General features: G+C 40.1%; 1 protein-coding gene and 1 long non-coding RNA gene across 2 annotated transcripts; one reads left to right on the top strand and one right to left on the bottom strand.

Moving 5' to 3' along the window:
• The first annotated feature begins 3,242 nt into the window (after window positions 1–3,242).
• Window positions 3,243–17,646, top strand: LOC124556786. Its single transcript, XR_006968691.1, has 3 exons — window positions 3,243–3,511; window positions 3,812–3,923; window positions 17,253–17,646. It is a non-coding gene; the product is annotated as an uncharacterized LOC124556786 (long non-coding RNA).
• Window positions 17,647–28,762: 11,116 nt separating this feature from the next.
• LOC124555909 (unconventional myosin-Vb-like) lies at window positions 28,763–93,941 on the bottom strand. Its single transcript, XM_047129966.1, has 4 exons — window positions 93,923–93,941; window positions 66,769–66,903; window positions 46,094–46,210; window positions 28,763–28,981 (listed from the first exon to the last, which is right to left on the bottom strand). Exons 1-4 carry the CDS (start codon window positions 93,929–93,931, stop codon window positions 28,763–28,765), a joined length of 480 nt encoding a protein of 159 aa, XP_046985922.1. The 5' UTR covers window positions 93,932–93,941.
• Between the last annotated feature and the right edge of the window lie 42,926 nt (window positions 93,942–136,867).

Below are 136,867 nucleotides of genomic sequence, written 5' to 3' on the forward strand. Positions count from 1 at the left end.
CTCTAATTTGTTATCTAGTTCATTAAGTACATTCTCACTATACATGTAAATAGCTTTCTCTCTATCAGAAAGTTTTTAGAAACCCAAACTATGACTAGGACAATATATTATTTGCAGTCATATACTTAAGGAGACACTTGAATACAACCTTTTCAAATATTTTTGGAAAAGTTGGCGAAAGTGAAATTAGGTGATAGTTTGATGGAATCTCTTTATCCCCCTTCTTGTAAAGAGGCATAACTTCGGCATATTTTAGCCAGTCTGCAAATGTTCTGCTGATAAGAGATTGATTACACAAATAGCTTCAGCCAGTATTCACCTTGCATGAGCACTCTTTGATTAACTTTGTTTATATAATTTACCATAACCACTAGAATACTTAGATGTTAAGGATTTTATAATGAATGCTACTTCATTGGGAGATGTGTCATTCCATTTTACTGCAGTTATTTGTAAAGACTGGTCTCAGATACTCCACTGCACTGTTTACTGAACCTGAAAAGCCCAAGCAGTCAGTAATAGAAACAAAGTACTTGTTTAAGAGGTTTGCAACATTACATGCATTTGTCACCAAAGTCTCATATATTTTTAGAGCTATCTGTTCCTCTTCCTTTTTGGCCCTACCTGTCCCTGTCTGCACAAACAAGGCAAAAAACACAAGATTATTGTTTCGCATGTATAACTTGCTCTACTCTGTATCTGCTCCACAGGATGATTTGCCCTGCAAAAAGTTTTAAGTTTGTTTATTTACCTGGCAGCTGCAGTTAAATGTTGTGCAGTACCATAGTGAATTCACAAGTAAGATATTTTCTTCGATACAACAAATATGTACACCTGTTGCAAGTCTTTTGATTTGACGCCACTTTGGTGACTTGTGCACCGATGGGGATGAAATGATGATGATTAGGACTACACAAAACCCAATCCCTGAGTGCAGAAAATCTTCGACCCAGCCGGGTCGAATTGAATTGAACCCGGGCCCTCAGGATTGACAGTCCGTCGCGCTGACCACTCAGCTACTGGTGGGCGACCCATGCATGTAATCAACCTTAATGCATCGACATCTACACATAAACAAGTCATTACAAGCAAGAGGCAAACAGAATTGTCATTATCCTGAACAAGTGACTCAAAACATGTTGTACAATTATTTATCATTTCTTTCAGGTCACATGAAGACTTGAATTCAGACACTCAGTTTGAACACCTATGGTTATGCTAGACATTGTCTACAATCTAAACCCATAGGATGTAGTCCCCCAGATGATGAGAGAGAGAGAGAGAGAGAGAGAGAGAGAGAGAGAGAGAGAGAGAGAGAGAGAGAAAATCTCTATTATAATTTTAATTCTCTACTAGTAAAGTTAATAACAATGTTACTTTCAGGGTAATCAGTGCATGTTTCAGCAAGTGGAAGGCAAGGTTGGTCATAACATTAGCAGATCAACAGTAAGCTCAATTATAAATTATAAATTCAACTTTTCTTCAGATGAGGGCAGTCTAAGGGATCACTGTAATTTTTGCCAAATTTACTACTAGTCATACTTTGAATTCTTTCTCTATCATGTCAGAAAATGTAGCTGAGACAACTAAACATTACAAAGAGGTTATAAATCATATTCTAAATACATACTCGTACTGGACTATGTGGTAATCTATATGACTGTGAACTTTACACAAAAATATATTATTATTCCATTACTAGAAATTTAAAGCCCCATAATGAAATTTAATTCACAATTTCTATTGACTGTTTTGATGAGATGAAATTTTCTTTCTAGATTAGATTAAGTTTTTGTTCCACAGACCCAAACGTGACATGACTCTCATGGGCATGGAACATGTCAGAAAGTATAACATAAAAAATATAGAACACATGAATACAACACTCACTTCCCCAATCATTTGTCAGGAGATTGTCACAATATGTGAACATATTACAATAAATTGGAACTGCTAATATTTACAGAATTAATACACTATCAGAATGAAACCTAGTTATAAGTATTTGATAAATTTATCGTCATACCCATCGTACCAAATCTTAACTGTTGTGACCAAGTTCTGTCAAAACAGAAATTATTACATAAGCTGGTATAACTGTCCCTGTTAGGATATTCGTCTACAGAGTAGATGAGTTTCCTAACAAGAAGTCTTTCCAACTCTGTTTAAGCTGTAATTTATCTGAAGCCAAGTTCTTAATGGTTGCTGGCAGTTAACTGAATCTGTGTGTTCCTGAATGTTGGGCGCCTTTTTGGACCAAGGTACGTGATGTTAGGTTTTTATATAGATTGTTCTTATCACTAGTATCGATATAATATATTGAGCTTTGGTTGTAAATAGGCACGTTATTTTCAACAAATTTCATTAAGGAATAAATATACTGAGAAGCAGTGGTTAGAATATCCGATTCCTTGTGTCCACTACTACAATAACTTTGTCTAGACTTCGAAGCTGAACACGCTATCCTTTCGTACTGACAAGCCCTTTGGCGATATTACACTGACAGATAATAGCAGGAATTGGCACAAGCGCGGAGGGTGTGCAAGTTATCCATTTAAACTGTTATATTTTGCTGTTATAAGAATAGCGATAACCAAGAAAAATTTTATTTAATAGAAACGGTTAAGCTCAGAAGTATTTGCATTTCGGTTGAAGAGATTTGGGAAGCTCCAACATTCCTGCTTGTTACGCTCGTTGAAATTTTAATCAATATTATTATTATTATCGTCGTCATTACGACTAAGGTATTAAGCTCTACAGGATCTCTCCAACTATTTTATGTCGATTCTTTTACGGCTTCTGCGCTTCGCCAACCCTCCTCCTTTCTCCGGGCTTGGGACCGGCAACAGAAACTGCAGAGCTACTTAATTCACTCCAACAGTAACTGCAGGCGGAGTTAAAGTGGTTTCCCACACCAACACTTCAATTTCTACGTTCACACTACAAACAAATTTACGATAAGTGATTTCGACTCTGCTGTACTTCAATTTTCTCTCTCAATTGCAGCGCCGAAGACTCGCTATTTATAGGCTACAAGATTGCCGCTCACAACTATCGATAGTTAACGAGTGTCGAACCATTGCAAAGACATTTATTACACTTGTATTTCCATGGACCTAGCTTTCGTTGAATTAGTCAATTTACTTTGTTTTGCAATACTTGAAAATATGTAATAAAGCGATACAGGTACAGTGTTTGGCGGTGAATCGCACAAGACTTTAATAACAGCGAAACAAGGGGAAGTGATATAGTTCTCAGAAGTTACCACATCCCATTTGGAGGCGTTGTGAGTATTAACTTTGAAGACGAAATTTTTGGCGAGCGGGAAGATCTGTGTTTGTTATTGTTTTGGTCAAGATAGTAGGTGCTTCGTGGAACTGTAGTGGTAACTCAGTCATAGGCTTCGTGCTGTTCCGATTTATAAGAAACGAAAAGCCGAACGCAAAATGGGTTGCAAAATTGTTGGAGAGAGAATAGGAAACGTAATATACATTGACATTCTGGGAGGCAAGTGAGTTGATCAGTTAAAATGATTGTGGTTAGCATATCGTATTTTCCCGTAGAATATAAATGTAGAGGATTTATCTAATACTGTGTCGTATGTGCCCAAGCTGCAAGTACAGCGTTGTACTGAGAACGTTATAAACTGCAGATTTAGTTTCATAGTTGTAAGTGTATATTAAAGAGTACGAAGGTATGTTGTATGCAACTTAGTACTGTTTATATGGTTGATGGAAGGCTTCTTGAAAGTTAACTCTCATTTAAACATTTTGAGTTGTTAAGTAGTGAAGTTCTTGAACTTTATTTTCAGTCACTGAAGTGTTTAACGATGAAACTTGCTAAAAGCAGAAGGTGACATGCAGCTAAACAGTAGATACTGTGAGAAATTTTTTCATTTGCAAAACAGGATACTGAAGTAGCAGGTAAGGGTTTATGCGGCTTACATTCAGAAAATCAGCGTCGTCAAAATTCGCTGTTTAATTAATCTTAAGTACCAGTGGGGAGTAAATGGTTTAGGGTGTAAGTATATGAATTTCAGTGTTAGAATAGACAATTTTTAAATCTTTGCTGCACTGATTAAAAAGAATATGCTGTAGTACAGATTGAATAAAATTGTGCTGTCAGTCTTGTTTGTGGGCCAGTACAGTGAGAAAGATTTCTAAGTGCAAAGCAGGCAGTGCTGACATTTTTTGGGTTGAACCAAAAAGATGTACACACTGAACAAATGTTCCAACAGTAATTAAGCTTCTTTCTAGATAATTTAGTCCTGTTTCCTTGCCAATTGGCAGTCATTGCCTTATCAATATTTGTGAGGCGGAAAGCGAAAAGGGACCTCTTGTCGAAAATTTAGAAATTTGAGTTTTTGTAGTTTTTACATTCAGCATTGAAATCTTAACAACCTGTAAAAAAAATTTATTTCTATCTCTAAATTTGAGGAAGTCATGGCAGGTTGAATATTTATAACATAAAAGAGGTGTTTTGAGATATGGGCTTTTAAAGTTTCACTTTATTATCATTGCTAGACTATACAAATTTAAGAAACAAATTCTGCATATATATTACACTTAAAATGTCCTTTGTCAAGTGGTTTGGAGTTTTTTAAATTAACACTTCACAATAAGTGGATTACTCCCTGAGACCTATATCACATCATAGTGTAAATACATTTGAAACCAAATAAATTGGCCCCTTGTTGAGAAATATATAGCAAGCCCCGTGCTTATTTTTTTGGCATAATATTTATATTTTTACACTATGGTATGGCATCTTTTGGATCAAATTTTGATCCTGGAGCAATTAATGGCACTAGAACCACAAGAAATTGGAAGTCACAAATCCTCCAAAATAGATTACTGAGGTCCCATATTTTGTAGTTGCCAAACGACTTGATTTTCTGTTCATAAAAAAAAGGCTGAATGGGGTTAAAGGCACTTTAACAAGAGCATTTTCACCTCTTCTTTTTTTTACTGGAATATTTGTTTGTTCAGGTTCTTCATCAGGATCTTTACTGTTGCTGACGTGAGTTTCTGGTTCACATTCTGAGCCTACTTCAGGACACATAATGTCTTTGTAGTTCTCTTTGCAATAGGTCCTGATGTTTTTAAAAGGGTACTGTTTTCGTTGTCTTTTCGTGCCTGGAGGAATTACTGCAGCAGGAAACCCAGTGGGTTCATTGTCATTGGGGAAGGTGCAATACACAAATTCATTTCCATCAATGTCCAATTTGCAATGTACTCTACCTTTGGAACTAACGTTGAACTCAAAGTGGTTGTATTTAGTTATGTGAGGTACTTTGTTAGCATTACTATCCTTCAAGAAATTTAGCCAGTCATATGTATTCACAGCAACTTCACCTATTTCATTTCCAACAGCAACAGTTGAGTTAAGATGTGTTGTAGATGTAGATTTCTCAATGCAGTCGGCGAACTCTTGTATGGAAGAGAGATAGGTGACCCTAAATCTTTTCTTTAAAAGTCCAGATGCCCAGTCACATGCAAATTTTGTGTGACCTACTGGCATGAATGACAAAACAGTTCTCTTATTTTTGTTATTACTGATTCTCCGAGCAAGATATCGTAATAAGATGATGTTCTTGTTCTGACCTACACAATTGTCAGCATGAATGAACATTGTCTTTTCCATGACTGTAGTTTTTCGAGTAGTTGTGGAAAAGACTGGCAACAACATTGGATCCCTTTGTTGTTCCTACACTTTCTGGGAGTAGATAGTTTACTTGTTTGTTCACAGTCTCACACATAACCCCAAATATTCCTATTCTGAATGGAACCAAGAACTAAATAGGTCCAGGCTGCAACGGGTTACTGGGTATGTAAACCTGCTGGGCCATGTCAAAACCGTAGTGTACACAACTTCTATCACCATCTTCAAAATTTTCCTTAGTCTTTTTGATAGTTCCCTTATAAAACTCTCTTTATTTTGCAACAAGTTGTAGATGGGACCTCATTTTTTCAATAGTTTCCATTTTAGTTTCTTCAGGCACTGATGCCATTGCAGTTACTGGAGTGAAATGCCATTGGCAAAATGCACAAAGATCTGATTTGGGCTTCATGACAACTATTTTTGGGCATATCTCTTTCCAAATATTACAGAACACTTTACTTGATACTGGTTTTACGGGCATATCATTTGTAAAGGAAGCCATGTAAGTTTCAAAAATTTTGGCTTTATTAGCACTTGAAGGTAGAAGTTTGAAATTTGCATTAAATTGAGTGCTACTTCTGCCTGGTAAAATTATGGCATGTTGTTCTGCGTAGTTGTGTAAAAACTTTACAACAAACTCTGAATCAGAAAAAGAAGGCACATTCTTAGGAAGTTTTCTTGCATTACCATGAGCTTTGACAGTCAATCCTGTATCATTTTACATTTTTGTTAGAGCGCTTTAGTCTTTTAATTTTAATATTGTTGGAAAACATGTAAGTGTTTTTACAAACATGCCGACCTTTTACTTAGTATTTACTTCTGGTTGTTTCCTCTCAGTTTGTACTTTATGTTTACGAGCTGTCAAAGAAGAATCTGAAGTTACACACCGCAATTGGCCTAAAATTACTTGATCTAATGTGTTGACATTGTTCTCATACTGATCAATCTCAGCACATTCATGACGTATTTCCAAATAGTCATCAACTGAACAGTAATTGCAACATTCTTCTTTGCACCCGCACCCTGCTTTTAAAAATTCTGAAACAGAGAGCATGATCTCTGTCAGCATCAAAAGAGTCAATTAAATTTATGCAGCCATCAGGTCAAAGTCTTGAGCACCATCGTTCTCATTTACAACTTGATCACTATTAACTTTTCGTTCTATTTCAATAATAACATTATCAGTAACATTATCGTTGTTACCTAAGGCTTCATTAAACTTCGGAATGTCTTGTAATAAAGAAATACCAGATTGGTTAACTGATTCATCACCTTGAGGTTCCAGTTCCTCATCACTTGGTTCGTCTCTACTTGGCATTCTTCCAGAAAAATAATCTCGAAATACTTCATAAACTTTATCATATAAATCACCACCAACACCAATATCGTTTAGTGCTTTCATAATTCTATCTTCACACATTGCATACTTTAAACTGAGCAAGCTGTAAACACGAATTTGTAACGTCAGCTGTCAGCTGTTCTTTAAGGGCTACCAACTATACATTGGCAACATCTGTAGGCATTCGCAAAAATAGGACCACGTGTGTTGTTTGGCATTATTGAAATCACAAAATGGTTTTATTTTATACAAAATTACTCTGAGCTCCTTAAAATGCTTCTAAAATTTAAGAGATGCTATTTTGGGAAGTACTGCATGTATAGCTGCGATATTTAGAAAAGGGACCTCTTGTCGAACCAATGTTATTTCCCCATAACAGCAAGAGGTCCCTTTTCCGCAGACTAACATAGATAGTTTTTAATGATATAATTGACTCTTGTTGCATTGAAACAAGTTTCAAATCAATACGAGTGTGTACAGAATGAAATAAACTATTATTATATATATATAAAAAACGAAAATTGATATTTTACACATTATTGAATGTTTTTGCTTGTACTGAAAATTTTACTCTTCCGACAAGAGGTCCCTTTTTGCTTTCCGCTTCACATTTGCTATCTGAGGCTACTGTCACGTTATTTGCTCAAGGTCAGGTGCTGATGCTACACCCATCTTCTTAGACCTGTGACGTACCTGTGATGTGGTGTTAATGTCATGGTGAGGTTTGATGTTTCTGTGTGTTTGTAGATGGTGTGTTGTAGTATTTGGAGGCGCTCTCTTGTGCTAGATGTATGTTAGTGAGTTGTTTGACATGAATTGAATGTTTCAGGTTACTATTGGAAGAATTTCTGCTGGTTTTCTGCTGAGATAGTTTGAATTTTCACATTGTGCCTGATGGATTCATTTTTATGTTTGGAAACATTAGTGGCATGTGTTTCTTATGGTCAGAGATTTAATATTAATTTTTTCTTTTTTCTTCAGTTGTGAATAAGATACATATATTTATGAGTAGGTCATTACTTGTTGCAGTGGGAGATATTTTTGTTTTTATTATATGTTTTATGATGGCAATGAATGAGTCGTCGCCAGTGTTGGCTGGTGATCAGTGCTAAATAGAAACATATAAATCACAGCAGGTTTGTCAGTAATGTCAATAAGGTGCTGGCTGCATGGTCTGGATCTGCAACGACTTAAATAATTAGAAGTCGTTGGAAAAAATTATATATATTGTACTTAACTGGTTGTTCAGGATTCTTCTTGGCTTCATACATATAATTATAAACAGATAGCTATTGAGGCCTCACTTAGGCCATACGGTACTAAGCGCCTTGTTAGAGGTTGCTTCCTATCAGCTGAAGGTTATGTTTCTTTACTACTTGATGTTCCAAGCAAGAGTGGACGAGAGCTCGCTAGAAACTTGATACAAGCTGCAGAGCAGTGCTAGCGGCGCTGGTTATGACTCATGGGTACAATGATACTAATACGGACAGCAATTGATAACTTCAACCCCTGACAATTGTTATCATACGTTGATCCCACATTACCCCCTCGCAAATCTGCGAACGGCCGTTGAATGTGGCTTATGGCCGCCACGTGGGGGATGCCATGCTGATGTAGTTGAGGAGGTGGGGAGCCTGACTGCAGGCGAGGCGTGCCCACCTACACCTTGCCATTCCGACCAACGGGATACAGGAAACGCCTGGAAATCTACTCCAGGGTGCACATCAACATGAGGCATCTGCGCTTCTACAACTATGGGAGCAACCGAAGGGTCGACCTCCGTCGGGTCGGGGCACCTGACCGGCATCAAAGACTAGAAATCAGGAAGTGCAGACTGTTCTGAGGCGTTGGATGGCGTTGTAACCTGAATTTCACTGTGGCCTATCACAGTTGAAGGCACCTGGTCCATATGGTCATCTGGTCCCCGCAGCGTTGCTGGCTCTGCGGGCGACTCCCCTGTGAGACATGGTATGCGCGCTGGCATGTCATCGCGCGGAAAAGGCGAAGCTACGGGTGCTGGCACCCAAGGGTGAGGAGAGCAAGAAAGAGAGCCCTTCAGGGGCACCCCCGACGGCGCCGACACTGGAAACATAAGGCAAGTGGCAGAGACACCACGGCTAGAGGCGCATCTGCTTCTAATACCTGGACACCTCACCAGATGGACCTGATATGACAAACATAGCACTGCCAAGATGGCAAAGGGTGCACCCTTTCAACCATTGGCGATTGCCGTGGGAATGATGAAAATAGACAGTATCATCTGGCAAGAATTTGTGGGTCTGTCATGGCAGAGAAACGCGGTGTGGGGGATGCAACAAATGCAGAGTTCTGTGAGGATGACCTTGCAGCGATTCACCTGCAAAGCACCGTCACATGGCTGTGATCGGTACAAAGACAAAAACAACAAAAGAGCATCCTCACGAGAATGAGTCAATCATTTGCGACTTAAATGTCCGAACGAATCCTTAAACGGCTCCATTCGATTGAGGGGAGAGTGGTGCTGAAGTTAAATGCTGAATACCATTAGCTTCATAAAAGGTTTTGAACCGTGCAGACACAAATTGAGGTCCACTGTCAGTGACAATGACTTGTGGCAGTCCTTCTATGCTAAATATAGAAGACAAGTATTTGATGGTAGCAAACGATGTTGATGACATGTGAACAACAGATGGAAAACTGCTAAAAGAATTAACCATCGTGCATCCCAGACAGGACAAGCGAAATCTAAATGTAAACTATTCTGTGGCAAAGTTGCCTTAGGCCAAGAGAAAATTTTCTGCGGTGGTGCGGATTGGTTTTCTGCACACACAGAACAAGAAGAACAAATCTTGGGTATGTCAGCAACAATACCAAACCAGGTACGGTGACGGCGAGCCAACTGTTTTGTCTGTACGATTCTCTAATGACCTTGGTGAAGAAGTCGTAGCACAGGTGACTGCAAAGAACGAGGAACAATAATACGAGACTGATCGATCTCTGTGCAGAACAAAATAACACCACGTTGGACAAAAAGTCGTCTGCACAAAAAAAAGATGAACCAATGGATCTTAGATCCAAATTTTAGACAAAGGCCGCTGCTTAGTAACATAAAGCAAAACAACACTTAATACTAGGTTGTTAGCTGTTGCTGTGGGGTTATACAACAAAAGTCAGCAGAAAAACTTTCTACTGCATCATCATTTTGCACACCAGTGAACATACATGCCTGTTCGGAAGAGTCGAACAGCAAGTCTTCAGCTATTGGCTATCTGGGTAATGTGTTGGCGTGGGTTTTCGTAACTCCAAAAATCAAAGCAAGAGCTTCCTTCTCGATCTGCGAGTAGTTACGCTGTGCAGAGGAGAGTAGCTTTGATGCAAATGCAATCAGGCAATCGTGCAAACCAATTTTGTGTGCAAGAACAGCTCCGATCCCAAAATCGGAAGCGTCAACCATGAGGCCAAGAGGTTATGTACTAGATAACAACGCAGATTTAAGCTGCTGAAAGGCACATTCGCATTCAGGCGGCCAATTGAACGAAACGTTCTTTCAACATAGTCGATGTAACGCTGCTGCAAGAGATGATATGGGGAGCAAAAACTTGTGATAATAATTGAGCTTTCCAAGGATGGATTGTAATTATTTAACTGTCTTGCATGCTGGTAGCTCTGATATTGCTCTTATATGATCCGGACTTGGGTGGATGCCTTGAGAGTTTATTACGTGTCCTAAGTAGGATAACTGTTCAGAAAAAAATGTACACCTGTCCTTATTGAGTTTAAGTCCATTCTCATGTAACACTTCAAGTAACTGTCTCAAATTATGCAAATGTTCATGCTGTGTAGAAGCAGAAGCTACGATGTCATCTAGGTAATTAGACACTGAAGAAATCGATGCACAGAGTCTGTAAGTTCTGCTGAAATAGTGCAGGTGCAGAGGCTCATCCAAACAGAAGCCTCTTAAATTTGTAGAGACCTAAATGCGTTTTCATGACGAGGATCTTGTGGGATTCGTCATCCACAGGAATTTGACGATATGCATCTTGCAAATCTAACTTGGAAAAATATTTACCTTGACACAATTTGTCAAACAAGTCTTCTGGACGTGGCATAGGAAATCTTGCAACAACAAGTTGAGGATTGATGGCGGCTTTAAAATCCATGCACAGTTGCAATTTGCCTGATGGTTTTGTTAAGATAACCGACAGTGAAGCCCATAGTGATGCTGTCACTGGTTCAATCACTCCTTGTTCCTTAAGTGCATGCAGTGTTTTAGCAACTTAATCTAGAAAGCGCGTGAGGTTGTGCATTGTCCTTCAATTCGGTATGCGTCTGAAAATTTGTCTCGCGCCCTAAACCTGGCGAAAAAATATCAGCAAGCTCTTGACATAGTTCGGAAACACTGTTGGTGGGAACACGTTTAGTGACGGCTAGTATGTCATCGTGCATAATTAAGGAGAATACATCAAATAAATCAAGATCAGGAATGTTTACAGATGAGGGTGAACACAGTACATGAAAAGAAATCACTTGAGTTTGCCCACGGTATGTCACTGGCAAACTGCCCAGTCCTAAAACCTGATTCTTTGACCACTGTAGGTAGCTAACGTAACATTTGTGTTACTCAATGGAGGTGAACCAAGCAATTCCTAAGTTTTATGATTCATGAGTGTAACAGAAGCGCCAGTGTCCAACTGAAAAGGGATCATATGATTCTGAATGTTCAGGTCTACAAACAGTTTGTTCTGCCATCAGCGAAAAATGGCATTGAGAAGCAGTGTGCACTGGCTTATGTTGACAGGCAGATCGTGTGTGACGGGTCTCCTTATGTTGGCTTGCACTGGCATCACAAAGAAAATTCACACACTCGGGCAATGTCACAGGTACTGGAGGCGAATGTACAACATTTATTTCCATTGCTTACGGCTCATTTTGGAAACCGTTCCGGTGGAAGCTACTTTGTCTGGAAACATAATATGGAGCATTAGACTTTTGTCTTTTGAGGCACACTGCCTGGACATGTCCCTTCTTGTTGCAAAAATGGCACACGGCCTTGTGTGATGGGCAGTTCTGGTGTGAGTGCTTTGAAGTACATTGCGGACATGAGCGCAAAGCAGGCGGCTTCTGCCGGCGCATAACAGGTGTCTGTTTCCTGGAAGTGAATTGGGCAGGCGCGCACCGAGCCGGGACGGCATCATGTATGTGTGATGCGCGTGCAGCCAGCTTGCTAACCTGACAGACAGCGGGAGGCGATTCAAAAGAATTTGCAGCAAAATCCAAAGTGTCCTGCCTGTCCAAAATGTCCAACACCTGTTCTAAAGTGGGGTTGGATAATTTAAGAATTTGCTCTCTAATGCGTGTGTCTGACACGTTTTGCACAATAGTGTCCTGTACCATTATGTCAGAATATGATATGCCACAAGAACGTGAAAAGCCACAGTTGCGAGTGAGGCCTTGCAAAGTGGCTACCCACTCACGGTAACTCTGCTGAGGTGCACGATTTGTGCGGAAAAATTTGTACTGCTGAGTGACAACATTCACACTTTCCTTGTAATAATCAGTTAATTCCTGAACAAGTTCTTCGAAACTGTGCTGATCTGGAGAACTTCTCGGGAAGAGTTTGAGGAGAATACGGTACGATGCCACGCCAACACAAGATAAAAGCACATGCAGCCGTGTTTTACTTTGGATGTCATATGCAGCAAGGTGGTGTGAAAACTGTACGTGTCACTCATGCCAGCTTTCCACGCAGAAGTCAAATACGCGAAACGGCGAGGCTGTGACCTGCTGTACGGCCGGCTCCTGTGCCGCCGGTACTTGTGGCACAGCTTGTTGTTGTCCCTGGACGAGCAGTCCCAATGTGTGTAGTAGTGCGTTGGGCTGCTGATTCTGTAATCGTAACAGTTCTGCCTCTGGATTTGCCATCACAACGAAAGCAAATAATCACAAACGGGAGTAGGAAAAATTGTCATGCACTCACAATCACACCATGCGGAGAGGGTGGGTGGCACAGCCGGGTATATAGTCTGTAAACATGTATAAATCGGCTGCTTTCACTGTTCCACTTTCCGAAAAATCTCTACCTTTAACCTTGTCGCCAATTGTTATGACGACGACGAACGAGTCATCACCAGTGTTGACTGGTGGCCAATGCTAAATAGAAACATATAAATCACAGCAGGTTTGTCAGTAACGTCGATAACGTGCTGGATGAATGGTCTGGATCTGCAACGACTAAAATAATTAAGTCGTTGGTAAAAAAATTATATATATTGTACTTAACTGGTTGTACAGGATTCTTCTTGGCTGCATACATATAATTATAAACATATAGCTACTGAGGCCTCGTTTGGGCCATATGTTACTAAGTGCCTTGTTAGAGGTTGCTTCCTATCAGCTGAAGGCTTTACTACTTGACGTCCCGAGCAAGAGTGGATGAGAGCTCGCTAGAAACTTGATACAAGTCACAGAGCGGCGCTGGTCGCAACTCGCGGGTCCAACGATACTAATAAGGACTGTGGTTGATAACTTCAACCCCTAACAAGTGTGGTATCGAACATTGATACCACACTATGTATGGTATGAGTTTGTTGACTATAGTTTCTTTGTGTATATTGAAATTGGTGATGACCAACTTTTCATAAATTTTGGGATTTTTCTTGTCAGTGTGTGGTAATTGTGTTGGACTGTGATTGGTTGATATCATGGTTATTGATGTACCATTAGAATATGTTTCTGATATTAGTCATGTGGGCATGGTTTGGTTTGTTGTACTGTGGTCTTTGCATTAGGTAGAGTAAGTGAAAGTGTGGAAAATAGATTTTAGCATTTGAGTGTGTTTCTTTTTGTACAGTGGGCTTTGTTTTTTGGTGCTATATAGGTAAATTTGTGTCATCGGGTTTTGGAGTTGGGTGCAAGTTCACGATATCAAGACCTTTGCTTGAGGATTAAGGGTGAAGTGAAATTTGCAACACCATGTTTTAGAGTAGTATGTTAGTTCCTGGTATCGAGGGCTTTGTTGGAGCTATGTGGGTGAAAATTGTGGTGTTGAGTTTTTTAGTTGTGTATGGGTTACTGGTATTGTAGTCCTCATTTGAGATACCGAAATTTACAACACCAATAGATTTTGTTTTTGTAATTAATTTGTGTTAAATTTTGAGGATTTCATGTGCTTAATTTTTGGGCAAATATTTGTTTTGCTGTAATGTCATTATTCTTACTGTCGTATATTTGTCCGCACCCGAACCCACCTCCGTCATAGAGTTCTCCTGTCAGTATCATTCTGATGTTGGAGTTAAAGACTTCACATGTTATTTATGTTTGTTTGCAGTTGTAATAAGTAATGTCAAGGTCACCGTATTGTATGTGCTTGAAATAGTTTAAACCATGTTGATGACATTACTGTTCAAAACAGGTGGGTGGAGTCATGATTTTTGTTTTGCCAATCTACCTTTTATAATAGAGCAGTAGATCCCTTTATATAGACTGATTTTGTTCTTCAGATATAGTTTGTGTGTCTAACTAGAAATAATGCTGTGTTCCAAGGATCATTGGTCTGTTTGTACCAAAATGGTGTAGGTTACATTGGTTTTACACTCTGTGTCTTCTGTGTCTACGTTCTAGCTACTTACAGATTAGCAGCTAGCTCACTGGCTGAAAAGTAATAATAATGAACATATTGGTATCTGTCACTGCTCATGTTACTGTGAAGGAATATTGACATTTAGTTCTAAATAGCCCAAGCAATCGTAGTCTTATGCCACAAGGTTTTTGTTAAATACCTCTCTTCAGGCAGATGTTGCCAGAAGAAGCAATTTCAGTTCAGGTTTAAAATTGTGTAAAGGTTTCCAGCAACCAGGCACCTTTGATTTTATTCTTCAGTTTCTATTTACCATGACTGGTTTTGAATTCACAAGAGATTTATTATCAGATGGGACATATTTATTGCATATTTCCAGCATTGTTGTGGCTCAAGTAGCTATGGCCAGAGAACAAAACATGTACACACTGAATGTAGTGAGAAGTATGTACAGTTCACGCCTGGCCACAGCAGCACCACTCCAGCAGTGCTGCAAACATGCACCATCTGATGATAAGGCAACAGTTGGATCTCCCCATCCTGTGCATCATACTGCACCTGAGAATGCTGTCTGGTGGGTAAAAAAAAAAAAAACAGTCATTATAGTGGGCATATAGGTGTCATGAAAGAACTGTAGTGTGGCTGTGAAAAATCAGTTCAAGCTGAACTGTGATCTGCACCATCAATACAAGACAGAAATCTAACTTAGGAATTATATCCTATGGTGTGAAGATATTTGAGAAGCTCCCATCTGACATACAGCAAGTAATTGGTTATCTCAGCCAATTAAAAACATTCCTGGTGATGTCTCCTTCCACTGCTTATCTTAGTGCAAGGGTTTGATTCCTCCTTTGGATGGATGGCAAGTAGTATGTTGTAAACTATCCTGTGTAATAACAGATTTAGGTTACTGTTTTCTTTGAAAAATACTTAATTAACTAAGTAGATATCAAGTTCCTGTTAAGACAGTCTGCAGCTACCTAACGTAACTGAAGTCACAGCAGCTTTCTTTCTAATTCATTAGAACACTTTTAACTGGCAGAGACAGAACTATTATTAAGCAGTATTGTGATAGTTTCTTGTTAATATAATGTAGGGCTTAAGCAATGTTTGGTTGTTTACTTGTTCCATAGCCCTGTAAGTTCACCTTCTTGGTGGGATGTACAGAACATGGTGAATGAGTAGAAGGAATCACTATTCTTTCGAAATTGTGATGGTTTATTTATGTCAAGCCAAATTAGTAAATGTATATCTTGTGAAGGAGCTGTTAGAATGTGTGACGTTTGCCTGCTTTATTTCTTCCTCGATAGTCCTCTGTGTCGGCGTGCTGCATTGTTATACTAGCTGAAAAATAGTGGGTGGAAGCTCAACACTGACTACTGTAAATGATGTGGCCAACAGTTGCACAATTGCGATTCACAGTTCTTTACTTTCGCTGTTCACAACCTGCCCAATATTACACAATTATATGGCGGATTAACTATGGGTTAATGTTGAAAAGCCTCATTAATAGGTTGCAGGCAACATCAGCATATTGCTACAATAGTTTGCCATTGAATATCTATGAGCAGTAAAAACCTAACTCAAATAAATTGAACAGACATTGTCATTAATTGTTCTAACACACGGCTTATTTGTGTTACACCTATTCCACTGTTAAGTTGATGGATTGTTGTTAATTTAACGAATACGTAATTCCTGTCTGAAAATCGGCTGTGGACTGACTGTCTCAGCACCAAAAATCAGTTTTTTGTATATCCTCACAATAATAGGCACTGAAGCTTTACATTTTCACTGTATAAGTTACAGAAATTACAATTAAAATTTATCTCATAACTCATTCTTTTTAGTAGTTCCTTCTACCACAAAGATTAGGCCGAATCATTTGTTTAAATAATGAAATTAATATAGTTACACAAACAATACTTTTGACAAACCTGGTAATTATTTTGGAATTAATTAAGGGCTGACTTTGCTAATATGTTTTTGAATACAGCCAAATAGATACTTTAAGAATCTGAGTAGTTTTTCTTCCAAATGTTTATATTTACTACAGAATTTATATTTGTTTATAAGTCAACAATAGAATCTGTCACAAAACAATTACTGATTTCACCCTATAACAAAAATTTAACTAGGAAAGGGTCAAAATAAATTAGGAAATTAATTACATATACAAAAGTAGGCACAAAATTAGACCTCATGCTATATTCCTTAAGACAGAGGGCCAGCATTTCTCTTTTATGGAAATGCAGATTATATTCATACATGTAAAGGTAACTAGGCAAAAATTAAAATGAAAATAATGTAAGGAGGCAGGTGGAAAAATAAGAGACGAAGTAAAGAGATCCCAGCTTGCTTCGTCACAAATGCTTAAGGCCTTGAACATGCACCTATAAAATGACTCTTGGTAATCACTAGCATCACTGTCTGCAGCTGCCCATTTACATTGTGAATGCAACATGTTACCAGATTAGCTGATTATATGCTTCACCATTTGACAGCTTAATATTTGCTCAGATGCAGCAGTTTTCACTCCTAGGTGCTTCATTGGCAATGGAGTGGTATACTCTACACACAAAATTCATGTTACTAATCAGTACATATTTAATTCTTTTCTAATTTGACATACAGTGATGTTATTCTACTTATGTTTGTTCTTTTCACTCATTCAGTATATCTTTGATTTATTTTCAGAAAGATATCGCAACTTCAGTAGTACCACAACAGAACAACTACAGGAGCGAAATGTACACCTCGCCACTCCAAATTGGGGCCCAGCTCATCGCCAGACTGCAGAAGGACGTCTCTGTGAAATAGGATACCCTGGACTGTATTTAAGCTCTTATGGGGTGTGATGGTTACAGAAACATCCGCCAGCTTGTCACAAGCTAGTAATGTTGGTGACTGGGCTGAGGATACTGTTTTGATCAAGACTGACCCACATCTCGTTTTGGACAATCGCTCCACCACTCCAAATGCTCCACAAAAAACTGAGGCTTCATTGTCATGAAAGACTGCCCATCAGCTCTCGAACATACAAGGTACCGTGGCGAATAAGTTCCGCTGCCATCCTTAGCCTGATGTTCCTTCCATGGTGTGGCCAAGAAGGGGAACGATTTGGCGTCACACTTCTGTGCGTTGAATTGAACTTGTGATCCCTTAGAGACTGCTAGTGTTTCACCACCACCAGCAAGAGATGATGGACTACGCTTCATCGCGTGTCATTCGCCCTGATGCCACCCACTCAGACCAAGGGCACTACCCACAGGTGCCACCTAGCCTCAGCAAAGGCCACCTGGCAGGACGTCCATTGCCGGACGTCCCGATGTCCCAGGGGAATGGGTATCTACCCCTTGGCATACGTGGGGATTTAATGGTGCAGGCATGAGCAGAGCGATCCCTGTGTGGTCAGGGGGCTACAACCAACACGGTACATGGCGGCCCCACCACAACAGACTGGCTACCGTGCTGGATATCAGGTGCAAAGAAATCCATGGTCATCGTCGACACAGAAAGCGACACTGCACAATGCATGGTGGAAAACACATCCAGGAAGGTGTCCTCGCCCAATAGATGGGGAATGAGCGGGACTGAGATGCGACAATGAGGAAGTGGGCTAAAGATTTCAATGCACGATGGACATTATGCACCATGTAAGGCTCCCTTCCCCAATTGGCTTGATCTTCGGGAAAATTTTGAAGAATGGAGTTCAAAACCCTACAGGGGACCGTCACATAAAGGCTGAAACGTGGGAAACTCCTTTTAATCGCCTCTTATGACAGGCAGGAATACCTAGGGCCTATTCTTACCCCTGGACGTGCAGGGGGAGAACCATCAGTGATTTCACCATACAGGCAAAGCAAAGATGACTGATGTGAATCTTCTACTTACTATCTAAACATTTTGGGGATGACTCGAAGAGCATAGGAGATTTAGATTTCTGTGCAAACTTCATTGGTGCAGTTCCTATTGTAACTGGCAGTGAGGACGGGGTTTGTACATCAGCTTGTAGTTGCTTGAAAGGAGCATGAGGACCTTACCAAATATTAAGAGAAACCAAAAGAATGGCCATTCTCAAGATTCTATAAATCAAAATATTTACCAGAAAGACATGTTGAGTTTGATATGAAATGATTATGACCATATTTATTGTGTAATAAAAATGTTTTCAAAGACAAATGGCGCCAAAAAGGACATCATTAACACTATTATTCTACAATAGTAACAAAAATAAATACTTAGTTATGTATTTGCCTCATTATTTTTATATTTGTATTTAGTCATGGCGTATTAAGACTGACACATTTTCCTTAAATATGAAGAACAGAATTGCAAAATTGATTTCACTTTTTCATGTTTCTAGAACAACATTTCAAACATAACAACTTCACATTTTAAAATGTGTGAAAAATTTCCCAGGTTACAGGTAATGAGTTTTTTTGTCATTATGCAATTTGAAATGATGCTCCCCAGTTACACATAGTGGACAATTTCATAAGACAATGAATTCACGGGCAATGAACATAAGTACATTCTCTCAAAGAATGCATTTTGGACCTTCGGCATTAGTATCTAACTGCATAGATAGTAAATTGAGCCAGATATAGCTTACTGTTGATGCTATTTTTAATGTTGCTGGAAAATATTACAGTGTTACTGACAGATAATTACAGGTAAGTTCTTAAATATCCATGGCAGTGTTGTTCCAATTTGATGGGCATTTGGATGCCGAATTGAATTTCATTCGTCTTCTGCAACATCAACCTCAATGACATGCAGAGAATGCATCTACATCATTATTATCTAATAAGATGTTTCATGATATTTTAGGGGTGCCACTGAATGGGATGAGGGCTTGTGGGAAGTAATCATCACGAATAGTTAAGTAAAATTTCCACAGGCATGATGAATTAACCCCATGCTAATATACAAATGGAGTAACCAATTTCGAATGAGATGTTTACCCTGTTTTTATTTTTCAAGGTAACTGCCACAAGACGTACATTCTTCCCAGACTACTCACCGTGCCATTTCTTCCTGTGTGGACCTCAAGGGCAAAGACCATATTCCTTGATTTCTAACAACCGAATTGAGAAAGTGCACCACCACAGTTAATGAAAATGTTAGACTATATCTGCTAGAAAGAACTCGATTCTCGTTACAGAGATAATGTTAGGATAACGTATTTCTTTGTTTATTTTAGATGAAAATATGGCCTTCCACAACTTCCAGTTTCTGTTCACCTTATACACTGAAGTGACAGAAGTCGTGGGCTACCCCCTAATATATTGTCAGACCACCTTCTGCCTGACGTAGTGCAGCAACTTTATGTGGCATGGATTCAGAAAGTCATTAGAAGTTCCCTGCAGAAATATTGAGCCATGCTGCCTCTACAGCCACCCATGATTCTGAAAGTGTTGCTGGTGCAAGATTTTGTGCACAAACTGACATCTTAATTTTGTACAATAAGCGCTTGATGGGATTCATGTCAAGTGATCCAGGTGGCCAAATCATGTAGAATATTCTTCAAACTAATCACGAACAGTTGTGGTGTGGTGATAGGGTCAATTGTCATCCACAGAAATGAAGTCCATAAATGGTTGCAAATGGCCTGCAAGTAGCTGAACGTAACCATTGGTTCAGCTGGACCAGAGGATCCAGTCCAGTCTGTGTAAACTCAGTCCACACCATAATGGAGTCACAAACTGCTTGCACAGTGCCTTGTTGATAAGTTGGGTCCATGGCTTCATGGGGTCTGCACCACACTAGAATCCTACCTTCAGCTCTTACCAACTGAAACAGGGACTCATCTGACCTGGCTACAGTTCTCCAGTCATCTAGGGTCCAATTAATGTGGTCATGAGCCTAGGAGAGGCAATGCAGTCTATATCGTGCTGTTAGCAAAGGTACTCCTGTCGGTTGTCTCCTGCCATAGCCCATTAACACCAAATTTCACCATGCTGTCCTAACGGATACATTCATCATGTCCCACAACAGTTTCTGCAGTTATTTCATGCAGTGCTGTTTGTCTGTAAGCACTGACAACTCTATGCCGCATTTGTCAAGAATGTATACAGAGTTCCTTAAATACTTTGTTCTTATCTTCCTCCCTCATTCTTTCTTCCTCTTGTCTACTAACAGCTTATCTTATTAAGAAAGAAAATGTATGCACTGAGACACTGGAATCTCCATTAATATGATGACTGCCATGAGGTCATAGCAGAGCCTCACCCCTAACACTGTGTGCCTGGTTTGGCCTGGTGGTGAAACATCTGTCACTATGCATGTGGCAGTCAACATGTTAAGTCACACACACTATTAAGGCTTTTTTTCATTTCTTCCCCTCCTCTCCCCTCTCCACCTCTAAGGAACTATACATCTCTTAGCAGAAGTTCCTTAACATTTTTCCTCAAACTTGCCACTTATCCTAATTTTCTTACTAACATGTATGGCAGTGAAATTGATGATCTTGAAACCTCCACCACCAATAAAAATTTATTCACAGTGCTAGAAAAGAAATAAAATAAGTTTACAATGCTTGCACTTCAAGATGACAATCACTTGAAATGATGTCATGTAGCTGACGACACATTTCATGTCTTAAAGAAGTTAGACTTCACATCTTGCAAGACTGGCACTGAACTTCAATTAATTTCCTCCTGAATTTGATCCTTCATTTCCTGGATGGTGTTTGGTGGGTCCACTGGAAGATCTGAGATTTCAAATGACCCCAAAGGAACAAATCACATACTGGAAGGTCAGGGGATCTTGGAGGCCAGGAAACGTCCCCACTGTTGGCGATCAGATGACCAGGAAAGATGTTCTGTAGCATATTAATGGAATGCTGCAAGGTATGGTCTTGTTGAAAGAATGTCTCTAAAGTTACAGGAAGTTGTCACATTAGGGTGTGTTTCACTATGTGAACACAATGTTTTGTATTCATGGTACCGGCATTAGCACAGTTGTCTTAGAAAAAATCGCACCCATCAATTCCAAACATTAATATACTGCACCACACCACCACTTTATGACTGAAGTTGTGTTTCATGAAGAATTTCAGGATTTTCACATGATCAGTCGCTAAAGTTTTGCTTGTCAGCAAAGCCTGACACCTCATCATTCATTGTCAGATTGTTGCACAGACATGGGTGGTGGTTCTTGAACCCCAAAAATTTCTGGTGAAAGAATAGTATTTTTAGGAGCTCGTTTGCATCAGTTTTTGGCACTATCTGAATTTTGTATAGGTAGTTTTGCAGTTCTTTGTGCTATATTCACCACACACTGCAATCTGTTGCGTCAAGTTTCAGCACATGCTTTTGTGCAGAATGCCTGGAATTTTGGCTGAAGGCTTCTTCCATTCTTGCAACATTCTCTAGTGTACACACCCATTTTGCACTTCCATCCCTCTTTTGCACCTCATCACCCATTTCCACAAAGTTCTGTACCTGTACTTTGATAGCATGTGCTGATGGGACAGGGGCATGACTTGCGAGATTGTAAAGAGTACAAAAAACACACTGCATAGCTGCTTAGTTGTCATTTTTGGAAATCACCTTCGTGGCAACAACACGTTCACTGGCCCATGATGGCATCTCCACTGAACATAAATATCAGGGTCAGTGGCATCACTCCCATTTTGTGATTCCTACTTCCAGTGTTGCCAAATCTCTCATTTCACTGCCGCACCTGTTGTTTATTTTACCTTTCCTATCCAAAGCTAAAGAACCAATGCATGTGTATATGACATTGATAAGTGCATCAAGTGATCTTCAGTGGTTTCAGTGGTTTCAGTTGTAGTTTTCATGTTCATGTTTCATTAATATTCCTGATGCACACTTAATTGTGAGATCATAATGCCATGGACAATATGGAGATACTACTATACCTGAAAAATAAACTTACTTCCTTACTACTTTATTTTCCAAGAGGCTAAATTGCTGCCTCAGATTAATTTTACAAGTAGTTAGAAAAGTTTGTGTCAAATGTTATCAAACAGTGTTTCTTCCAGAGATTGTAGCCAATGGATTATACTCTCAGCCAATATTGCAAGTTATTTTTACTCTCTGCATAGGACATTACATTACTATGAAATAAACACAAGTGACCATGCTCAACTTACATTACTCTTCCTTCTTCTCTGACTTTTGAACTATGAAAATGAAATGTGCATATGGCATTTTTTCCAGGGGTACCCTTTCAGGGAGTTTGTCAGCTGCAAGTCGTTTTAGTTGATTTCATTTTGATGACTTACATGCTTGTATTGATGAGGACAAAACAATACCCAGTCCCCAAGCAGAGGAAATTGCTGACTCTGCTGGTAATCAAATCCAGGCCCCTTAAATGGCATTCAGCCACACTGACCACTAAACTATGAAGGGTGGAGTGAACTATGAAATGCAGTTAAATAAGTTCATAATTGAAGTATCAAAAATTTCAGTTATATGCTTAAAATAATTAGACATCACTTTTGATTATAGATCTTCAGTTATTAATTTACAAGTTATGTCCACAAAGCAAGTTCCATTTGGTTATATAAAACAAACATGCACAGACACAGAAAAAATATTTATTGTAAAATATCTACAACTGTTAAACTACTTTTTTACATAGCTTCTAAAATTCTGTAGGCCTTCTTCATAGAAGGTTGCCACCTGTGTATTCAACCATGTGGTAACATATTCTTTTAGCTTGTCATTATCATTGAAGTGTTGACCACCAAGGACAGATTTTAGGTGTAAGAAGAGAGCTAGGAGCAAGGTCTGGGCTGTACAGAGGATGATCAAATGCATCCCAGTGAAATTCCCATAAGAGCTGTGAGGTGGGGGAAAAAACAACACCTTTTGACAGTAATCCTTGGCACAATTTCGTGATGGTCTCTCCGTAACCATGTGCATTGATTTCTTACCATGGGGCCAATCAATCAATCAGCAAAATGCCTTTTCTGTCCCAAAAAACGGTGCACATGACTTTCAGAGGTGTCAAGATTTGCTTAGGCTTAACCTTTGTTGGGGATGAAGTGTGCCTCCATTCCGTTGATTGCTGTTTTGTTTCAGGGGTGACTTAAATTACCCAAGATGACTAAAAAAGAAAACCATCGATTTCTTCACTCTAGTGTGTCAAAAACTGAAGTACAATGCCCATCCGTTGTTTTTTGTGTTGTTCAGCAAGAAATTTGGGTACCCAACATGAGCAAAGTTTCTGAAATTTCAGTTTTTCAGTAACAATTTCATGAATTAGTGATAGTGAGATTTGCAGCACTTTCATAGCAAGGGCACTAAGTGTAAACTTATGGTTGTGCTTAATCTTCTCTTCAATTGTGTGAACCAGTTAATCAGTAACCACAGATGGGCGTTCACTCCATTCTTCATCGTGAACTTGATCACGTCCTTCATTGAACAGTCTGACCCATCTTCTAACCATAGAATCACTCATAGCATTTTGTCCATAAACCTCACAGATTTGCCAATGAATTTCCTTTGGTTTAACTTTCTTTGCATTTAGAAACTGAATCGCAGATCTGATTTCACACGCGACGGCATTTTCAATTATGGCTGACATTATAAAGAAGCACTACAAAGCACATGTCGGCAGAAGCAATTTGAAAATGGCTTGCATGTCTTCTCATTGAGGCAGAGTAACTGCCGTGCATGCTCGGAACTGCGATCGTAGCGCTGCCACAGATAGAAATAGAAACGGAACTTACTATGTGGACTACCCTCGTATTATTCAGTGTGGTCATTTAAAGATACAGAAGGGATGAAATTATCATGACTATACTTTTGAAAATATATTTCTGATTTATCTGAAACAACTCTGTATCTTAGGAGTAATTCTACTTTTTTAATAAAAATAAGGAAATGTGATTCTTGGATTATCTTAGAAGAGAATAATTTACAATAAGCACTGTAACTACACACACCTCAAGTGAAGGGTCATTACCACAGTAGCACCAGCAATGCCTGAATGATAAATTCTGATTTAGACACTGTAGTTAGGTCACTATTCCCATTTAATTCTGTTTTTTGATGTGGCCAGTATTCATTTTTATAGTTTTAAATGAATGAAATGGTAGTTACATCCCAAAAATAACATTGTGGTGTACATACAGAAGGGAAGAAGCAGGGTTAATAGCACTGGGGGGAGATTAAAATATTGCTTTGGATACAGCTTATACAAAATGCCAGTTTTTAAATTTTTCATAAAACAGTTTTTAAACTAAATATAGCATCACCTGGTTCCTTTAGAGGCTGTGAGGAAGTACATGAACAATGAGTATTATACAACTTTCTTAACAATGGTACAGTTTTAAGAAAATCTGCACATGAAAGAAATATTTTGTGTACATCATGTTCCTAGCCAAGCATGTTACTCATATTCACTATCCATCAGAACTGCTAAAAACAGTTAAAGTTCAGCACACAGATTATTCCTCGCTGATAAGCTTGGCAATATTTACAGTTAACAGTGACTAAAATAGCTTTTTATGGATTTAAAATTTTTATTCAGTCATAGTCAGAGGAACAATACAATTCGTTTCTACATCTTATGTTCTCAAAGTCTCACACTATTTACTGACAAAAGAAGTAAAATTATGCATCTTTGCACAGTATAGTTAACACCATAATCTTGAATTACAATGGAAATACATTTTTTTCAAGTCTCTGTTCCTTTTTACCTACATTTTAGCCCAAGAAATATTTTATACTTAAGCTAAAGCTAATGACTGACTGTAGAAATATCTAGTAGGTGTTACACAAAATATATAACAGGAAAAACAAAGAGTCGTTAAGATGAAAAGTTCTCCTCATGCAGATCTTGTCAGAGTAGGTCTGCCTATCACATTTATGATGGATTTACTAATAACCTCATTTGTTTTACTTTTAGCCATCTGAGGTCCTATTAGTATTAAATTTTTAAAAATGAAAAAGTGATTTTTGATGAACAATCAATATTAGTCTGCAGAGAAAGTAATATTTCAATAATTTACTTGAATTTGCAAGAAGAGCGCCAAACTTCTGCCTGATACATAATACCCACAGTTAACAAATGTTACAGTACAGATTATAAACCAATACATAATAATAATCTTTCACACAAATAAGATATAAGTAATGTCATTATGTTGAGTCACAATTAGAAAAATATGGCGTAAGAGCAAAAATAAAAGAATTAGAAACTATCAAAGCAAGTTCATATCCCCCCCCTTCACCTTTCAATAGGCAATTACATTTTAAAATCAAAGGTTTACTGTCAGTCATGAATCACAGCAGTTTGACAGCCTCCAGATATCATGGCTTTCCAAAGTTGCTAAGGCTGCATATGATATGATGTGTTATTTCTTCATTAGTTTTCATTTGACAATGAATCATTCTTTGATGTCAAATGTGATTGTCTATATGACACACACACACACACACACACACACACACACACACACTTAATAGGGAGCATGTCCACTGTTTTCACATGGATAACAGCAGTGAGGTGACACATAATGGCATGTAAGCAGTGAGGTCTTGGTAGGTCACTGTAGGGAGCTGGCAATACACCTGCACACCCAAGGCACTCGATTTCCATAAATTCCAGGGTGAGGGGGGGGGGGGGGGGCGATGAGCTCTGATGCCACGTTCAATCGCATCGCAACTGTGTTCAATCTGGTTCAGATCTGGCTAATTGAGGTGGCCAGCACATCAATTGGAACTCACCACTGTGTTCCTTGAACCATTCGGTCATACTCATGGCCCTGTGATATCACATTATCTTGATGAAAAATGCAACTGCTGTCGGTAAACATGATTGTCATGAAGGGGTACATGTGGTCTGCAACCAATGTACGATACTCCTTATCCATCATGGCCTAGCGTAAGCTTCACTGGACCCGTGAGTGTCTACTTGAATGTTCCCCAAAGCATAAGGGAGCCACTGCCAGCTTGTCTCCATTCCAAGTGAAGGTGTGAAGGAGATCTTCCACTGGAAGATGACGGATTTGCACCCACACATTGGCATGATGATGATGGCATCGAGATTCAATGCTCTGCCACCGCACCAATGTACAGTGCCAATGGTCACTTGCTCTTTTCAATTGTAGTTGTTGATGTTGTGGTGTTAACATTGGCATATGCGTGGGTTATTGGGTGCAGAGGCCCATCACTACGAGTGTTCAGTGCACTGTGTGTTCAGACATACTTGTACTCTGCCTAGTATTGAAGACTGAGGATTGTTTTGCTGCAGTTTACTGCCTGTTCTATTTTACCAGTCTGCTCAGCTTACAACGTCCGACATCTGTTATGAGTGGCGGTCCCTCAACCCCATGACATTTGGATGTGGTATCACCATGTGTTGAAGGCAATCACCACAGCACTTCTCAAATACCCGACAAGTTGTGGAGTTTCCGATATGCTCATGCTGAGCCTCGGGCCATTACCATCTGCCCTCAGTCAAACTCAGACTGCGCACCTTCCCCATTCTACACACACACACACACACACACACACACACACACACACACACACACACGTGTGTAGCAGTCATTCCTCACAAGGTGACACTGCTATTGGACAGGTTTATATTGATAGTAGGTTGGTGACCATAATGTTCTGTGCATGTCAACCAGTAACTTGCAATATCTCTGTAACACATGGTCAAATTACATTATCATGGCAAGTCCCAACTATTTAAAAAAATTATATTATTTCTGACAAAAATCACTTACACAGAACAGACAGAATGAAAGAAGTTAACTTGATTTCTTTATCATCACAGTAATTTCTTTTGTATGGTTGATATGGATATTGTGAAAATTTTAGCTAATGTTTAAAAAAATGAGACCTTACTAACTGATACCCATATGAAATGAAACAGAAAATCCATTTTTAAATATCCTTATCAGGGTAAAACTCCTTATTTACCTTTTAAAATGAAATGCCTTAGTCTGAATGGAAATCTCTAAATAATAACAAAGACTTGCTGGAGGCCCATTATGCACACAGTAACTAGTACAAAATTGATACTAAAAACCAGTCATATCTGTAAATCACTTACACATAGCAGATCTGATATTCATTTACATGGCAGTACTGGCCAGAAACCAAATTCTTGTAACAACTTCCAGACTTATATTTGTACTGTTCATTTGCAGACGAACCACATTATGATTACAACAAAGTAATTTGGCACTCATAAGTGGCTGGAAGTAACTTGTCACTAAAAAAAGGAAAATAAAAAAAGCAGTCCTGCCTGAGTACAGGAGATACAACTTTACATTTAAGAGCCCTGGAGTAAATTATAATAGATACCCAGTTGGCAGACACTGAGGAATGACTGCAAATGGAAAAACAAAATCATCCTGAAAGCAATCATACAAGTTTTACCTAAGTGTTAATGAGGAACAGATGATGAAGAATCAGTATAAGAGGAAGAAGGTGGTGAGATAAACAGAATACCAAAGATATGGTTGAAATTTTTCTTTCATATTAGAGCAAAAGTGAGAATACGGGGGAACAATCAATGTCCTTGAAAGAAAAATGACTTATGTATTTCAGTTTCTTCATGGTTACTGATCTGTCAGATGACAACATTTTATTTCTCTGTCTCCTGAACCCTATTTTTCTTGAAATAATTTTAACAAAAAGGAATAATAGTCTAGTAGTGCCATGACATTTAAATAAACCATCATTGTGGAGAATTAAGAGAGCTCAAAACACTGCTCCACATAGTATATACACATTCTTTGACTTTTAGAACAAAGCTTTGATTTCACAGATAGAGGAGGAAAAATGACAGTTGTGTTACAAGTAAACAAAGTTGTCATGACAACATCTGTTTTTACATCTGCAAATATTTGTTGTTGACAGTGATTTAGGACATTATACAGATCCAAACACACACAAAACACGACTACTTTCCCTCCTCCCCTACCCCCCCCCCCCCCCCCCCCCACACACACACACATGAAAGCCAAACATTAATCACATATTTCAACAAAAGCCATATGCACACAAATTGCAAATATTTTAAATAATTATGAAAGATATTTTATATATAATTTTGATGAACAAAAAAACTGTAAGCAGATAGCTTAACATTATAACGAAATATTAAGAATGAAATGAATATTAGAGTGAAGGAATAAAGAAGCTTACATTTATAGGATGCTTATGACTGTTTAACATTAAATACATATATCATTACAATTTTTACATTTATTACTTCAGAACCCAGATCTCCAGAAGGAAATCTATGTAAACCTTGTAGTAGGGCACATTTCTGTTTTCCTGATGAACACTACTCTCACAAGTTGAAACTTTCTTCAGCATTGGTAGGTTCAACACCTCTGGTACTTCTATATCTTCAAGCTTGATTTTTGATGGATTGAAAGGAAATCTTACTGGGAACATGAATTTTGTGTCCATCAGCAATGTGGCCTGCAAGAGCAACAAGGATATGCAAATAGTGATGAATAAAATACACAACATGAACCAGTGTACTTCCATAGCAAAACACAGATGATGTGACTTACCGAATGAAAGTGCTGGCAGGTCGATAGACACACAAACAAACACAAACATACACATGAAATTCAAGCTTTTGCAACAAACTGTTGCCTCATCAGGAAAGAGGGAAGGAGAGGGAAAGACAAAAGGATGTGAGTGTTGAGGGAGAGGGTAAGGAGTCATTCCAATCCCGGGAGCGGAAAGACTTACCTTAGGGGGGAAAGAAGGGGTACACACACACACACACACACACACACACACACACACACACAATGTGTACGTGCGGATGGATATGTGTGTGTGGGTGTGTGTGTGTGGGGGGGCGCGCGCGCGAGTGTATACCCCTTCTTTGTCCCTAAGGTAAGTCTTTCCGCTCCTGGGATTGGAATGACTCCTTACCCTCTCCCTTAAAACCCACATCCTTTTGTCTGTCCCTCTCCTTACCTCTTTCCTAATGAGGCAACAGTTTGTTGCGAAAGCTTGAATTTCATGTGTATGTTTGTGTGTCTGTCGACGTGCCAGCACTTTCGTTCGGTTAGTCACATCATCTGTGTTTTTAGATATATTTTTCCCACGTGGAATATTTCCCTCTATTATATATATAAACTTCTGGAGGGGAGATGGTGTATTCCTTTACCACAATGAGCAGTTATGGGTACCAGGAAATGCCCACAGCATGCAGCACCATATTGCACAACATCAGTTCACAGCTAACATGTGGGTGGGTTTGGTCAGTGAGTGCTTCATTGAGCAGTACCTTTTACCATCCCACTTATTATCAGACTTTTCTGGAACAGGTTCTTCCCAGTTTGCTTGAAAATGCTACAGTAAATGTGACGCACAGCATGTGGTTCCAGCATAATGGGGTGCATGCTCATTTTGGATTGGCTATTCATAGGTGTTTGAATAAGTCATTACTGCATTAAGTGATTGGGCATGGTGGACCAGGTCACTGGATTTATTGAGTCTTGGTTTCTTTCTGTGAGAGCCATGAAATCTCTCATGTATCGTAAGCTTGTGTAGTCTGAAATGGATCTCGTCACAAGAATTTTCTTTGCAGGTGTTGCAATCAAAGAAACTCCTGGTGTGTTTGACCATGTCTGGCAATCAATGCATACTTTGATTTCATCATTGTTGAATGCTAAAATTATACTTTTATACTTGATGCTTGCCAATCAAATGAAATAATGTGGAAACGAACTCATCAGTCAGCATGTTAATGATTTCATGAATGTATTCAGAAAGAGTATTGCCCTGGGGGTCCTGAATAAACACAAAACATCTATGGCTTTTTGTAATATAAATATGTTATAATCACTAAATAGCACTTAACAGGAAAAACTGTACATTAACTCCTCACATTGGTGAAGAGCCTTCACACTTTTTTTTAACATATTTGTTAAATCTTCTCAAAACATACCCAACTGAAGTTTAACTGCTTGAGTTTTAGTACTCCTATAGCTACATGTCAACTTTTGCAGCCGGTCCTTAAAATATGATAATCACAATTTGTTTGCCCTGTATTTTTTACTCATTTGTTAAAATACTATGATAGTACAAACTCACTGTTAAATTATCATATCTGTGCTTGTTTGTAATGTACCACTCTACACATCACTTCTGTAGCTTGGTAAGACAGTTTATATTTCTTATGAACTACTAGTGAATGCAACTCCCACAAACATTTGTATTTATTAGGACCATGTGGAAGGCCCAGGCAAAGCTTTGGCCTAGTTGTACACCATGGAGGTGTACGTGAATAGTCCTCAAGTATAGGTGGTAAAGGCAAGGACTCCACTTCAGACAGAAGAGATCGGATGCAAACTGCGCTTGTAAGCCCTGACCTGGGCTTCCAATGTGGGAATGAACCCCTGTGCATGCCTAACCTTCAATGGAGGGACTCCGGCCTCCACCAGGAAGCTGGTCACTGGACTCATGCTAAAAGCTCCTGTTGCTAGTTGAATGCCACGATGGTGTACTGGGTCGAGTAAATGCAATGCTGAGGGCACCGGTGTACCATAAATGAGACTCCCATATTCAAGGCAGGATTGAGCAAGGTCTCTGTAGAGCTGCAGCAGCATAGATCGATCTGCATCCCAGTTGGTGTTCCTCAGGCAGCAGAAGGCATTCAGGTGCTGCCAGCACTTCCATTTCAGCTGATGAAGATGAGGAAGCCACGTCAGTCGGGCATCAAAAACCAGTCTTGAGAATCTATACGTATCCACTACAGTGAGTGGATCATCATTAAGTTAAAAGATCTGGATGAATGGTACGACACTGACAGAAGTGCAAGACGCACGACTTCACAGCTGAAAACTGGAAACACTGGGCTACAGCCCATGACTGCACCTTGTGGATGGCTCCCTGTAGGTGCCGCTTGTAACACCAGTACTGGAGGAGGTCATCTGCATACAGAGAAGGTGAGACCAACACCCGGCAGCTGCTGCTAAGACAGTTAATAGCCACTAAAAATAGAGATACACTCAATACAGAGCCGTGCGGGATCCCATTCTCCTGGATGTGGGGGAACTATGGGAGGTGCCAACTTGGACACGGAAAGTACTGAACAATAGGAAATTTAGGATAAAAATCTGGAGCGGGCCCTGGAGACCTCACTCATATAATGCGGCAAGGATATGATGTCACCAGGTCGTGTTGTAAGCTTTTCATTAATCAAAAAATTAGGTAACCAGATGTTGGTTTCTGGAAAAGGCTGTTCAGATTACAGACTTGAGGGAAACAGGTTATCAGTGGAAGAGTGACCCTGGTGGAAATCGCCCTGGCATGGAGCCAGTAGGCCACGTCACTCCAGAACCTAACACAAACGCTGACTTACCATACATTCTAACAGCTTACAAAGAACGTTGGTGAGGCTGATGGGCCGATACCTATCCATATCAAGCGGGATTTTACTGGATTTGAGCACTGGAATGATGGTGCTCTCCCACCATTGCGATGGAAAGATGCTATCGCACCAGATCTGGTTGAAGATGACAAGGAGATGTAGCTTGTAGTCAGACAAGAGATGTTTGATCATGTGACTGCAGATCTGATCTCACCCAGGAACTGTGTCAGGGCAACGCGCAAGGACGCAGAGGAGCTCCGACTTTGTAAATGGTGCATTATAAGGTTCATGGTGACATTGAGTGAACGAGAGGGCTTTCCTTTCCATCTGCTGTTTGAGGGTGCAAAATGCTGGGGGATAATTCTCCGACATGGAGGTTGGGGCATAATGCTCAGCAAAGTGCTCGGAAATTGCGTTTGTGTCAGTAGGTAACATGCCATTGATGTTAATGCCAGTAACACCTGTCATGGTCTGGTACCCACAAACACATCTGATCTTCATTCAGATTTGGGAAGGTGATATGTGGCACCGAACGGTCGAGACACACCTCTCCCAACACTCCTGTTTCCATCTTTTTATAAGGTGGCAAACTGTTTTAAAAGCTATTAGGTGCTCTAGGGAAGGGTGCTGCTTATGTCGCTGTACAGCTCGCCGACACTCTTTAATGGCCTCAGCAATTTCTGATGACCACCAAGGTATTGACTTTCACTGGGGGGAACCCTAAAGAACAAGGGATTGTTTTTTTCGCCACAGGAATGATCATTATAGTGACCTGCTCAACTACTATTGATGGCACCTTGTGGGGGAGATTGAGTGGTGACAGCAGAAGTGAAAGCTTCCCAGTCTGCCTTGTTTAAAGCCCATCTTGTTGGACGTCCAGGAAGATGGGAAATTGGTCACTACCACACAAGTCGTCGTGGGCTCTCCAGTGGACAGGTGGGACAAGTCCTGGGCTGCAGAAGGATAAATCAATGATCGAATAAGTGCCATGAGCCACACTGAAATGTGTGGTGGCCCCAGTATTTAAGAGGCAGAGGTCGAGTTGAAACAGGAAAGTTTCGACATCTCTACCTCGGCCAGTAAGCACAGTGCCACCCCACTAGGGGATATGGCCATTCTAATCTCCCAAAAGTAGGAAAGGTTTAGGAAGTTGATGAATCAGTGCAGCCAATGTGTTCAGGGGTACTGCACCATCTGGAAGAAGATATATATTGCAGACAGTTATTTCCTGTGTAGTTCTTTTCCTGACAGCCACGGCTTCAAGAAGGGTTTGAAGGGGCTCAGGTTCACTGCATATTGAGTTCAGGACATAGACACAAACTCTACCTGACACACTATAATAGGCAGTGCAGAAAGCAGGTGTAAAGCTTAACAGTTGCCGTAGCTCAGCCAGGTGGTAGAAGAAACCACAGCAATTCCACTGGAGGATGACGATATTGTGAGGTTGGAAAGGCATGAAGCATGCAATGAGGCAGGTTACGCCTCAGGATCACCTGCTGCCACCGATTGAGTATTTGTATCCATTCCTATTGTGGATGACGTGTCAGTGAGATCCAGGTCCTTAAGGGATAGCGAGATATCCACCTCAACTGCAGGTGCATAATTGGTCTCTGGAGGGTCCTTTTTCTTAGCAAACTTGTTTGTTTGCTTGCCCTCTTGCTTCTCTTTATGGGCTGGCTGGGAGTACTTCTCTGAAGTAGTTTCAGGCACAGAGGAAGACCGAGACGCTCTTCGTCAAGCAGCTTTTGGCTCCTTTAGACACTGGTGTGTGTGTCCCCCCCGTGTCATTAGTAGAGACCTTGAGAGAGAGGGTACCAAAGGACCCCTTCTGCATGAGAGGAGCTGGAGGAGGCTGTTGCTTCTCTGGCTGGAGAGAGGGGACTGATGTCCCCTGCATTTGGGGGGCCTTGCTCCCGAAGTAGGTACTATGGGAGAAACGAAAGGAGATCTTCCCCCTACCACCAAGGGGGCAGATGTATTCTGGTGGCCTGGAGGGCACCTGTTCGTGGCGCACAGTGTGTGGTATGGCTGGTACTTGTGATGGCAATTGTAATGTAGCAGCAGCACATGTGGACATCAACCAAATGGGGTGTTATCGATCAAATTTACATTTAGCCTCTTAGTAAGTCAACCAGTCCAAGGTCTTGTATTTCATGATTTTTAGCTCCTTTTGGAGTACTGTGCAGTCTGGTGAGCAGGGGGAGTGCTGCTCTCCACAGTTGATACACGTGGTAGGGAGTGTCTGGATGCAGTGGATGTCTGCAGTCTTGTCATGTGGCGGTGGAAATGCAGTGCCTGAATTTCCAGCATTAAATCGCTGCATAGGGGGAGAGATGTATGGTTTATCATCACAGTGGTAAACCATCACCTTGACCTTTTCAGGCAATGAATCACCCTCAAAGGCCAAGATGAAGGCACCAGTAGCAACCCTGTTGTCTTTGGGTCCCCTGTAAACGCACTAGATGAAATGAACACCCCGCCAATCTAGATTGCCACGTAGCTCATCATCAGACTGCAAGAATAGATCGGAATGGAAAATAATCTGCTGGACCATGTTGAGGCTTTCACGGGGAGTGATGGAAACAGGAATATCATGCAGCTGGTCACAAGCGAGTAACGCCCAGGATTGGGCTGGGGTGCTGTCTGAATCAAGACTGCACCACTGCTCATCTTGCACAGTGCTGTCACTTCCCCAGGCTTATCCTCAAGATGTTCAACAAAAAATTGAAGCTTCATAGGTAGAAAGGAGTCCCCGTCTATTCTGCTACAGACTAAATACCGAGGTGAATATGGCTCTCTTCTTTCTGTAGCCCACTGTTCCTCGCATGGTGTAGTGAGGGAGGGAAACAATTTAGTGTCATATCTGTCAGTATTCTACTTGATCTTGCCCTTCACAGAGATTGCTGGTGGCATATGGTCACCAGCCTGAGATGGCGTAGTCAACTTCATTGCAGGTCATCTGCCCTGATGCCACCCTCTCCGATCAGGGGCTCTCCCCACAGGTGACACCCAGCCACAGCAAAGGCCACCTGGCATGATGACCATTGCTAGGAGTCCTGATGCTGCAGGAAGACAGGCATCTACTTCTTGGCATACATGGGGAGTTTACAGTTCAGGCATCAGCAGTGCAATCCCTGTGTTGTCAGGGGGCTACTACCAAATGGGTACATGACAGCCCCACTACAATGGAGTGGCTACCATGCTGGATAGTGGGTGCAGAGAAATACAATACTGTCATGGGGGCGAATGAGGACAGGAGACAACAGAAGCAAGTGACATACCCTGTAAAGTGTCCTCGCGCAAATACTTGAGTTGCAGGTGGATATGCAAAGCCATGGCAAGAGGTTCAGGAGATCGAATGTAAGGGCACTATGGACAACTCTTGCACCATGTAAGGTGTCCTTCCCCATATGGCCTGCACTTCTGTAGAATTTGCAAAGTGGCAGGTCAAATCAAAAAATGGGACCTGAACTTAAAGCGTCAAAAAGTGCGAGATTCCTTTTAGTCACCTATTACAACAGGCAGGGATACCTCAGTCCTATTCTAACCCCCGGACCCGCAGGGGGATCTCTGAACAGTCAAAGGGACTGTGTCTGTGATACAATATCCACAGTCAACATCTCTCTTTAGGAGTTCTGGGAACCGGGGTGATGCAAAATGTTTTTTGATGTTTGTATAATCAGAACCAGCCAAGACCAAACCTTGTTAAGACAAGTCTGTGCATTTCATCTGTGGGGTGGAGCAACTCATTGTGAGCTACATATAGTATTGTCAGGAACCAGATTGAAGCATTGTTATGCTAGTAAATGTCTAGGTTCAAATCAGGTGAATCTGGTGGTAAAGACATCAACGTGAGGTAACTGTATTGCCTCCTAGATCACTACAGGATGTTTCCAGGCATGAGACATGGAAAGTTATGTTGGAAGATGCCATCACTGGCAGAAAGAAATCAAGCATGAAGGAATGTAAATGGTCTACAACAGTGTCCATATACTCCATAGCTTTAATGTGTCTGATTATTTCTATACTTCCCACGAAAAACAAGGTGAATGTCCAACAGAGAATAAAACTACTCCAATTGGCCTGCATCCTGGCCTGTATATCCAGACACAATTACTGATCTTGTGTAACAAGAAATGTGAGCCATCTAACTAAGCAAGACATTTACATTGATTCATGGCTTAATCTCTCTGATTCTGTGGCCACTGCAATCACAACTGGCAGTGTCATTGGGTCAACATGTGAACACACAAGGGTTGTCTGTTGTGGGGGCTTATTTTCAATAATGTGCACAAAACTATGCATCCCTTAACACTTCTGCCTGTTCAGCACTGTGTCATCAGATCTACCACTGAGCACTCCCTGTCTGCCTTTACAGAGCTGGCAAGTCTCTGACCTCCACATTCTATGATCAGCCATGGTGATTCAGCATCTCATCACCTACCAGTGCTTTCGCCATCCTTCAACCACCACTTTCTGTAGGTGCTCGTAACAGTTGCATGTTATAGGTGACCTTGGGGTGGACAGTTGGCTATGATGTCAGTATGGGAGACAGTGGGGAGTTCATGGCTGGTGAAGGACGAGGGAGAAGAGACTGTCAAAATTAATGTTTTATTCTGCACTGTTACATTATCACTGTGTCTATACTGGGAGATGGCCTTGCCCCATTCTATGGGTGTCAGCAATGCATGAAAGTGAAGAGTAATCTTGCAGAGGTAGCCAATCCTGCAAATGAGTTACTGCACCCAGTCAGCCTCTGCATGTGGCGCAGAGGCATGTCCACTGCGGTGGTGAGAAACAGCTGCTGTGCATAGGTTGCAATTTGTTGCCTCATTGCCATCATGACAGGAGTTGGGCTGCTGCTGGAGTGAGCCAGGAAGGTCTGCTGCACTGTGGTACTAAATCTGAAGCACAGACTCCATGTCATCTCCTTGTCTGCTATAGCCCTGTGCCCTTGTGGAACTGCTGCTTGAGAAAAACTGCTACAAAATTGATGACACTAATGGGGGAAAAGAATCACAACCCCAAAAAATAATTGTATACTCTATAACTATTCATTTTCACTTTGTTACCTATCATGTTTGGTTGGTTACTTTGTTTAAAGGCAGGAGAAGGGACCAAACTATGAGGTCATCAGTCCCTTGTTCCTAACAACATAATGCCACAAGTGTGAGAATAAAACGGACGAAACATATAACACAAAACAGAAAGAAAGGAAAAGCCACAAGAATGAAGGGAAGGCAATGAACACTAAAAGGAACAAAAGAGGACAAGGAAACAACAGGGACGCTAGAAACAGAAGAGAGTAAAACATGAAAGCAGATTACAGTGGCTAGCCAACCACGAGAAAAAAAGGGAAAGCCAGTCACTCTGCAACACATTAAAACCTCCACCCTAAAAGCACTAGGGTGGAGGACACAAAGGGTCAAAGGACATGTACTAAAACCTAGATAGAAGTATAAAACCCACTCTCACGGATAAAACGTAAAACTAAAGCTGCTGTGGAGGCATTGTTGACAAACACCAAAGTCAGAGTGCTGGGAAAGTTAAAAGTCTGCTGCAGAGTGGCTAAAAGTGGACAGTCCGGCAAGAGGTGGACAATTGTCATTTAGGGGGCCACAGTGACACTGAGGTGGGTCCTCGCAATGGAGTAACCATGCGTTAGCCACATATGGCCAATGCGGAGCCGGCAGAGGACAACTGATTCCCTGCGAGAGGCTTGCGTGGGTGACTTCCACACATTCATAGTGTCCTCAATGACATGCAGTTTGTTGTGCATGCTGTTATCCATTCCGTCTCCCAAAGCCGGAAAAACCTGTGGTGTAAGACAGAACGCAGGTCAGCTTCGGAGATGCCTACCTCCAGAAGCGGTTTCTGCATTGCCTGTTTGGCCAGCCTGTCAGCAAGTTCGTTGCCGGGGATTCTGACGTATCCTGGCGTCCACACTACGACCACGGAACTGCGGGACTGTTCCAGAGGATAGATAGACTCCTGAAAGGACGCTACCAGAGGGTGGCAAGGGTAGCACTGGTCGATAGCTTGTAGGCTGCTCAGTGTGTCAGTTCACAGGAGAAATGACTCGCCACGGCATGAGTGGATGTACTCAAGAGCACGAGATATGGCCATCAGCTCTGAAGTGAAAACACTGCAGTCAACTGGCAAGGAGTGCTGCTTAGCATGTCCTCCATGAACATATGTGAAGCCTACATGACCATCAGCCATTGAGCCATCGGTGTAAACCGCTTCAGAGCCCCGGGACACGTCAAGAATTGAGAGGAAAGTGACAGTCGAGAGCGGCAAGGTTAACGCAGTCCTTAGGGCCATGCAAAAGGTCCAGACGAAGCTGCAGCCAAGGTGTACACCGTGGAGGCATACGTGAACGGACCGCAACTAGAGCTGGTAAAGGGAAGGACTCCAGTTTGGAGAGAAGGGACCGCACGCAAACCACAATCATTAGCCCTGATCTGGGCCGCCGATGCGGGAGATGGACTGCCGCGGGCAGGAAAAGGAGATGGTAATTCGGATGCTCAGGGTAACTATGAGCAGTTGCGCACGTCTGATCTACAGTGGAGGGCACCAGCCTCCACCAGGACACTGGTCACTGGACTCGTACCAAAAGCTCGTGTCGCTAATAAAATCCCACAGTGGTGCACAGGGTGAGTAAATGCAATGTTGAAGGCACTGCTTAACCACAAACCACACTCCCATAGCCAATTCAGGTTTGGACAAGAGCTCTGTAGAGCTGCAGCAGTGTAGAGCAATCTGCACCCAAATTGATGTTGCTCAGGCATCGGAGGGCATTGAGATGCTGCCAGCACTTCTGCTTAAAGCTGACAAAGATGAGGGAGCCAAGTCAATCAAGCGTTGAAAAAAGTCCTAGGAATTGATATGTGTCTACTACAGTGAGTGAATCATCATTAAGGTAAAGTGCGGGTTCAGGATGAACAGTACGACGCCGACAGAAGTGCATGACACACGACTTTGTTGCTGAAAACTGGAAGCCATGGGCTAGAGCCCATGACTGTGCCTTGTGGATGGCTCCCTGTATGCGCCGCTCGGCAACAACAGTACTTTTGCAGCAGTACGAAATGCAGAAGTCGTCTGCAAAAAGAGAAGGTGAGACAGAGGGCTCGACAGCTGCTGCTACACCGTAAATCGCCACTAAAAATAGAGACACACTCAATACAGAGCCCTGAGGGACTCCATTCTCCTGGATATGGATGGAACTGTTGAGAGGCACCAACTTGGACATGGAAAGTACGGAGCGACAGGAAGTTTTGGATAAAAATCAGGAGTGGTCCATGGAGACCCCACTCATACAATGTGGCAAGGATATGATGTCGCCAAGTTGTGTCTTATGCTTTATGTAAGTCAAAAAAGACGGCAATCAGGTGTTGCTGTCTAGAAAAGGCCGTTCAGATGGCAGAATCTATGGACACAAGATTATCAGTGGTAGAGCGACCCTGGCGAAAGCCGCCCTGACATGGAGCCAGCAAGCCATGTGACTCGTGGACCCAGCCCAAACGCCGACATACCAGACATGCCAGCAGCTTACAAAGAACGTTGGTGAGGCTGATGGGCCGATAGCTATCCACATCGAGCGGGTTTTTACCGGTTTTGAGTACCGGAATGATGGTGCTCTTCTGCCATTGCAATGGAAAGATGCCATAGCACCAGAGCTGGTTGAAAATGACGAGAAGATGTCACTTTTCGTCAGATCAGAGATGTTTAATTATCTGGCTGTGGATGTGATCAGGCCCAGGAGCTGTATCAGGGCAATGCACAAGGGCACTGAGGCACTCCCACTCTGTAAATGGGGCATTATAGGATTCACTGCAGCATGTAGTGAATGAGAGAACATTCTCTTCCAGCCGCTGTTTAAGTGTGCGAAAGGCTGCAGGGTAATTCTCCGACGCAAAGCGCAGGGCAAAGTGCAGGGCAAAGCGCTCAGCAATTGCCTTTGCGTCGGTACATAACTCACCATTTATGGTAACACCAGGGACAGCTTTTGGGGCCTGGTACCTGAAAAGACGTTTGATCTTTGCCCAGACTTGCGAAGGTGCCATGTGGCACCCAGTGGTGGAGACTTATCTCTCCCAACACTCCTTCTTCCGTTGTTTGATAAGGTAGTGAACACGGGCACGGAGCCGTTTAAAAGGTATGAGATGCTCCAGGGAGGGGTGCCGCTTATGCTGCTGTAGAACTCGCTGACGCTCCTAAATTGCTTCAGCGACTTCCGGTGACCACCAAGCGACTGCCTTATGCCTCAGGCTGCCTGAAGAGTGAGGGATCGCGTTTTCTGCTGCAGAAACAATTGTGCTAGTCACCTGCTCAACCATCACATCGATGTTACCATGTGGGGGAGCTTCAGTGGTGATGGCAGAGCTGAAAGTTCCCCAGTCCACCTTTTTCAAAGCCCATCTGGGCAGGCGTCCTTGTGCCTGACGCTGGGGCAGTGACAGGAAGATTGGGAAGTGGTCACTATCACACAGGTAGCCATGTGCTATTCAGTGGATAGATAGGAGAAGTCCTGTGGTGCAAATTGATAAATCAATGGCTGAGTAACTACCATGAGCCACACTGAAATGTGTGGCGGCCCCATTATTTAAGAGGCAGATGTCGAATTGCGACAGTAAAGTTTCGACATCTCTGCCTCAGCCAGTAAGCATGGTACCACCCCGCAAGGGGTTATGGACATTAAAATCTGCCAGAAGTAGGAAAGGTTTAGGGAGTTGATCAATTAGTGCAGCTAATACATTCAGGGGCACTGCACCATCCATACATTGCAGACAGTTATTTCCTGCATCGTTGTCATTCTGACAACCACAGCTTCAAGAGGGGTTTGAAGGGGCACATGTTCACTACAGACTGAGTTTAGGACATAAACACAAACTCCACCTGACACACTATTATCGTTGTTATGGTTCCTGTAATATCCCTTATAGCCGCAGAGGGCAGGGGTTCGCATTGCTGGGAACCTGGTTTCGTGGAGTGTAATGCAGATAGCAGGTGTAAAGCTTAACAGTTGCCGTAGCTCAGCCAGGCAGTGGAAAAACAAGCTGTAGTTCGACTTGAGGATGACATCATGGGACTGGGAAGACATGGAACATTCAGTGAGGCAGTTTAAGCCTCATAGTCACCTGCTGCCTCCGATTTATTGCCTGAGCAGTCTATATCCATTGTGTCTGAGGGTCTGGTGAGATCTAGGTCCTCAGCAGACGCCAGAATCTCCACCTCATCATCAGACGCAGAGCTTGTAGGTAGCAGTGGTGTGGGTGCCACTGCAATTTCCTTCGTCTTAGGGGTTTTCTTTTTGGATTTCTCTCGCTGCTCCTTGTGTTTCCTGGCTGGGAGGACTTCACTGGCTCAGTCTCCGGGACTGATGATGAGCGTGAAGCCCTACGACCAGCTGCTTTTGGGCTCTTCAGCCACTGGCGGGCATCATCTTTCCCACTAGAAGAAACCTGGGAAGGGAGTGATCCAAGGGACCCCTTCCTAGCCAGAGAAGCTGAAGAAGACTTATGCTTCTCTGGCTTAGAAGTGGGGACGGACGTTCCCGATGGTTGGTGGAGTGTTGCTCCGAAAGTAGGTGGTGCAGGAGCAACATGGAGGGAAATGCCCTCACCACCAAGGGGGCAGGTGTAGTCTTCTGGCTCTGAGAGGTGACTGGGGTTGGAGGAGCTGATGGTGCCAGAACTGTTGTAGCAGTGGTGTAAGATGATTTCATACACGCAGCATGCAAGCATTCAAATTTTCTCTTAGCCTCAGTGTAGGTCAGTCTGTCCAGGGTCTTGTACTCCATGATTTTCCTTTTTTTCTGGAGAATCCTGCAGTCAGGCGAGCAAGGCGAATGGTGCTCTCCACAGTTGACACAGATGGGAGATGGGGCACACGGAGTATTGGGATGTAATGGGCGTCTGCAATCTCAGCACGTGACGCTGGAAATACAGCGGGAAGACATATGGCCGAACTTCCAGCACTTAAAGCACCACATCGGCGGAGTGATATAGGGCTTTACATCACACCATTAGACCATCACCTTGACCTTCTTGGGCATGGTATCACCGTCAAAGGCCAAGATGAAGGCACCGGTGGCAACCTGATTATCCTTTGGACCCCAGTGGACACGCCGGACGAAATGTACACCTCGCCACTCTAAATTGGCGCGCAGCTCATCGTCGGACTGCACAAGAAGGTCTCTGTGATATGATACCCTGGACCATATGTAAGCTCTTGTGGGGAATGATGGTTGCAGAAACATCCCCCAGCTTGTCACAACCAAGTAACTCCTGTGACTGGACAGAGGATGCGGTTTTGATCAAGACTGACCCAGATCTCATTTTGGACAAGCCCTCCACCTCCACGAACTTGTCCTCTAAATGCTCAACAAAAAAGTGAGGATTCATCGTCATGAAAGATTCCCCATCAGCTCTCGAACATTCAAGGTACTGGGGTGAATAAGATCCGTCGCCATCCTTAGCCTGACGTTCCTCCCATGGTGTGGCCAGGGAGGATAACGATTCTTATTCATAATTCTGTGCGTTGAATTGAGCTTGTGATCGCTTAGAGGCTGCTAGTGTTTCACCACCAGCAAGAGATGATGGACTACTCTTCATCGCTTGTCATTCACCCTGATGCCACCAACTCCGACCAGGGACCCTCCCCACTGGCGCCACCCAGCTGCAGTAAAGGCCACCTGGCAGGATGGCCATTGCTGGGAGACCCGATGCCCCAGGAGGATGGGCATCTACCACTTGGCATATATGGGGAGTTAATGGCACAGGCATCAACAGAGCGGTCCCTGTGTGGTCAGGGGCTACAACCAACAGGGTACATGGCAGCCCCACCATAACGGACTGGCTACCGTGCTGGATTTCAGGTGCCAAGAAGTCAACGCAGACATTGACACTGCGTAGTGCATGGTGGAACACGCACCCAGGAAGGTGTCCTCACCCAAGAGATGGAGAATGGGCAGGACTGCAATGCGACGACAAGAAAGTGGGCTAAAGATCTCAATGCATGATGGACACGATGTACCTTGTAAGACACCCTTCACCAATTGGCTCGCTCTTTGGGAAAATTTTTGAGAATGGAGGTCAAACCGTACAGGGGACCATCACATAAAGGCCGAAATGTGTGAAACTCTTTTTAGTCACTTCGTATGCCAGGCAGGAATACCTCAGACCTATTCTAACCACCATACCTGCAGGGGGGGGGGGGGTTTACATGTTTGTTATCTTGATATGGGTCTTATATTTTGGGAAATACCATTTTGACTATCTGCATAATTTGAAAATGTATCCCAAGCCAAAACTTGTCAATGAGTAAATGAAAGTGAAATTTTCAACCTTGTCTGTTTTTCCATTGTATTGAATATTTGCTTCATTCTTCTGTCCCAGCTCATATTTATGTACATATTGACCTTGCATATTCTGTTGGCATAATCCGCTATGGCTTGTCAATGCCTCCTTGTAACAGTACTCAATCATTCCTGAAAGAACATTGCACAGCTCTGCTTCTTGTACCTCTTGAGAAGCCCCTAGTTTATCAGCTCAAACATTTATGATTTCTTAGTGCCTCTGTATATCCCACAGTAGTTTTCAGTTCTTCCACTTGATGTAATTTTGACACCAACAACAACTGAACATTGGACTAATCACCAATACCTGCTGACATCATTGGGTCCTCAACAAATACCACCACGTCCTCAGATGACCTTCCAGGAAAAGGGGGGGGGGGGGCATGCAGCAGCTGAACTATTATTTGGTCTGGTGCCTGGAGCAATGCCATTTCCTCATCCCTAACTGCAGTTTGCCCCAATTACTGTTTTATCTGCTGACAACTGTACTAACTTTTCTTTCAAAAAATGAACTGCCTTAAGCTCCAAACTGCACCATGCGTGACTGCCATTGCAACACCTTTACTCCTCACCCACACACAATACACAAAGGCAAAGTATAAATATGCAACAGTTCACAACCTGAAAAAATAAATAAATTACAAACTACACCTTATCATTAACACTACACTCCATATACAGCCTTGCAACATGGCCATATTGTAGGACGTAAAGCAAGTTACATATATTCACTCAGCCCACACTGCAGAATTCCCGAGCAGATTACTTTGTGAATATCTAACATGCTCCATACACTGAGCCTTACCATTGTCCTGAAACTCAAACACATTATCCAGTTGCTCTGACCCAAAACAAATAACTTCAAGTTATTGTGATAGTTACTGCTAGATCCCATGTCTGTCACACACAACAAAGATAACCAATAGTTCTCTCATTCCCCCTGCTGTGCTTACACTGTAGGCAGTGGTCCAGACATCGTGCTGCTTGGACAATGCACCATCTGGTGCCTATTTGGAGACGCCACCAATTCTGGTGCCAATTATAGCCAAGCTTGAGATGGAGGGGCTACTACAATGTAAGGATGGCAGACAGCAAATGGTTGAGGCAAGGTAGCAGGCTGGTGAAGGTTCAGAAAGAGGTGGCTGCCAAAATTAATACTTTATTTTGCACTATTACGTTAGCACTGCATCAGTGCAAGGAGGCGACCATGCCCTCACTTCATGGGAAGAGGGCAGGTGGGCAGCAGGATGACAGCAAGCAATTGGCCAGCTGGCTGCAACCCACTCACACACAGCTATGCTGACACCTGCAGTTGGTGCTTGGCATATGACTGTCACAAGAGCCACAAACAACAGGTGTCAGTGGTGAATGAAGGCGAACAGGAATCTTGCAGAGGTAGCCAATGAGTGACCATGCCCAAGTGGCTGCTGCTTGCAGGAACCAATTGCTCCCGGGACAAGAGTCCAGCTGCTGTCCATTGTACAACAATCTATGCAACTACAGTGACATTATTTTTCTGCCATGGAATATGCCTCTCCAGTGTGAAAGAGCAATAGATACAGGGCACAATGAAACCTTTAGGCTGACTCAATGCAATAAATTTTATTACCCAGCTGGAATAGTGCCATCCTTTCTACACAAAAAGGGGTAAAGGCGTGGGGTAGATGGGGGTAGGGCGAGAGAAAGGGGGAGGGGGAGGGTGAGGGCGAGGGCGAGAGAAAGGGGGATGGGGAGGGTGAGGGTGAGGGTGAGGGCGAGAGAAAGGGGGAAGGGGAGGGTGAGGGCGAGAGAAAGAGGGAGGGGGAGGGCGAGAGAAAGGGGGAGGGGGAGAGGAAGGGGGAGAGTTGGGCAGATCATGTAACCATTGTGGGGGCATACCCCTCCTACTCAATAGCTGAAGTACAGGACTAGTTTCTTATGATCTTCCAAGATTCCTGCTGCAACACCTGTGAAGGCAACTTTTTAACTATAGAAGGAGAAACCACTCCGGACCACAGGAGGGCTGCCACTGAAGAGGAGACAGACTTCAAGAATACAGTCTTCAGTGTTACTCAGCAGCAGTTTTTGGTTACATGGATATGCATTTTCAGACTGCTTTTATTTTGCTGATTGCTTTGTTTCATGGTAAATATTTTTTCTTCCCGAAGGCTTATTCTTCCCCTCCCTGCTCCTGTAGAATTCTTACCCATACATATCTATAGGTACTAAGGTGCTGCAAAACTTTTTTTTGTCTTTTGGTAACGATAAACTAGCACTGCAATTTAACAGCTATGGCACTGCAGACACTGTTAGACACCATATCATTCTTTCTAAATGTTGAATATTTATTAGGTACTTACCATCTGCAAAGGGTAAACAGTTAGATGGGATTGAATATGGATATATGGCATTCACAACTAAGTATATTATAAACAAAAAATAGTCTAAACCCATGTAGCTAACAAAATTTCAGCTGTCATCCTTAGGGAATTGATTGGATGTCGTATCATTCAACCATCTTGCTGATCAGTGATATCACACACAAAATACTAGATAGTGAGTAATAGTATAGGTCAGGGAGAAACTGTGGGAGATGTCACTGTCAAAGCTATCGAGGTGGTCAGTCAGGAAATGGAACACTACTCTCAAAGAGCTCTCCAGGACTAATTAATTTTTCATTGGACTACAAAAACATCATACTGCTGAGAGGAATTAAAATGAAGAAGGCTAATTGTGGTACCTTTGTCAGTGTAGAAAATGCAACACATTACATGGTTTATAGAGGTCTAACAATTTCTCTAAAAGGTTCAGTAGTTATGAAACATTGCAAGAGCAGCAATTTGCTCTCATTTCTCCATACCTGTTTCTGAGGTTCACTTCTTTCCAGGAGCTTGGCCTGTATTCTACAAATAAAGCTGACAGGAACACATTCTTCAGATTCATCAATGGTTGTATACAGATTGAGTATTTTGATTATCTGAAAAACATGTGTAGCAGTTAGAACCATACAAAAAAAAAATGCAGTAATAACAACAGCAGAAATATTCATTAAATTAATAGCTGTACTACTACTACTACTACTGCTGCTGCTGCTGCAACATTACATTTGTAAGGATGTCAACTTTCTCCTAACTTCAGTATCTGATACAATGGAGACAGACAAAACTGTTCCTCAAAGAAGAATTTCAGAAGGAAGAATTAATTGTACATACAAATAGTATATAATTCAGAGACAACAGCTGATACTCATCAAGACTTCAAGCACACAAATTTCTGATGAGATTCTGTCTGCAAGTATCATGTCACCATATCTGATATAACAAATGCCAACACATTTGTGTTCTCACACTGACAATGGCAGATATCGTTAGCCATGAAAGCCCCATGTGTTTGTCGCAGGAGGAGACAATTCCATTTACTTATATAGATGGATGCCTGCAGTGCTGTGTATGCCACGAAGTACTTAATTTTGCCAATATGTATACCATACAACATGACTGTACGAAGACATCCTGAAAAGCAATGCCTCTGAATTTTCTACACGAAAACTCTAAGATTCCTAAATAAAACAAATATTCTTAGCAGTCTGTATCTCTATTCTCAGTATAGTAATCCTGGTAACACATTTCTTCCTGAGACGACAATTTCTTGGTACAGTCATTGCAGAATATTTGACCTGCTTGATGGACCCAGAACCTCACCTCCGCTTGCACCTCTTTTTCATTGTCAAAGTAACATATTTGAAGGTGTTCTTTAAGTTTTGGAAAAATGAAAATTTGATTGTGCCAAGTTGGAATTGTATGGAGGATGATCGATGACAGTGAAACAAAGGTGGACGATTGTTGCACATGTCACAATGCTAATTTGTGATCTACCTTTGTCATACTAAAGGAGCAGCATGTGTGGACAATCTCTTCTAACCCAGAATCTGATTTTAGCATGCTGTTTCTAATCCACTGACATACTTACATTACTCACCACCATGTTACATGCTACAATTCAGAGACCTCTCATGGCAGAGGGCTGCAAATATATATAAATGAAGAATAAAGATGTAGAATGTTAATAACATGTGCTTTATTTAAAATGCATTAAGAATTTATGTATAAAAAACTTGGAGGCATAAATTTTCAGCACACCCTTGTACATGCTCCCACGCAGGGCATTAGGAGCAGATAGAGGGCAAAATACTCAGAGATCTAATAGACTTAAAAGCAAAATATCAAGAGGGTTACATCTGAAAAAAAAGTTTATTGTAGCAATAAGTCTGGTAGCAGATGCATAATATTTGTCTCCAAAGGAGTTGCAGAGAATTTAAGGAGTTTCCCTTCCCAACAAATTGCAACTCGCTGGAACTTGGACATGGCAACCATGGCAGGAGAAAGATATGGATGCAAAGTATGAGGACATACCTAACCACACCACAGTTAGCTTGATTGGTAATTTCTTGTTAATTACTTTCACATTTGTGAGCAGGCTTTTCCTTTTACGAAAGTTATAGGGAAAGAAGTGTAATATCTGAAAGATTTAAAATGTTTATCAGAGCTAGCATTCCTGGCAGACGTGAAAATACATCTGAACAATTTAAAATGTTACTGCAATGGATGGAGAATAAAATGGTTGATGTGCAAAACAAAATCTGAGTGTTCTTGGAAAAGCTATGTTTGAGACTGCAATTTAACATTTTTGGGTCACCTGGCTTCTTTAAGATTACTAGTTTTACTGATTACCAAGTCAAGATAAACCAGTTAAGCATGTCTTTAAAAAGGGACTGCAGGAGCTCAATATTTTGGAAATGGAAATTAAATTATTCAACAATCCTTTCCTGGTTTCATTCCATGATCTGTCACCATTACCAAAGTTAAAATATGTGAATCTTGTATTTCTAACTTCAATGAAAGAAAGATACCACAGCACACTGACTTTGTCCTAGTGGGATTTTTCATTACAGCAAAAATGTTTCACAACCTATACAAAAATATGGTCATGATCATGTGCATGTTTGGGTATATATACACTAATGTTATCACTTTTTTTGTCCATAGCAAGAGTAAAAAGCAAAGAAGGGAGTTTTCTTTATGAGGTTACAATTAATCTTCCACAGTAACACTGCAAACACTTTGATTCTCAATATTTCCTCTTAATCTGGAAAAACCTCAAACTTCAGAAGCCTAATGAACATATTACATACTATTAATAGAATTCCTTATTATTTATTTCCTTTGTTTCCTGCATTTTTTAGTTAATGTAACACTCCAAATTTGTTGTTGGCAATAACATAATGTGCACCATTTATAGTTGTCAGATTACAAGGTGCTGCCGTGCAGGCTAATTCAATTCCTCACTGACACCAACACTGGTTGGAGCAATCCACAAATTATTACAAGCACATAAGTTGGAACAACCTGTTCTAGCTGCAGAGAATTACATCATCAGTTGCTGTATAATATACATATGAAGCACCAAGAAATGCTAATTACTTTAATGAAAAAACAACTGTAGCTCACAAGTCTTTATAAATATGTTTCTTCCTAACCCATATGGTATATAAACCAGTCTTTAACATGAGTGGATGGATTACTATGTAAGAACCATCACAATGGGCAATCTAATCATGTGCAAAATTTAATAAATCAGTTATAACTGACACCAATTTGAAACAATGATACAGTTAATTTTGAATACATACCTGCAACATTGAAAGTTTATCACACATATTGCATACATGCTGAACATCTTCATCCAGCTTACGAGCCTGTAGCAAGTGGGCAGCCTGAATTATGGGCTGTAATGTGGTTGGCACATCAGTACACTGGAACAAATGTGATAATTAACCATTTAAAACACTTAATTTTGCTGCATTTAAAATTATTAAGAGAACACCAAGTACTATGTTTTGGTCTGTATTGAACAGCAGAATTGAATAGACATCCACAAAAGAAATCTGAATTCTTCAGTTTACCAAATGTGGGCACTGATATAATCAAGACATCCACAAAAGAAATCTGAATTCTTCAGTTTACCAAATGTGGGCACTGGACTTCAACTGGTGATCATCTGAAGTACTATTTTATGTAAAAACTAGTGGAATACTGGTAAAAAAGATCTATGTAGATTCCCATTTCCTTTCAAATTTTAATGCTCTGTTGATAGTACAGCCAGGAAAGGGAGGAACACTTGTGATAATGTGAAAGGGTCAAAAAAGAAATCAGTGGTGAGGAGTAGAAAATTTAGGACTGGTCCTGTATGAAATTCCATGAACAAACACAGATGAATGATTTTAGTGTCACATGGACATCTTTGATTATTATTCACAGAAAAGGGGAGCACTCTACAACACAAATGTAGAGTGGGGTTCCTACAAATGATAGCTTTTCTCCTATAAAACTCTATTCCATGCAGGAGCACACAGATCCACTTCACTGCATTATTAAATCACTTAACTCAGTCACAAATGGGAAACTGGGATGGCTGGTGCAGTTATTCCTACTCACTGAAATGAATGGCTACAGATGACAGTGATAGACCACCAATATGTTAGAAATATCAATAAACTGCCAAAACAATACTGATATTCATACATTGCTACTGTACCACTGATATTTTTCTCACTATACTGGCCTTTCATAATTATGTTTGATGCACATTTTTACTGGAGACTGAATTAAATAATCACTGTTTTTCAGGTATCCCTGTTAGAGGGACTCGGTAAAATGAAGACTCATTAAGTACTGTTAATACCAGATTGATATGACACATAATAAAGAAGATTAGAGATTGTTACATTCATAAAATGACCAGTAAATATCAATGTGCAAAGCATGGTGTGCTCTGAAACATTTGTGCTTGCATCAGTGTTGAACTCTGTTGTTGGATCTTTCTTAATCTGTGTTACAGAGCAGACAAACTTTCAATCTCCATGTCCTTTGGTGGGGTGCAGACGTCCAACAATGTCACCTACTCATACATTCACTGCCCTTCAACCACTTTCCATGGATACTGAGAACAGTAGCACACAAAGAGCTAACCAACTTAGGTTTCAAGTCATGATAACTGCCATTTGTAGTAGTAGTATTAGTAGTAGTAGTAGTAGTAGCAGCAGCAGCAGCAGCAGCAGCAGCAGATTTGTTCATCCGTAGATCTCTTATTACAAGGATATTGGACATGTAAAAGTATTTACAAGTTTAGAACAATTTAAAATAAGCTAATTAGTAGACACACACATTTCCAGACTTCTAGTTAGAGAGAACCATTAGATTTACTCCTGGTATAGAATACTTTTTTTTACAAATAATTTGTTAAATAATGTAATGCCACACTGTTCAGTCACATCTCACTATCAGTCACTGCACATGGGCCGTTTTCTGTACCGCAACTTCCCATTTGCTATCCTGAAAAACTGAATCAGCATTCCTCCATAAAGAGCGAGATATTGAGCTCAGAAAGAGGAAGAGACGTTACTATTGTGCCATGCATAGCTTGGGGATAAGTATTTCTAGAAAGGAAAAGAGAAGGAAAAAAACTAAGTGAAGGTGTTATGTGGAATGTGGAATGTGGAATGTTGTATGGTGTATGTTTTATTACCATCATCATCATCATCATCATCATCATCATCGTCTATTTATTTATTTGTATAACTTTTTTTTATCAAACCCCTACTCTATTTTAGCTAAGTAATCCTTCAATGTATAAAATATATTGTATAACAGGCACTTTTTAGCTGTCTTTTTAAAGAAGTGTATTTCTGCAATTTCTTTAATCTCTTTAGGTAATTTATTGTACAGTTTTATTCCTTGGTAGAAAGTGCTGTTTTGAGTTTTATGTTTCTTTTCTTGGTAAATGTAAGTTGAATCTATCTCTTGTTGCATGGCCATGGACAGGGCTGTTTGTGCAGTAATTATGAATGTTATTTTTGATGTGTACACTTGACTGGTAAATGAATTCACAAGGAGCAGTTAAAATCCACAGTATTATGAACAGAACTTTACAAGTATGAAAATTGTGTTCATATTTTGTGCATTTGTTCCCCAGAAAAGAATGCCATAGCTAATCATTGAGTGTACATATGAATAATATGTAACTAAATGACACTGCATGTTACACACTGATGATAGGATTCTAAGGGCTGATGACATTCTGTTTGCAAGTACCTTTGTGCGTTCACACCACTTCAACTGAGAATCAATAGTCATTCCTAAAAATTTTGCATTTATTACACAGTCTATAGAGGTAAAATCTACATTTAACATGGTCATTTTTCCTCTTCAAACTGAAATTCATGGCATTAGTTTTCTTCATGTTAAATGTCACTTTATTGCTTATTGACCAATCATAAACTTCCTTGAGAGTTTCATTTGCATTCTTGGCAATGACTTCACTTGTTTTCTCCACGACAATAATATTGCTGTCATCAGCGAAGACCATTTTTTCACCACGAGTAACACAAGTGGGAAAGTCATTGATGTGCTGCCTTGTGGAACCACTATATTAGTGTATTTTGGTTCTGATAAGAGTTTTACTAAATGTTTAGTTCTATTTGAAGTATGTGTTCTCTATTCTTTGTGCCCTACCTGCTTCATATGATGGAAAACAGTCATTAGCTACTCCTCTTATTCCTAATGCTTCTAATTTATTTAATAGAATCTTGTGGTTGACTGTATCAAACGCCTTAGAAAGATCCAAAAATATGCCTGTGACATACTCATCTTTATCAAGAGCATCAAGTACAACTTTTGTGAATTCTTCTATCGCTGACTTCGTATTTTTGCCACTTTGTAAACCAAACTGTGATTCGCTTAAAAGACTGTATTTATTCAGGTAATTCATTAATCTGTCTTTCATAATTGCTTCTATTATTTTTGAGAATGCTGACAGCAGGGAAATGGGCTGGTAATTTTCTGTGTCTTCTGCATTATATTTCTTAAGCAAAGGTACAACTCTTGCCTGCTTTAACTGCTCTGGAAATATCCCTGATGCGAAGGATTCATTTATTATATTTGTTAAGGGGCCTTGTATAATCCCTATGCATTGTTTCAGTACAAACACTGGTACTTTATTTAAGCCTGCTGACAATTTATTTTTTAGTTACTGAACAGTTTTATTAACTTCATTCTCTGTGGTTGGAAGTAACATCATTGTATTTAGTGCAACATTATTTACAGGTGTTATATTTGTTTTGGGGAATTTTTGCTGTAACTTGTTGGCAATACTTGAAAAATGCTCATTTATATAGTTTTCTAAGGGTTGTGGATCATTTATTACCTTATCCCGCTCCCTTCGCAGTATGTTATTCTGCATTTGTTTGCCTCTCTCCATTTCCTTTTTTTATAACATCCAAGACTGTTTTGCTTTTATTCTCTGCATTATATATTATTTTATCATTAAATGACTTTTCTGCAGAAATCAGCACATTCCTGTAGGATCTTTTTGTATCTATGGTAGAAATTTAAGAATTCTGGATCATTGCAAATCTTTTTGTTGGAACTGAGTTGTTTAAGTGTTTGGGAGCACTTCCTAATACCTGCTGTTATCCATCTGTTTTTGTCAGATGTTCATACAGACATGCATACTTTTGGAAACGCCTTTTCAAAGTTAAATTCAAACAATGTGGAGAATTTAGAGAATTTCATATTCACATTGGTTTCCTTCTGATAGATGTCATTTGTAGACTTGGAGTTTAGGGAATGATTTGATGCCTGATTTTATTACTGTTATTTGACAGAGATTGTCTGATAGTTTGAGATCTTTTACAGCTAAATCACATTTTTCCCTGTCCATATTTGTGGCCACATGGTCAATTACTGATGCAGTCATTGTAGTAACCCTTGTTGCACTATTGACCAATAGGGACATGACAAAACTCTGAAGCATGTTTATGAAGGTGCTGCTGGATTCATCTATGATATTAGTGTTGATGTTAATGTCCCCACACAGAATTACGTTGACCTTTGCACTTCAGACTACTTCTAGAACTTCTGTTAATTTATTGAAAAAAATGTCCACACTACTACTGGGAGATCTATACTCACACAAAAGGATTAATTTCTTGGTGATATCAAGCCCTGTTAATTCTGTAGCTAATATTTCAAAGTGTTTGTCTTCACTTACTGTACTGAGGTCATGTCTTCATTTGAACTGTATTCCTTTTCTAATATAAATGCATGATCCTCCACCCCTTGAAGTAGTTGCCATTTCATACAATGATAATACTACATATTTGATTTCTATGTCTCTACACCAGTGCTCAGTAATACAAACTACTATGCAGTTCAAAGATTGGAGCTCAGCTTCTAATAGTTGTATTTTAATTTTTATTGATTGCATGTTTTGATGGAGGATTGTTAAGTCTGTGAAATGCCCCATGTTACTCTTTCCAATGGTTTATTTTTGTTTGCGACATCTGGTACGTGTGAAATTTGAAGTGTTAAAATATGTCTTGTGAGTGATTGTTTCAGTATTTTTTAAACTGCTCGAGATAATCTCTATGAGGGGAACCTGGTGTCTGGATTTATCCTAAAAAAGACATACTTTTCCTACCTATGACATCAGTTATTTGACCATGTGTTGCCCAAGATCCACTCCCTATACTTTCATGAATCAGCTGTATCAATCTTCCCTTCCCAGTCCTGTTTAGGTGCAGGCCATGCCTAGTGAAACCCCATCTGTTGATAATCCCGATGGGCAGCAGAGAAACATGAGCAAAGTTGGTTGTCCTCAGAGCCATCCTTAACCCCACATTGATTCACCTCACAGCTCCATCAAGGTGTGGTTGATCATGAAGCAGGAACAGCTCAACAAAGTGTACGTTGGTGCCATGAGTCAGGGAAGCTATCTTGTCCATGTCACCACCTATGTCATATGCCCCATCCCTGTCCAAACTGTTTCCCATCCCACCCACTATCACTACATGGTCCTCTTCTGTGAAGTCCCTACATAAAGACTCTAGGTCCTCTATCAAATGACTTAGCCCTGCATTTGGATTGAAGATGCTGGTGGCCTGGTACGCTGCCCCGAAACTTTCCTTTAGCTGAGGACCTACACCTCAACCATGGCTACTACCTAGCAGCAGCACTTTCTTCTTCCTAACACTTTGTACATTCCTAGGCTTCTTGGCCATGGTTGAAGTGTGCTGCATATTTCCTGCTCCTCATTCTACCTGAGGCTCTTCTCCATGTAACTCTGGTAGTGGTAGATGCCTGTTTTTGCTGTTGACGATAAAACTGTCAGATCATGTTCTGTTTCTTCCTATCCTCCTACCAGCTGCCACTTCCCATCCACCCTCATCCCCCTATCTCCCTTGATCCTTATGAATTCCTTCCTTGCTCCCTCTGACTGTGTCTGAAGGGCATAGAATTTCCTTTCCTGTTCCCCAATCAAAATGTTCCTACTGCATACTCTGCAGTTCCAGGAGAGAGCCTCTTCTGTTCTCCCAAAATTCTCCCCATTTCTATGTTTGCTGTTTATTGTACATGAATAAACAAACATTGTTCTTTAGGCCACACTATTGTTTATGTCTAACATTATGACACAATTGGTGTTGAGTGTGATGTTCACTTCATCATGCTCAGTGTATTTGGTTTTTCTGTCAGTTCTCATGTCCATGCAAGCAGTGCTGAAATCTCTCCTTTAGGAAAAGGAGTCCCTTTCAGTTGCTACCACAAATTTGTCAGCCACACTGACTGTGTAGATAGGCTTCTATGTTGTCAGCATAACCACTACCCTTTCCCCATTATGGTGTTGGGTCTGAAGACAATTGGCTTATGAGAAGTGGCTTAGGTAACACCACTTTGTTTTTGGTGTCACCAGTGCAATCATGCTTAAGGCTTTGTTCACTTCTTGGATTTCCCCTCAAATTTACCATTTGTTGTTCCATCTTGTCCCACTCCAGGAACCATCATCACTTTCATTTGATGAAACGTGTAAGTGTGTAATTTCTCCAGTTATCACCAAAAGCGCATGCATGTAATTGCAGCACATGCTGAGTTCTATTGTTGACATAAATAGCCCCATTAGTCCTACGGCCTCAGTTGCAAATATCAGTTTGTTACTGATGCTTGTCAGGATTCACATGCTGAGTCTATGGTCTGTGTTGCCACCATTCGATTGGCTCCAGAAAGGAGGGGCATCAACACAGACTACAGTCTGATAATCTATTTTTGGCTGAAGTGTTGAATATTAGTCAATCTTTTGAGGCATCTCATGCTGTTGGTGATTAGACTGAGGCTTGGTATGATGTCACCACAGCAACTTCTGTTCCTGGTTGTTTGACATCAGTTAGTTCTTGGGGGAAGAAGGAGGGGAGGGTGGAGTATACCAATCAGATTCCTTTCAGAGTATGCGCTTTTCTTAGCAATTGTATACAACCACTCACTTGACAAAAGGTCTGTTCCTAAAGACTGGTAATAAGCACAGGTCACACCAATATTCAAGAAAGGAAATAGGAGTAACCCATTGAACTACAGACCCATATCATTGACCTCAATTTGCAGTAGGATTTTGGAGCATATACTGTACTCTAACATTATGAATCACCTTTAAGAAAATGACTTATTGATACACAACCAACACGGATTCAGAAATTATCATTTTTGTGCAATGCAGCTAGCTCTTTATTCCCATGAAGTAATGAGGGCTGTTGACAAGGGATCTCAGATCGATTCCATATTCCTAGATTTTCACAAGGCTTTTGATAATGTTCCTCACAAGTGACTATTAATCAAATTGCGTGCATATGGAGTATTGTCTCAGTGGTGTGACTGGATTCACGATTTACTCTCAAAGAGGTCACAGTTCGTAGTGATAGACAGTAAATCATCAAGTAGAACAGAAGTTATATCTGGTGTTCCACAAGGTAGTGTCATAGGCCCTCTGCTGTCCCTGATGTACATAAATTATCTAGGTGATAATCTGAGCAGCCCCCTTAGACTGTTTGCAGATGATGCTGTAATTTACTGTCTATTAAAATCATCAGACGATCAATTCCAATTACAAAATGATCTAGAGAGAATTTCTGTATGGTGGAAAAAGTGGCAATTGGCACCAAACAAAGAAAATTGTGAGGTCATCCGCATGGGTACTAAAAGAAATCCGATAAACTTTGGGTATATGATAAATCGCACAAATCTAAAACCTGTCAATTCAACTAAATACCTAGGAATTACAAGTATGAGTAACTTAAATTGGAAAGACCACATAGATAATATTTTTGGGGAAGGTGAAACAAAGACTGCGCTTTGTTGGCAGAATACTTAGAAGATGCGACAAACCAACTAATGAGACAGCCTACATTACACTTGTTCATCCTCTGCTGGAATATTGCTGTACAGTGTGGGATCCTTACCACGTGGCATTGAGGGAGGACATCGAAAAAGTGCAGGAAAGGGCAGCTTGTTTCGTGTTATTGCATAATAGGGGTGAGAGTGTCACCTGACATGATACGTGAGTTGGGGTGGTAGTCACTGAAACAAAGGCAGTTTTCTTTATGGCAAGATCTATTTATGAAAGTTCAATCACCAACTTTCTCTTCTGAATGCGAAAATATTTTGTTGACAACCACCTATTTAGACAGGAATGATCATCATAATAAAATAAGAGAAATCAGAGCTCGAATGGAAAGATTTAGGTGTTCTTGTTTCTGATGCGCCCTTTGAGAGTGGAATGGTAGAAAAGTAGTATGAAAATGGTTCAATGAACCCTCTGCCAGGCACTTAAGTGTGAATTGCATAGTAACCATGTAGATGTAGATGGCAAGTTGCCCAGTGCCTAGGGCACATAGCCTTGACATGCTACATGAAACAGTGTGGGAAAGATGGGTGAGGTGGTTGGTTGTCATTTGTCACTGTCGATGAGGGTGCAGAAGCTGCGTGCACTGTATATAATATTTTGCATGCGTCATTCCAAGCCCTCTTCTGCAGGTGTTAATTGTGTATCTCCAATGCTTATGACTTTTAACAAACTGTTTATTGAAGTGTGAGTAATAGACAAAGAGTTCAGGCAACAAGTGGACACACATATGCAGCTCTGACATTGCTAAACTTGTGAACCTATGTTAATTTGGTATGTTTGGCATTGTGTCTGTGTACTTAACATCTGGCGAGTTACAACTGAACAACGTATTCCAGCTTTGGGGCAATTTACAGCTTGCACTGTGTATAAATCTGTGGTTCATTCCTTAACTCTTCTGGTAGTGGATGATGCTGGTGCCAACAATTTATTTGGTCTGGATGCTTTCCATGTTTCTGGTTTTTTATTGCAGGTGCAGAGCACCTTGCTTCTGATGAGGTCCCTTTAGCAGCAGTCAGATTCGCAGATTCTGAGTTCACATTTTTTTATGTTTTAGGTTGTGCCACTAATTTTGCAGCCCACATTACCTTGAAACCTACTGTGCAGCCACATTTTTACATGTGTGCCCTATTCCTGTAGCTTCGAACAAACAAATGAAATCAGAATTGTATAGGCTGATGATTTTGGGGTCTTACAGCCTATTACAACAAATATGTGGCCTACCCTAACTGTCTGCTAAAAAATCAAATGGTGAGTAGCGCATCTGCAGTGACTATAAAGTTTCCGATAACACTCACACTATTATTGACACTCACCCTTTGCCCCATCAGGATGAGTTGTTGGTCAGACTTATAGGAGGCTAGTTATTTGCTAAAACTGAATTATCTGAAACCTATTTACGGGTTGCATTGGATGAGGATCCAAAAAGGCTCCTTGTGACTGGGATGCCCTTTGGGATATACCAAAATCAGTGCCTCCCATTTGGTGTGGCTGGCACACCTGTGATTTTTTCAGAATTTTTGGAACAATTGATGATGTCTGTTCTGGCATGCATCAACTATCCTGATGATATTGTCATGATGGGTGCATCCAAGGAAGAGCATTTATGCAACTTATGCTACTTGGTCATGGCCTTACATACTGCACCCATCAATTGTGTATTTGGGGTTTGAGTTCTCTCAGGATAACATAAATCAGGGTTGATCAAGATTTCAGCTCCCAGGCCATGCCCAGACACGAGGGCCAAAGTGCTCAGCCTCCCTTCATGTTTCCCCTATTGCCATGATACACTGTCTCAGTGCAAGGTGGGAGAAGAGGGGAAAACGGAACACACCTCATTTAAATTGCAGTGCAAGCACACTGCATACTACGTGGTTTTATATTTCACATTTACCAACAACATAGCTAACAAAAAACAAATTTTCGGTATTATTTAATTATTTTTGGCTCATTGAAGACATAATTTTTATCTGGTAGCAACTGTTGGTATATGGACAGATGCAGACAATTTCACAGTTTTGCACTCAAGTTGCCACATAATTGTGATTTATTTAGTTTCATAGTCAAAAAAATGTTTTTCACACAAATATGATGATTGAAGCATTGTAGCACTTTTGTAATCTCATTATGATGACTTTGAAACTCTACCTGGTGAAATATAGACATTCTGGACAGTTTTAATGCAGAAAGATTTGTAATGAAAACTAGAATTACAAGGCAGTTCAATCAATTGCATCTGTATAAGATTAGGGGCACTTTCAACTGAAACAAAGGGTCTAAGAAATAGATGTACAATTGACAGTGTCCTCAAAATCTTTATAAAACTATCCTTGTAATTCTTGCAAGGCCACAATGGATTCCTCAAACCTTGTATTTTCTTCAATGCTAGTCAGCTTATGGAACTGGACTGTCTTTGCCAGAATGTATCCCTTCTACAACATGATTTTCTTTTCAAATGCATCCACATAAAATCAGAAAGAAGTGTGGATAGTGTGCAGTCGAGTCTACTTCAAATGCAAAGTCTGTAATCCATTGTGGATGTTCAAATTTTCATTCCTGCTCTCCTTTTTCCTTCATAAATTCAATAATAGTGACTTTTAAGTCAAGAAATCATTCCAGGCATGCCCCTTGACTTAATGAATGTACTTTCAGTAATATATGAAATCTCTGCACCCTTTGTTCAGGCCGGCCGAGGTGGCCGTGTGGTTCTAGGCGCTGCAGTTCGGAACCGCGGGACTGCTACGGTCGCAGGTTCAAATCCTGCCTCAGGCATGGATGTGTGTGATGTCCTTAGGTTAGTTAGGTTTAAGTAGTTCTAAGTTCTAGGGGACTGATGACCTAAGATGTTAAGTCCCATAGTGCTCAGAGCCATTTGCACCCTTTGTTCGGTTCTATTGAAATCTATTGCAACTGACAATGGAATAATGTGTGTGACTTCAGAAATTTTACTGGTCATACCAGCAATTTCTTTAGGCACTCCTGGCCTGCAAATGCTATTTGACTTACAGAACAATGAATCCCATACGTATCATCACAGTTTTTTGCTCTTTCATTGTCAACTAAACCTTCAAATTCTTGTTGCATAGTATTGTAATTTCATTTCATAGCAAATATACAGTACCTGTCACTTATGCGAACTGAGAATTCTCATCCCTCTCTTCTGTCATTCCTATTCACTTTAAAGGATTGCAGTGATAGATTGCTAGACTGCCTCTTTTTGTAAAACAACCAGTGGACCTTTGAACATCCTTCCATACCATCAACAAACAGCAAAGGTTAAACAGCACTGACAGTGCAATTCTGCCAAACTCAGAAAGTTGTGCCAACTGAAAAATGCTGCACCACACTAGTAAATGAAATGTCACAACATTCCCTGTATGTCCAAGGAGGACTGAGCAAAGCCAAGTGACAGGCTGGGCCTTGTCCTGCCCGCAGTCCACACCCGTTGCATGCGTGAAGTTTGGCACAATGTGGCTGGCCCTGTTGTAAAGCCTTCATGTCATCATGTTGCTGTCACAGCTCTTTGCCTCACCCTTCCAATGTCAAAGAACACCCAACTGCTTTTAGGGAAAATTGCTTACTACCATAAATTCATTCTGGCTGTGCCCACAGCCGACCATCCCCTCCACAAATTTCACCACAAGGACATTTCTTTTCACTGAACATCGGCCTGGCAGCATGCAGTAATGCTTCTGAAATGTATGCTGCATTCTTCTCCTGGCATCCTGGCCACCAAATGGTCTTGGCTACAGGCTCCTCTAAGTATGGCCTGATGGTCATGAGGATGGTTCTTAATGTCTGATAGTTGACATGTCAAAAATGCTCAATTCCACTCAGCAGCACTACTGCCTAGTTGAGGAGGAGGCATTGCTATCATCTATACCCTCAAAAAGTTTGATGTATTCTTGTATGGATCTAAGTTCCACCTCATTACTTACCACAAGCCCGTGGTTCTGTTGTTTAGTCCTTCTGCTTTGTACTTTGACAAAGCAGCAGATTGCCTCCAGTGTGGGGCCTTGTTTCTGTCTCACTACAACTATGAAATACATTTTTGGCCTACTGCACAGCATGTCAATGTCAATGCACTGTCCCTGATTCTGACAGGGCCATACCCTACTTTTGATCAGGAAGAGTACCTTTGTTTTCATTTAGATGTTGAGGCAGAACGTATAGTGGAAGGGTTTCCTATTGCAGGCTTCTGGATTGCAGCTGCTGTTGCTGTCAACCTGACTTTGCACCAAGTTGTTCAACTTGGTTGGCCAGACAGGTCTTTGGGCAGGACTTCTGATTTTTTATGTAGCTATTCTGTCCTTTGTCACCACCTTCCAGTGTGTAATGGTGGTTTTCTCTTAGCAAATGATGGGCTGTCATCCAGGGTTGTGATTCCAATGGCTGTAGAGTATGGTGTGCTTCAGTTCCTACAGCTGGGAAAGTGGAGGGCTCTATTATACCAAGTCACTGACCCATCGACACATCTTCTGGCCTGGCATTGACGAAGACATTGTGTGTCTTGTCACGGCCTGCTCTCAGTGTGCAACCCATCTTCCTGGCCTAGGTGGTTAGTGACTTCAGCATTGGTGCAGTTCTGCCACTCTGAGGACCCAGATGTCTAGATGCTACCAACACCATTCTCACCGGCCCTCACTTATGGCACGTTGCAAGAGGTGGCCACTGCACATGTTAGGGGCCATGTCACTTCCACCTTTACTCATCAGTTCCAGGCCAGAATCTCCTCCCACATCCACCAGCATCTCTGATGCCCACCACATAGGTCATGGTTGTGTCATCATTTGCCCCAATTCCGTCATCAGACGAAAGCCCTTTTGGTAAGGGGGGGGGGGGGGTGCTATAATCCTGTACATATGGATATGATCCATGTTACCAGGTTACCAGTGCACTACACTCATGCTCTACCAATGGCATCTGTGCGAGATGGCCACCAGAGGCTGCCCGTAATTTCGGCATATGGTATGGCACATGGTGCATCTGCTGGAGATCTCCTCCATATAAGGACAGCACAGCAGGTGTTCATCCTCAGATTATGTTCTACTGTTTATTGTACCATTTGTGTGTTTGCTGTTTACTTGTATGTGGATAAACTAACTTTGTTCTTTGTGGCAGCACAACAGACAGGTAACAGCCAATCATCACAACTGTAGATAGAATGATATGGCATCTACACAATATTATTGAAACACATATGAAGTTATATAAAATGATGAGACAGAGTGTCATTGTATGGTAACTGTTATATTTGACAAAAAATAATGATGAAATTGATTTTAATGTTCTAATCCAACATCTGCATAAATGAACCTTAATTTGAAATGAGAATGAAAACTGTTTTGTCATTCAAAACTAAGGTGGTATTCTATATCATACGTTTATTGATTTAAACTATCCATTTTCCTTTTTTCTTAAAGTTATGTAAAATGTTGCAGCACACATCTTAATGCATTATTTTCTTTTAAGAGATGTTGTGCAAGGTTGAACCCATCTTCCATAGTGTCCATCTTCTCTGGTGTTCTGACAACCTAACTGCCACAGATCTGCTTGACTGACCACTTATACTTTTCCAATATGTTTGCAGTTGATTTTGTACACACTGATCTGCTCTTAATATTTCATTGTGTCTTTAATTTAAAATAATGATTAAGTTATGGATATTGTTTGAAAATCAGATTTGGATAATGGAACCAGTGAGAGGTGACACACCAAAGGAACTGAAAGCTGCTTACTTGTGACTGGATGGTACCATCCTGCACAGGTCACAGTAGAAGTAGCTGTTTTTCTGTAAGTGATAAATAGACCTTTAATTGTGTTAATGGGAGATCCTTCTATGAAACATTTGCCAGATCACAATTAAAAAGTGCTGCTGCCAATAGTGATGCTATTTTGTGTGGTAAAATTAATACAATTATCAAGTTCAAGAGGAAACTTGTGTCCAGGAATGTTATCACTAACAAAGTCAAAAAATAAAAATGCCTAAGTAATTCTAAATTTCACAATCTGTATGAAGATCCAACTGCAGCTTCTAACAACCAAGAGGAACAAAACACTATAAAATCATGTGAAAATTTCGGTTCAGAAACCAGCAGCTGGACACTTGTAAATATGACTCCAATGGCTCCTAGATGTTTTGGTTTACCTATGTTACATACGTATGACAGCCAGTAGTGTCCAGTTTCTCTGCTTCTTGTTGATTACTATGGAAGAAACTAGATTACATCACAACAAGAAAACAAAACTTAATCTAATATTTGGCATCAGAAATTCCTCAGCTCTTGTAGCTAAAATTCAAACAATATTGGCTTTAACTACACTGCCTGACAAAAAAGTCACTTAATAGCCATGGTCAGATATCAATTTACTTTCATATACATATGCACGATTGTTGAGTAAGTAATGATTAGAGTTGCAGGTAGTCCATTACTGTTGTTTGAGTTAATTGTTGTTACCAAGCCTGGTAGGATATATAAGGAGCATGGACAGTGTAAGATGTTGAATGATCACTGTGAAGAACATGGAGGTGCCACATACTCTTTTTAGACAGTGTTATCAGCACCTGACAGAGTTTGTAAGGGGCCTCATTGTGGGTCTTCAATTGGCTGCCTCATCAGATTGTGCAATATCCAGATCTGATGGCATTTGTATGTGACAGTGACTGCTTGACTGTATGGGAGTGTGAGGGCTCATATACTTATTGTTAATGTTTCAGTGAACCGCACCTAACCACCACATAGAGGGACTGTCATAGTTTGCACTAACAACACTGTAACCCCTTCTGACTTACATCTGCCTTCCGAGAACAAATAATGAACTCTTGCTACATTCTGTGTCATTCCATACCATTGGTCAGAAACCGGCAGCAGTTTCTCCAGAGAATTACCATCCCATGAGGTGGTCATTAAAACCACAATACAGACTTTTTTTTTTTTTTTGGAGGCATGGTACGGCCAGGAAGAATAAATTGCTAATTAATGATGTCACATTGTCTTTGTTGATGAACTGAAGTTTGTACTACCCTGGATAACCATCATTGGTGAGTACAATGCCAGTCTGGGAGAGGTCTCATTCTTTCATGGTTTTGTAGTGGCACAAGGTGTTACTCCTGGCATTACGGAGTGTAAAGCCATTGGGTGTAACTCCAGGTAACAGGTTATACTGACACAGAAAACTCTGAAAGACAATGGTACATCACAGGAATTCTGTGTGTTACCTCTCATGCAAGAAGATTATGGTACCATTTTTCAACAGGATAATGGTCATTCACACATGATGTGTATCTATGAACTGTCTGCATGATGTTGAGGTTTGCCGGTGGCCAACAAAATCCCCAGAACTGCCCCTGATGGAATATGTGTGGAATCAGCTTGGATCTCAACTAACATCCCATGCTGGCATGCAGTATATGAAGGACTAGTTACAACAGTTGTGGGCCAACTTGTCTCAGGAGAGGTCACAAACTCCTTATGACACCTTTTCCAACCAAAGAAGTGCATACGTCCATCTCAGAGGGGTGCAACATCATACTGATAAGTGGACTCCTACTATTAAGCTCTTTGTAAATTTGATTCAGTTTTGTAACCACTGCTGTAACATCAAGCAACTTCTCAAACTGTGAAGTTTATTTTTTTCCCCTTCTTCCAGGTTCACTTTCTTTGTCAGGTAGGGTAGTTTCATTTAACATCACTAGCTTGTATACAAATACTCCCACTGATGAGTGAAAAAACAATTCGAGATACCTTTTACACATACCTAAGCTGAATTCCATAGTGCTACACATCAACAATTACCAGTGAAACATATGCAAAACAGAATTATTTTCTGTTTGAGAACACTTACTACAGACCATCTAATGACATAGCTATGGATTTCTTTTATTAGTCCTAACTACATGGTGTTTTACAAACAAATTGAACAAGTGCTCTTCCTGTGAAAGCAACAATGAGCTGAAAAATTAAATACTGGATCAGGTATGTTGGCAATGTGAAGTGTTTATGGAATGGTATCACTAGATAAATGCATTCCTACAACATTTAAAGTCACAATACAAGGTGTACAACTTTGCTTACACTGTTTGCCAATAGGTGGCGACAATAGTAAGTAGCAGTCGAAACAAACAGATCGCAGACATCAGGCAGTTAGCTTGGACCTCAGTCAACATAACCTCAGTCAAACATTAGTCAATTTTTGTCTGCATCATGAAGTTGTACTTGATTGAAAATGTCATTTTATGAGCCTAATTCTCATGATTTGTGAGAGGTGTTACTGTTTTGTTTCAATATGAAGAAAACAGTGGTTGAGTCTCATTGAATGCTCTCAAGTAAATGGTAAGGATGCTATTAGTGAAAGAATGTGTCTTGAGTGGTTTCAATGCATCAAGAACAGTGATTTTAATGTCATTGACTGGCATAGTGGTGGAAGAGAGAGTGTTTTTGAAGATACAGAATTGGAGACATTGCTGAGTAAAGACTCGTGTCAAACTCAAGAAGAATTGGCACAATTAGTGGGAGTGACACATCTAGCAATTTAAAAACTTCTCAAGGCTATGGGCATGATTCAGAAAGAAGGAAGTTGGGTCCCATGTGAGCTGCAACCAAGAGACGTTTAATGGTGTTTGTGGGTTTGTGAACAGTTGCTTTAAAGGCAAAAACAGAAGGGATTTATGCATCATATTGTGACCAGGGACGAAAAATGGGTTCATTACGATAACCCTAAATGCAAAAAATCATGGGGATATCCTGGCCATGCTTGAACATTGATGGCCAAACTGAATATTCATGGCTCCAAGATAATGCTTTGCATTTGGTGGGACCAGCTTGGCATCGTGTACTATGAGGTGTTAAAACCAAGTGAAACAATCACAGATGCTTGCTATCAAATGCAATTAGGTGCATTTGAGCGGAGCATTAGAAGACAAACGGCCGCAATACAGTGAGATGCACAATAAAATGATTTTGCAGCACAACAATGCTCAACCCCACGTTGCAAGAGAGGTCAAAACATTCGTGGAAACATTAAAATGGGAAGTCCTATCCCACCTGCTGTACTCTCCAGGCATTGCTCCCTCTGACTATCACCTGTTTAGATCAATGGCACATGGCCTGGCTGACCAACACTTATGATCTCATGAAGAAGCCACAAACTGGATCAATTCATGGATTGCTTCAAAAGATGAACAATTTTTTTGATGCAGGATTCATACACTGCCTGAAAGATGGGAGAAAGTAGTGGCCAGCAATGGAAAATACTTTGAATGAAACAAGTGTATCCATTTGTTTCATTAAAGCCTCAAATGTTGGGGAAAAATGGCGGAAGCAAAGTTGTACACCTTGTACAATAAAATCCAGTTCACTATGGAGATGGGAGGTTCTTCTGTAAATTATTTCAATACAGATCTACTGCTCCATACAATGAAACATCAGTCATGAAGTCAGTTTAATGTAAGTGTATCTGTCATGTTTTTAGAGTAGAAGGTATCCTATGCACCTGTACTGAGATACCTCACAATATTATCCCATATGACATCAAGGAAGTATATACAATTCAAAGTAAAGTAGTCAAAGCATACCACAGGTGCTGACTGTAGATACTGGTATTATTATTGTAAAGCATGTTATCTACATTCACCATTTGCAGATGAAATGTACATGCCTTCCACAAGAGTTGCCACACTTGTCTTCAGTCCTAGAAGTCTGACGTACCACACTACACGATTAGGACATTATTGATGGCTGTAATAACACCAATCCAAAAGGAATTATTCAATAGAAATTACTTATAGTACATTTTTATTGTAACAGAGTTACACTCTTATATGTGACACATCAACAGATTTCCCTCTGATATGTTATTTGTGGGGCTACATTATGCGGTTCCAGATGACAGTCTATTCCTTATGTTATCTGCAAGTTACTTTGGAGTCATCTGCTACACTTGATGACAAGTCATTGTTGAGTAACAGGAAAAGAGGGTGTCCCAAGGCAAAACACTGTATAATACCCCAAGTAAGTGACCTAATCAGACCAAATTTAATTTTTAGTTACATAATAGTCTAAAACAACATTATTTTTCCCACAACATAATGAGATTAAAGGGACTGCATTGCTTTCCCTAAATCCTTATTGTTGTTGATTTGACAATACAAAAGTGATTCCATAAGCCAAAGCCTATGAATACTCCATGTTTCATTAATGTTGTTCTTTGCAGGGAGGAGGAAAAAAAATAGACTACTGATAACACTACATGTACCTGTAGTCTCATGTCACGACACCACTGTTCAAGATGTGATAGATTATATCTTATCTGCATTCCTTTACTCCAATGACACAAATCCTTTCGGAGCAGTAGGTTATTCACTGAAATGGCACAGATGAAGTAGAATACCTGCAAAATTAAAACACACAACTTCACTTAAAAATGGTAACATTGTCATGGGTATTTTCTTTTATTTCTGGTTTGCAATCTACTAGAGACTTCAGAATTTACAAAATACAGCAGTTCCCTTATAGTCTAGGATCATGTAACTTACTGTTAGAAAATTGGTCATCTCACCTGCCGAAATATCTGGACAGTAAGTTCTGGGTCAACACCATGGTTCCCCATAATTTTATAGATATAATTTAGTTCCTGCAAGAGTGCATCCAATGACTTCTGTACACCCAAAAATGGCTCAGAATCCCATGATGACAACACAGCTCTTCCTCTCTTTCCACTAGGTATCTGGCTTGTCAAGCCACTTATTTCTTCATGTTCAAGAATAGCTGGCACCACCAGTGGCTCTATCTTTTCTTGTATATGCCCAGCAAGACTCTGAATAATGGCATGTGAATGATATACATTATTTTGGGGACAGTTATTATATACCTTGTAGATGAATTCATAAAACTGCTACTTTCATAGATGAAATGAGACCAAAACAATCTGTTAAGGAAAACTCAAAATAGGACTAAAACATGCTCTTACTTCAATCTTTTAATGCAGGTATTCAATCCTCTATATAGCCGACAGAAAAAAATCCCTACTTTATGTCCTCCATGCAATGATTTAAGAATTAATTAATTAATTAACAAAGGAAGCATATAATTGAGTCTGTAATGTTTCTCAGCACTTACATAAGAAAACCAAAGAGAATACAAAGACCATAAACCATGTCTTCAAAGCTGAAGAAATTTACAAAACCCACAAAACTTTAAACAGACCTGATCAATATTGTTTCTTCACCTCTGTGCACCTCTGTTGCATCTCATACTATGGTGTGCATATCGTCTCGGGGTATTACATGCTACATGATTTGGACAGTGATCCCACAATCAGTCTGCACTTTCTTATCATGTAGCCGTGTAGTAGTTACACACTATAAGGGTACAATATTCAGTAGGTGTGATCTAATTTGAGCTAGAACTTGGGTATTATTTTGAATATTTCATAAATACAATAAGTGAATCAAGTGCCTATCACCTTAATGAAAATTTTCGAGTTTTGCCAAATGAAACTAGCTCCAACTACTCAAAAATTTGACACTGAACTGTGCAGTCTGTGCATGGTTCTTAGTAGAGTCACATTTCCATGATAACACTGTATAAAATTAGCTTGTTTCTTCATTCTTTGAGTACAGTATCTACGTCTTATTCAGTATTTAATCTGCATCAGTAAGTTGTATTCCAATTCAAAAGCTATCCTATGCAATGACACACTAAGAAGCTGAGGTTAAGGAGGAGACTAAATTTCAGTTCAGACTAATTCTCATGAATCTTGCAAGGAGCATATGAAGGTTACACTTGAAATGAAATGAAATCACTTTCAAGGCATAGCCTCATGAGGTAATCAGTTAGGTGGGAATTGTTATATAATACTCTCAGATGAAGAATTATTGCACTACTAAACACAATGGGAGAACATTAGGTGGTATTTAAGAAAGATTCTCAGAAAGTTAAGATAGATCTGGATTTTGCACATGAAAAATTTAGACAGACACAAAATAGTTAACAGAAATCTGTTCTATGGCTTGGGCATGCATAAAATACAAAGCATAAATTATAATAATTCACATATAGAGTGAGTAGGGAGAAATTTCAACACATAAATTGCCATGTTTACATTCCAAGTTACAAATATTGCTCAATGTTATGACCACCTGCATCCATGATAGCCTGGATACCATCTCAATTGTTTGCAGCACTTTTTGAACAGAGGACAATGGAATGTTCAGCAGTTGTGGCACAGCTTGAAGATCGTTACTGTGTCCAGCTTTCTCAGCCATGGCAACAGTACATTCTTCAACAACATGTGACACAACTGGCCACCGGCCTTTTTCAGGAGTAATTCCCAAATTGTCGGTTAGTTCTGACTTCTGAATCATATTCTTCAACACTGGTGTAGAAAGAGGACCTCTTCATATTTCTTTAATGCATGAGACTTGTGAAGAGCAGCAACACTAGTGCTGCTGTTTTGATAAAAAAAAGTTCTATGAGTAAAGCTCTGCTCACATGCCCAGACCCTTATTGACTGTCTGCAGCTGTAATGCACATTGATACTTACGTTTCAGCACTTTGTCTCTGTACTAGTATTCCTACTAATGGCAAGTCATGATACTACCACTATTGACAATGCAAATTCTGCAGCACACAGTCTGAACACTGTAAAGTTGGGTACCCATATGGTAAATGGTTTTCCACCTACACCTGCTCAAATAGCGAAGTTCAATAACAATGCTGTCCCTCCCCCTCCCTCTCCCTCTCCCATTTCCTGCCTCCTCCCTGGTTCGAATTCAGGTGTTCTAGAAAGTCATTCAAGTTCTCACTGCCATGAAGCCAAATAACAGAACTATCATCTACGTATCTGAAAAAACATGCTAGTTTCAGCTGCAGACTCCAAGGTGTGTTCCTCGAAATCTTCCATATACAAATTGGTAATGATGGGTGACAATGGGCTTCCCATTACAACTTCATCTGTCTGCTCACAGTATTGGTCATTGAATAAAAAGTAAGTGGGTGTCAACACAGTGCTTACTTTCTGCAGTTTTGCATTGAAAATGGCAAGGTATGTTCCTGTTGAAGTATCTGCAGTTGTCAACGATGCCATCCAGCTGCATTCTCTTAAGCTATTTGAACACTGTATACGCCAGAAGAAACTAAATCTCACATTGTTAATTTCCTCCCAATAGAACTAATCACTGCTTGTGGAGGTTGGATAAATTCTGCAGCAGTACAGTAAGATTGCAATGTTGAGTGTCGTTTTTACTGCAGTGTTGTGATCAAAATACTGTTCCAACATTTGCCAAAGTAGTGCATCATATTAATTCTCCTGCCACTAGTCTTATCAAGCAATGCACAAGCCTAGATATTGTTTATGAGAGGATCCATTACACTCACTGACAGCTGGATTTTGTTTCCAAGGAATTATTTCAGCTTCATTTATCGCCTGCTTCAAAATTTCAACTTTTTCTTGGGATTGGTGGATGATGCTTCATGGCACTGGGAATTTCATTCTGTAACTGCCTGGCATTTGGCAAAGTTTGAATGTTTCTGTGACTTGGAATCTATACTGTATCTCAACATTCTGTGATATGTCTCATGGAGAAAGCTTTTTGATGAAGCAGCTTTATTGGTGCTCCAAAGCATTTGCCAGTGGTTGATTCTATAAGTTCTTTTGTAGACACTGTTTTTAAACTACCTCCTTATGTTGCAGAATTTACTAGGAGGAAGGCATATTGTGTGTTGACTGGGGGACGTACACCCAAGAGTAATATCACAGCAGCTGAGAGGACTGCTTTATGTTCACTTAGAGTTGACCCAAAAAAAGGATGCAGTATTTACTGTCTGATTCCACATATCGCAGGATCGGTTCTGACCCAACAAAAAGTGTTGAGAGAAAGACTAACAACATCCTGGAGAAATTTCCTTATGGCAGGAGAATATCAAGAGCCTCAATTCTTATTGTGCTATTCTCTCTAGGGTACTTGGCCTCCCTAAGGTCCACAGGGAAGAGGCTCCTGTTCATAAGATTGTGATTAAGACTGTTGCTCTGACATTGTGTAGAAAAACACTGTTACTCTGTTGAGTCATATAGTAGGTCAATGTAAGCACCACGTTAAGAACTCAGCAGATTTTGTAGATCAGTTAGAGTGAATGCATTTGAATGACATATTCTTGTAAGTTTTGATGTGGTCTCTCTCTCTCTCTTCACTCATGTACCTCTGTCCGATTCATTACAGTTGATTGAAGTTAGGATTGGTGCTGAATTAATGAACCCATTTCAACATGTGTTAACTCACTTCCTTTTTATTCAATGAGCAGTACTATGAGCAGACAGATGGAGTTGTCACTTATCATTGCCAGCTTGTTTATGGAAGATTTTGAAGAACTTACCTTTGAGTCTACGGCTTTGAAAACTGCATGTTTTTTTTTCAGATATGTAGAAGATTCTTTTGTTGTTTGGCCTAATGGCAGCGAGAATTTGAATGACTTTCTAGAACACCTGAATTCAACCCACCTCAATATTCACTTCACAACAGTGGTGGAAAAGGATGGCTGTCTTCAATTGTTTGATGTGGTGGTTAGGAGGAAGGTGGATTGTACGTTGGGACATGCCAATCATAGGAAGCCTACCTACACTAACTTGTATCTGCAGGCTAATAGTTTTCACCATACAGCTTAACATAAAAGGGTACTTCAAACCTTGGTTCACAGGGCCCATGTCATCCTTGGCCCTGAGAGTTTGTCAGCAGAGTTAGTCCATCTTGAAGTCACCTTTTGTCAGAATGGTTATAGTGAAAGACAGATAAGACATATGTTGCACTCTTGACCAACTATGCACTGTGTGAGCCATGATAATATTGAGGTGGTACCAAATTCTATGGCTTTTTGGCCTTACACAGGAAGCATTTCAAACAGGATTGGTCATATCCTGTGGAAATACAGTGTGATGTGTGTGTTTTAATAACCATTTAAAATTGGGGTCCTTTTAGGTAACATAAAGGATGATCTTGGTTCACATAAGGTGGTTGTCTACTGTATTCCTTGCAGCTGTTTCATGTCATATATTGGTCAGACTATCAGGACTGCGAAAGGCCAATGTTCTGAGCATAAATGGCATGCACACTTACAACAGCCAAGTAAATCTGCCACTGCAGGACATCGTCTTGACACCAATCATTCTTTGGAATATAACAGAGATTCCTATATGCACTTCAAGCTATTGGGATAGTGTTCCTACGAAAGGTATTGAAATTGAGATATATATATATATATATATATATATATATATATATATATAGATAGATAGATAGATAGAGAGAGAGAGAGAGAGAGAGAGAGAGAGAGAGAGAGAGAGTGTTGAGTTGGGTTGTTTGGGGGAAGAGACCAAGCAGCGAGGTCATCAGTCTCATCAGACTGGGAAAGGATGGGGAAGGAAGTCAGCCGTGCCATTTCAAAGGAACCATCCCAGCATTTGCCTGGAGTGATGTTAAGGAAATCACGGAAAGCCTAAATCAGGATGGCCGGACGTGGGATTGAACCGTCGTCCTCCCGAATGTGAGTCCAGTGACCCAATGTTATTCAATCTGTATATTGAGCAAGCAGTAAAGGAAACAAAAGAAAAATACAGAGTAGGTGTTAAAATCCATGGAGAAGAAATAAAAACTTTGAGGTTCACCGATCACATTGTAATTCTGTCAGAGACAGCAAAGGACTTGGAAGAGCAGTTGAACGGAATGGACAGTGTCTTGAAACAAGGATATAAGATGAACATCAACAAAAGCAAAACGAGGATAATGGAATGTAGTCATATTAAATCAGGTGATGTTGAGGGAATTAGATTAGGAAATGAGACACTTAAAGTAGTAAAGGAGTTTTGCTATTTTGGGAGCAAAATAACTGATGATGGTCGAAGTAGAGAGGATATAAAATGTAGACTGGCAATGGCAAGGAAAGAGTTTCTGAAGAAGAGAAATTTGTTGACATCGAGTATAGATTTAAGTGTCAGGAAGTCGTTTCTGAAAGTATTTGTATGGAGTGTAGCCATGTATGGAAGTGAAACATGGACGATAAATAGTTTGGACAAGAAGAGAATAGAAGCTTTCGAAATGTGGTGCTACAGAAGAATGCTGAAGATTATATGGGTAGATCACATAACTGATGAGGAGGTATTGAACAGAATTGGGGAGAAGAGGAGTTTGTGGCACAATTTGACAAGAAGAAGGTTCCGATTGGTAGGACGTGTTCTGAGGCATCAAAGGATCACAAATTTAGCATTGGCCGGCACTGTGGAGGGTTGACATCGAGTATAGATTTAAGTGTCAGGAAGTCGTTTCTGAAAGTATTTGTATGGAGTGTAGCCATGTATGGAAGTGAAACATGGACGATAAATAGTTTGGACAAGAAGAGAATAGAAGCTTTCGAAATGTGGTGCTACAGAAGAATGCTGAAGATTATATGGGTACATCACATAACTAATGAGGAGGTATTGAATAGAATTGGGGAGAAGAGGAGTTTGTGGCACAATTTGACAAGAAGAAGGTTCCGATTGGTAGGACATGTTCTGAGGCATCAAAGGATCACAAATTTAGCATTGGCCGGCACTGTGGAGGGTAAAAATCGTAGAGGGAGACCAAGAGATGAATACACTAAGCAGATTCAGAAGGATGTAGGTTGCAGTAAGTACTGGGAGATGAAGAAGCTTGCACAGGATAGGGAGCATGGAGAGCTGCATCAAACCAGTCTCAGGACTGAAGACCACAACAACAACAACAACAACAACAACATGCCTTTTTCCACATTCAGACTAAAAAAAGAAAGAAATGTATTAGAGACAATATGGATGTCACATCAAACCTTATTCTTTTTTAAATTTACAACTTTTTAAGCAAATATCCAGCAAAGTTTAACTTCTTGAACTGATGAAATACCAGGACCACAGAAATAAAAGGCCTCAAATGGCACATCTGATATCTGAAGGCAATGATTTGTTATCGGACCCACTTCAAACAAAATTCCCAATTGAACTACATGACAGAAGCTGTCAATTTCATACAGAGCAACACAGCAAAATCATGTCCACTGCTCATAATAGTTATTCACTACTGAATTTTGCAATGATACATCAAATGAGACGTTATTAGTACCAGCTTCTCTCAAAAGTGGAGAAGTTTTCAGCATGACAGTTCTTATCTAATATACAAGTGAACCTTCCAAATTTCAATCTAAAATACTGTTACACCAAACTTCTTGTTTGCCTATAGTAACTGTTCAGAATGGGAATTGCAATTAAAAATCATGGCAGATGTGGAAAGCCATTAAGTAACATTGTTTTAGTGGCATAAATACCTCAGTGTCACTGACATTCATTAAAAATAATTATTGTATGGGAACTGAATGTGATGAATGAAGGTGGTGCTCATTGTAATGTGCAATAAGCCATTTGGACCATGTATATTCTCAAATTTACAATCTCATCCATTTTTCAATCTTATTTGAAATGTTTTAAACTCCGACTGTATAATATGTCGTGCTAACACAATTAACCCCTGTGATAAAAGAATTTCATAAAAATTACTGTACTACAAAAAACAAAAACAAAAAAGCTTTGTTCATGTGAATACATATATTATCATAATTGTTCTATTGAGCTGCTGAGTGAATTTCATTTTCTGTAAATTATTCTTGATTTAATGTTCTGTTTTGCTCTTAGTATGCCTAAATCTTTACTGATGTACTATGAAATGATGTGAAGTGGGTGCCAGTTGGTTGTATGTTGTCTGTCGGGAAGGAAGGAAGGAAAAATGTAAAGTTGTCTGGAGTTTCAGACAAATGGAATGTATTTCGCTGAGTGAACATTGTAGTTGACGTCAGCAAGGCATATAGGACTATTAAAATTTAAAACTACATATGAATCAGTTTGTAGTCTATGTCATTTCAAGAAGCATGTCAATCTATAGGGTTTGCAGACCTAAAAGAGAACCTGGCTTCCACACAGAAGAAATTCAAGCAACGGATTGAAGGAGATCCTTTAAAAAAGGAAACAAGAAGAGTATTTTTTCTTTAAATCTACCAGTAGATCTGCCCAACAGTATTTCTACTCAATGAACAATTATTACAATTAACAGTCATCCAATGTGCATAACAAAGGAGGTCGTTAAAGTGGTGCCCTTGTGGCCAGGATACTTATACGTTTGGATTTTTGACAGTGTTTATGTTTCAGGTGATCAAAAAGCATATAATTGTGTTGCAAAGTGTAATGATTTTAAACCAAATATTGTTTGACATAGTAAATGTTGAGAAGTTTTGGAATGACACAACACTATGGACATACATGGTTTTAAAAGGTTGAAACATTATTACGAAAGTTGACACCACCTACCCAATCCAGGACAATAATAAGCTAAGTACCAATTAAAAATTTATTTTTGTACTTTCTCAGTGCAATGTTGTGTGGACATTCTAACTGGCATTTTTTATAGCACTGATAATTTATGAATAAATTTACAACAAATGGATCATGATCAGAACAATGAAATAAATATGCTGAAGCTACCAGCTTCAACTAATGACTTTAAAAAGGACATAGCGAATAAAGGCATGTTTCAGGATGCATTAGGCAATAGTTGACCAAAACAGTTATATGAAATCCATGCAGAATCGAAATTTTTAGACAGTAGTGTGTTATATTTGAATCCAGACCATGAGAAACAAGTACATTTGCACATAAGTGAAACAATGCCGAGTGAAAAACCAAAACAGTTAAATTTACAAGACATGTTTACTGCATTAATGTCATCAATTAAACAAAGAGTGAAAAACTGACATTGATAGAGAAAAATAGTGAAAAAACTGTCATTGGTAGAGAAAAATAGTGAAAAAACTGTCATTGGTAGAGAAAAATAGTGAAAAAACTGTCATTGGTAGAGGAGAAATAGTGAAAAAACTGTCATTGACAGAGAAAAATAGTGAAAAAGTTGAAAGTCAATAGTCTCCGAATGTAATGTCATTAGAGCAGAGCTTAATGCACAAATTTCAGATATTAAAAAAGACTTAGTTGGTGTTTTTTCTCAAGTGAAAGCTACAGATGAACATGTGAAAAAAGTAGAGGGGAAGTTAGAGGCTTCAGAATCCAAAATTCAATCATTAGAGACAAAACCATAGGAAGTAGACAAGGGTCTCAGATCTGAGATAGGTGCTTTTGAAGTTAGATGTAACGATGCTGTTGGAGACACTAGTAAACAAGCTGTAAACTTTATAAATAAGCAAAATGAAAAAATAGACAGTGTTGCCTCAGAAACAGATTAAAAAAAGTTCAGAAAATATCTGAGATAACAGACTCAAATGTGTTAGACTTACATAGTGATGTCACTATTATCAAAAAACAAAATGGGCTTATCTAAAAAAATTCTGCAATGTAGGACACCCAAGCTTTCCTACTATGCCACTAAAATGTTTCCTCGGTGACAATCATTTCCATCCAGTTGATTTTATATGACATTGCCATGATAGTTTTCTCCCTGGTATGAGTGATGAATTAAAAATTAAGTTTATTAAAAGATCATTAGAAGGGGAAGGGCTGTCATAGGCCACCCAACTTGACTGTAACAATTTAACCATAGATGAATTCAAAAAGTGTTTCTGGAAAAAGTTTTGGTCTGACACTGAACAGGCACAGATAAAGAGTGAGTTTTTAAATGGTCCGATGTACAGGGAGCAGAATGGGGATATGAAAGAGTTTTGCGAAGACCAGATCATGAAACATTCTCACTTAGACCGACCTTTTCATGAATTAACTCACATAGGTGCACTTAAGAGAAGGCTACCAGAAATAATTGAAATGGGGTTACTCTATGGGCCAGATGATTCTGTAGACCAGTCCTGAAATATGTAGAAACGTTGGACAGGGTGTGTAACAGGTTTGGCCACCACAGTACAGATTCCAGGAGGCTTAACTGGAGTAATCACAATAATAACAGAAATTCAAATAATAATGTCAGTTTTAACCAAGGACATAACAACAACATCCTGGCAAGGAATGACAGGAATCCAAATAATTTTAGAAATTATCAGGATGTAGCATCAAACCATGGGGACCAACAGTTTTATGAGAATAGAAATTCTGGGAACAGAAATGGTGATGGGAATTTTGAAAATAGTGGTGGAAAATGGACAAATAGTAACTAGTCCCCCACACATGTGAGAGATAATGATAGCAGAGGTGATAGATAAAACTGAAACTCTCTCGGTTGGTGGAAACATTGGTGAACAGTCATTTTTGACAGTAAACAGTAACATAAAACCTATACAACACTGATTATGTAAAATTCAGAGAGTTAACAACTATTTGATTATTTTATGAGTACAAAAGTAATCAGAAGGATGTTTTTCTGTTTATAGTGAAAAAAGGTTTTTTGATTATAGCAAAAAGGTAAGGTAATGGAATTTTACAAAATGCACAAGTGTATCAAATTATTTTGAGTACCCTGAGTAACCAGTAAACATGAAAGTGTAAAAGGTTGTATAATGGCAGGAGTAATGAGATTAGTACACTGCACGTGCACAATTTTTTGGGAATATTGAGGAAGTATAGGGTATATATAGGTATTAGTAGAAGAATACACCTGAGCTATTTAGCGTCATGTACTAGCTTGTAAAGGGTTTGTATATTGTAATAAGTGAAAGTACAGTTGCCTAGTGAAGTGTATTTGAAAGTAATGAAGTGATTCTAGGGAGTGTTACCTTTCTGACCCTTACGTGGTCACGTGGCTTTTCGTAACATTAATAGTCGCGTAGGGTGTTGCTAGCACCCAAAATAATAGTGGCTATAATGACACAGTTGTGCAGCATATCACTGATATGAATATGTTTACTTCACAAATGGCTATTTAGAATGTTATCTCCCAGTATATTAGCGTTTTATTTAATATTACTTTAGTATTAAACTGAGTTATTTGAAGCATATGCAGTAATTCCCATTTTCTTACAATATTTTGTTTAATTATTTATTTCTGTTATTCTTCATACTGTATTACTGGTGTAAGACATTATACTTATAATTAAAAATTTGTTTAGTCAATTCATACAAACATTTTACGAAATCAGTCACTATCACTGGCTGCAAGGGGTGCGTTATCATAGCTCATTCGAAAAAATAGGGCAAGTGACCAGCGTCTAGTTTTTCTTGAGGTTGAATAAGTAGCGTACATTTCATCTATTGTGTCCACACCTGATTTGGTATTATTGTACATCGTTATAATTTCTTGTTTCTTTTCCTCTGCAGTATTAGTGTCAATGGCACAGTCATGATGCAAAGATGAAAGAAGAATAATGTTTTTGCTCTTCTTTGGCACATATGAAACTATGGTGATATCCTTTCTGAATCCAAAAAGGCTGCTTCTAAGTTCATGACCTCTCGAGCAAACAAAGTCTGGAGGGATCTCCCTCTTATTCTTTCTAAAAGTTCCTACTATTGTACGTTTCTTTTTCAGGAGCTCTTCAGTCAGTGGTATGGAACAAAACCAGTTGTCTAGTGTCACATTGCGTCCTGTGCCTCCGATAGGCTGTACAAGTCTACTTACTATCTCCTTAGGCGAGTTTGACAGTGCATAGGGACCCTCTGGCTGTTTACCCAACATAGATTTCCATCCCCGAAGTATACCATGTTCTAGCGCCACATAAGGTGAAAATTTTCAAACTACATTTTGCAGGCTTGCTTGGTATATATGGTCGGAAACTGCATTTGCCTCTAAATGCAACCAGTTGTTCATCCACTGTTGTATATTCAGACAGTATAATTACTGACACAGATTGACATGAGTAATTCAAATACTTCTCTGAATGCAGCTAGGTGATAGAATTTCATTCAATTGTTATTTGCTCTCTCGAGCCATTTAACTGTAGCATACCTCTTCATTATTTCACTCACATTTCCAGAAAGTAGTGTAAAGTTTAAGTTGTTGTTTCAGAAAATTCGCGCTGTTGTTTCTCTTTACATACAGTTGCGTATAGGCCAAATTTGTGGAATCATATTTTCGTGTTTACCTGTAATTTAATTGACTTATTCTTAATCAACTATTACGTTTATCATGAGTGAAAAGTGCTTGACTTGCCATAGAATCTTAGATCGGTGCTTTGGTGTGACAGGTGCTGTAGTTTTTTCCATGTGGGCGACTGTAGTGGTGAGGGAGTGGGGGAAGTAAATGATACTCGTCAGTGGTTTCATAGGATACGTAGTAGAGGTAGGAAGATACTAGAACAGGAGGGGAAAATTGGCACCCTTCAGGCTGAGTTAGATGAGGCCAGGGGAGATCTTGACATGTTAAGGAGGGAGAAGGGCAAAAAGAGGCGAGAAGTGGCAACAGGAGGAACAGGCCTAGAACTTTGTCTGACAGCTTCGTGGTGAATGTGGAAAATAGATTTGACCTGTTGCTTCGGTTAGAAGCTGGTGAGCCTCAAGCAGTTGCAGGTGTAGACAGGGCACAACAAACTTGCAGCAGCAAGTTGAAAAGTAGGAATGTAGGGAAATCGGTAAAGAGAAAGAAAGTGTTGGTGTTAGGTAGTTCCCATGGAAGAGGTGTTGGCCAAGTTTTGCAGGATGAACTAGGATGAGAATACCAGGTCACCAATTTTTTTAAATCTAGTGCTGGTCTGGAGTAGGTGACAGAGGATTTAGGATCACTTTGCAAAGATTTCACTACGGAAGACACCGTGGTTACAGTGGGTGGGCCAGGTAAGATATTGACAGAGTTCCTGGGTACAGTACATAGTATGACCTGGCAAAGATTGCATCAGCATCGAACCATACTAGTGTTGAGTTTGTATATGCTCTTGGGCACCATGACCAACCCAATTTGAACTCTTCTGTCAGTAGAGTTAATTTGGAGTTGGAATGGCTGCTTATGTCAGGTACAGGGTCACACATTGCTGTGGTTCCTGTTGGTTCTCTCAATATGTGGGATTATACTAAGCATGGCCTTCACCTCAACAGAAAAGGGAAGGATAAACTGGCTGAGTAAATAGCAGGACAGTTAAAGGGGGGAGGGACTGTCATGAGTGATAAAATACCAGTGGTTATAGTGTTCAGGGAAGACTCTTTTTAGGGTAGGGAGGACAGAAAGAAACCAAGTTTTAAGAGAGGTTAGGATTGAGATAATCCTTCAGTTTGAGAAAGAAACCAAAAAAACATAATTCTAGCTTGTTACATCAGCATAAACAGCTGCTGGTTAAGAATTTTTAACAATCAGCAGAAGTCTCAACTCTACCAAATTTTAACTCTGTCAATGTGAAATGTCAGCTATTTTTATTGCATCAAAATATTCAAGGACTGAGAAATAACATTAATGAAGTAATTAGCTGCATAGATTAATTAGAGTCCTCAAACCCAGCTGAAGTAATCTGCCTCTCTGAAAATCATGTGACCACTGGTATAGTACTTTTAAGTGTTACAGGGTTTAGGTTAGCATCTCACCTTTGTAGAGCAGAAATGGAGAAAGGAGGAGTTGTCACAGTCATCAGGAACTGTCATAAATTTAAGAACATAGACATTCATAAATTTTGCCTAGAATGGCATATGGAAGCATGTGCAACAGAAGCAGAATTTCATAAACAAATCCTTCATAATATTAAGTGTATATCGAGCACATGCAGGCAAACTTTAATCTGTTCATAATCCACACTGAATCTGTACTGGCCCAGTTAACAACCAAAAACAACTTCAGTGTAGATTTGCTTGAAGACTCTTCCAATATGAACTTATTTGAGTTAGTAAGACTATAATTCAACTTAACCCCCCTTTAAAGTTCCCAACTAGGGTAGCCAATTACTCACAAACAGCTACTGATAATATCTTTATAGAAAAGTCCAATGAACAAAATTATATTACAAAACCAATAGTCAATGGCCTCTCAGAGCATGGCATGCAGTTCCTTCTGTTAAATGTTAATACTGAACAGGATATAAAATATGTTAAATCTGAACTCAAGAGGGTAATCAATAAGGCAAAAACTGATTATTTTAGGACACTCCTCAGAAACATTCATTGGAGTGATGTTTACAGTGCTCATGACATGAATGAAAAATATAACACTTTTGCTAATAAAGTGCTTACCTTATTTGTACACACTTTTCCCCTAAAACTAGCCAAGGTTAGAGCACAGTCTACAAAGAAGTCATGGATTACTCAAGGAATAGAGGTATCTTGTAAAACAAAAAGAAAACTGTATCTGTCAATCCAAAACAGTTCTGATGATGATGCTATAGCACATTACAAGAGATACTGCAAAATATTAAAGACTGTAATACGGGCATCAAAGCAAATATATTACATGGAAAAGATAGTCATATCAGATAACAAAATAAAGACAACATGGGATATAGTGAAGTGGGAGACTGGTACAACCAGATATGAAGCGGGGCAAATAGCATTAAGAGTAAATAATACATTGGTGACAGATGTGTATAATGTTGCAGAACTTCTTAACAAACATTTTATAACTGTTACTGAAAAGATGGGGTTGCCAGGTTCTGTAGATGCTGCCGTGAGATACCTTAGACCAAACATTTCAAGTAACTTCCATAATATGAATCTGACCCTCACTACCCCAACAGAAGTAATGTCTATTTTGGCCCACCCCATTAGCTGTGCGGTCTAACGCACTGCTAGTCACTGCCAGTCCCTGGCACGAATCTGCCCGATGGATTAGTGTCGAAGTCCGGTATGCCGGCCAGTCTATGGATGGTTTTTAAGGCAGTTTTCCATCTGCCTCAGCGAATGCGGGCTGGTTCCCCTTATTCTGCCTCAGTTACGCTATGTCAGCGATTGCTGTGCAAAAATTTTCTCCGCGTATGTGTACACCATATTTAGTCTACCACAAAAACATAAAACATTGGGGCTACACTCTGGCATGAAGCGTTACTAGGGAAGAGGGTCCACTGGGGGCCGAACTGCACAATAACTCTGGGTTTGGTGTGGGGCGGTAGTGGGGTGAGTGGACTGCTGTAGCCTGTTGTCGGGTTGTAAACCACTGAGGGCTATGGCATGGATAAAGCCTCTCCATCATTTCTACGTTCCCAGTTCCACACAATACAATACGATACAACGTCCATCATATATTCCTTAAAATCAAAAACATCTGGTAAGTATGATGAAATATCAACACAGTTAATTAAAGGATGTGATTCTGAGTTAAGTAACATATTAAGCTATCTGTGTAACCAGTCATTTATCAGTGGAATCTTATCACAAATAACATACTGTCATAGTTGCAGTTCAGATTTCTAAAGGGTTCTGATATTGAGAAGGCTATCTACACTTACAGTGAAAATGTACTTAATTCATTAGACAAAAAAATTGCAAGTAACTGGTATATTTTGTGATCTGTCAGAGGCATTTGACTGTGTAAATCACAATATCCTTTTAAGTAAATTACAGTATTATGGTGTAACAGGAAATGCTGCAAAATGGTTCAAATCTAATATCTCTGGCAGGAAACAAAGGGTGTTATTAAGAAAGAAACATGTATTCAGCTATTAGGCATCAGCCAACTGGGAACTAATTACGTGTGGGGTCCCACAAGGTTCCATCTTAGGGTCCTTACTTTTTCTTGTGTATATCAATGGACTTTCATCAGTAACATTACCAGATGCCAAGTTCATTTTGTTTGCCGATGATACAAACATTGAAATAAATAGCAAATCAAGTGTAGTCTTAGAAAGACTGGCTAATAAAATATTTGTGGACATTAATCACTGGTTCCTAGCCAATTCTTTGTCACTAAACTTCGAAAAAACACACTAAATGCAGTTCAGAACTTGTAAGGAGTGTCCCACGAGTATACGCCTAACAGATGACGACAAGCAGATAGAAGAAGTGGACAGTGTTAAATTCTTAGGATTACAACTTGATAATCAATTCAACTGGGAGGAGCACACCTCAGAACTGCAGAAGTGTCTAACCAAATCTCTATTTTCAATGCGAATTCTGTCAGACATAGGAGATATAAAAATGAAAAACCTGGCATACTATGACTACTTTCACTCCATCATGTCATATGGGATTATTTTTTGGGGTAATTCATCAAGCCAAGCTAAAGCAACGTGCAATAAGAGTTATGTGTGGTATGAACTCAAGAACATCCTGTAGAGGCCTGTTAAGGGAACTAGGGATACTAACTACTGCTTCCCAATATATTTATTTATTAATGAAATTTGTCATTAAAAATATATCACTTTTTCAAAAAAAAAAACAGCACAGTTAATGGAATCAATACTAGAAATAAGAATAAACTTCACAAGGATTTGACGTCACTTACTCTTGTAAAAAAAGGTGTGCCTTATTCAGGAACACACATTTCCAATAACTTGCCAACAGCCATAAAAAACATAACAACCAATGAAATTCAGTTTAAGAGAAGCCTAAAGGATTTATTGGTGGCCAACTCCTCCTACTCCATTGATGAATTTCTCAGTAGAACCAACAGATTTTTGTGTGTGTTACAATCAAACTTCTGCACCATTTCAGTGCAGTAATGTGTTCATTGTAAATAAGTACTGTAGTAGTTATATGTTTATTACTTTATAAATAAAATAAACATTTTTTAAAAATTTTAAATTCTGTGTATTAATGTGACCTTAGTAGATGAGTGCTGTAAAATGATCCTTTTATATGGTGTTCATTAAAAAAATGACAATCATTCCACTTGGGACCTTTGGAAGGTACATTAGCTTATGTGTTTTAGTTGTAAATACTGTATTTGTCATGTATTATTGTTTGTCTGACATGTTCTACATCCTGGAGGACCATCTCATTACGAATCAAAAGGAATGACAGTAAATCTAATCTAATGTCTTCTACTACATGACGTTATTTTGTGAAGTTTATCTATTCTGCAGGATGAAGCAGGTGATTTTTGTAGGTGATTATTAGCATCATTATTATTATTATTATTATTCTTTCTTTTCTCAGACGTTATGTCTGGTCAAAAATGGAAAGTGACGCAGACCTTGGTCAAGCGTCACTTCCTTTCAACTGTACAGTATATGTTACATTGCATTTAAGAACTTTCGGGTAATTGAACATGTATCAATAATTACAGATTTCTGTAGTTGTATATATAAGTTTGGATGTAGCTGTACTGCGTTGATGTACTGGTGGATATTGTGTGGTATGACTCCTGTAGTTGACAGTATAATTGGTATAATGTCACCTTTATCCTGATGCCACATGTCCTTGACTTCCTCAGCTAGTTGGATGTATTTTTCAATTTTTTCTCCTGTTTTCTTTTGTATATTTGTTGTATTGGGTATGGATATTTCGATTAGTTGTGTTGATTTCTTCTTTTTATTGGTGAGTATGATGTCAGGTTTGTTATGTGGTGTTGTTTTATCTGTTATAATGGTTCTGTTCCAGTATAATTTGTATTCATCATTCTCCAGTACACTTTGTGGAGCATACTTGTATGTGGGAACATATTGTTTTATTAGTTTATGTTTTATGGCAAGTTGTTGATGTATTATTTTTGCTACATTGTCATGTCTTCTGGTGTATTCTGTATTTGCTAGTATTGTACATCCGCTTGTGATGTGATCTACTGTCTCTATTTGTTGTTTGCAAAGTCTGCATTTATCTGTTGTGGTGTTGGGATCTTTAATAATATGCTTGCTGTAATATCTGGTGTTTATTGTTTGATCCTGTATTGCAATCATGAACCCTTCCGTCTCACTGTATATATTGCCTTTTGTTAGCCATGTGTTGGATGTGTCTTGATCGATGTGTGGCTGTGTTAGATGATACAGATCACAAAGTACCAGATACCCAGAATTAAAATTTTTAACAGAACAATGACTAGCTGATCAGATCCGTGTAATAATCAAAAGTAACAGGATACCCCAGTCAGAATCAGAGAACATGAAACAACAAGTACAACAAATACTGGAACAAAATAATATGCAATCAGAAGAAGAATAAAATACAGTAATGGACTCACACAGCCCAGAGCAAACAAACAAAGAACACAATGCATCAATTAAACAATCAGAGGAAAACGAAATCTTAAGACAGCCACCAGAACAAGTACAAATACAACATGAAGTGACACACCTGTTAGATATAGAAGAAAAATTTCAGCTGACATATACAGAATACAAAGACACAAATACAGACATTAGACCATTCTTGCATAGACCACCAAATAACCCACAAGTCGAAACAACAATAACAACTATCAACACAATCATACACAACAAAATAATTGAATACAACTATGGAAGAGTTACAACTAATGGTTTATATAGGAGCACTCACTACACTAAATATACACACTAGGTAGAGATCAGAACCAACCAACACACAGAAGAAACCCATAAAACCAGCATGGCAACACAGGCTACAGATCAGAATAGAAAAACTGAGAAAAAACATTGGACAGCTAACACAATTTATAAGAAATGAAATATCAGAATATCAGACAAAAATCAAAAATGGTTAGGTAAAATCACACAACAAGAAGTGATAGAGCAATTAGATGAAAAGAAGCAGAAATTACAAGCATGGGCCAAACATCTTAGAAGATGCAAAAAAAGTAAAAATAGAAGGAAACAAAACCAAACATTCAACACAAACCGAAAGAAATTTTACAATACAATAGATAACACACACATTAAAATAGACAATCCACCAAACATAACAGACATGGAACACTTCTGGAGCAACATATGGTCAAACCCGGTACAACATAACAGGCATGCACGGTGGATACAAGCAGAAACAGATACGTACAAGATGATACCACAAATGCCTGAAGTGATAATTTTGCAACATGAAGTCACCCAAGCAATTAATTCTATGCACAATTGGAAAGCCCCTGGAAAAGATAAAATAGCAAATTTCTGGCTAAAGAAGTTCACCTCAACACATTCACATCTAACTAAATTATTTAACAGTTACATTGCAGACCCATACACATTCCCTGATACACTTACACATGGAATAACTTATCTGAAACCTAAAGATCAAGCAGACACAGCAAACCCAGCTAAATATCGCCCCATAACATGCCTACCAACAATATACAAAATATTAACTTCAGTCATTACACAGAAATTAATGACACATACAACACAGAACAAAATTATAAATGAAGAACAAAAAGGCTGTTGCAAAGGAGCACGAGGATGTAAAGAGCAATTGATAATAGATGCAGAGGTGACATATCAAGCTAAAACTAAACAAAGGTCGCTACACTATGCATACATTGATTACCAAAAAGCTTTTGATGGTGTACCCCATTCATGGTTACTACAAATATTGGAAATATACAAAGTAGATCCTAAATTGATACGGTTCCTAAACATAGTAATGAAAAATTGGAAAACCACACTTAATATCCAAACAAATTCAAATAATATCACATCACAGCCAATGCAGATTAAGCGTGGAACATACCAAGGAGACTCATTAAGTCCTTTCTGGTTCTGCCTTGCTCTGAACCCACAATCCAACATGCTAAATAATACGAGTTATGGATACAATATTACTGGAATATACCCACACAAAATCACACATCTGCTGTACATGGATGATCTAAAACTACTGGCAGCAGCAAATCAACAACTCAACCAATTACTAAAGATAACAGAAGTATTCAGCAATGATATAAATATGGCTTTTGGAATGGACAAATGTAAGAAAAGTAGCATAGTCAAGGAAAAACACACTAAACAAGAAGATTACATATTGGATAACCACAGTGACTGCTTAGAAGCGATGGAAAAAACAGATGCCTATAAATATCTAGGATACAGACAAAGAATAGGAATAGATAATACAAATATTAAAGAAGAACTAAAAGAAAAATGTAGACAAAGACTAACAAAAATACTGAAAACAGAAATGACAGCAAGAAACAAGACAAAAGCTATAAATACTTATGCTATACCAATATTGACCTACTCATTTGGAGTAGTGAAATGGAGTAACACAGACCTAGAAGCACTCAACACACTTACACGATCACAATGCCCCAAATATAGAATACATCACATACATTCAGCAACTGAAAGATTCACATTAAGCAGAAAGGAAGGAGGAAGGGGATTTATCGACATAAAAAACCTACCTTATGGACAGGTAGACAATTTAAGAAAATTCTTTCTAGAACAAGCAGAAACTAGCAAAATACACAAAGCAATCACTCATATAAATACATCAGCTACACCACTGCAATTTCATAACCACTTCTACAACCGTTTAGATCACATAACATCAACAGATACGAAGAAAGTAACTTGGAAAAAGAAAACACTACATGGCAAGCACCCGTATCATCTAACACAGCCACACATTGATCAAGACGCATCCAACACATGGCTAACAAATGGCAGTATATACAGTGAGACGGAAGGATTCATGATTGCAATACAGGATCAAACAATAAACACCAGATATTACAGCAAGCATATTATTAAAGATCCCAATACCACAACAGATAAATGCAGACTTTGCAAACAACAAATAGAAACAGTAGATCAAATCACAAGTGGATGTACAATACTAGCAAATACAGAATACCCCAGAAGACATGACAATGTAGCAAAAATAATACATCAACAGCTTGCCTTACAACATAAACTTATAAAACAACATGTTCCCACATACAAGTATGCACCACAAAATGTACTGGAGAATGATGAATACAAATTATACTGGAACAGAACCATTATAACAGATAAAACAACACCACATAACAAACCTGACATCATACTCACCAATAAAAAGAAGAAATCAACACAACTAATCGAAATATCCATACCCAATACAACAAATATACAAAAGAAAACAGGAGAAAAAATTGAAAAATACATCCAACTGGCTGAGGAAGTCAAGGACATGTGGCATCAGGATAAAGTTGACATTATACCAATTATACTGTCAACTACAGGAGTCATACCACACAATATCCACCAGTACATCAATGCAATACAGCTACATCCAAACTTATATATACAACTACAGAAATCTGTAATTATTGACACTTGTTCATTTACCCGAAAGTTCCTAAATGCAATGTAACATATACTGTACAGTTAAAAGGAAGTCGCGCTTGATCAAGGTCCGCGTCACTTCCATTTTTAACCAGACATAACATCTGAGACAAGAAAGAAATAATAATAATAATAATAATAATAATAATCCCTGTGGAGGCCCGGGAAAAGAATAGGCCTCTGGTATGTTCTGCCAGTTGTAAAAGGCGACAAAAAGAACAAACCACTAATAGGGCTAACCCCCCTTTTAGTGTGATTAGTTGGTTCAGGACAGAACTAATGAAGCCTCGGACAAGCGCTGTCATGGTCGGGGACGACACTTGAACCCTATGCCCATCCATAATGGTAATGACACTGCTAGCCACACGAAAAATGAGTTAAATCCCAATAGAGGTGTTTTGCAGGACATGCTTCGTGCAACCACCATAGAAGGAAAACAAAGACAGAGGACGAGATGGTCTGATAAAGTTAACCGACACCTCATGTTCTGTTATTACCAAGCGACAAACTTAGGAACCAACACAACTGGATACAGATCACAATATTTTAATGTGTGTGTTATCTATTATTATTATTAATATTATGAAGTATTTATGTATTACTTATATGATGAGGAGAATGATATTAGGTAGGGACTGGATAGGGAACATGTCTTTTTCTTACCGTGGAGAAAGTTTATGAAAGACACATATAGTCAGCAAGGTTTGTAGTGCAAGTTGTTTTTGGTCTGAAGTAACAGATGCAAGTAAATACTCAGTTAAATTTATGCAGAAAGGTTGGGTCTATGTGAAGTGTGACACCTTTTGTAATTAGGCAACATGTCAGTAATCTGTGCACTGGAAAGTGATTAAGTGTCTTGTTGGAAATTAATGTGAAGAATGTGACACTTTCAAATAGGAAGTAAGCTGGAGAATGTTTTTAGGGAATTAACAACTATACCTATACACCACTACATACTTGTACACTGTTGAATGATAATGAGAAGTCAGAAATGTTTATTTCTGAACTTATGAAATCTTTTTACTTTCACTGAATCATACAAGGTAAGTCAAGAAAACACATCTGAACACTTGTGGGTAGATGTATTCAATATTCAAAAGGCTCTATAAATTGAATTACTTATTGTATCAGACTATATACTTGAGACATATAACTGTTCTGTTACTATTTCTGAAAATCTGATGAATGATGGGAGTTATATAGTTACTTTTCTGAAAACATTATGAGGTATATACTAAGTTTTTGAAACATTTTACCCCAGATGGCAGACTTATAATAAATTTGTTTTGTGCTTGATGTGCACCAAGTGTTACAACCCAATAGTGGCTTACTGAAACATGTAATGATCAACATTTAATTGTACAGAAATTCTAGTTTTTAAGTTTTTAAAGTGTTTCACCACAACCATATCCCACACAATGACTTTTAAATATCTAAGTGGTGTTACATATTTTCTTTGCCGTTTTGTTATTTATGTAAGCAACTATGAGTATGGGAGTGATTCTTGAATGATACTAACAGGTACAAAGACTACTTTGCATAAAAGACTACACCGCATTAAAAAAAACTGCATACCACTATCATTTTTGTAAATACCTTGAAGATACTGTATGATAACTAGTAATATATGTATACTATTCTTTGTCTTTGAACTACTTGTAAACAGAAGGCACCATGCGATTTTATGTAGATGTCTATGACACAAAACAAGCAAATCCTATTTTCACCGAAGTGCGTAAAAGATACCGGGCGAGTTATTGACATCTGTGGGCACTTGCTTCCCAAAATTTGATACATAATATCATCTGAGTACAGTATATAATTTTGTGTATTACCTTTGTGGACATTGTCCAATTAAATCCGGTTTTAAGTGAATATTCAACCAGAAATTGTATGTAAATTTCAGACAACACCATGATCTGGAGAGGATATTTTCATTTTTATGCTTTCAGTGTTAGTTATATGACATGTTCTATGGACATTTACCATAGTGTTAATAAATATGTTATTTCATTGATGTTGTATATTATCCTCACCCACGAGTTGAACCAAACTGATAGTGAACTGGGCTGTGTGTTTAAACACACTACATGGTACCCTCAACTGGACTTGGACTTAAATTGTCATAAAGAACTTTTAGTTAAGTGCTAGATTTTACAATGTGGTATCCCGAATTGAAGCTGTGCCATGTTAGCACACCGGACTTATATTTGAACTACTATACACACAATCTAGTATCCTGGAACTGAGTAGTGCATATGTAGCACACAAAACCTTAACAAATGCCTTGACGTTTTAGTAGTGTCTATGCTGCACACAGTATTTCATGAACTACTGACAATGTAAAATAGTACTGTAGCCACGGTAGTGCCAAAAAGGTACAGAGGACTTGTTTCTAAGATATGGTATCGCATTTTTCAGTAGCGAAATTGGTATAGTAATCTACAATAGTGCAAATGATATAGTATTTTACAGTTATGATGAAAGTAACAGAAAAGACTGTTTTCAAAATAGTATTAACTTTTCAAAAAATTTAGTAACTTTAGGAAGTCAATTGAATAAGAAAACAAATCATTTATCTTAGAATTTTCTGCCTCCAAGTTAAAATTTTCAGATTGCTGAGTGTTAGTTTTAGTCTTGTTACCCTTAATGCATTAATATTTGCTTTACAGTTTTTGTCTTAGTGTAAGTATTTTTCTTTAATATTGCTAATTAGTAGTTATACAAAATTCATCAGCATTATGACATCGGACCTTTTTTTTTTTTTTTGCGAGAAGTAACCCATTCAAATTTATTTATTTACTTTTTTCCAGATGAATTAGTATTTGCTTTTGCCTAAGGGTTTGCCTGGTATTCTTTTCACTCAAACTTCATATCAGTTAAGAAGTCATTTTTATGTTTCTCTGGTTTCTTGTTGAAATGCAGATTCTGAAAGCATTGTTTATCTTGGAATTTTCTCATGAAATATTTCACATATGTGGTTAGGGAACATTGGATTCTGAATTTTATACACTGAAAAATGTTGTTGGAAATATCCTTGGAGCTGTGTCCACTCCTAAAAATCAAGACCATCAACAGTATGAAGAAATCTTTGTTTATGTAAATATATATTTTCATAATTGTTCCATTGTGATGATGACGATGACAAAAATTGCTGTCCATCTAACACTGGTGGCTCATGCAAAATTTTACTGATGTGCTACAATACTGCAAATATAAACAGATTTTTTTTGACTGTATCGTCATGACAGGATTGACTTAATACTGTTGTGATATTAGCTTTACATAACGAACTAAGCTCATGTATGATATTTTTATCTACATCTACGTAGATACTCGGCAGTTGGTCACATGATGCATGGCAGAGTGTAGTCTTTACCAGTGGTAGTCATTCCCTTTCCTGCTACACTCAAAATATAGCATGGGAGAAATGACTGTCCACCTTTGTGTGGGCCCTAAATTCACATGTCTTATCTTGTTGGTACTTATATGGAAAATATATTTGGTGGCAGTAGAATCATTCTGTAGTCAGAGTCAAATACCATTTCTCTAAATTTTCTCAATAGTTTTCCTCAAAAACATCGTCTTCCCATTTGAGTCGCTGAAGTATCTCCATAATTCTTGTGTGTTGTTCAAACCAACTGCTAACAAGTCTAGCAACACACCTCTGAACTGCTTCAATGTCTTCCTTTAATATGATCTGCTGCAGATCCAAAATACTCAAGCAATATTTGAGAATAGATCACTAGTACCCTATATGACATCTGCTTTACAGGTAACCACAAAACTGGTTATCATCCATCTTCACTGCCACAATCCTCACATGCACATTCCTTTTCATATTGCTTTGCAACATTACATTCACATGTTTAAATGATTTGACTATGCCAAGTGGCACACTACTAATGCTGTTACAGAACAATTTTCTTTCCCTGCTCATCCACATTAACTTACATTTTTGTACATGAAGAGATAGCTGCCATTCATGACAACTAGGAATCTTCAAATGAATTTGTAGTTGAAATATGGACAACAAGCAACCCTATAATGGAATGACGATAATGAAAATTTGTGCTGGGCTGGTATTTGAACCCTGATTTTCTGCTTATTGCAAGATGTCATCTTACCATTAAGCTATCCAAGCATGCCTCATGGGCAGACTCGATCTTCTATATGTTGTTAACCATGTGTCTATAACCTACACTAGTACATCCATTATGTCTATTCCCATACAGGGGAGACATTTTAATTGAAAGTCACTTGCCCAGTGTTGGCAGTTAAATAAGATATTGCAGTGCCTGTGTTGTTCAGAAGTACAATGTAGTGGTCTGTCTGACATGTATGTATGTCCAGAGGACCACTGCATCACACCTCTTACAAAAACAAGCAGTGCAATATTGTATCTTAAGTAGAAATCTTGTCTAAGGCATCTTGTATCCCATTACAGTCACACAACAGTGAAATGTTTCTGTACATCACAGCATTATCAGTAAATAAACAGATTGCTGCCCACCCTATATGTTTATGATTTCCATTGTTTCTTTTTTGTTAATGCATTGATGTCCTAGATCTTTCACCCCTTCTACCCCACGCATTACTGTTCATGAATAACAAACATGGAAAGCAAATAACACACTGTACACATCACAAACACAAATCCAATGCTCTTCATACACTTTCATACTAAATCTCCTCATATACTCACTTTTTTACCACCACCTACAACCTTTTGACTTACAAGTGTAGTAATCTTAACTAAATTGAATATATTAATTTTACCAATATAAATTTAACTGTTTAAATGTATTTAAAATTTTATAATTGAAACTTTATCATTATGACGGGGGAAAAGAAGCACAGAGCAGCAAGAATCAAATGTGAGCTGACAAACTGCCAGCTGGTATGCTTGACCAGTGCACCATGGCACTGATATGTCAAGTATTGCTCACAAATCCCTCATACTTTACTCACAAATTATTAGAGAGAAATTTACATTTTTTATGGCCCATGCATTTTGTATGGGATCACGTCCAAATGATTAGGCTATCACGAGTTCTGTGCTCATTGTGTTCCAAAACGACTTTCTGAGAATCACAGAACTCAGCTGATGACTGCTTCTCTTGACAGTCTTCTCCTAATGTGTAGAAATTAGGGATTAAGTTGGGTAAGAGGATTGTTGAGGGAGAATTATGGTGAATTAGTGGGGAGTTACTCTTTGTATAACAGTGCAGATGGAGATGACACAGTGATTAACATGTTGAGAATTGATGGAAGAAGTAATTAGTACCTCTGGTGTAGTGTTTTAGGCTGGAAGCAGTAGACTATAGGTGTTGATAAGCAAGAGTGAAAATTTCTTCAGTGGGTTCATAGCAACAAGCCATAATGAGATGTATTGAATGGTTGGACTTACGAGTTTCAGAAGAAAGTAGAAATTGGTGCACAGGTGGTCTTAGGACTGAGAAATGAGAAATTCCACAGAGTATTTTTTAGAAGGAATTGGAGGCCATGCTACACTTCTTGACTGCAGTCGATGCAGCAAGTCTTGTCTATTGATTACATTACCACCACCAATTATCATCATCATCTGGAATCTGTTGTTTGTACAACAGCTACAAAATTGCAGTAAATATAAGGCATACCTGGTAGATTTCTACAGCTGTATCTGAAAGAACTTCTCTGTATTCAGTGAGATCAAAATTCTGTAGACACTGTTCATTCTGTAGTGATGTGTTTTCAGTTTGGAATGTTTTGTCTCCACTATACTGTTTCAGATTATGCAGAAGCCTCACAGTATTTGAAAGCCACAAAACCATTGTATCAATATCATCATGGCCTTTCTTAGTAACTTTTTCAATGGTGTAGATAGTTGCTGTCAGGAGTAACTGTACTTTCTCATAATCATTTTGACAGTCGGCATGCCTAATGTACATGAACAAAATGTATGCAGGCAATCCTGGCAGTAATGTTACAGCAATATGTGGCATTAATTCTGCAATTAAAAGAACGTAAAATTCATAAACAATGGAAGTACTTCAATAAAGAGAACACATGAGTGAACATAATGAAAAATTATTCAGGCATATATATTGACCAAATATCACATGCCTAACAATATATCTAATATTCTCTTTGTGAAACTCAAAAATTCCTTGGTAATGTCTTTCCTTCTTTCTTATCCCTCTTCTGTTATTCCTTTGATCTTGCCTCTTCACTAGCACTTCCTCTATTGAGTTTTCAGCTGTTTCAGCATTGTTATCTAATTTGCTGGAAAACACTAGGGGAAAAAAGTAATATTGTTTCTGGAGCAGTTACACAATCATTATAACAGCACCTCTCAAAATATGGAATAATTTTAACATCCTGTTTATTGGTCTTCGAAATATACTTACACCCTGCATCCTTCAGCACTTCAGTTTGCAATTTTAAGCTGTTCCTGCATTTTGAAAGTTCCTCTTTAGCTAAATCTAATTTTTCTTGAAGAACCTGGAATTTGTACACAACACATTTAGAAATAATTAATATATCCAAAATGTATTTTGCCATTTGCACTGATTGTGGTAAAAGTGTAAGGAAACAAAACTGTATATGCAGGCAATGGATTGGGAAAAAATAACAAAAAATAATAAATGTGGGATTAATTATAAAACTGCTGAGGAAATGATTGCACTACAAATTGCATCTATTAGCAAACCATTACAAGAAAAATTCCAGTGATGATGTTAGATGAAAAAGATCTTGCATTTCTCCTTGGACCATACTGATTTTTTCAATAATGATGGATGTGCAGGATTTATGTAAAGTTCCTTATTATCAAGTGAGAAGGTATCATGAAAGGTTATCCTCAGGAGTCACATTCTCTGGCCACATAAGTTGGAACAATATAGTCATAAGATATATTCATTGTATCTCTGTCAATTAAACCTTATACTTATTTCCTCACAAATCATTTGTAATTATTGGTCCATGTACATTGGGTGAAGTTTAACAAAACACAAGAAACTAAATACAGTTCATCAGCATTCTTAAAATAGGGACTTCATAGTTCAAGGATATATTAAACAGGTTGGGAAGCCACAAAAGATGATCACAGCATTTACAATCATATAGTCATATCAGGAGGGTGAAATCTGTAACTCTGGGCATACCAAGAGTATCCTGAGAGGAAGCATTCAGTAAGTAATGTAAAGTAGGAGTACAATGCTTTAACATTTCTGGCTCGGTTCTTTACTGCATTATGAACATGAAATCTGCAGCTAAATGACAGATGCAAAGCTGCCATGATTTTTCTATGCTGAAACCAGTAGGTTGTATACCATAATCAAAGAAGTGAAGCAGATGATGCAATACTGGTAGAAACTATACTGCTTTCAGAATAAGATTTTCACTCTGCAGCGGAGTGTGTGCCTGTCAGGAAGTTTCACTATACTGCTTGCATATAGTGGCAATGAACTGCTAACTCATTACAAAAACAGCAATAAATTGGATAATAATATTTTAAAATATAACAACTGGAATTTACATAATTATTCATGGTATTAGCAAAGTTTTCTCAGATGAGCTGCAGCTTGGCACAGGGTAAATGACAGCCAGTTGAGTCTTTAATTAGTACCCAACACAGTCAACATGTCTGCAACACATATCATTGTAAATATAATGCTTTCAATCAAAATTTCCATAATCAATCTAATGTTCATGACAATTTTCGTAACACATGTATATCTTCCAACATGCCTGTGTGAGAAGTGAAACCATTACAGATATGTTGACATTACAACATTTTATTTCTGCGTAAAGAATATATCACATCAAGTTGCTGTTAACCTAATAAAAATGTACTGGTAATCTAATAACTTACATATTCACACACGCCTTATTGCCACATTCTGCAAAGTAGACGTGAAAGTTAATTTAGCATCAGTTCCAGTCAACTCTACTCTTCATGAAAGAATGCCACTGACATAGGAATGAAGGTGAGTGACCATTATATGGAATCGTGATGAGGTTGGGTGAATGTGCATTGCTGTTGTTCAACTTTTAACATATTGTTTCTCAGCCACTCATGTGCACTAGTCCTGTCCATTATCTTAGTTGCCTCAGCCAGTTTCCAGCTGCAGAGCTTCATGATAAACCAAGTTACTTCTCATACTACAGGAAACAGACTCAGAAGGAGTATGGATTTCAGTTTGAACTTTTCAGTGCTCGAGGCAAGTGTGTTTTTAAGTGCAAGTACATTTCTTAGGTAAGCACAGCCCTTCTATCAGATTGGAGTGACATTAGTTAGCTGGAAATTAGTGTTTGAGACAGTGAGATCAATGTGGGAATGTTTAGCTTCAATAGAAATTTTTAGAGTAATGTCTTTGTGTGAGTTTTTCTCCATTTACATTGACTTTGAACTTCCTTTTTAGTTATTATTGACAACAGCTGCCAGTAGCCAGCTGGAGGTGATGTATTCAACTGACAGCATTTATCATTTTCCAGTCCAGAGCTCATATCTCTGAATCTGTCCTGAAAGTAGTTTGGTAAGGACAGGGTTTTCAATTATTGACTCTGGAGTAGTGAGAAGTTCAACCCTCTCTCACAGGTCAAGTCAAGGCTGGCAACCCTTATTTCAACTGACTGGGTAGTGTGGCAGTGCCGAGAAGTTATCCAGTTCTACTAATAATGCTTCAGAGTGAATCTACAGAGCAGTAAATCACATTATTTGTGTAGCACACTGGCCATTGCTAAGAGTAGTGCATTCCAACTGCTGCCATGGATGGAATTGCATGCAATGCCACAAGCTCTGACATATGGACAAAAGGAATGTATCAAACCCAACATTGCATAGTAATGAATGCAGCCATAAGGGTGATTGTTGTTTTAGTAATATAGTGGAGTTTAATAGCTGTTATTAAAATAGAATAAAAAGTTATGAAAGTAGTGATAAAATTATAATATGGTTTATAGGAAATTAGGAGTAGCATAGTATACAAATACTAGTTTGACAAAGAGAGAATGAAATTTTTCACAGAAAAAAACAAACATGAAGAAATTAAGACTGAAGATGAGTTGTGTAACAACTGCAGGTGTAAATTGATTCCAATAGAAAATAAATGGTTTTTTTATTAACAAGAATATGAATTTTATTGGCTGGAAAGACAATTTCTGTCAGAGTTTTGCTTAATTGAATAATAAAGGTAATTATCTCATGTTAGTGCGTAGGTGCTCACCCAGAGGATACCAGCTTTAATGGTGATGATGGAAGAAAGTTTCATCACAGGAATCTGGACAAGGGGATGAGGCAGGGAAAAGGTGGAAGCAGAGAAGAGAGGTGGGGTAACATCCCTAAAGTGTGTCACTCAGTCATTATGAGAGGGTATTTTGTACTGTTGGTTATTCCTCAATCAAATGTGAATGTAAAGTTTTACAAACACCCTCCAAGGATTTTATTTGAAGAATGAAGTATGTGAAGTGAGAGTTTACTTTCATTCCATGCTAATCTGCAATGACAGAAAAATACTCCACTGCAAAAGCACTCAGCACAGTCAACTACACAAGAAAAAAAAGAGAAAACATGAAAAAAAGAAAGAAGAAAAATGAAATGGACACTTCACTGCTGGGTCACAAGATGAAAGCAACAAACATTTCCCACTAGTACCTGACAGAGAAAGCAGCATGGTATTTGTGCCCAGCCATGAAGTTCAGCATTAAGTAAGGGACTAACTGGAAACATCTAAAAAATTGGCATAATTATGAACTCTTAAAAAGACCACAGAAAACTACAAATATTATTGCTGATTTGGCCTCAGTCCTCTATGCATTCTCCTATTGTTAAGTTTTGTTACTGAGAAGAAAGCATAGAATTATACATTGTTTCCCCATTATAGCAGTCTGTATTATCACCTCTTCATGCATGTGTGTTTCCTCCTAAGACATCCTGTACATGCTATAAGCTGTTTTAATGAAGTTTTTAAACATTAATATGATCTGAATTAATATTCACCAGCTTTTCTGAAGTCACTCTTATAATTTCATGTTGCATAAAGGGGGGGGGGGGGCTTTTAGTTAAGCTTGGAGATAAAAGCTTGTGCTGATTATCATTCTCCTCTCTGAGTTTCTCATTTTCTTGTTGGAGTTGTTCTCTTTCTGCTTGCCACTTATTTTTCTCTTGGTGCAATTCATCTTCCAGCTGCCTACATGAATTTACAGTTTAAAGAGTTAGTGATTCCCAGACTTAACTAACAAAAATAAGATATGGTACTGCATTTTTGCACATACCTGTTTATCTTCTTCTGTGCTTCAAATGCCAGTACTAGCTCCACAACCTCATTTATTAAGTGTACATGACTTCCATAGTTGATACTAGCAACATTCTTCAAACCTTCAGTTTGCTTTGCTAGAATACTGTGTAACTGAATGCATTCCTCTCGCCATCTGTCAACTTCAAGTTGCAGCAGATTGTACTGCTCTGAATGAGAAAAAATTTATAACACTGTCATAAATAAATGAAATTAATACTAATTCAAGTATAACAAAATAACACCAGTCGTGTAGAAAATCAGATGTTATGCTGTTGAACAGTCACCTGTGAATGTCAAGTTACCATCCCAAGAGTATTTGGAAACACAAACTTAAAATGCACATCAGGAACACATTCTCAAACATTATATCTATTATATTTGTTTTAGTGTTATAGCAATTTTATACCTTTAGCATGTAGTATGATAGAATAATTATTTCTGTCTAGAACTGGCAGTATTTGTAAAAACCTGTACTTACAGAAGTCCTCAATTATTAGAAAGAGCGTCTATGGAGGGAAAAAAAACTGTTTTTCAGAATGAAAACCATGAACTTGGCCATTTGGGAACAACAGCAACAAGAAAGATCCTTACTATGATGAAGGAACAACTTGAACTTACTTAGCAATTCTTCTCGTCCTGGTCCATCATCTAATGTTTGATTAGAACAGCAATCATCGAATGATAGCTGAAGTTTAGTCATATTTGCATGTAATCTTCGATTTTCCACTTCCAGTTGCTGCAACTGAAATTGAAATATAAAAGGTGTCTCAAGAATGATGCCTCAGAGATAACAGATACTTAAAACAGAATTAAACTGACTCAGCACTGCTCAGTTTATGTTCCTGGCTCAAAAAAGATTTTTATGTAATGATGTCACTTATCATTTTTTATGTACAATTTGAGGTACCTTAATATGCAGTGGTCTTTGTAGTATTGCATACTTGAGATTACCTCAGAGTCTGTCACACATCTGTAAGTATGAAGAACATTGTCTCTTAACTGTGTCCACATTGGAGTCTATTTCTCAACAGAGTATTTGTTAAACAGACATGCTGTAAAAATGTCAATTTCCTCTGGTCCTCTTCCGTAACAGTTAGTTGAAAATGGAGCTATTTATACTTTTTAACACTACTGGTGAATGGGGTTGTTCATATTAGTAATTGGGTCTTTTGCAGCTCTCTTTATTTTATAATCAGTTTCATCATACCAATAATAAACACCCACAGCCACTGCACATACCGAATGTTTAACAGTGTCATGTGTAGCCTGCAACATCAAATGTTGCCTAAAGAAATAGTTGTTTTATGTTATGGACTAAAATCTACATCCAAGTTTTATTTCAGTATCAACACCATGTCTAAATGCCATAATAAACATTTTTAAAATACTCTAATGCTAACTATGAATGAACACTTTTTAAAAAACAAAAATGATGACATTGTAGCCTTGTTGCCTGGGAGGCCCCATCCAGGAAAGTTCAGCCCCGGGTTGCAAGTCTTATTTCAGGTGACGCAACGTTGGGTGGCTTGCATGTCAGTGGTGGTGGTGGTAGTGGTGGTGGTGATGGTGACACAACACGGCCGGAAATCGAACCTGGACCCACTGCGTGACAGGCAAACACATTGCCACTCACATGTTTACATTAAGAATATCCCTCCTAACAAATCTTTCTTACTACTATATTGAAAGTCATTACTGAATTGAATCTTTACAATAGGAAATGTTCCCATACATCACAGCTATTAACTACAGGCAGTGTAGATAACTGTTATGAGCCTGTAACAAGAGGACTGAGTGGAGAGCAAAAAGTTTCACTTCTTAATCAATACTGGTTCTATGATACTGGTATAGGATAATTGCGGATTAGAAACTGACATTTGTTTTATGTGGGTGACATGAGCTGCGTACAATTTAATAAAGTATTGAGGAAGATTAGCTCAACATCCTTCTGGTAAAGACAAATCAACCATGTCCTCCTCAACAGTGATATCTCATCATTCACCATAACTGATTTAGGAAAAATAAAAAACATGTGTTTGAAACCTGGGAAAATAGGCAACTTTATCTCCACAAAAAATTAAGACCTGCCATGCAAGTGCATGAGGTCGGGCTTGCTGATCACAGCTTACTGTAATTGTGATAGTGCTATAGGTTAACATCAACAGTGATCTGATAAACAATTAACCATTATGATAAAATTCTCTTGGCCTCACAATAACATCAAATGGTGTAAAATCATCAAGCCCTTGGGCCAAGTACTCCTCTGCCATTGTCAAGTGGTGACTATCTTTTGGTTGCTGCCATCATACTTATACAGCAGTGCTTCCTTCTTTGTTGTCACTGGTGTTTGCTCCACTGCCATATAGTGTAATACTTTCATTGCACAACCACAGCACCCACTTCAATTTTCTGATGGTAGGGTCCCAAGGCTTGCTTAACTATAGGCCATCAACTTCATTGAGAGTGTTGTTACAAATTTTTATCTCTATTGCTTTTTTAATTATGATATCCTAGAAACAACACATCTGTGTAATAACTGATGTCTTTTTGAATGAAATGTGATGTCTGTTTTCCAGAGCATGCTCTGCTACCACTGATCCCTCAGGGTAACAAAAGTGAAAGTATCTTGTGTTCTACTCAGCACTGTTCATTAGTATGCACAGTCTGTCCAACATAAAAATATCCACACCCACACAGTATTTTATGTACTACTGGCATTCAAACACCCATACCATCTTTCAAAGGACTGATGAGTTGTGAAACTTTTGTTGGAGCCCTGATGACCGAATCTATTTCATGCCTCTTTAGGAAATGGCTGATCTTTCCCATTATTGAGCCATAGAATGGAAAAAACACAAGCTTATATTTCTTCTCGTGGCCCTTCAGCTTCTATGTTTCCGGGAAGATGGCTTTTGAAATCTGGCGATTGTTGTAGCCGTTTTCCTTGAATACTTTCTGTAAGTGACTCAGTTCCTTTGGCAACCTTCCAGTGTATGAGAGTGCTTTCTATTGATGCACCAAGGTCCTCAGAACAAAACATTTCTGTGACAGCTCGTGATAGCTGTTAGCTTGCAGATCCTGATGTGTGTGGGTGGATTTCCAGTAAACACTGTGACTGAGACACACATTGCCTTACAGCAGATGAGGACATCAAGGAACAGCAAGGCACTATAGGTCTCCACCTCAATTGTGAACTTTATATTGTCATGGATATTGTTGATGTGATCCAAGAATTACCCCAGTTTTTTCACATCAATGAGACCAGATGATGAATGTGTCATTGATGTAATGATAAAAGCAAACAGACTTTGCAGGAGGCATGTCCAGCATGATGTTCTCCATAAACAAGTTGGGTATAACTAGAGCTAATGGACTTTCCAATGTGAGGCCATCCATCTGATTTTGTATGATGGAGAATATAGGTTTTAATCAGACAAATGCTTTTCACTGGCTGTGGCTCCTGCAAATCCTAGTTGCATTTATCATTACATTGACAATACATTTATCATCTGGTCTCATGAATGTAAAAAGCTTGGGGAATTCTTGGACCACATCAACAATATCCATGACAACATCAAATTCACAATGGAGGTAGAGACTGGTAGCGCCTTGCACTTCCTTGATGTCCTCATCTGCCATAAAGCAATTTGTGTGTCAGCCACAGTGTTTACTGGAAACCCACCCACACATACAGCAGATACCTGCACATTAACAGCTATCACTATCTGTCACAAAAATATTCTGTTCTGAGGATCTTAGTGCATTGTGTGGAAGGTGTCTCAGATGCTGAAAACCTGCTGAAGGAACTGAGCCACATACAGAAAGTATTCAAGGAAAACAGATACACTAGTTACCAGATTTCACAAACCACCTTCCTGAAAACACAGGAGCAGAAGAACCCTGAATAAAACTCAATGAAGCTTATGTTTTTTTCTGTTCTGTGGCTCATTAATCAGAAATATTAGCCACTTCTTAAAGGGGTATGAAACAGATTCAGTCTACAGGCCTCCAACAAAAATTTGACAACTCACGAGACCTGTAAAAGTGATGTAGGCCTCAAAATGCCAGGAGTATACAAAATACTGCGTGAGCATTGACAGTTTTCTGTCAGACAGAACATGAGAGATGCTTTCCCCTGTCATGTCATAAGAAATCAGTGATAGTAGAGCATGCTCTAGAGTATTCACATCATACACGTACATTCACATCATACTGCATTCAAAGAGACATCATTTATTACATGGACTAGTTGTTTCTGGGATAGCATAATTAAAGAAGTGATAGATAAAAGTTTGTGAAAACACCCTCAGCAAAGGTGGTAGCCTACCATTGAGCAAGGATTGTAAGACTGCCACAGAAAGCTGAAGCAGGTGCAGCAGGGGCACAATGCAAACATTACCCCATATGGTGCTGGAGTGAGCACCTGTGACATCATGTAAGGCAGTGCAGCAGTAAAGGATGTTAGCGGCAACCAAAAGACAGTCACTACTTGACAGTTGCCAAGGAGCACTTGACTGAAAGCTTGTGAGTTTTAAACCACTTGCTGCAACTGGAAGTTCAAGAGAGTTTTAGTGGTACATATCACTGCAAAACCATGCATTAATATAAATCCTCCACAATATTTTAAATGACTCCACATCATACTTAATCAACATGGAATGAGGTTCAGAAATGTTATATTTATGTATGGCCAACTTCACTGATTTGTACATCACTAAAACTAACCGACTTACAGCTAAGATCTTCCCAATTTCATATTCAAAAAAGATAAAAGGAGCACTAACAACTAGCCCCATGTTAGCACTTTGCCGTCCTCAAATCTCGTACAAATTTATACACTTGGCGCTGGCAGCACTAATTCAGATTACTTGGCTTGTCACTGGCCACTTGTCACCTTTCCATAGATGACAAGCTTCTAAAACATTGACTTTTGTGAGCTTTAATTTTCCAGAAATCCTCTATTTTGCCATGTCATTTCACAAACTCAAATTTTCTTTTCAAGTAACTTCTTTGCAAGTTCTACACTGTTATAATAATCAGCCATGAAGAAGTGGTGCCACTTTCCCTCAGAAGGTGTCAATAGTTCCATCACTGTTTTTGCTAAAGGCTGTCCAGCACCGGAGTGTATATCGAATGAAGAAATGTATCCTGTACTCGAATCACACAGCATCCGAATGAGTATGCTGTATTTCATAATTTTTGATGGATTATAAACTTTAAAATTTAACTGTCCACCCAATGGTGTCATTCCTTCATCAGTTGAGTTGTTCTGACTTGGATTAAACATTTATTCAAACTTTTTGGAATTGCACTTTGACTAGCCGGTCGGCATTATCCGGTTTACTGTTGCTGTTGGAAAAATGTAAAAATGATAATATTTGTCTGAATCGTTGCAGGACATTACTATGAAATAAACACAAGTGACCTCAACTTACAACATTAGTCTTCCTTCTTCTCTGACTTTTGAACTATGAAAATGAAATGTGCATATGGCATATTTTGCCAGGGGTACCCTTTCAGGGAGTTTGTCAGCTGCAAGTCGTTTTAGTTGATTTCATTTTGATGACTTACATGCCGGTATTGATGAGGACAAAACAATACCCAGTCCCCAAGCAGAGGAAACTGCTGACTCTGCTGGTAATCAAATCCAGGCCCCTTAAATGTCATTCAGCCTCACTGACCACTAAACTATGAAGGTGGGAGTGAACTATGAAATGCAGTTAAAAAAAGTTCATAATTGAAGTATCAAAAATTTCAGTTATATGCTTAAAATAATTAGACATCACTTTTGATTATAGATCTTCACAGTTATTAATTTACAAGATATGTCCACAAAGCAAGTTCCATTTGGTTATATAAAACAAACGTGCACAGACACAGACAGAAAAAATATTTATTGTAAAAAATCTGCAACTGTTAAACTACTTTTTTACATAGCTTCTAAAATTTTGTAGACACTTGTCATACCGTGGCACAAGTTTTTGTATGCCTTCTTCATAGAAGGTTACCACCTGCATATTCAACTATGTGGTAACATGTTCTTTTAGCTTGTCATTATCATTGAAGTGTTGACTACCAAGGACAGATTTTAGTTGTAAGAAGAGAGCTAGGAGCAAGGTCTGGGCTGTACAGAGGATGATCAAATGCATCCCAGTGAAATTCTCATAAGAGCTGTGAGGTGGGGGAAAAAACACCACCTTTTGACAGTAATCCTTGGCGCTTGTTCTGTATTGCACGGCACAATTTCTTGATGGTCTCTCAGTAACCATGTGCATTGATTTCTTACCATGAGGCCAATCAATCAATCAATCAGCAAAATGCCTTTTCTGTCCCAAAAAACGGTGCACATGACTTTCAGAGGTGTCAAGATTTGCTTAGGCTTAACCTTTGTTGGGGATGAAGTGTGCCTCCATTCCATTGATTGCTGTTTTGTTTCAGGGGTGTCTTACATTACCCAAGTTTCATCCCCCCCCCCCCCCCCCCCCCCATGACTATCTGAGAAAGAAAACCATCGATTTCTTCACTGTACTGTGTCAAAAACTGAAGTGCACTGCCCATCCATTGTTTTTTGTGTTTTTCAGCAAGAAATTTGGGTACCCAACATGAGCAAAGTTTCTGAAGTTTCAGTTTTTCAGTAACAATTTCATGAATTAGTGATAGTGAGATTTGCAGAACTTTCATAGCAAGGGCACTAAGTGTAAACTTATGGTTGTGCTTAATCTTCTCTTCAATTGTGTGAACCAGTTCATCAGTAACCACAGACGGGCGTTCACTCCATTCTTCATCGTGAACTTGATCACGTCCTTCATTTAACAGTCTGACCCATCTTCTAACCATTGAATCACTCATAGCATTTTGTCCATAAACCTCACAGATTTGCGAATGAATTTCCTTTGGTTTAACTTTCTTTGCATTTAGAAAATGAATCGCAGATCTGATTTCACACGTGACAGCATTTTCAATTATGGCTGACATTATAAAGAAGCACTACAAAGCACATGTCGGCAGTAGCAATTTGAAAATGGCTTACATGCCCTCTCATTGAGGAAGAGTAACTGCCGCAGATAGAAATAGAAACAGAACTTAATTTGTGGACTACCCTCGTATTATTCAGTGTGGTCATTTAAAGATACAGAAGGGATGAAATTATCATGACTAGACTTTTGAAAATATATTTCTCATTTATCTGAAACAACTCTGTATCTTTGTAGTAATTCTACTTTTTTAATAAAAATAAGGAAATGTGATTTTTGGATTATCTTAGAAGAGAATAATTTACAATAAGCACTGTAACTACTCACACCTCAAGTGGAGGGTCATTACTACAGTAGCACCGGCAATGCCTGAATGATAAATTCTGATTTAAAGACCCTGTAGTTAGGTCACTATTCCCATTTAATTCTGTTCTTTGATGTGGCCAGTATTCATGAAGAACATATTTCTGTTAGTCTAATGTGATATTTTATAGTTTTAAACAAATGAAATGGTAGTTTCATCCCAAAAACAACATTGTGGTGTACATACAGAAGGGAAAAAGCAGGGTTAATAGCACTGGGGGGAGTTTAAAATATTGCTTCTTTGGAAACAGCTCATACAAAATAATACCAGCTTTTAAATTTTTCATAAAACACAGTTTTTAAACTAAATATAGCATCACCTGGTTCCTTTAGCGGCTGTGAGGAAGTACATGAACAATGAGTATTATACAACTATTTTTTAACACTGGTACAGTTTTAAGAAAATCTGCACATGAAAGAAATATTTTATGTACATCATGTTCCTAGCCAAGCATGTTACTCATATTCACTATCCATCAGAACTGCTAAAAACAGTTAAAGTTCAGCACACAGATTATTCCTCGCTGATAAGCTCGGCAATATTTACAGTTAACAGTGACTAAAATAGCTTTTTATGGATTTAAAATTTTTATTCAGTCATAGTCAGAGGAACAATACAATTCGTTTCTACATCTTATGTTCTCAAAGTCTCACACTATTTACTGACAACAGAAGTAAAATTATGCATCTTTCCATAGTATAGTTAACACCATAATCTTGAATTATGATGGAAATAAATTTTTTCAAGTCTCTGTTCCTTTTTACCTACATTTTAGCCCAAGAAATATTTTATACTTCAGCTAAAGCCAATGACTGATGTAGAAATATCTAGTAGGTGTTACACAAAATATATAACAGGAAAAACAAAAAGAGTCATTAAGATGAAAAGTTCACCTCATGCAGATCTTCTCAAAGAGTGGGTCTGCCTATCACATTTATGATGGATTTACTAATAACCTCATTTGTTTTACTTTTAGCCATCTGAGGGCCTATTAGTATTAAATTTTTAAAAATGAAAAAGTGATTTTTGATTAACAATCAATATTAGTCAGCAGAGAAAATAATATTTCAATAATTTACTTGAATTTGCAAGATGAGCACCAAACTTCTGCCTGATACATGATACCCACAGTTAACAAATGTTACAGTACAGATTTTAAACCAATACATAATAATAATCTTTCACACAAATAAGAAGATATAAGTAATGTCATTATGTTGAGTCATAAATAGAAAAACATGGCGTAAGAGCAAAAAATAAAAGAATTAGAAACTATCAAAGCAAGTTCATCCCCCCCCCCCCCCCTCCCCCTTTCAATAGGCAATTACATTTTAAAATCAAAGGTTTACTGTCAGTCATGAATCACAGCAGTTTGACAGCCTCCAGATTATCATGGCTTTCCAAAGTTGCTAAGGCTGCATATGATATGATGTGTTATTTCTTCATTAATTTTCATTTTATTGACAATGAATCATTCTTTGATGTCAAATGTGATTGTCTGTATGAGACACTTGGAACACAGACACACACACACACACACACACACACTTAATAGGGAGCATGTCCACCGTTTTCACATGGATAACAGCGGTGAGGTGACACATAATGGCATGTAAGCAGTGAGGTCTTGGTAGGTCACTGTAGGGAGCTGGCAATACACCTGGACACCCAAGGCACCCGATTTCCATAAATTCCAGGGGGGGGGGGGGGGGGGGGGGGATGATCTCTGATGCCACATTCAATCAGGTTCAGATCTGGCTAATTGAGGTGGCCAGCACATCAATTGGAACTCACCACTGTGTTCCTTGAACCATTCTGTCACACTCATGGCCCTGTGATATATCACATTATCTTTTTGAAAAATGCCACTGCTGTCGGTAAACATGATTGTCATGAAGGGATACATGTGGTCTGATACCAATGTATGATACTCCTTATCTATCATGGCCTAACGTAAGCTCCACTGGACCCGTGAGTGTCTACTTGAATGTTCCCCAAAGCATAATGGAGCCACTGCCAGCTTGTCTCCATTCCAAGTGAAGGTGTGAAGGAGATGTTCCACTGGAAGATGACAGATTTGCACCCACCCATTGGCATGATGATGATGGCATCGGGATTCAATGCTCTGCCACTGCACCAATGTACAGTGCCAATGGTCACTTGCTCTTTTCAATTGTAGTTGTTGATGTTGTGGTGTTAACATGGGCATATGCTTGGGTCATTGGCTGCAGAGGCCCATCATTACGAGTGTTCAGTGCACTGTGTGTTCAGACATACTTGTACTCTGCCTAGTATTTAAGACTGAGGATTGTTTTGCTACAGTTTGCTGCCTGTTCTGTTTTATCAGTCTGCTCAGCCTACAACGTCCGACATCTGTTATGAGTGGCAGTCCCTCAACCCCATGACGTTTGGATGTGGTATCACCATGTGTTGAAGGCAATCACCACAGCACTTCTCAAATACCTGACAAGTTGTGGAGTTTCCAATATGCTCATGCTGAGCCTCAGGCCATTACCATCTGCCCTCACTGCCGTCAGTCAAACTCAGACTGCGCACCTTCCCCATTCTACACGCGCACACGCACACATGCACACACAGTGTGTGTGTGTGTGTGTGTGTGTGTGTGTGTGTGTGTGTAGCAGTCATTCCTCACAAGGTGACACTGCTATTGATGGAAGGTTGGTGACCATAATGTTCTGTGCATGTCAACCAGTAACTTGCAATGTCTCTGTAAAACAATGTTCAAATTACATTATCATGGCGAGTCCCAACAATTTAAAAAATTATATTATTTCTGACAAAAATCACTTACACAGAACCGACAGAAAGAAAGAAGTTAACTTGATTTCTTTATCATCACAGTAATTTCTTTTGTATGGTTGATATGGATATTGTGAAAAAGCAAAATGTTTAAAAAAATGAGACCATAGTAACTGATACCCATATGAAATGAAACAGAAAATCCATTTTTAAATATCCTTATCAGGGTACAACTCCTTATTTACCTTTTAACATGAAATGCCTTAGTCTGAATGGAAATCTCTAGCTAAATAATAACAAAGGCTTGCTGGAGGCCCATTATGCACACAGTAACTAGTACAAAATTGATACTAAAAACCAGTCATATCTGTAAATCACTTACACATAGCAGATCTGATAATCATTTACATGGCAGTACTGGCCAGAAACCAAATTCTTGTAACAACTTCCAGACTTATATTTGTACTGTTCATTTGCAGACGAACCACATTATGATTACAACAAAGTAATTTGGCACTCATAAGTGGCTGGAAGTAACTTGTCACTAAAAAAAGGAAAATAAAAAAAGCAGTCCTGCCTGAGTACAGGAGATACAACTTTACATTTAAGAGGCCTGGAGTAAATTATAATAGATACCTAGTTGGCAGACACTGAGGAATGACTACAAATGAAAAACAAGATCATCCTGAAATTAATCATGCAAGTTTTACCTAAGTGTTAATGAGGAACAGATGATGAAGAAGCAGTATAAGAGGAAGAAGGTGGCGAGATAAACAGAATACCAAAGATACGATAGAAATTTTTCTTTCATATTAGGCAAAAGTGAGAATACGGAGGAACAATCAATGTCCTTGAAAGAAAAATGGCTTATGTATTTCAGTTTCTTCATGGTTACTGATCTGTCAGATGACAACATTTTATTTCTCTGTCTCCTGAATCCTATTTTTCTTGAAATAATTTTAACAAAAAGGAATAATAGTCTAGTAGTGCCATGACATTTAAATAAACCATCATTGTGGAGAATTAAGAGAGCTTAAAACACTGCTCCACATAGTATATACACATTCTTTGACTTTTAGAACAAAGTTTTGATTTCACAGATAGAGGAGGAAAAATGACAGTTGTGTTGCAAGTAAACAAAGTTGTCATGACAACATCTGTTTTTACATCTGCAAATATTTGTTGTTGACAGTGATTTAGGACATTATACAGATCCAAACACACACACACACACACACACACACACACACACACACACAACCCCAGTACCTCCAGCCCTTTCCCCCCCACTCGCACATGAAAGCCAAACATTAATCACATATTTCAACAAAAGCCATATGTACACAAATTGCAAACATTTTAAATAATTATAAAAGATATTTTATATATAATATTTTTGATGAACAAAAAAACTGTAAGCAGATAGATTAACATAATAACGATATATTAAGAATGAAATGAATATTAGAGTGAAGGAATAAAGAAGTTTACGTTTATAGGATGCTGATGACTGTTTAACATTAAATACATATCTCATTACAATTTTTACGTTTATTACTTCAGAACTCAGATCTCCAGAAGGAAATCTACGTAAACCTTGTAGTAGGGCACATTTCTGTTTTCCTGATGAACACTACTCTCACAAGTTGAAACTTTCTTCAGCATTGGTAGGTTCAACACCTCTGGTACTTCTATATCTTCAAGCTTGATTTTTGATGGATTAAAAGTAAATCTTACTAGGAACATGAATTTTGTGTCCATCAGCAATGTGGCCTGCAAGAGCAACAAGGTTATGCAAACAGTGATGAATAAAATACACAACATGAACCAGTGTACTTCCATAGCAAAACACCCATACACACACACACACACACACACACACACACACACATCTGGAGGGGAGATGGTGTATTCCTTTACCACAATGAGCAGTTATGGGTACCAGGAAATGCTCGCGGCATGCAGCACCATATTGCACAACATCAATTCACAGCTAACATGTGGGTGGGTTTGGTCAGTGAGTGCTTCATTGAGCAGTACCTTTTACCATCCCACATATTATCAGACTTTTCTGGAACAGGTTCTTCCCAGTTCGCTTGAAAATGCTACAGTAAATGTGACGCACAGCATGTGGTTCCAGCATAATGGGGTGCATGCTCATTTTGGATTGGCTATTCATAGGTGTTTCAATAAGTCATTATTGCATTAATTGATTGGTCATGGTGGACCAGGTCACTCGATTTGAGTCTTGGTTTCTTTCTGGAGAGCCATGAAATCTCTCATGTATCATAAGCTTGTGTAGTCTGAAATGGATCTCGTCACAAGAATATTCTTTGCAGGTGTTGCAATCAAAGAAACTCCTGGTGTGTTTGACCATGTCTGGCAGTCAATGCATACTTTGATTTCATCATTGTTGAATGCTAAAATTATACTTTTATACTTGATGCTTGCCAATCAAATGAAATAATGTGGAAACGAACTCATCAGTTGGCATGTTAATGATTTCATGAATGTATTCAAAAAGAGTATTGCCTAGGGGTCCTGAATAAACACAAAACATCTATGGCTTTTTGTAATACAAATATGTTATAATCACTAAATAGCACTTAACAGGAAGCACTGTACATTAACTCCTCACATTGGTGAAGAGCCTTCACACTTTTTTTTATGTATTTGTTAAATCTTCTCAAAACATACCCAGCTGAGTTCAACTGCTTGAGTTTTAGTACTCCTATAGCTACATGTCAACTTTTGCAGCCCGTCTTTAACATATGATAATCACAATTTGTTTGCCCTGTATTTTTTACTCATTTGTTAAAATACTATGATAGTACAAACTCACTGTTAAATTATCATATCTACACTTGTTTGTAATGTACCACTCCACACACCACTTGTGTAGCTTGGTAAGACAGTTTATATTTCTTATGAACTACTAGTGAATGCAACTCCCACAAACATTTGTATTTATTAGGGCCATGTGGAAGGTCCAGGCAAAGCTTTGGCCTAGTTGTACACCATGGAGGTGTACGTGAATAGACCTCAAGTATATGGTGGTAAAGGCAAGGACTCCACTTCAGACAGAAGAGATCGGATGCAAACTGCACTTGTAAGCCCTGACCTGGGCTTCCAATGTGGGAATGAACCCCTGTACATGCCTAACCTTCAATGGAGGAACTCCGGCCTCCACCAGGAAGCTGGTCACTGGACTTGTGCTAAAAGCTCCCGTTGCTAATTGAATGCCACGATGGTGTACTGGGTCGAGTAAATGCAATACTGAGGGCACCGGTGTACCATAAACAAGACTCCCATATTCAAGGCAGGATTGAGCAAGGTCTCTGTAGAGCTGCAGTAGCATAGATCGATCTGCATCCCAGTTGGTGTTCCTCAGGCAGCAGAAGGCATTCAGGTGCTGCCAGCACTTCCATTTCAGCTGATGAAGATGAGGAAGCCACGCCAGTCGGGCATCAAAAACCAGTCTTAAGAATCTATATGTATCCTCTACAGTGAGTGGATCATCATTAAGTTAAAAGATCTGGATGAATGGTACAACACTGACAGAAGTGCAAGACGCACGACTTCGCGGCTGAAAACTGGAAGCACTGGGCTACAGCCCATGACTGCACCTTGTGGATGGCTCCCTGTAGGCGCCACTTGTAAAACCAGTGCTGGAGGAGGTCGTCTGCATACAGAGAAGGCGAGACCAACACCCGGCAGCTGCTTCTAGACAGTTAATAGCCACTAAAAATAGAGATACACTCAATACAGAGCCCTGCGGGATCCCATTCTCCTGGATATGGGGGAACTATGGGAGGTGCCAACTTGGACACGGAAAGTACTGAACAATAGGAAATTTAGGATAAAAAATCTGGAGCGGGCCCTGGAGACCTCACTCATATAATGCGGCAAGGATATGATGTCACCAGGTCATGTTGTAAGCTTTTCATTAATCAAAAAATTCGTCAACCAGATGTTGGTATCTGGAAAAGGCTGTTCAGATTACAGACTTGAGGGAAACAGGTTATCAGTGGAAGAGTGACCCTGGTGGAAATCGCCCTGGCATGGAGCCAATAGGCCACGTCACTCCAGAACCTAACACAAACGCTGATTTACCATACATTCTAACAGCTTACAAAGAACGTTGGTGAGGCTGATGGGCCGATACCTATCCATATCAAGCGGGATTTTACTGGATTTGAGCACTGGAATGATGGTGCTCTCCCACCATTGCGATGGAAAGATGCTATCGCACCAGATCTGGTTGAAGATGACAAGGAGATGTAGCTTGTAGTCAGACAAGATATGTTTGATCATGTTACTGCAGATCCGATCTCGTCCAGGAACTGTGTCAGGGCAATGTGCAAGGATGCAGAGGAGCTCCGACTTTGTAAATGGTGCATTATAAGGTTCATGGTGACATTGAGTGAACGAGAGGGCTTTCCTTTCCATCTACTGTTTGAGGGTGCAAAATGTTGGGGGATAATTCTCCGACATGGAGGTTGGGGCGTAATGCTCAGCAAAGTGCTCGGAAATTGCATTTGTGTCAGTAGGTAACATGCCATTGATGTTAATGCCAGTAACACCTGTCAGGGTCTGGTACCCACAAACACATCTGATCTTCATTCAGATTTGGGAAGGTGATATATGGCACCGAATAGTCGAGACATACCTCTCCCAACATGCCTCTTTCCATCTTTTTATTAGGTGGTAAACGTGGGCACAGAGCTGTTTTAAAAGCTATTAGGTGCTCTAGGGAAGGGTGCTGCTTATGTCGCTGTAGAGCTTGCTGACACTCTTTAATGGCCTCAGTGATTTCTGATTACCACCAAGGTATTGACTTTCACTGGGGGGGAACCCTAAAGAACAAGGGATTATGTTTTTCGCCACAGGAATGATCATTATAGTGACCTGCTCAACTACCATCGATGGCATCTTGTGGGAAGATTCAGTGGTGACAGCAGAAGTGAAAGCTTCCCAGTCTGCCTTGTTTAAAACCCATCTTGTTGGACGTCCAGGAAGATGGGAAAGTGGTCACTACCACACAAGTCGTCGTGGGCTCTCCAGTGGACAGGTGGGACAAGTCCTGGGCTGCAGAAGGATAAATCAATGATCGAATAAGTGCCATGGGCCACACTGAAATGTGTGGTGGCCCCAGTATTTAAGAGGCAGAGGTCGAGTTGAAACAGAAAAGTTTCGACATCTCTACCTTGGCCAGTAAGCACAGTGCCACCCCACTAGGGGATATGGCCATTAAAATCTCCCAAAAGTAGGAAAGGTTTAGGAAGTTGATGAATCAGTGCAGTCAATGTGTTCAGGGGTACTGCACCATCTGGAGGAAGATATATGTTGCAGACAGTTATTTCCTGCGTCGTCCTTTTCCTGACAGCCACAGCTTCAAGAGGGGTTTGAAGGGGCTCAGTTTCACTGCATATTGAGTTCAGGACATAGACACAAACTCTACCTGACACACTATAATAGGCACTACTGTTCGTGTAATATCCCGTATAGCCATGGAGGGCAGGGGCTCACATTGCCGGGAACCAAGATTCCTGGAGCGCAGTGCAGAAAGCAGGTGTAAAGCTTAACAGTTGCCGTAGCTCAGCCAGGTGGTGGAAAAAACTGCAGCAATTCCACTGGAGGATGACGATATCGTGAGGTTGGGAAGGCATGAAGCATGCAAGGAGGCAGGTTACGCCTCAGGGTCACCTGCTGCCACCGATTGAGTATTTGTATCCATTCCTATTGTGGATGACATGTCAGTGAGATCCAGGTCCTTAAGGGATGGTGAGATATCCACCTCAACTGCAGGTGCATAATTGGTCTCTGGAGGGTCCTTTTTCTTAGCAAACTTCTTTGTTTGCTTGCCCTCTTGCTTCTCTTTATGGGCGCTGGGAGTACTTCTCTGAAGTAGTTTCAGGCACAGAGGAAGACCGAGAAGCCCTTCGTCCAGCAGCTTTTGGCTCCTTTAGCCACTGGTGTGTGTCCCCCCTGTGTCATTAGTAGAGACCTTGGGAGAGAGGGTACCAAAGGACCCCTTCTGCATGAGAGGAGCTGGAGGAGGCTGTTGCTTCTCTGGCTGGAGAGAGGGGACTGATGTCCCCTGCATTTGGGGGGCCTTGCTCCCGAAGTAGGTACTATGGGAGGAACGAAAGGAGATTTTCCCCCTACCACCAAGGGGCGGATGTATTCTGGTGGCCTGGAGGGCCCCCTGTTCGTGGTGCACAGAGTGTGGTATGGGTGGTACTTGTGATGGCAATTGTAATGTAGCAGCAGCACATGTGGAGATCAACCAAATGGGGTGTTATCGATCAAATTTACGTTTAGCCTCTTAGTAAGTCAACCGGTCCAAGGTCTTGTATTTCATGATTTTTAGCTCCTTTTGGAGTACTGTGCAGTCTGGTGAGCAGGGGGAGTGCTGCTCTCCACAGTTGATACACGTGGTAGGGAGTGTCTGGATGCAGTGGATGTCCGCAGTCTTGTCATGTGGTGGTGGAAATGCAGTGGGAAGACGTGCCTGAATTTCCAGCATTAAAGCACTGCATAGGGGGAGGGATGTATGGTTTATCACCACAGTGGTAAACCATCACCTTGACCTTTTCAGGCAATGAATCACCCTCAAAGGCCAAGATGAAGGCACCAGTAGCAACCCTGTTGTCTTTGGGTCCCCTGTAAACGCACTAGATGAAATGAACACCCCACCAATCTAGATTGCCACGTAGCTCATCATCAGACTGCAAGAGTAGATCGCAATGGAAAATAATCCGCTGGACCATGTTGAGGCTTTTATGGGGAGTGATGGAAACTGGAATATCATGCAGCTGGTCACAAGCGAGTAACGCCAGGATTGGGCTGGGGTGCTGTCTGAATAAAGACTGCACCACTGCTCTTCTTGCACAGTGCTGTCACTTCCCCAGGCTTATCCTCAAGATGTTCAACAAAAAATTGAAGCTTCATAGGTAGAAAAGAGTCCCCGTCTATTCTGCTACAGACTAAATACCGAGGCGAATATGGCTCTCTTCTTTCTGTAGCCCACTGTTCCTCGCATGGTGTAGTGAGGGGGGGAAACAATTTAGTGTCATATCTGTCAGCATTGTACTCGATCTTGCCCTTCGCAGAGATTGCTGGTGGCATATGGTCACCAGCGAGAGATGACTTAGTCAACTTCATTGCAGGTCATCTGCCCTGATGCCACCCTCTCCGATCAGGGGCTCTCCCCATAGGTGACACCCAGCCACAGCAAAGGCCACCTGGCATGATGACCATTGCCAGGAGTCCTGATGCTGCAGGAAGACAGGCATCTACTTCTTGGCATACATGGGGAGTTTACAGTTCAGGCATCAGCAGTGCAATCCCTGTGTTGTCAGGGGACTACTACCAAATGGGTACATGATAGCCCCACTACAACGGACTGGCTACCATGCTGGATAGTGGGTGCAGAGAAATACAATACTGTCATGGGGGCGAATGAGGACAGGAGACAACAGAAGCAAGTGACATACCCTGTAAAGTGTCCTCGCGCAAATACTTGAGTTGCAGGTGGATATGCAAAGCCATGACAAGAGGTTCAGGCGATCGAATCTAAGGGCACTATGGACAACTCTTGCACCATGTAAGGTGTCCTTCCCCATATGGCCTGCACTTCTGTGGAATTTGGAAACTGGCAGGTCAAATCATAAAATGGGACCAGAACTTATAGCGCCAAAAAGTGCGAGATTCCGTTTAGTCACCTATTACGACAGGCAGGGATACCTCAGTCCTATTCTAACCCCCGTTACCCGCAGGGGGATCTCTGAACAGTCAAAGGGACTGTGTCTGTGATACAATATCCACAGTCAACATCTATCTTTAGGAGTTCTGGGAACCGGGGTGATGCAAAATGTTTTTTGATGTTTGTATAATCAGAACCAGCCAAGACCAAACCTTGTTAAGACAAGTCTGTGCATTTCATCTGTGGGGTGGAGCAACTCATTGTGAGCTACATATAGTATTGTCAGGAACCAGATTGAAGCATTGTTATGCTACTAAATGTGTAGGTTCAAATAAGGTGAATCTGGTGGTAAAGACATCAACGTAAGGTAACTGTATTGCCTCCTAGATCACTACAGGATGTTTCCAGGCATGAGACATGGAAAGTTATGTTGGAAGATGCCATCACTGGCAGAAAGAAATCAAGCATGAAGGAATGTAAATGGTCTACAACAGTGTCCATATACTCCATAGCTTTAATGTGTCTGATTATTTCTATACTTCCCACGAAAAGCAAGGTGAATGTCCAACAGAGAATAAAACTATTCCAATTGGCCTGCATCCTGGCCTGTATATCCAGACACAATTACTGATCTTGTGTAACAAGAAATGTGATCCATCTAACTAAGCAAGACATTTACATTGATTCATGGCTTAATCTCCCTGATTCTGTGGCCACTGCAATCACAACTGGCAGTGTCATTGGGTCAACATGAGAACACACAAGGGTTGTCTGTTGTGGGGGCTTATTTTCAATAATGTGCACAAAACTATGCACCCCTTAACACTTCTGCCTGTTCAGCACTGTGTCATCAGATCTACCACTGAGCACTCCCTGTCTGCCTTTATAGAGCCGGCAAGTCTCTGACCTCCACATTCTATGATCAGCCATGGAGATTCAGCATCTTGTCACCTACCAGTGCTTTCGCCATCCTTCAACCACCACTTTCTGTAGGTGCTCATAACAGTTGCATGTTATAGGTGACCTTGGGGTGGACAGTTGGCTATGATGTCAGGGTGGGAGACAGTGGGGAGTTCATGGTTGGTGAAGGACGAGAGAGAAGATACTGTCAAAATTAATGTTTTGTTTTGCACTGTTACATTATCACTGTATCTATACTGGGTGATGGCCTTGCCCCGTTCTATGGGTGTCAGCAATGCATGAAGGTGAAGAGTAATCTTGCAGAGGTAGCCAATCCTGCAAATGAGTCACTGCACCCAGGCAGCCTCTGCATGTGGCAAAGAGGCATGTCCACTGCGGTGGTGAGAAACAGCTGCTGTGCATAGGTTGCAATTTGTTGCCTCGTTGCCATCCAGACAGGAGTTGGGCTGCTGCTGGAGTGAGCCAGGAAGGTCTGCTGCACTGTGGTACTAAATCTGAAGCACAGACTCCATGTCATCTCCTTGTCTGCTATAGCCCTGTGCCCTTGTGGAACTGCTGCTTGAGAAAAACTGCTACAAAATTGATGACACTAATGGGGGAAAAGAATCGCAACCCCAAAAAATAATTGTATACTCTATAACTATTCATTTTCACTTTGTTACCTATCATGTTTGGTTGGTTACTTTGTTTAAAGGCAGGAGAAGGGACCAAACTATGAGGTCATCGGTCCCTTGTTCCTAATAACATAATGCCACAAGTGTGAGAATAAAACGGACGAAACATATAACACAAAACAGAAAGAAAGGAAAAGCCACAAGAATGAAGGGAAGGCAATGAACACTAAAAGGAACAAAAGAGGACAAGGAAACAACAGGGACGCTAGAAACAGAAGAGAGTAAAACATGAAAGCAGATTACAGTGGCTAGCCAACCACGAGAAAAAAAGGGAAAGCCAGTCACTCTGCAACACATTAAAACCTCCACCCTAAAAGCACTAGGGTGGAGGACACAAAGGGTCAAAGGACATGTACTAAAACCTAGATAGAAGTATAAAACCCACTCTCACGGATAAAACGTAAAACTAAAGCTGCTGTGGAGGCATTGTTGACCAACACCAAAGTCAGGGTGCTGGGAAAGTTAAAAGTCTGCTGCAGAGTGGCTAAAAGTGGGCAGTCCAGCAAGAGGTGGACAACTGTCATTTAGGGGGCCACAGTGACACTGAGGTGGGTCCTCGCAGTGGAGTAACCATGCATTAGCCACATATGGCCAATGCGGAGCTGGCAGAGGACAACTGATTCCCTGCGAGAGGCCTGAGTGGAAGACTTCCACACATCTGTAGTGTCCTTAATGACATGCAGTTTATTGTGCATGCTGTTATCCATTCCGTCTCCCAAAGCCGGAAAACCCTGTGGTGTAGGACAGAACGCAGGTCAGCTTTGGAGATGCCTACCTCCAGAAGCGGTTTCTGCATTGCCTGTTTGGCCAGCCTGTCAGCAACGATTCTGACGTATCCTGGTGTCCACACAAACACCACGGAATGGCGGGACTGTTCCAGAAGATAGATAGACTACTGAATGGACGCTACCAGAGGGTGGCAAGGGTAGCACTGGTCGATAGCTTGTAAGCTGCTCAATGAGTCAGTTCACAGGAGAAATAACTCGCCACGGCATGAGTGGATGTACTCAAGAGCACGAGATATGGCCATCAGCTCTGAAGTGAAAACACTGCAGCCAACTGGCAAGGAGTGCTGCTCAGCATGTCCTCCATGAACATATGCGAAGCCTACATGACCACCAGCCATTGAGCCATCGGTGTAAACCGCTTCAGAGACCCGGGACACGTCAAGAATTGAGAGGAAAGTGACAGTCGAGAGTGGCAAGGTTAACGCAGTCCTTAGGGCCATGCAAAAGGTCCAGACGAAGCTGCAGCCAAGGTGTACACCATGGAGGCATACGTGAACAGACCGCAACTAGAGCTGGTAAAGGGAAGGACTCCAGTTTGGAGAGAAGGGACCGCACGCAAACCACAATCATTAGCCCTGATCTGGGCCGCCGATGCGGGAGATGGACTGCCGCGGGCAGGAAAAGGAGATGGTAATTCGGATGCTCAGGGTAACTATGAGCAGTTGCGCACGTCCGATCTACAGTGGAGGGCACCAGCCTCCACCAGGAAACTGGTCACTGGACTCGTACTAAAAGCTCCTGTCGCTAATAAAATCCCACAGTGGTGCACAGGGTCGAGTAAATGCAATGTTGAAGGCGCTGCTTAACCATAAACCACACTCCCATAGTCAATTTAGGATTGGACAAGGGCTCTGTAGAGCTGCAGCAGTGTAGAGCGATCTGCACCCAAATTGGTGTTGCTCAGGCAATGGAGGGCATTGAGGTGCTGCCAGCACTTCTGCTTAAAGCTGACAAAGATGAGGGAGCCAAGTCAATCGAGCGTCGAAAAAAGTCCTAGGAATTGATATGTGTCTACTACAGTGAGTGGATCGTCATTAAGGTAAAGTGCGGGTTCCAGATGAACAGTACGATGCCGACAGAAGTGCATGACACACGACTTTGTGGCTGAAAACTTGAAGCCATGGGCTAGAGCCTATGACTGCACCTTGTGGATGGCTCCCTGTATGTGCCGCTCGGCAACAACAGTACTTCTGCAGCAGTACGAAATGCAGAAGTCGTCTGCAAACAGAGAAGGTGAGACAGAGGGCCCAACAGCTGCTGCTAGACCGTAAATCGCCACTAAAAATAGAGAGACACTCAATACAGAGCCCTGAGGGACTCCATTCTCCTGGATATGGATGGAACTATTGAGATGCACCAGCTTGGACATGGAAAGTACGGAGCGACAGGAAGTTTTGGATAAAAATCAGGAGTGGTCCATGGAGACCCCACTCATACAATGTAGCAAGGATATGATGTCGCCAAGTCATGTCTTATGCTCTATGTAAGTCAAAAAAAGACGGCAATCAGGTGTTGCTGCCAAGAAAAGGCTGTTCAGATGGCAGAATCTATGGACACAAGATTATCAGTGGTAGAGTGACCCTGGCGAAGGCCGCCCTGACATGGAGCCAGCAAGCCACGTGACTCGAGGACCCAGCCCAAATGCCGACATACCAGACATTCCAGCAGCTTACAAAGAACATTGGTGGGGCTGATGGGCCGATAGCTATCCACATCGAGCGGGTTTTTACCGGTTTTGAGTACCGGAATGATGGTGCTCTTCCGCCATTGCGATGGAAAGATGCCATAGCACCAGAGCTGGTTGAAGATGACGAGAAGATGTCACTTGTAGTCAGATCAGAGATGTTTAATTATCTGGCTGTGGATGTGATCAGGCCCAGGAGCTGTGTCAGGGCAATGTACAAGGGCACTGAGGAGCTCCCACTCTGTAAATGGGGCGTTATAGGATTCACTGCAGCATGTAGTGAATGAGAGGACATTCTCTTGCAGCCGCTGTTTAAGTGTGCGAAAGGCTGCAGGGTAATTCTCCAACGCAAAGTGCAGGTCAAAGTGCAGGCCAAAGTGCAGGCCAAAGTGCAGGCCAAAGTGCTCGGCAAAGTGCTCGGCAAAGTGCAGGCCAAAGTGCAGGCCAAAGTGCAGGCCAAAGTGCAGGCCAAAGTGCAGGTCAAAGTGCAGGTCAAAGTGCAGGTCAAAGTGCAGGTAAAAGTGCAGGTCAAAGTGCTTGGCAAAGTGCAGGTCAAAGTGCTCGGCAAAGTGCAGGTCAAAGTGCTCGGCAAAGTGCAGGTCAAAGTGCTCGGCAAAGTGCAGGTCAAAGTGCAGGTCAAAGTGCTCGGCAAAGTGCTCGGCAATTGCTTTTGCGTCGGTACATAACTCGCCATATACGGTAACACCAGGGACAGCTTTTGGGGCCTGGTACCTGAAAAGACGTTTCATCTTTGCCCAGACTTGCGAAGGTGCCATGTGGCACCCAGTGGTGGAGACTTATCTCTCCAAACACTCCTTCTTCCGTTGTTTGATAAGGTAGTGAACATGGGCACGGAGCCGTTTAAAAGGTATGAGGTGCTCCAGGGAAGGGTGCCGCTTATGCTGCTGTAGAACTCGCTGATGCTCCTAAATTGCTTCAGCGACTTCCGGCGACCACCAAGCGACTGCCTTACGCCTCAGGCAGCCTGAAGAGCGAGGGATCGCGTTTTCTGCCGCAGAAACAATTGTGCTAGTCACCTGCTTAACCATCACATCGATGTTACCATGTGGGGGAGCTTCAGCGGTGACGGCAGAGCTGAAAGTTCGCCAGTCCACCTTTTTCAAAGCCCATCTGGGCAGGCGTCCTTGTGCCTGACGCTGGGGAAGTGGTCATTATCACACAGGTCGTCATGTGCTATTCAGTGGATAGATAGGAGAAGTCCTGTGGTGCAAATTGATAAATCAATGGCCGAGTAACTACCATGAGCCACATTGAAATGTGTGGCGGCCCCATTATTTAAGAGGCAGATGTCGAATTGCGACAGTAAAGTTTCGACATCTCTGCCTCAGCCAGTAAGCATGGTACCACCCCGCAAGGGGTTATGGACATTAAAATCTCCCAGAAATAGGAAAGGTTTAGGGAGTTGATCAATTAGTGCAGCTAATACATTCAGGGGCACTGCACCATCCAGAGGAAGATATACATTGCAGACAGTTATTTCGTGCGTCGTCCTTATTCTGACAACCACAGCTTCAAGAGGGGTTTGAAGGAGCACATGTTCACTACAGACTGAGTTTAGGACATAAACGCAAAATCCACCTGACACACTATTATCGTTGCTATGGTTCCTGTAATATCCCTTATAGCTGCAGAGGGCAGGGGTTCACATTGCTGGGAACCAGGTTTCCTGGAGGGTAATGCAGATAGCAGGTGTAAAGCTTAACAGTTGCCGTAGCTCAGCCAGGCGGTGGAAAAACAAGCCGTAGTTCAACTTGAGGATGACATCGTGAGACTGGGAAGACATGGAACATTCACTGAGGCAGTTTACGCCTCAGAGTCACCTGCTGCCTCTGATTTATTGCCTGAGCAGTCTATATCCATTGTGTCTGAGGGTCTGGTGAGATGTAGGTCCTCAGCAGACGCCAGAATCTCCTCCTCATCGTCAGAGGCAGAGCTTGTAGGTAACAGTGGTGTGGGTGCCACTGAAATTTCCTTCGTCTTAGGGGTTTTCTTTTTGGATTTCTCTCGCTGCTCCTTGGGTTTCCCTGGCTGGGAGGACTTCATTGGCTCAGTCTCTGGGACTAATGATGAGCGTGAAGCCCTACAACCAGCTGCTTTTGGGCTCTTCAGCCACTGGCGGGCGTCATCTTTCCCACTAGAAGAAACCTGGGAAGGGAGTGACCCAAGGGACCCCTTCCTAGCCAGAGAAGCTGAAGAAGACTTATGCTTCTCTGGCTTAGAAGTGGGGACGGACGTTCCCGATGGTTGGTGGAGTGTTGCTCCCAAAGTAGGTGGTGCAGGAGCAACAGGGAGGGAAACGCCCCCACCATCAACGGGGCAGGTGTAGTCTTCTGGCTCTGAGAGGTGACTGGGGTTGGAGGAGCTGATGGTGCCAGAACTGTTGTAGCGGTGGTGTAAGACGATGTCATACATGCAGCATGCAAGCGTTCAAATTTTCTCTTAGCCTCAGTGTAGGTCAGTCTGTCCAGCGTCTTGTACTCCATGATTTTCCTTTTTTTCTGGAGAATCCTGCAGTCAGGCGAGCAAGGTGAATGGTGCTCTCCACAGTTGACACAGATGGGAGGTGGGGCACACGGAGTATTGGGATGTAATGGGCGTCTGCAATCTCAGCACGTGACGCTGGAAATACAGCGGGAAGACATATGGCCGAACTTCCAGCACTTAAAGCACCACATCGGCGGAGTGATATAGGGCTTTACATCACACCATTAGACCATCACCTTGGCCTTCTTGGGCAAGGTATCACCGTCAAAGGGCAAGATGAAGGCACCGGTGGCAACCTGATTATCCTTCGGACCCCAGTGGACACACTGGACGAAATGTACAGCTCGCCGCTTTAAATTGGCACGCAGCTCATTGTCGGACTGCACAAGAAGGTATCTGTGATATATGATACCCTGGACCATATGTAAGCTCTTGTGGGGCATGATGGTTGCAGAAACATCCCCCAGCTTGTCACAAGCAAGTAACTCCTGTGATTGGACAGAGGATGCGGTTTTGATCAAGACTGACCCAGATCTCATTTTGGACAAGCCCTCCACCTCCATGAACTTGTCCTCTAAATGCTCAACAAAAAAGTGAGGATTCATCGTCATGAAAGATTCCCCATCAGCTCTCGAACATTCAAGGTACTGGGGTGAATAAGATCCGTCACCATACTTAGCCTGACGTTTCTCCCATGGTGTGGCCAGGGAGGATAACGATTCTTATTCACAATTCTGTGCGTTGAATTGAGCTTGTGATCGCTTAGAGGCTGCTAGTGTTTCACCACCAGCAAGAGATGATGGACTACGCTTCATCGCTTGTCATTCACCCAGATGCCACCAACTCCGACCAGGGACCCTCCCCACGGGTGCCACCCAGCTGCAGTAAAGGCCACCTGGCAGGATGGCCATTGCTGGGAGACCTGATGCCCCAGGAGGATGGGCATCTACCACTTGGCATACATGTGGAGTTAATGGCACAGGCATCAGCAGAGCGGTCCCTGTGTGGTCAGGGGCTACAACCAACAGGGTACATGGCAGCCCCACCATAACGGACTGGCTACTGTGCTGGATATCAGGTGCCAAGAAGTCAACGCAGACATTGACACTGCATAGTGCATGGTGGAACTCACACCCAGAAATTTGTCCTCACCCAAGAGATGGAGAATGGGCAGGACTGCAATGCGACAACATGAAAGTAGGCTAAAGATCTCAATGCATGATGGACACGATGTACCTTGTAAGACACCCTTCACCAATTGGCTCGCTCTTCAGGAAAATTTTTGAGAATGGAGGTCAAACCATACAGGGGACCATCACATAAAGGCCGAAATGTGTGAAACTCTTTTTAGTCACTTCGTATGCCAGGCAGGAATACCTCAGACCTATTCTAACCCCCATACCTGCAGGGGGGGGGGGGGGGTATACATGTTTGTTATCTTGATATGGGTCTTATATTTTGGGAAATACCATTTTGACTATCTGCATAATTTGAAAATGTATCCCAAGCCAAAACTAGTCAATGAGTAAATGAAAGTGAAATTTTCAGCTTTGTCTGTTTTTCCATTGTATTGAATATTTGCTTCATTCTTCTGTCCCAGCTCATATGTATGTACATATTCACCTTGCATATTCTGTTGGCATAATCCCCTATGGCTTGTCAATGCCTCCTTGTAACAGTACTCAATCATTCCTGAAAGAACATTGCACAGCTCTGCTTCTTGTACCTCTTGAGAAGCCCCTAGTTTATCTGCTCAAACATTTATGATTTCTTAGTGCCTTTGTATATCCCACAGTAGTTTTCAGTTCTTCCACTAGATGTAATTTTGACACCAACAACAACTGACCATTGAACTAATCACCAATACCTGCTGACATCATTGGGTTCTCAACAAATACCACCACGTCCTCAGATGACCTTCCAGGAAAAGGGGAGGGGGGGGGGGGGCGTGCAGCAGCTGAACTATTACTTGGTCTGGTGCCTGGAGCAATGCCATTTCCTCATCCTTAACTGCAGTTTGCCCCCATTACTGTTTTATCTGCTGACAACTGTACTATCTTTTCTTTCAAAAAATGAACTGCCTTAAGCTCCAAACTGCGCCATGTGTGACTGCCATTGCAACACCTTTACTCATCATCCACACACAATACACAAAGTATAAATATGCAACAGTTCACAACCTGAAAAAATAAATAAATTACAAACTACACCTTATCATTAACACTACACTCCATATACAGCCTTGCAACATGGCCATATTGTAGGACGTAAAGCAAGTTACATATACTCACTCAGCCCACACTGCAGAATTCCCGAGCAGATTACTTTGTGAATATCTAACATGCTCCATATACTGAGCCTTACCATTATCCTGAAACTCAGACACATTATCCAGTTGCTCTGACCTAAAACAAATAACTTCAAGTTATGGTGATAGTTACTGCTAGATCCCATGTCTGTCACACACAACAAAGATAACCAATAATTCTCTCACTCCCCCTACTGTGCTGACACTGTAGGCAGTGGTCCAGACATCGTGCTGCTTGGACAATGCACCATCTGGTGCCTACTGGAGACGCCACCAATTCTGGTGCCAATTATGGCCAAGCCTGAGATGGAGGGGCTACTACAATGTAAGGATGGCAGACAGCAAATGGTTGAGGCAAGGTAGCAGGCTGGTGAAGGTTCAGAAAGAGGTGGCTGCCAAAATTAATATTTTATTTCGCACTATTACGTTAGCACTGCATCAGTGTAAGGAGGCGACCATGCCCTCACTTCATGGGAAGAGGGCAGGTGGTCAGCAGGATGACAGCAAGCAATTGGCCAGCTGGCTGCAACCCACTCACACACAGCTATGCTGACACCTGCAGTTGGTGCTTGGCATATGACTGTCACAAGAGCCACAAACAACAGGTGTCAGTGGTGAATGAAGGCGAACAGGAATCTTGCAGAGGTAGCCAATGAGTGACCACGCCCAAGTGGCTGCTGCTTGCAGGGACCAATTGCTTCCGGGACAAGAGTCCAGCTGCTGCACACTGTACAACAATCTGTGCAACTACAGTGACATTATTTTTCTGCCGTGGAATATGCCTCTCTAGTGTGAAAGAGCAATGGGTACAGGGAACAATGAAACCTTTACGCTGACTCAATGCAATAAATTTTATTACCCAGCTGGAATAGTGCCATCCTTTCTACACAAAAAGGGGTAAAGGGGTGGGGTAGATGGGGGTAGGGCGAGAGAAAGGGGCAGGGGGAGGGGGAGGGCGAGGGCGAGAGAAAGGGGGAGGGGGAGGGCGAGGGAAAGGGGGAGGGAGAGGGGAGGGTGAGAGTTGGGCAGATCATGTAACCATTGTGGGGGCATACCCCTCGTACTCAATAGCTGAAGTACAGGACTAGTTTCCTATGATCTTCCAAGATTCCTGCTGCAACACCTGTGAAGGCAAGTTTTTAACTACAGAAGGAGAAACCACTCTGGAGCACAGGAGGGCTGCCACTGAAGAGGAGACAGACTTCAAGAATACAGTCTTCAGTGTTACCCAGCAGCAGTTTTTGGTTATACGGATATGCATTTTCAGACTGCTTTTATTTTGCTGATTGCTTTGTTTCATGGTAAATATTTTTTCTTCCTGAAGGCTTATTCTTCCCCTCCCTGCTCCTGTAGAATTCTTACCCATACATATCTATAGGTACTAAGGTGCTGCAAAACTTTTTTTTGTCTTTTGGTAACGATAAACTAGCACTGCAATTTAACAGCTATGGTACTGCAGAGACTGTTAGACACCATATCATTCTTTCTAAATCTCGAATATTTATTAGGTACTTACCATCTGCAAAGGGTAAACAGTTAGATGGGATTGAATATGGATATATGGCATTCACAACTAAGTATATAATAAACAAAAAATAGTCTAAACCCATGTAGCTAACAAAATTTTAGCTGTCATCCTTAGGGAATTGATTGGATGTCGTATCATTCAACCATCTTGCTGATCAGTGATATCACACACAAAATACTAGATAGTGAGTAATAGTATAGGTCAGGGAGAAACTGTGGGAGATGTCACTGTCAAAGCTATCGAGGTGGTCAGTCAGAAAATGGAACACTACTCTCAAAGAGCTCTCCAGGACTAATTAATTTTTCATTGGACTACAAAAACATCATACTGCTGAGAGGAATTAAAATGAAGAAGGCTAATTGTGGTACCTTTGTCAGTGTAGAAAATGCAACACATTACATGGTTTATAGACGTCTAACAATTTCTCTAAAAGGTTCAGTAGTTATGAAACATTGCAAGAGCAGCAATTTGCTCTCATTTCTCCATACCTGTTTCTGAGGTTCACTTCTTTCCAGGAGCTTGGCCTGTATTCTACAAATAAAGCTGACAGGAACACATTCTTCAGATTCATCAATGGTTGTATACAGATTGAGTATTTTGATTATCTGAAAAACATGTGTAGCAGTTAGAACCATACAAAATAAAATACAGTAATAACAACAGCAGAAATATTCATTAAATTAATAGCTGTACTACTACTACTGCTGCAACATTACATTTGTAAGGATGTCAACTTTCTCCTAACTTCAGTATCTGATAAAATGGAGACAGACAAAACTGTTCCTCAAAGAAGAATTTCAGAAGGAAGAATTAATTGTACATACAAATCATACATAATTCAGAGACAACAGCTGATACTCATTAAGACTTCAAGCACATAAAATTCTGATGATATTCTGTCTGCAAGTATCATGTCACCATATCTGATATAACGAATGCCAACACATTTGTGTTCTCACACTGACAATGGCAGATATCGTTAGCCATGAAAGCCCCATGCCTTTGTTGCAGGAGGAGACAATTCCATTTACTTATATAGATGGATGCCTGCAGTGCTGTGTATGCCACGAAGTATTTAATTTTGCCAATATGTATACCATACAACATGACTGTACGAAGACATCCTGAAAAGCAACGCCTCTGAATTTTCTACACGAAAACTCTAAGATTCCTAAATAAAACAAATATTCTTAGCAGTCTGTATCTCTATTCTCAGTATAGTAATCCTGGTAACACATTTCTCCCTGAGACGACAATTTCTTGGTACAGTCATTGCAGAATATTTGACCTGCTTGATGGACCCAGAACCTCACCTCGGCTTGCACCTCTTTTTCATTGTCAAAGTAACATATTTGAAGGTGTTCTTTAAGTTTTGGAAAAATGAAAATTTGATTGTGCCAAGTTGGAATTGTATGGAGGATGATCGATGACAGTGAAACAAAGGTGGATGATTGTTGCAGATGTCACAATGCTAATTTGTGATCTACCTTTGTCATACTAAAGGAGCAGCATGTGTGGACAAACTCTTCTAACCCAGAATCTGATTTTAGCATGCTGTTTCTAATCCACTGACATAGTTACATTACTCACCACCATGTTACATGCTACAATTCAGAGACCTCTCATGGCAGAGGGCTGTAAATATACACTCCTGGAAATTGAAATAAGAACACCGTGAATTCATTGTCCCAGGAAGGGGAAACTTTATTGACACATTCCTGGGGTCAGATACATCACATGATCACACTGACAGAACCACAGGCACATAGACACAGGCAACAGAGCATGCACAATGTCGGCACTAGTACAGTGTATATCCACCTTTCGCAGCAATGCAGGCTGCTATTCTCCCATGGAGACGATCGTAGAGATGCTGGATGTAGTCCTGTGGAACGGCTTGCCATGCCATTTCCACCTGGCGCCTCAGTTGGACCAGCGTTCGTGCTGGACGTGCAGACCGCGTGAGACGACGCTTCATCCAGTCCCAAACATGCTCAATGAGGGACAGATCCGGAGATCTTGCTGGCCAGGGTAGTTGACTTACACCTTCTAGAGCACGTTTTGTGGCACGGGATACATGCGGACGTGCATTGTCCTGTTGGAACAGCAAGTTCCCTTGCCGGTCTAGGAATGGTAGACCGATGGGTTCGATGACGGTTTGGAGGTACCGTGCACTATTCAGTGTCCCCTCGACGATCACCAGTGGTGTACGGCCAGTGTAGGAGATCGCTCCCCACACCATGATGCCGGGTGTTGGCCCTGTGTGCCTCGGTCGTATGCAGTCCTGATTGTGGCGCTCACCTGCACGGCGCCAAACACGCATACGACCATCATTGGCACCAAGGCAGAAGCGACTCTCATCGCTGAAGACGACACGTCTCCATTCGTCCCTCCATTCACGCCTGTCGCGACACCACTGGAGGCGGGCTGCACGATGTTGGGGTGTGAGCGGAAGACGGCCTAACGGTGTGCGGGACCGTAGCCCAGCTTCATGGAGACGGTTGCGAATGGTCCTCGCCGATACCCCAGGAGCAATAGTGTCCCTAATTTGCTGGGAAGTGGCGGTGCGGTCCCCTACGGCACTGCGTAGGATCCTACGGTCTTGGCGTGCATCCGTGCGTCGCTGCGGTCCGGTCCCAGGTCGACGGGCACGTGCAGCTTCCGCCGACCACTGGCGACAACATCGATGTACTGTGGAGACCTCACGCCCCACGTGTTGAGCAATTCGGCGGTACGTCCACCCGGCCTCCCGCATGCCCACTATACGCCCTCGCTCAAAGTCCGTCAACTGCACATACGATTCACGTCCACACTGTCGCGGCATGCTACCAGTGTTACAGACTGCGATGGAGCTCCGTATGCCACGGCAAACTGGCTGACACTGACGGCGGCGGTGCACAAATGCTGCGCAGCTAGCGCCATTCGACGGCCAACAGCGCGGTTCCTGGTGTGTCCGCTGTGCCGTGCGTGTGATCATTGCTTGTACAGCCCTCTCGCAGTGTCCGGAGCAAGTATGGTGGGTCTGACACACCGTTGTCAATGTGTTCTTTTTTCCATTTCCAGGAGTGTATATAAATGAAGAATAAAGATGTAGAATGTTAATAACATGTGATTTATTTAAAATGCATTAAGAATTTATGTATAAAAAACTTGGAGGAATAAATTTTCAGCACACCCTTGTACATGCTCCCACGCAGGGCATTAGGAGCAGATAGTGGGCAAAATACTCAGAGATCTAACAGACTTAAAAGCAAAATATCAAGAGGGTTACATCTGAAAAAAAAAGTTTATTGTAGCAATAAGTCTGGTAGCAGATGCATAATATTTGTCTCGAAAGGAGTTACAGAGATTTTAAGGAGTTTCCCTTCCCAACAAATTGCAACTCGCTGGAACTTGGACATGGCAACCATGGCAGGTGAAAGATATGGATGCAAAGTATGAGGACATACCTAACCACACCACAGTTAGCTTGATTGGTAATTTCTTGTTAATTACTTTCACATTTGTGAGCAAGCTTTTCCATTTGCGAAAATGATAGGGAAAGAAGTGTAATATCTGAAAGATTTAAAATGTTTATCAGAGCTAGCATTCCTGGCAGACATGAAAATATATCTGAACAATTTAAAATGTTACTGCTATGGATGGAGAATTAAATGGTTGATGTGCAAAACAAAATCTGAGTGTTCTTGGAAAAGCTATGTTTGAGACACAAATGAGAAACTGCAATTTAACATTTTTGGGTCACCTGGCTTCTTTAAGATTACTAGTTTTACTGATTACCAAGTCAAGATAAACCAGTTAAGCATGTCTTTAAAAAGGGACTGCAGGAGCTCAATATTTTGGAAATGGAAATTAAATTATTCAACAATCCTTTCCTGGTTTCATTCCATGATCTGTCACCATTACCAAAGTTAAAATATGTGAATCTTGTATTTCTAACTTCAATGAAAGAAAGATACCACAGCACACTGACTTTGTCCTAGTGGGATTTTTCATTACAGCAAAAATGTTGCACAACCCATACAAATATATGGTCATGATCATGTGCATGTTTGGGTATATATATACTAATGTTATCACCTTTTTTGGCCATAGCAAGAGTAAAAAGCAAAGAAGGGAGTTTTCTTTATGAGGTTACAATGAATCTTCCACAGTAACACTGCAAACACTTTGATTCTCAATATTTCCTCTTAATATGGAAAAACGTCAAACTTCAGAAGCCTAATGAACATATTACATACTATTAATAGAGTTCCTTATTATTTACTTCCTTTGTTTCCTGCATTTTTTAGTTAATGTAACACTCCAAATTTGTTGTTGGCAATAACATAATGTGCACCAGTTATAGTTGTCAGATTACAAGGTGCTGCTGTGCAGGCTAATTCAATTCCTCACTGACACCAACACTGGTTGGAGCAATCCACAAATTATTACAAGCACATAAGTTGGAACAACCTGTTCTAGCTGCAGAGAATTACATCATCAGTTGCTGTATAATATACATATGAAGCACCAAGAAATGCAAATTACTTTAATGAAAAACCAACTGTAGCTCACAAGTCTTTATAAATATGTTTCTTCCTAACCCATATGGTATATAAACCAGTCTTTAACATGAGTGGATGCATTACTATGTAAGAACCATCACAGTGAGCAATCTAATCATGTGCAAAATTTAATAAATCAGTTATAACTGACACCAATTTGAAACAATGATACAGTTAATTTTGAATACATACCTGCAACATTGAAAGTTTATCACACATATTGCATACATGCTGAACATCTTCATCCAGCTTACGAGCCTGTAGCAAGTGGGCAGCCTGAATTATGGGCTGTAATGTGGTTGGCACATCAGTATACTGGAACAAATGCGATAATTAACCATTTGAAACGCTGAATTTTGCTGCATTTAAAATAATTAAGAGAACACCAAGTACTATGTTTTGGTCTGTATTGAACAGCAGAATTGAATAGACATCCACAAAAGAAATCTCAATTCTTCAGTTTACCAAATGTGGGCACTTATATAATCAAGTTATGTGTCATAAGTGGACTTCTGCTGGTGATCATCTGAAGTACCATTTTATGTAAAAACTAGTGGAATACTGGTAAAAAAGATCTATGTAGATTCCCATTTCCTTTCAAATTTTAATGCTCTGTTGATAGTACAGCCAGGAAAGGGAGGAACACTTGTGATAATGTGAAATGGTCAAAAAAGAAATCAGTGGTGAGGAGTAGAAAATTTAGGACTGGTCCTGTATGAAATTCCATGAACAAACACAGATGAATGATTTTAGTGTCACATGGACATCTTTGATTATTATTCACAAAAAAGGGGAGCACTCTACAACACAAATGTAGAGTGGGGTTCCTACAAATGATAGCTTTTCTCCTATAAAACTCTATTCCCTGCAGGAGTACACAGATCCACTTCACTGCATTATTAAATCACTTAACTCAGTCACAAATGGGAAACTGGGATGGCTGGTGCAGTTATTCCTACTCACTGAAATGAATGGCTACAGATGACAGTGATAGACCACCAATATGTTAGAAATATCAATAAACTGCCAAAACAATACTGATATTCGTACATTGCTACTGTACCACTGATATTTTTCTCACTATACTGGCCTTTCATAATTATATTTGATACACATTTTTACTGGACACTGAATTAAATAATCACTGTTTTTCAGGTATCCCTGTTAGAGGGACTCTGTAAAATGAAGACTCATTAAGTACTGTCAATACCAGATTGATATGACACATAATAAAGAAGATTAGAGATTGTTACATTCACAAAAATGACCAGTAAATATCAATGTGCAAAGCATGGTGTGCTCTGAAACATTTGTGCTTGCATCAGTGTTGTGCTATGTTGTTGGATCTTTCTTAATCTGTGTTACAGAGCAGACAAACTTTCAATCTCCATGTCCTTTGGTGGGGTGCAGCTGTCCAACATGTCACCTACTCATACTTTCACTGCCCTTCAACCACTTTCCATGGATACTGAGAACAGTAGCACACAAAGAGCTAACCAACTTAGGTTTCAAGTCATAATAACTGCCATTTGTAGTAGTAGTAGTAGTATTAGTAGTAGTGGTAGTAGTAGTAGTAGTAGTAGTAGCAGCAGCAGCAGCAGCAGCAGATTTATTCATCCGTAGATCTCTTATTACAAGGATATTGGACATGTAAAAGTATTTACAAGTTTAGAACAATTTAAAATAAGCTAATTAGTAGACACACACATTTCTAGACTTCTAGTTAGAGACAACCATTAGATTTACTCCTGGTATAGAATACTTTTTTTAACAAATAATTTGTTAAATAATGTAATGCCACACTGTTCAGTCATATCTCACTATCAGTCACTGCACATGGGCCATTTTCTGTACCGCAACTTCCCATTTGCTATCCTGAAAAACTGAATCAGCATTCCTCCATAAAGAGTGAGATGTTGAGCTCAGAAAGAGGAAGAGACGATACTATTGTGCCATGCATAGCTTGGGGGTAAGTATTTCTAGAAAGGAAAAGAGAAGGAAAAAAACTAAGTGAAGGAGTTTATGTGGAATGTGGAATGTTGTATGTTTTATCATCATCATCAGCATCATCATCATCATCATCATCATTTATTTATTTATTTATTTGTATAACTTTTTTTTATCAAACCCCTACTCTGTTTTAGCTAAGTAATCCTTCAATGTATAAAATATATTGTATAACAGGCACTTTTAGCTGTCTTTTTAAAGAAGTGTATATCTGCAATTTCTTTAATCTCTTTTGGTAATTTATTGTACAGTTTTATTCCTTGGTAGAAAGTCCTGTTTTGAGTTTTATGTTTTTTTTTTTTCTTGGTAAATGTAAGTTGAGTCTATCTATCTCTTGTTGCATGGCCATGGACAGAGCTGTTTGTGCAGTAATTATGAATGTTATTTTTGATGTGTACAATTGACTGGTAAATGAATTCACAAGGAGCAGTTAAAATCCACAGTATTATGAACAGAACTTTACAAGTTTGAAAATTATGTTCATATTTTGTGCATTTGTTCCCCAAAAAAGAATGCCATAGCTAATCATTGAGTGTACATATGAATAATATGTAACTAAATGACACTGCATGTTACACACTGATGATAGGATTCTAAGGGCTGATGACATTCTGTTTGCAAGTACCTTTGTGTGCTCGCACCACTTCAACTGAGAATCAATAGTCATTCCTAAAAATTTTGCATTTATTACACAGTCTATAGAGGTAAAATCTACATTTAGTTTAACATGGTCATTTTTCCTCTTCAAACTGAAATTCATGGCATTAGTTTTCTTCATGTTAAATGTCACTTTATTGCTTATTGACCAATCATAAACTTCCTTGAGAGTTTCATTTGCTTTCTTGGCAAGGAGTTCTCTTGTTTTCTCCACGACTATAATATTGCTGTCATCAGCAAAGACAATTTTTTCACCACGAGTAACACAAGTGGGAAAGTCATTGATGTGCTACCATGTGGAACCACTATATTAATGTATTTTGGTTCTGATAAGAGTTTTACTAAATGTTTAGTTCTATTTGAAGTATGTGTTCTCTATTCTTTGTGCCCTATCTGCTTCATATGATGGAAACCAGTCATTAGCTACACCTCTTATTCCTAATGCTTCTAATTTATTTAATAGAAGCTTGTGGTTGACTGTATCAAACGCCTTAGAAAGATCCAAAAATATGCCTGTGACATACTCATCTTTATCAAGAGCATCAAGTACAACTTTTGTGAATTCTACTATTGCTGACTTCGTATTTTTGCCACTTTCTAAACCAATCTGTGATTCGCTTAAAAGATTGTATTTATTCAGGTAATTCATTAATCTGTCTTTCATAATTGCTTCTATTATTTTTGAGAATGCTGACAGCAGGGAAATGGGCTGGTAATTTTCTGTGTCTTCTGCATTATACTGTATTCCTTAAGCAAAGGTACAACTCTTGCCTGCTTTAACTGCTCTGGAAATATCCCTGATGTGAAGGATTCATTTATTATATTTGTTAAGGGGCCTTGTATAATCCCTATGCATTGTTTCAGTACAAACACTGGTACTTTATTTAAGCCTGCTGACAATTTATTTTTTAGTTACTGAACAGTTTTATTAACTTCATTCTCTGTGGTTGGAAGTAACATCATTGTATTTAGTGCAACATTATTTGCAGGTGTTATATTTGTTTTGGGGAATTTTTGCTGTAACTTGTTGGCAATACTTGAAAAATGCTCATTTATATAGTTTGCTAAGTGTTGTGGATCATTTATTACCTTATCCCACTCCCTTCGCAGTATGTTATTCTGCATTTGTTTGCCTCTCTCCATTTCCTTTTTTAATAACATCCAAGACTGTTTTGCTTTTATTCTCTGCATTATATATTATTTTATCATTAAATGACTTTTCTGCAGAAATCAGCACATTCTTGTACGACCTTTTTGTATCTGTGATAGAAATTTAAGAATTCTGGATCATTGCAAATCTTTTTGTTGGAACTGAGTTGTTTAAGTGTTTGGGAGGACTTCTTAATACCTGCTGTTATCCATCTGTTTTTGTGAGATGTTCATACAGACATGCATACTTTTGGAAATGCCTTTTCAAAGTTAAATTCAAACAATGTGGAGAATTTAGAGAATTTCATATTCACATTGGTTTCCTTCTGATAGATGTCATTTGTAGACTTGGAGTTTAGGGAATGATTCGATGCCTTATTTTACTACTGTTATTTGACAGAGATTGTCTGATAGTTTGAGATCTTTTACAGCTAAATCACATTTTTCCCTGTCCATATTTGTGACCACAGGGTCAATTACTGATGCAGTCATTGTAGTAACCCTTGTTGCACTATTGACCAATAGGGACATGCCAAAACTCTGAAGGATGTTTATGAAGGTGCTGCTGGATTCATCTATGATATTACTGTTGATGTTAATATCCCCACACAGAATTACGTTGACCTTTGCACTTCAGACTACTTCTAGAACTTCTGTTAATTTATTGAAAAAAATGTCCACACTACTACTGGGAGATCTATACTCACACAAAAGGATTAATTTCTTGGTTATATCAAGCCCTGTTAATTCAGTAGCTGATATTTCAAAGTGTTTAACTTCACTTACTGTACTGAGGTCATGTCTTCATTTGAAATGTATTCCTTTTCTAATATAAATACATGATCCTCCACCCCTTGAAATAGTTGCCATTCCATACAATGATAATACTACATATTCGATTTCTGTGTCTCTACACCAGTGCTCAGTAATACAAACTACTGTGCAGTTCAAAGATTGGAGCTCAACTTCTAATAGTTGTATTTTAATTTTTATTGATTGCATGTTTTGATGGAGGATTGTTAAGTCTGTGAAATGCCCCATGTTACTCTTTCCGATGGTTTGTTTTTCTTTGCGACATCTGGTACGTGTGAAATTTGAAGTGTTAAAATATGTCTTGTGAGTAATTGTTTCAGTATTTTTTAAACTGCTTGAGATAATCTCTATGAGGGGAACCTGGTGTCTGGATTTATCCTAAAAAAGACCTACTTTTCCTACCTATGACAACAGTTATTTGACCATGTGTGGCCCAAGATCCACTCCCTGTACTTTCATGAATCAGCTGTATCAATCTTCCCTTCCTAGTCCTGTTTAGGTGCAGGCCATGCCTAATGAAACCCCATCTGTTGATAATCCCGATGGGCAGCAGAGAAACATGAGCAAAGTTGGTTGTCCTCAGAGCCATCCTTAACCCCACATTGATTCACCTCACAGCTCCATCAAGGTGTGGTTGATCATGAAGCAGGAACAGCTCAACAAAGTGTACGTTGGTGCCATGAGTCAGGGAAGCTATCTTGTCCGTGTCACCACCTATGTCATATGCCCCATCCCTGTCCAAACTGTTTCCCATCCCACCCACTATCACTACATGGTCCTCTTCTGTGAAGTCCTTACATAAAGACCCTAGGTCCTCTATCAAATGACTTAGCCCTGCATTTGGCTTGAATATACTGGTGGCCTGGTATGCTGCCCCTAAACTTTCCTTTAACTGAGGACCTACACCTCAACCATGGCTACTACCTAGCAGCAGCACTTTCTTCTTCCTAACACTTTGTACATTCCTAGGCTTCTTGGCCATGGTTGAAGTGTGCTGCATATTTCCTGCTCCTCATTCTACCTGAGGCACTTCTCCATGTAACTCTGGTACTGGTAGATGCCTGTTTTTGCTGTTGACGATAAAACTGTCAGATAATGTTCTCTTTCTTCCTATCCTCCTACCAGCTGCCACTTCCCAGCCACCCTCCTCCCCCTATCTCCCTTGATCCTTATGAATTCCTTCCTTGCTCCCTCCGACTGTGTCTGAAGGGCATAGATTTTCCTTTCCTGTTCCCCAATCAAAATGTTCCTACTGCATACTCTGCAGTTCCAGGAGAGGCTCTTCTGTTCTCCCAAAATTCTCCCCATTTCTATGTTTGCTGTTTACTTGTACATGAATAAACAAACATTGTTCTTTGGGCCGCACTATTGTTTATGTCTAACATTATGACACAATTGGTGTTGAGTGTGGTGTTCACTTCATCATGCTCAGTGTATTTGGTTTTTCTGTCAGTTCTCATGTCCATGCAAGCAGTGCTGAAATCTCTCCTTTAGGAAAAGGAGGCCCTTTCAGTTGCTACCACAAATTTGTCAGCCACACTGACTGTGTAGGTAGGCTTCTATGTTGTCAGCATAACCACTACCCTTTCCCCATTATGGTGTTGGGTCTGAAGACAATTGGCTTATGAGAAGTGGCTTAGGTAACACCACTTTGTTTTTGGTGTCAC

The sequence above is a fragment of the Schistocerca americana genome, chromosome X, assembly GCF_021461395.2.
Source record: "Schistocerca americana isolate TAMUIC-IGC-003095 chromosome X, iqSchAmer2.1, whole genome shotgun sequence".
In the NCBI taxonomy this organism is placed as follows: Eukaryota; Metazoa; Arthropoda; class Insecta; order Orthoptera; family Acrididae; genus Schistocerca; species Schistocerca americana.

Coding starts and splice junctions, on each gene's coding strand:
- LOC124555909 (XM_047129966.1), bottom strand. Junction 46,211..66,768: donor GTCGTGACATGAGACTACAG/GTACATGTAGTG, acceptor CATGTTTTTCAG/ATAATCAAAATACTCAATCT. Junction 28,982..46,093: donor GAAGTGAACCTCAGAAACAG/GTATGGAGAAAT, acceptor TTGCTCTTGCAG/GCCACATTGCTGATGGACAC.